The 144179-nt window shown below is 44.1% G+C and overlaps 2 protein-coding genes across 3 annotated transcripts in view; both read right to left on the reverse strand.

Annotated features, from left to right (window-relative positions):
• Positions 1-12031: 12031 nt before the first annotated feature.
• Positions 12032-96228, reverse strand: LOC311243909 (putative helicase mov-10-B.1). Its single transcript, XM_084333292.1, has 23 exons — positions 95941-96228; positions 76115-76217; positions 75311-75603; positions 74144-74240; positions 72653-72794; positions 71055-71313; positions 70468-70578; positions 63321-63507; positions 63049-63191; positions 59612-59785; positions 33314-33426; positions 32154-32353; positions 29843-29940; positions 27977-28074; positions 25590-25688; positions 23003-23111; positions 22080-22197; positions 18448-18645; positions 16722-16790; positions 16299-16424; positions 15838-15926; positions 14159-14271; positions 12032-12417 (listed from the first exon to the last, which is right to left on the reverse strand). Exons 1-23 carry the CDS (start codon positions 96081-96083, stop codon positions 12410-12412), a joined length of 3090 nt encoding a protein of 1029 aa, XP_084189418.1. The 5' UTR covers positions 96084-96228; the 3' UTR covers positions 12032-12409.
• Positions 96229-113709: 17481 nt separating this feature from the next.
• LOC311243412 (putative helicase mov-10-B.1) overlaps positions 113710-144179 on the reverse strand; it is a 94576-nt gene continuing 64106 nt past the window's right edge. The window contains exons 12-19 of one of the 2 annotated variants that reach the window (XM_084332642.1): positions 140636-140735; positions 140103-140220; positions 125340-125522; positions 115352-115420; positions 115086-115211; positions 114199-114287; positions 114021-114088; positions 113710-113855 (exon numbers count right to left, since the gene is read on the reverse strand). In XM_084332642.1, coding sequence (XP_084188768.1) covers positions 113842-113855; positions 114021-114088; positions 114199-114287; positions 115086-115211; positions 115352-115420; positions 125340-125522; positions 140103-140220; positions 140636-140735 — 767 coding nt within the window. In that variant the 3' untranslated portion in view covers positions 113710-113841. Of the gene's footprint in view, positions 114089-114198; positions 114288-115085; positions 115212-115351; positions 115421-125339; positions 125523-140102; positions 140221-140635; positions 140736-144179 lie in introns of both variants that reach the window. The other variant, XM_084332641.1, reaches the window with a different exon arrangement.

Here is a 144179-nt window from a genome sequence, read left to right on the forward strand (position 1 = left end):
CATCTACGTGAGAGTGTTTATGATAATATATTTATGCCGTGTACTGGGTGGCCGAATATTAAGTACAAAGGTAGTGGTAGTAAGTATCATATCTAGTAATACAGTCAGGGAATTGTACCCCTCAGTTACAATTGGTCCTTCGAGCCGGAGGGTAATTAGTGTAATATTAATATAGTGTTATTAATATTGAAATGGCCTATGATGAACACTCCACGAAACGATCCTCCTAACCAACGCCCGCAGCGCGAACGACGGCTCCCTCAGTACTTAGAGGCTTACGCTGTCAGTCAACAACCTAGTCTTCTACTAACAGTAAACGCGGTAAAACTAGAAAGTAAAAGTATGTCTAACCCCAACGCCCAGACTACCCCGACCATAGAGGCCCCTACGGGCTCTAATGTAACTGACCAAGTTCACGGTGGGGACCAGTGGGAACCAGACATGACTTCACACCCCGCCAGTACTGAAGAAGTAGTCCCCGATGAGTCCCGGGAGGAATACAACGCTACCGAGAGAGAACTCGGCACGGAAGAAGACGGGGAGAGCACCGTGGAGATAGAACTCCAAGGCTCCGCAAGGAGTACCCCGAGGGAAGGCTCCCCTATACAACCGCCTTCTCCAGAGGCAGAGAGGACCCTACAGCAGGCCTTCCTCATCAGCCTGAACGCCGCTGCTGAACGCGACCGACTGCAGATCCAGCAGCGAAGCGAACACGAGCAGATACGTCTAGAAATAAGACGCATTCAGATGGAAGAGAATGTGGCCCGAGAACGAGCCGGTGCTCAACGGGACGCAGCGCGCGACAGACAGCAGTCGCAACTAATAGAACAGCTGATCAGACGGACAACACCCTCTCCCTCCGCCAGAGGCTCCAGGAACTCGTCTAGACACACCTCCAGGGCGGCATCCCCTAGCCGAGTAAACAACCCTGAACTTGACCAACAGACGAGGTCTATACCCCCCACAGACCACCTCCCCCCACCGGTCCAAGCGAGACCTAGCAACCGGGAAGGAGCAGCATATCCTGTGGAGAGGCTAAACCAGAGACTACAAGCACTGGATGACCTAACTGAAGACGAAGAGGAAGAGGAGGAGAACCACGCCCGAAGACAGCACAGTACTCTACCGGACCAGGAGGCCCGGTACAGCCCAGGCTATACTCCCGCGGAGCTGCGCTACAGACCCCCGACTCTATACACGGGTGAGCACGACACACGACCCGCACCGAGGAACAGCACCTGGACAAGCGGGCCATGGTACACTGCCGGTACCAGCCCATACCAAGGAGCGGGAGGAGACTCGCCTAGGAGGCCTCTCCCCCAACGCTCGCCGATGTATCCACAGTCAGCGTCATACATTGGCACGCCTATGGTACCCGACTTCACCCAAGAGAACCGGGCCCAGTATACAGAACTCCGCATGTGTCTGGAGACCATGTTGGTGGATGTATTGGATGAACGCCACAAATACGCCATCCTACTGAAGCACTTAAAGGTACCCCGCGCACATAATATAGCGCTCGCCTACGCGACTTCCACCACCCCATACACAGCAGCGCTGGTAGCATTGGACCAGAGGTATGGGCGCATATGGGATTACGTGATCCAGGAGATCCGACACATCGACCGCTTACCCCCAGCAATAGACAATCGAGCACTGGACGACCTGTCCATCAGAGTGCAGTCCCTGGTAGGGATGTTGGGAGCGCAAAGAGAGAAGGGGAGGCATGAACTTTACGCCAACTCAAATGTGGAAAGGATCCTGGAGAAGCTGCCGCACGCTCGTCAGGAGCGCTTTAGGCGGCAGAGGGACCACAGAGACCCGAATGGCCCCGAACCGAACCTCCTCGATCTAGCAGACTTCCTGGCGAGAGAAGTCAGCAGCCTACGGCTAGATACATTCGGACGGAGCACCCCTGGCTCCAGAGAAGGAACCAGACGACTAAATGATGGAAGAAGATCGGTGACTGTGATGCACCAATCGGAGTCAGTACCGAGCAGCAGGAGCCACAGTACCCCCTCCAGAACGGAGAAGTGGAAGATAGTGTGCCCCTACTGTGAGAAAGAACACTGGCTAGCGCAATGTGACTCCTTCCCCAAGCTGAACGCGGAGGAAGCAGGTCAATGGATAAAGTCCAACAAGCGCTGTTTTCGCTGTGCGTGCTCACACATGGCAGCCGAATGCCGCTTAAAGAAAAGGTGCACCAAGTGCGATGGAGCCCATCTGGACATACTTCACGACAGTAACAGACGGCGCCCTTCACCTGCACCATCCAGCCGCAAAGCGAGCGTCATGTACATCGATCCCGCCAGCAGCAGTGGAGCCCGAGTACTCCTAAAAGTAGTGCGTGTGACACTAAGCTACCAGAATAAAGTCCTGGACACTTACGCCGTCCTCGATGACGGGTCAGAGAAGACCCTGCTGCTCGCCTCCGCTGCGGCCCAGCTAGGGCTGCGGGGAAGCGAAACCCAAATGACAATTCGGACAATAAGACGAGATTTGAAGACGATAAAGGGCGAGAATGTCTCATTCTCTATCGCAGCAAGCGGCCAGCCTGAGCGACGGTACCAGATTGCAGACGCTTTCACCAGCCAAGAAATAGGACTGTCGCGGTACACATACCCCGTCGCCAAGCTGATGGAGAAATATGCACATCTGCGCAAGTTACCGATCCCGCTCATAGACAATGCTATGCCGACCCTGTTGATAGGCTCCGACCACGCAGACCTCATTGTCCCGATAGACCGGGTTCGTACCGGACCCCGAGGCTGTCCTGCAGCAGTCGAGACCCGTTTGGGATGGCCCGCTCGCCAAATCTCTCAACCGAAGTACAGCCACTAGATGTCTCCACTCCCGAGTCACAGAGGGAGAAACCGCACTCCTGCAACACGTAGAGCGGCCATGGACCTTGGAACAAATGCCCTTTAAGAACGGAAAGAAAGACATTCGCTCTAAAGATGACATTTACGCCATTCACCTCCTCGAGACAGGGACCAAGAGAGTCCCGGTCAACGGCGTGTTGAGATACGCCACGCCACTCCTGCGGCGAGAAGGAATGCCTACTTTCCATGCCAAGACAGACGCCACAGAACGGTACCTGCTGAACACGGAGCGGCGCTTAGCCAAGAACCCCGCCCAAGAGAGTGTATACCGCGCTGAGATTGAGAAGCTCATCATAGCGGGACACGTCACAAAGATGGACATTAAAGAGGCTGACCAGACCACTGAATCGTGGTACGTGCCCCACCACAAGGTCCATCACAACGGTAAAGACCGCATAGTATTTAACTGCAGCTACCAGATCGGATCCCAAAATCTGAATAAAGAGTTACTGCCCGGTCCCACACTCGGCCCCTCCCTACTCGGCGTTCTACTCCGCTTCCGCCAGGAAAAGGTGGCCATCAGCGGGGACATTAAAGGAATGTTCCTGCAGGTGAGATTAGTAGAGGCGGAAAAGCCCCTGTTACGGTTCCTATGGAGAGAGAAGCCAGGAGATGAGCACCCAGCCATCTACCAATGGGAAGTCCTCCCCTTCGGAACGACGTGCAGCCCCTGCTGTGCGACATTTGCACTACAGAAACATGTAGCAGAGGACCCAGCAGCGGACGAAGAGGTCCGACACAGCGTAAAGAACAGCTTCTACGTAGACAACTGTCTACAAAGCCTTTCAACCCAGGAAGAAGCCGAGGCTCTCCTGATTAAACTCCGCGCCTCATTGATCAAAGGCGGCTTTGATCTCAGGCAGTGGGCCAGCAGCGATCCGCAAGTACTGCGCAGCCTCTCCTCCGAGGACAAGGCAGCCAGCAGCGAGACCTGGATGGCTACAATCCCGGGAGAAGCCCAGGAGATGACCCTGGGATTGGTGTGGCGATTCAAAACAGATTCGCTTCACTACAGACACAAGCCCCTGACTACGGAGCAGGGAAGGCCGGCGGCGGCGCCGACCACCAGACGGAGTGTGTACACAACACTCGCCCGACAATATGACCCGCTAGGATGTATTCTACCGTACACCACCAGGGCAAAAATGATTGTACGAGCATTGTGGGACAAGGACCAGGGCTGGGACGACCCCATTCCCGCACACCTTGCATCCACCTGGAGAGAGTGGGAGATGGAGCTCCACTCACTCCCAGGCGTTAATATGCGCCGAAGCTACTTCCCACCCACGGTGAGGCCAGAGACATGTAAAATGGACTTACACGTCTTCAGTGACGCCTCAGAGGTCGCATACGGATCAGTAGCCTACTTGCGGGCCCAAGACCAGGGGGGAGAGATCTACACAGCATTTGTCCTCGCCCGCTCGAGAATAGCCCCACGCAAGCAACAATCTATCCCACGTCTAGAGCTCTGCGCAGCCCTAGCCGGAGCGCACCTAGCCACGCTCATCCAACGTGAGCTCACCATACCGGTGTCTAGAACAATCCTGTGGTCAGATTCCACGACGGTACTCGCCTGGATCAAATCGGACTCATGCAAGTACAAAGTCTTCGTGGGAGTCAGAGTCACCGAGATTCAAGACTTAACCGAAGAGTTAACCGGAGAAACAGAGTGGCGCTACGTTGATACAAAACAGAACCCAGCTGACGTCATCACCCGGGGGATGCCCCTGGATGACCTCACCCGTCGCAATGTCTACAGTGATGGCCCCGCATTCCTAAGACTCCCGGAAGGACAGTGGCCCATGCCTATCCCGAGGGAAGCAAGTCCAGAGGAGGTGGAAAATAAGAAGTCTGTGTTCTGTGGATTGAGCACCGTAGCCTCCACCGACCCTAACATAGACGATTGCACGTCCATAGAGAGTGCACAACAAAGAACATTCCTGCGGTACCACCCGGAGTGCAAGTCCCCCGCTGATATGTCAGCAGCTAACTACGAGGAAGCAGAATTGCTTCTACTGCAGCGAGCCCAGAGAGACTCGTTCCCCGATGAATTGGCCTGTCTACAGGGAGGAAAGCCCGTCCCATCCGACAGCAGATTAATTCACCTGGCCCCCGAGAGCGACGCTCATACCCTCATCAGAGTGGGTGGTCGCCTACGCAGAACCCCCAATCTACCGAATGACATTAAATACCCGATCGTATTGAACAGCCGACACAAGGTCACAGAGCTGATTATAAAGAAATACGATGAGGATGTACATCACGCAGGAGCAGAAAGAGTCTTCGCGGAAATCAGACGTCGTTACTGGATCCTACAAGGAAGAGAGGCGGTACGACGCTTCCAGCGAACATGTCTAGACTGCCGCAAGTGGCGCGCGCAGCCCAGCATACCAAGGATGGCTGACCTTCCTCCATGTCGCCTCCGAATCGGTGACAAGCCATTCCACTCAACGGGTATGGACTGCTTTGGCCCGCTGCACATAAAGAAAGGAAGAGGAACCGAGAAGCGGTGGGGTATTGTATTCAAATGCATGACCACCAGAGCGATACACATCGAGCTTCTCCCGACCATGAGCACAGACTCATTCCTTATGGCCTTCCGAAGATTCACATCACGGAAAGGAAGACCGTCTACCCTATTGTCCGATCATGGGACAAACTTCAAAGGCGGCGAAAGAGAGCTGCGAGAGAGTTTTCAAGCTATGGGCCCAGAACTTAAGACCCACCTCGCTCCAGCACAGGTTGATTTCCAATTCAACCCCCCAAACGCACCCCACTTCGGTGGCACTTGGGAACGAGAAGTGCGCTCCATAAAGACAGCCCTGTACGCAGTACTTGGGGCCCAGACTGTGGCGGAAGAAGTCCTAATGACAGTCCTCACGGAGATTGAGGGAGTACTTAACTCGAAGCCCCTCGGATATGTCTCCAGTGATGTGGCGGATATCGACCCAGTTACCCCCAACACACTCCTGATGGGGCGGCTAGATCCTGCATTACCCCAGACAATGTACCGGTCTGAAGAAGCGAACGGCCGACGAATGTGGAGGTACAGCCAAGTATTAGCCGACAAGTTTTGGAACAGTTTCCTACTGCACTACCTACCGTCTCTACAGACCCGCCAGAAGTGGGTAAAGGAGAGAGACAATTTGACAGAAGGAACAGTCGTCATGATTATTGATCAATCACTGCCCAGAGCTATGTGGCCGGCCGGCCGCGTAAGCAAAGTGATCACCGGTGCCGACGGCAAGGTCCGAGCAGCTGAAGTGCTCGTCCAGGGTCGCACTTACACCCGTCCCGTGGCAAGGCTCATAGAACTGCCTCGACTCCCAGACACAATCGATGATGACCATGACCCTACAACCCTATGACTTTGTGAAGTTGACTGACCCCTACAGCAAACCCTTATGTGTAAATAGACAACGCGATTAATCTGTCTCTGTTTAACTGATTAGGTCTGGGACCTATTCAGGGGGTGGCTGTTGTGAAGGGCCAGATTAAACCGAATATATATATTTATTTATATATATATATTTAATTGTATTTGTATATTCTCTAATATTCCCTGATATCCCTTGTATATTCCTTGTACAATATGCATTGAATATCCATTCTAGCCTACTGAACATCCCATAATAGTCTCCATTCTACTATTGGTCGAGACCTTGGTGCCAGGCTGCCATACCCCTCAGACCCAGTTCAAACGTACCGCTCCACATGTACGAACAAGTCCTAGTTCCGCGTAGGAATCTGGCTACCGCACCACTAATGGGACTATTTGTTCATAGTGCGTATATATACTGCGCTACTAAAGTAGGACTTTCTTTTCAGTCCAGTTTCTTACCCTCCAATAGAGTCACAGACGTAAAGCCTCCCCGCGACGCCACGTGTGGGAGTAAGGCCAAGTTCGCCTACCATCGGTATTGAGACATCGTGTATATTAATATTTGAATAGTCATATTTGGCACTATATCGTCGAGTTGGACGTAGTCTATTAAGCTAATAATAGTCTGTTAATATATAGTGCTTCGTGCGGTGAGAATACTACCGTAGTCAGTACCCCATCGTTTCGGGCAGAGAACTGGCTGCTTACCCAGAGTGGTTGACCCCATGTGAAGCTGCACCCGAGGAGCCCCAGAGCCGACGAGCGAGTGGACCTGTATACCGGATTATTCTACCGACGACAGCCCGCCTTCCCAGGCACGGATTATGCTTTGTATACTTTGATTATTCCATGGATAAAGACCCCCGACACTGCCGTGTGTTGGAACCCCCCCCCCTGGAGAGGACGCAAGGTGAGGAGACGCTCTGCAAGACGAGGTCGCTTCACGTCTCTCCCCCGTGGACCGGAGAGAGCCGGCCCACAAAGAGTCCACCTGCTTTCATCTGTGGTCCAAGGATCGCCGGCGCATTGAACGGCACTACAGTGGGTTCACCTGGGATACCCTTGGCCGGACGAGGCAGCCGGATTCTACCCCCCCCCCCCCCTCCTACTCCTGTCGGCTTACAAGCGACCGGATTAACCCCCTCTAGTGTATCTAGTATATAATCATTAAAGTATCATTGCTGTTATTCCTTAACTATTCCAGGTCGTATATTTACCACCTGCGCCTTCAGAGATTGGACATTCTCTATTGATATACCGACGAATACTCTTTGCCATAAAAGTGCATACTATTTCAATTCATAAATGTAATTAAGTGATTAAGTGCTTGTTCTACACACCATCGCTGTGTAGAAATAAAGACCTGTTTCGACTTCGTACATTTGTGTTGGATCCGTTTCATCTACGTGAGAGTGTTTATGATAATATATTTATGCCGTGTACTGGGTGGCCGAATATTAAGTACAAAGGTAGTGGTAGTAAGGATCATATCTAGTAATACAGTCAGGGAATTGTACCCCTCAGTTACAACTATGCTTGCACCTCATGGTACCAAAGCACCTTAAAGGCCCTTAAAACAAGGCTACAAACATCACAAAACAAACTGGTCAGACTACTGCTTGGCCTTACCCCTGCACATTTTCACAAACTAGGATGGCTTAAAGTAGACGACAAGAGTACAGAAACTTGCAAGGGGCTTGGTCTTCAAGATACACTACACCACTGGGATACCCATGTACATGTCGAAATACTTCCTAAAGGTAAGTGAATTCCACGCCACAACACCAGAGGGAGTTCCACAAATCATGTTCAACCCATATTCGGCTCAAACAAGGGACTAAACACGTTTAGCAATTATGCAACAAACGGAACGCCCTACCCAAAACCGTGAAGAAATGAATTCCTACCCTCCTACAAAACCGCTCTCAAAGGGTGGCTGGAATTAGAAACTGGCCCCTGTAAATGTCCAAATCCCCCCCCAATGTACAGTTTATTCCCCTTTGGATGTATATATTTTTTATGATCTCTTTTTACTACACAGTTCTGTACAGTATATCTGTCTGTCGTGTATGTCATAAATGTCATGACGAATTGAAAATGGGGGACCCCGATGTAAACAAGACGAAAGTCTTTTTCTGGTCTACATCCTCTTAGCAGTTTGTTTGTATTGAGCCGTACTGTATTTTACCCATTGTGCAATCTGTTAATAAAGTTTTCAATCAATCAATCAATGATCGGAGGAGGCATGTGGTAGTTCTACACCCTCCCCAGGCCGACAGTGGGGCAATGCACGCAACGACCAAAAAAGGAATTGGCATAACGACTAAATTGGGATGGGTGAAAAATACTGAAAGACCAAAAATGTATATAATTTATTTTTAACTCATTGACTGCCATGCTGTTTTCCCATCTTTACTCCCTGGCGTATTGACCATTTTCACGGTTTGCGGACCAATCATATATTCTATATTATAGCTATGGAGACAATAGTATGGCTCATTTGACAGGCACTATTTATAGTCCAACATTGACAAACCAGTTAATTTCTACATACTTTCATTTGTGCGCTATTCCATGCTAAACATCGCCCCATTTCAAAATCATCCTGTGTCGTTTTCTAGATAGTGAGATATGACGTGTTATATGCATATGTGCAAATCGTTCGGGTTGCTCGCCTGAAACCCATATTATTTCCAAATCAAAAGGTATATACCATAGATGTTTCTTCACAAAATCATCAAGGGGCGGGGGGGGGGGGGGGGGTCATTTTACGAAGCTGCGATCGTTACCAAAAGTATGTTTTCGGTAAAATACGACACTGTGATCAATACAAAAGCATGTTTTAGATTCTGTAAAATAGACCTAAAATAGACCTTACCTTAGTCAGAAGGTACTCCAAAATGAATAATCGCGATCGCCATTACTTGTGTGGATTGGGCATGGCTATAATATGGGAAACAATAGGTTTCAGGCGAGCAAATCTCCGACAGATGGCTGTGTGCTGATTCACTTTGAGGGGGAGGGGATTCCTGCAGCCAGAGGCACAGAGAGACACCTTAGAGACCCAGATCAAAAGGTAGGCGAGACTGCCACCTGTCGGGATTCGATCATCATTGCAATTTTAATGTAGGCAGCGGTGCCAGGGAGACACAGGCAGGTCCACGCGAGTGATTAGAATGGGAAAATCGAAAGAAATATCAAAAACCAGAGAAATCTTGGGTTTGGTGCTCAACGTTTGGATTCGAAACCCGAGAAATCTTAAAGATACCAGTTTCCTTCGGTAGAAAGCTATCTGGCTGCATGTTAGCCTAGCTTAGCACAATGAATGGAAGTGGACATGGCCAGTTAGCCTTCGGGAGAGGCGTTAGTTTGACAACTCCGCTTCCACTAACATGCCGCCAGATAGCTTTCTACTGAACGCACACAGAGAAAACTGGTATCTATCTCCTTGTCTCTCTCTGGAGAAGACGATAAGCTAATTTCCCAAAATGTTGGCATGTTCCTTTAAGTCGAATGAGAGTGAAACGCTCGCACTGCCGAGTCATTGGCTTCAGGCAGACTCATGGACAGACAATATAAAATGAAAATGGGGTATACCTTTCTTAACTTTGAGTACCAACGACGAGAAATCTCGTTGTTCGCCGCCATGCGTTGAGTGCCAATGACGAGAAATCTCGTTATTTAATCGTTATTGCTTTTATTAGCGATATCCATTCATTTTTCATCAATCCAGCCGCACGTTATCATTGGGACTGAAAATACGGCCCCCTAATCTTTTTGCAGAACATCTGATGTGAGGTAAGGAATCTATTTTACCAGTCTTGGGGTAATCAGATGTTTTTTTCACATATTATTCCACAACGTGTCCCCTATGTGTGTATGTGTGTATATAACGTTAGCGCTGACCAGGTCATAATCGATTTTTCAGCCCGCTTCTCTAGCGTGCATAAGTACACATATACTATCGATAATCTAGCGTTTATTTGAAAACTATTCATAAATCAGCCGGAAAATGACAACGTGTTGTGTGTATTCCAGTAAATGGCTATTTCCGCTGAATATATTTTTTTCTAGAAATGTCACTGGCACTCAATGTGTTAAGTAACCTCTTCAAGTTTATACTTTGTGAAACATGCTTGGGACAGTCACGCAATTATGAGCTTTTTCATGGTCGGTTGAAAATTGTGAAAAAGTGAATGATCAATGATTATTGCATTTATATGGCAGATTTGATCCAAAGCCCTTTACAATTTGTTCCTCACATTTTACCCATTCACTCACACATTCACACACCGACGGCGGAGGCAACCATGCAAGGTGCCAACCTGCTCATCGGGTTAAGTGTCTTGCCCGGGAGGAGCGGGAATCGAACCTACTGCTCTACCTCCCGAGCCACTATCGTCCCTGTATGTCAGTGTAAAATGAACACATTTGAAACAGTAGTGGTGGGTACTGAAAATCTATACTCCAGTAAAACTAGTTAACTCTCATAAAAACACTCAAGTAAAAGTTAAAATTAAGATAACAATCTCCTCTCTCCATTCCACCCTCTCTTCTTCACCTGCCCATCTCTTTCTCCATTTCTCTATCTGTCCTAGAGTGGACACATTCAATCTCTTGATCTGCTAGTCCCCTCCCCGCTACACTCAATCCCGGTGTTTAGGGCAGGTAATAAACGAGCTCTAACTAAAGGTAAAAAGTATTCATTCATTACAACTCATCCCTGTGACATAGTCTATCTTCTACAAAGATAATAGACGACAAGGTAATTGCTTGTAATAAAGAGGAAACCTAAGCGTATATGTGTTTTCATCGTTTTCATTTATTTGAGAAAATAAATTATGTCATTTCATCTGCATCTCGGTCATCGGTTGGGAAAAAGAGTTGTTTTGTTTTCAGTGAACAACCAGATGACAATAATCAGTGAAAAAGAGACCAGACAGCGTTTCTACCACAGTAGGTCAACATCCGTCTGCTAGAACAGATAACAAGCGAGAGCAACATAAGGCATGGAAGTCTTTCGAAATCTGGTGGGTAGAAAGACGAATTTCATGGTATCAATGTCAGTCAACCTCAGTTGAAAAGTTACATGCAATCGGTCTACGTTCATATCAGCACACAACAAAGGGGTCCTCTGTCTTTTTGCTACAGTAGGTGACCCCATATTTCCAAAAGCTAGTCCATTCATGAAAATAATTGAAGAATCCTCATTTTAGCTCTAAATCAATACATGACTATCATGGTCAGCAGCAGTCAAGTTTGTTTACAACATGTTTTTCTAAAAAAGAGGCAATGTAGGAATAATAGTGTTCCCTGAGGTACATTGGACAATGCTAAATTGAAAAGAACACGCCAACATTATGGAAAATGAGTCAGACAAGAAGATAAGACACCAATTTCCTCTCTGTGCGTTCAGTAGAAATCTATCTGGCTGAAAGCTAGCCTAGCTTAGCACAAATGAATGGAAGTGGATACAGACCACAAGCCTATATTTAAAACTCCGGAAGAGACAGCTTGGCTAGCTGGTCCGTATCTACTTCCATTCATTGTGCTAATCTAGGCTACTGTAGCTTGCAGCCGGATATCTTTCTACTGAACACGCAGAGGAAATTGGTATCTATCTTCTTGTCTGGCTCTGGAGAAGACAGTAAGAGCATTCCCCATAATGTTGGCATGTTCCTTCAAGGTATTTTTAACCAGGGGCGGGACTAGTGGAATATCACTCCTGCTGGCTACGGTATAACAATGATCATGAATGTTCAAAAGCCACTGACAAGTAGTTTTTCATTTCAAAATTTTACAATAAAAAATTTCCCACAGTCATTTTAATTTGATTGTGAATTATTTTTACAAAGGGGATACCATTTACATATCGACTCCAAGCTTGGGAAAGCCTGACACACACGTTTTATTCCATGGACTAATAGCACATTCTGATGTCATTGGTGTCCCTAGCTGTTGGAGGCTTAAGTCACACATTTTGCTTTCGTACACTAGTTCAAGGGTAGTCTGATGTAAACTTGGATACAGTTACTATCCTCGACTGTCTTTGGTTTTGTTCTAATTCTTTATGCGCGGGTGAGGTCGCTGTCCTTCACAGGCCGTTCCTCCACACTGGATCCTGCTGCTGCTGAACGTCACTCTCCTACTCCACTAGGGGGCGGGCGTTGGTTCATAAGGAGAGAGGAGGAGGAGAAAGTCTTACCACACCTCAAAATGGCCCTTATGTGTGTTCATTTAACAAAGCTGTGTGTGTGTGTCAGCGTTTCCGTTAGCCGGTAATTACCGGTATTTGACCGGCAAAATCTGTTGAAGTCCGACATATTTAATCTCTCCGGTCTTAATGTCCGGTGAAAATAATTCCCTGAGTCTAAGCACAATTTGATTATTTGAATTGTATTAAAATAGGCTAAAATTAAATAGCCTATGCGATGAACGAAACAATCATTACATTTGTTTCATCGTTGCTTCTAATAATGACAACGACGTTGTCAGCGAGAGTTTAGTGCTGGGTGTGCGAACTTTTGTGAAGCTGCAGAGCCGGAGCAGCAGCAGCACAGTGCAGTACTCCAGCAGTACTCCAATTCAGCCATTTGCAATTCAATGTTGGGTGGGGGGCGCTGCTGTGCGGTCCCCAGAAAAGAGCCAATAACAGCTGAATCTGCTGCTCTGCATCGACATACTCTCGCAAATAAGTCATTGGGAGGTGGAGAGAGAGAGAGTCGTCACGCAAACCCACGATAATGTTGCCGTCTCTCTCTGCCAAATTTCTCAGTTCTTCGCTTGATAGAATTAATACAAATGTCCAATATAACGGAATTCGTTAGCTCATAAAAATGTGATTATAACAGACTGTTGTTTATTAATGTCGGGCGACTGCCCACAGACACCTATTTGATTTAAAGTCGGCAGCAGCACGAGTCTCTGGACTTATTTTATTTGGAATATAATGACTTTATATGCAAAAGTAGCCTAGTTTTAAGTAAAAATATTATAAATCTACATGCCTTGATGATGTCATTCTTTTGTTTTGTTGTCATTCTTTTGCCTATCAATTGTTTTTAAGCTCAATAAACTCTGACCGGAATTTCTCTCATTTGACCGGTAGATTGAAATCTACCGGACACTGAGGCCGGCAACAATTTTTTCTAACGGAAACCCTGGTGTGTGTGTGACGTGTGTGTGTGTGTGTGTGTGTGTGTGTGTGCGTGCGCGCTTGGGTTAAGACAAAGCTCAGACCTGTTGCAACCTCAGTCGTTAAGGTAGACATTTATACAAATTAGGGATGCTCGATATTGGCTTTTTTACCGATACCGATATACCGATATTGTCCAACTCTTAATTTCCGATACCGATATCAACCTCATCAACCGATACCGATATATGCAGGGTTTCCCCCCCCCCCAAAAATGGAAGAATTTCAGGTAATTAACATTACATATCTCTTGTTGTGGAATTAACACAACATTATGCATACTTTTGACAATAAATAAATCAGAATTTGTTCTTACTTGCTGCTTGCCTGGGTAAATAAAGGTTATAGAAACATACCGATATTTTTCGATATCACATTTTAATGCCGATATCGGCCGATAATATCGGTAGGCCGATAATATCGGACATCCCTAATACAAATGTATTAACAATGACTGAAAAGGAATAGTGCTTAGCGTAAAACATTAGAGGTTGTCTTTGGAACTTTAGGGCAGTTTCAGTAGCCAAACCTAATAGAAGAAGATCCACGGGAACCCGCTCTTGTCCAAAGATAAGAAGCCTTTATTTAAGTGTCTGGCTAATGCATGTTGTAGAGGATAAACCATGCACCAATGCATTAAAGCATGGCTGCCTTCAACAGAGCACATATGGAGTCTGGTAGTTTGCATGTGTTTATTACCTTGAGGCTCCATCCGAATGAACAGGGCAGCCATTCTGGCTACCACTTCATCCTCTTCCTCTGTGTGGGAGAAACCTGTGTAGCCTCCTTCATCAACACAGTACTGGATGAACCTGTCAGAGAGAAGAGCAGAGAAGAGGGGAGATTAGAAGAGAGGAGAGGCTAATAGAAGAGAAGAGAGGAGAACAGAACAGAACAGAAGAAAACAGAACAGAACAGAAGAAAACAAGAGAAGAGAAGAGAAGATACAAGACAATAGCATAATGTTTGCTAGGTTAACTGGCAGTGTTTCAGAAAAAACCTAGGTTACCATTAAATCCATCTTGGTCTTTTATCTTTTCAACAGAAGACTGTTTAAGTGCCAGGGTGGGAACCCTACGTCACAAAGCAACATTAAGTGCCAGGGTGGGAACCCTATGTCACAAAGCAACATTAAGTGCCAGGGTGGGAACCCTACGTCACAAAGCAACATTAAGTGCCAGGGTGGGAACCCTACGTCACAAAGCAACATTAAGTGCCAGGGTGGGAACCCTACGTCACAAAGCAACATTAAGTGCCAGGGTGGGAACCCTACGTCACAAAGCAACATTAAGTGCCAGGGTGGGAACCCTACGTCACAAAGCAACATTAAGTGCCAGGGTGGGAACCCTACGTCACAAAGCAACATTAACACATTGAGTGCCACAGACGCGTTTTGTCGTTAGTTCATGCCGACCTTTGAGTGCCCCCGACGCTATATAGCGTTTGTTTGTCTTTTTTTTTTATTGGCGATTTGAATTCATATTTCATCAATCGAGCCTCGGGTTAGTGCTGCAGAGTCTCTCTGAGCTCAATTGGGAAGATACCGCCCCCTATCGTCTCTCCCTGTGTAACTGCACCCCATTACTTTACACTGCTGAAGGGGGGGTGGCCAGTTTGCTCATTTTACTTTTCCCTCAAGCCAACTGAAGGATCGATTGTGCTCGCCGGCCCCGAAAACGCGTGGATTATGTATTTACAGGACCCAACACTGTAATCAATAAGCGTGATCGATATTTGGAATGGCGATCAGGAATTGGAATAATCTTTTTGGATAACATCTGATCTCAGGTAAGGAATTTATTTTACCAGCTGTTTTCACAGAGATATAAGCGTTTGCCCTATGCGTGTGTGTGGCTGTGATCGCTGATGAGGAAATGAGAGAATCGATTTTTCAGCTCGCCTCTATAGCGTACATAAGTACACATATACTATCGATAATCTAGCGTTTATTTGAAAACGATTCATAAATAGGCCGAAAAATGACAACGTTTTTGTGTATGCTAGAATATTCCAGTAAATGCCTTTTATCACGGAATCTATATATTTTCCTGGAAAATGAGGGCTTTTCAAAATGCTATAAAACGAAAATGAACCGATTAAAAAACAATCCGTTTCGACAATGTTGACTGCAAACAAGTCATTGATAAGCGACAGGCAGATTAGACACATAGCCATAATTTAAGACAGAGATTATGCGTTCACAACGCTATCATTGAAGTGGGTCCTGGCATTTAACCATGTTTCCCATGTTAATGGCCGGGCACTGAAAGTGTTAAGTGCCAGGGTGGGAACCCTACGTCACAAAGCAACATTAAGTGCCAGGGTGGGAACCCTACGTCACAAAGCAACATTAAGTGACGGCACTGCCACACACCCACCTGGCCCAGGTAGGGTCCGTATTCAGCACCCTGGGGTTTCCCACCACAATCAGCAGGGCTTTGGCTCGAGTCACCGCCACGTTAAACCTCTGGGAAAGAGAAGAGGGATGTGTCAAGGTTGGATGTGTGTGTGCTTTTTGTATCCATAGCTGTCCTTAACCCTTTCAGCTGGACGTTTTTTGGAATGCTTTGTCAGATTGAACTTCGTTTGTCAGAGGGAAGCAACAGATCAAGAAAAGAGGGCCGGGCTTGAGATGGGGCCATTACATTTTGGAATTCTAGAACTCCGTAGCTTCATCATCATTATGATGTTCCGTTCTCAAGATTATAATCTCAAATGTGCGATTGTACAGCTGAAAGGGTTAACAGCATATTGAACCTCTGTAATATTTGAATCGTATGTGAGTGTATTTGATCTGCAGATTCAAATAAAGCATTTCAAATGCACTGCTGTTCCAAACCTTCTGGTTCTTGACGAAGCCGAGGGTGAACTTTTGGTCTATCTCAGTGTATTTGGGGCTGCTGCGAACTGTAGACACCAGAATCACCGTCCTCTCCTCGCCTTGGAACTCCTCCACGGAACCAACCTGACACACACACACTTTAAAAGCTGCTTTGAAAATGCCAAGAGCATCACTGATAAGTTTTGCATTATCTCTAAACGATGAATTGTAGAACTCAAGATGAAGAACCATATACCGGTAAGTCAGTTTTAAAGTTTTTATATGAACCTAAAAAGCCGGTAAGGTGTAGTGTTGTGTACATTGATTCATAGTTAAACCTTCAGGTGATGCATCACAGTCACACTACAAGTGATTTAGATGTCAAAAGAATTTCAAAACAACACATATGGTTCTTTATCTTGAGGATGATTGAATCTGTACCTTGAGGTGATTCATGTTCACTTTGAGTTCTTTCTCCAATTTCTCAAGGGCCTTGCGGATTTTCTGCACCTGTGATACAGAAAAATACATCATCCACATTTGATCGAGATATAAATACCGTTTCACACTTGTGAGTCATTGTTTTGCCCCCAATATGAAATAAATAATTGTATGACAATATCAGCAAAGTAGGAGACTGTATTACGTAGCACTACCCCCATGTCATCAAAACATTTCAATCTATCCCATAATGCAAAGGATAGCATAATCTTAGGCTGTTAACAAGCATTAGCGCTAATATTTGCTACCAAACACTGGTAGCTGGTAATGTCAGCTACCAAATGTTACAGCTAATGCTGTATGCTAATGCTAATAAATAAAATCAGAATTTGTTCTTACTTGCTTGCCTGGGTAAATAAAGGTTAAATAAATGTAAAAAAAGAATAAAATAAAAAAATAAAAAAAATACCGATAATTTTCGATATCACATTTTAATGCCAATATCGGCCGATAATATTAGACATCCCTAATAGTGAGTAATAGTGTTAGCGGCAACATTTGGTAACTGACATTATCAAAACATGTGGGTAGCTAATGTTAGTGCTGACACTGGCTAACAGCAAAAGAGGATGCGCATTGTGAGATAAATTAGGAGGACTGAGTAACATCATTAATGGGGAGAAAGAGACTACAGTCTCTCATTAAAAGTCTACTGCGAATTGGTGACCCCCCCCCCCCCCCCCCCCCCCCCCCCCCCGTGCGCTGGCTCAGTGAGAGAGGGCTTGAAAGCTCCATAGGGAATTTGATGTAAAATTGACTACATATACATTGCATGAAACATGAAAGTGATTTAATTTCATAAATAAAAAAACAACTTTTATTGAGTTTGAATATGGGCTGCTAAAGATGGAATTGGTATTTTAAGATATAATATATCATAAAAAACATGAACATTTAATTTCACGAACACATGTTCGTGGGGAAATTAATGGGGCTCTCTAACGGCGCAGGCAGACCAGCCGCGCACGAAGTCACACGCGGGTTCCGTGCGAGATCGTGCGCATGGCCTGGCACACAGAGTCCGAGTTCAGAGCGTGCGGAAGCGCCACGGAGAAAGGCACATTTACATTGGAACAGCTGTAAATGCCTAGTCTATATGCGAAGTCAGTCCCTGTTTGAAGATTTTTTTAAGATTTCCAGTTCCAGTGTTCTATTCCATTTTGCATGTATAACCCGTTATTATATAATTAATTAGAATGTTAGAATACATTTTAGAATGATGATCAGTGTGACTGTACTCCTGAAAAAGTATAGTACTATGGTTTATTTGTATTGGGAAAGATAGACACATTAGCTGGTTGAACAACATCTATATGTGTGGTAATAATGCAGATATTGAGTGTATTTCAGTGAAAATGTGCGTGGCGCATGCCTCCCGCACGCCTCTGAATCCAACTGAAGCGAAAACGATCGCTTCTACCCCACAAGGCGCGCGCCCGCTTGCGGCCGGTGGGCACTGGGCACAGCTACGTCCATTAACATGGGAGCGAAAGTGAAGCGGCGGTCGCCCGCCCGTCCGCCTGCCTTGAATCGCGGCTGGTCTGCCTGCGGCGTAAGGGTGAAACATGATGCTACATCATGCTACATGGTCACCGTCCCCCTCACCATGTGATGTTTTTAACTCAACTGCAGTGTAACTATTATTGGAATACAAGTGCATTCACACCTGTTTCCTGTAGGGGGCGATGATGCCTATGTCTCTGGGTGAGATGGTGGCCAGGCCCTTCTTGCCCTGCGTCTCAAACAGTTTCCTCAGGTAGTCCATCAGCACCGCCACCTCTGCTATGTTGAAGAATGAGGGGCTACTCTCCTCTCGCTCATCAAGACCCACGACCGCATGGAAGGTGACTGGGCAGGCCTTATTCTGAGACAGACAGACAGACAGACAGACAGACAGACAGACAGACAGACAGACAGACAGACAGACAGACAGACAGACAGACAGACAGAGAGAGAGAGAGAGAGGGCGGAGAGATTGATTGATTGAATTTATTGGACGATCTAAAATCACATACAATACTGATACACAACATGTACAGCCATCACAAAGAGAGTGATAAGAGAGAGAGATAAGAGAGAGAATGAGAGAAGGATAAATTAGATAAGCAAATAGACTGATTGGGATGGAAAAGGTGCAGAGAGAGAGAGAGAGCGCGAGAGAGAGAGAGAGAGAGAGAGACACAGACACAGAGAGAGTGAGAGGCGTAATGAATGGCTGCAATTTCTTTTTAAACACAATAAAAAGATATACCACTTCCACTTTCAAGCTTGTACCATAAGTCAAGGATTCTTTAGGTTGCATTCATCACCATTGTGAATGTAAATTCTTAAGGCTGCATAAGAAACTACAACAATCATCAAACAACTAGTTTATCAGGTAAAAATACAAGTCCTCCAACATGGTTCAGGACAGGACGCGTCTATGCTTTTACCAACGTGTTCGTGTTTCCGGGTTCCCGTTTTGCGCTCCGATTGGCCACTGACCTACGCTAGTACGCCCCCCTCGCTATGAGCGTAGCAGGACGCTAGTGGGCTAGTCGCTAAAATATATATCGTTTTATATATAATTGTACCAACAGATATTAGGCAGTACACACATTGTCCTGCAATACATGTACAGTGAATGCACAGCTACATTCGCCATATATTTCTATCGCTGCTGCGGTCTACAGTGAAATGCAATATTATTATTATTATTATTATTATTGTAAAGATTATCATTACAATCGCGACCGCCTGGAGAGGCAATGTTACAAGTGTACAAGGGTTGTGTGCAAAGAGCACAGCCTCTCAATTTGCACAACGTGCACAAAATAATAATAATTGTAATGATAATCTTTACAATAATAATAATAATAATAATATTGCATTTCACTGTAGACGGCAGCAGCGATAGAAATATATGGCGAATGTAGCTGTGCATTCACTGTACATGTATTGCAGGACAATGTGTGTACTGCCTAATATCTGTTGGTACAATTATATATAAAACGATATATATTTGAGCGACTAGCCCACTAGCGTGAACAGGCTCCTTTCCTCAGAGCAGCCCGCTTGTATCACCACGCTCGGCGCTGCTGCGATGGTGCAGGAGGTTGCCTCGCTAGTGGGCTAGTCGCTCAAATATATATATCGTTTTATATATAATTGTACCAACACAGATATTAGGCAGTACACACATTGTCCTGCAATACATGTACAGTGAATGCACAGCTACATTCGCCATATATTTCTATCGCTGCTGCGGTCTACAGTGAAATGCAATATTATTATTATTATTGTAAAGATTATCATTACAATTATTATTATTTTGTGCACGTTGTGCAAATTGAGAGGCTGTGCTCTTTGCACACAACCCTCGTACACTTGTAACATTGCCTCTCCAGGCGGCTGCGATTGTAATGATAATCTTTACAATAATAATAATAATAATAATAATAATAATAATATTGCATTTAACTGTAGGCCGCAGCAGTGATAGAAATATATGGCGAATGTAGCTGTGCATTCACTGTACATGTATTGCAGGACAATGTGTGTACTGCCTAATATTTGTGTTGGTACAATTATATATAAAACGATATATATTTTAGCGACTAGTCCACTAGCGTCCTGCTACGCTCATAGCGAGGGGGGCGTACTAGCGTAGGTCAGTGGCCAATCAGAGCGCAAAACGGGAACCCGAAAACACGAACGCGTTGGTAAAAACATAGACGCGGACAGGACCCCAGATGAGCAGAAATCTGTCTTTCGACCCCCTGAAGTATTTAATCTTCTCTAGATGAATGAATTGCTCAGCCATACTGAAGCTTGTGGTGGGTGTTTTGATTTCCATTGTAGTAAGATTCTCCTGTGTGAAAGTAAAGTTGCAAAGGCAATTACATTTGTATGCCTTTTGATAATCTTAGGGTCCTCTCCAACTGTTATGCCGAATATGGCTGTGAGGGAGTTAGGCTGGAGGTTAATATCAAGGGTCTCTGAGAGAGTTCCAAAGATAGCAGACCAGAAGTTAAATAGAGATGGACAAAATCAAAACACGCAAGATAAATTGGCCGGGGTGTTAGGACATCTATCACAGCTAGCATCTGGAAGGGAATATATCCTCACCAGTCTAGATTTAGAAAAGTGAGCACGATGCAACACTTTAAATTGTATTTAATCGTGCACAGGAGGTACTGTTATTTACCCTTTGTAGCACACAATCCCAAACCTCTTCCTCCATAATCTCCCCTAAATCACTCCCAGTCTGCTTTGATTCTATCAAGAGTAACACACTTGAAAGAAGATATGAATCTGTTCACTCTTGAAATAAGTCTAGCTGAATCAGGGTGGAGCTTCAACATATCCTCTAAATCTGGGGTTGAAGACAGATTTGGGAAGTTGGGGTCATGACTTCTAAGAAAATCTAAACAGGCTTGACCTGGGCTGCATTTCGATAGAGCTTTTTTCTAGTGCTAGTACTACATAAAGTGGGAACAGAACACCAAACACTGTACCACGGAGCTACACAGGAACAGAACCCCTAACCCTGGTAGTGTTAGTGCCATGCTCAAGAGCACCAAACACTGTACCACGGAGCTACACAGGACCACAAGAGGGTAGTACAGGGCAAGGCCTGCTTCATGGTCAAAGAGGAAGATGTGGTAGGAAGGAAAAGACGTTTGCTCTCCGTCAGCTGTTCGGAGTACGAAGTGAAGTTGTGAGAAATCTACGAGCCTCAGAGTGAATCGGGCAGTCACACCTTTGTGGACTCACTGGTGAAACAGGTGTAGTTCACAGACAGGGACGGACGGATGGGCACGCGCACGCACACACGCTATTGAATGCATAATGTCCACATAAAAACCACAACCCGTTTATATCTCACAGGTTGAACAAACCTCAACGTCATTGTCATAAAATACAACGTTCACCTTTGGTCAATGTTAGCATGGTGTTATTCACCATCAAAGATAAAAACAATTTTAAAAGAATAATATTCTCCTTTGGTTCATTACAATTTACTCGAGCATAGTAACAGACACAATATTTCTGACACTGGGAATACATTCCCTGAGGTCCATAGATGAAGAACATGCAGATCTTTCTGAAAATATGACTAGGGCTTAACAGGTAAAAAAAATAAAAAATAATAATATAGTAGTAATATAGTAATATCTCCCTGTGGGAGGTCAATGCTAAGCACCACATGATCACGTGATCACCCAAAAACAGGTACAGTAGGACCCCCTCAACACACAAAATTAATGAATGTAAGAACCATGTAAAGTATATTCTCTGCATGTGTGTAAATGGTACCTTCTTGGGCAGGTGCTCCCATTTGCAGTAGGAGTTACGGATAATTTCGTTAGCAAACACCAGGAGCTCTTTCTTATAGAAGAGTTCGTTGGGGATCTTCAGAATGGCCGGGTGGGACCTTAGGGACGCAAAACAGGACATTAATCCATAATAATTACATCTCGCATGTGTGTGTGTGTGTTAATCTGCATGACAATTAAAGACTTCTTAATGAACAGTATGTTGGAGAAAAGGTTGAAAAAGTATCCAATACAATGATTTCTGTTATGGGGCGACAAACGAAAACGAGAAGTACTGTATCACTAACAGAACTTAAAATGATAGTAATATTAAAACGACTGGCTGAAAATAAATTAGCAGGGGAAATTCTGAATCCTCTACTACTGTGACTGAGCAGTTAGTCACAAGTCTTGACTACTATTACTGGTGTCTACCAGGGGAGGGGAAAACATTATCAGATAAAACAGATGATTTATACATATATTTATTGCAGATGTTCAAGTTTTCCATTGGGGACATCATTAGCAGTTGAAAAAAGGTAATACATCGCAATATCGTGATATTACAATATCGTGACTCTAGTATAATGATAATATCGTATCATGGGGCGGCTGGTGATTCCCACCCTAGTGTCTCCAGGTATCAGTTACATTTAAACCTTTTTAAGGACCACTATGTACTAGGGCTGACCTCGACTAGTCGAATAGTAGTTGACTAATTGATCGAAAGGAGCCGTAGTCGACTGCCAATCTCTTAGTCGACTGCAAATTAGAATATTTTTTGTTAAGTTAAATCAGACATTTGCCTGTGAGGGGTGCTTAATGTCTGATGCTTAATGTCTGATTTAAGTTAAATCAGACATTAAGCACCCCCCACAGCCCAAATGGAGTCGGGGACAGGCCTACTATGTACTAATACCACACCTGTAGTTCCTTAGCAGTTTGGTGACAAAGCGGCTGTCATATGTCCCTTCTTTCTTCTGGTAGAGATGTAAATCCTCAGAAGTCATTAGACGCTCCAACAGGGACACACCTGCAACCAGCAGCACATTCAGCAGAATCACTACCACACACGCTCAGCACCTTTCAAACACAACTAAAGGAATGGCTGGTGACAAACCAAACCTGCACACACAAACAGTTGAGCAGTATGTTTTAAAGATAGCAGTGAAATAATAACTAATATTATGTATTTTTAATTATGTATTCAAGTGTTATCATGATTTGTTGTACACGTGTATTTGTACTACCGTCATTGTTGTTATAATGAAATGCTTTTAATGTTTTATGATTCCAGGTAACATCACTTAACACTTTGAGTGCCAACGACGCTATATGTCGTTAGTTCATGCCGACCGTTGCCAGCAACGCTATATAGCGTTTGTTTGTAGTTTTTTTTTTATTAGCGATTTGAATTCATATTTCATCAATCTAGTCTCACGTTAGTGCAGCAACCTCTCTCTGAGCTCCATTGGGAAAATACCGCCCCCTATCGTCTCTCCCTGTGTAACTGCACCCCATTGGATTAGACTGACTCATTTTACTTATCCGGCCAGCCATCCGAAGAGATCGAAGTGATTGCCGAGCCGGAAAACAGCGTGGAATACATATTTCCAGTACCCAGCGCTGAATCAATAAACGCGATCGATATTTGGAATGGCGATCAAGAATTGGAATAATATTTTTGGAGAACATCTGATCTGAGGTAAGGAATCTATTTTACCAGTCTTAGGATAATCAGATCTGTTTTCACAGAGATATCAGCGTTTGCCCTATGTGTGTGTGTGTGTGTGTGTGTGTGTGTGTGTTAGGGGTGGGAATCACCAGTTTCATCACGATACGATATGATATCGATTCTTTGGACAACGATACGATATTTGCCGATATCACAAAGTCTGCCACGATACGATACGATTCGATTCAGGTGCCTGCGATCGATATGAGGCGATATTATGTGCCCATTTAACACAATCAGTCACATTTAGATCAACTAAAAAAAGGCTACGGAAATATCAATTGATGTTTTTATTTTTGAGCTCTTCCAGACATTTAAATGAAAAACAATCTATTGTTTTTAATACAAATAGACCGCCTGTTCACTTTTTATATATTGAGCTTTAAACTTTAAGTAAAACCCCTTCCTCTCCCAAACTTCCTACAATTGTTTTATGTTGCATGATGATCATGAATACATTTATTATGTATTCATGTTTAAATATCAACATTATCTGTCCATCCTCAGTAACACACACACACACACAGTCCCCCACAGCTCCCACCCCTCCTCCTTCCAAGTCCCCTCTCCCCTCTCCTGTTCTCTCTCACGGTTAGCTCAGTTAGCTTAAGCAGCCAACGCGACGTTCATTTAGATATTTAACGCGACGTGGGCATAAATGAATGGCGACGATGCAACGCATGTTAGATGCATTTGACCTGTTGCGGGGAAAAAACTGCACAGACTTATATCGGCTCGCAAAATAGACGCTCTGTAGTGCTTTACAGCAGACGCAAACACTGCTGTAATGTCTACATGGAGTTTCACAATACTGGGCGCCGGCGGATATGACTCGCGGGATTTTCAAAATAAGAGTATCGCAATATGAATCGATCTTTTTACGTTGCATCGATCCTATTTGATTATTGATAATAGATCGATATATCGATCTGGATCGATGTATAGTCCCACCCCTAGTGTGTGTGTGTGTGCGCTGATCAGGAAATGAGAATATATTTTTCAGCTCGCTTCTCTAGCGTGCATAAGTACACATATTATACTATCGATAATCTAGCGTTTATTTGAAAACGATTCATAAATAGGCCGAAAAATTACAACGTTTTTGTGTATTCCAGAATATTCCAGTAAATGCCGTTTATCACGGAATCTTTATATTTTCCTGAAACTTTCAAGAAAACGAGGGCTTTTCAAAATGGTATAAAACGGAAATGAACCGATTAAAAAACAATCCGTTTCGACAATATTTTTTTTTTTTAACAAATGTTTTTTATTTACCCTTTTTTTTACATAAAACCACACACACAATACATAAACAGTAGAAATCCACAATAAATCACAGGACTATGATTGACATAATAATAACAATAATGACAGTCCAGTACTTAAATCAAAATAAATGTAGATTAAAAGATTTACCCATAATAAAACTGCAGTCAACATTGTCGAAACGGATTGAACAAGTCATTGATAAGCGACGGCAAGATTAGACACATAGCCATAATTTAAGACATAGATTATGCATTCACAACGCTATCATTGAAGTGGGTGGTGGCATTCAACCATGTTCACCAGTGGCATCCAAAGTGTTAAGGGACAACAGATGGAAACTAGCCGTGGCTATAATCTGGTTTTGTTTACAAGGTTTGTTTTTGTAATATATTGTTGTAATGCACTGGAGTAGTGTTCATTAACTGTCCTTTTGCAAATAAACTATCAAATCAAATCAAAACCTGTTGTTTGTTTCTGTGTGTGTGTGTGTTTAGGGACAGTACTCACCCATGCCATATTTCAGTGCCAGGGGAGACCTGACGATGGGTCCCAGCTGCATGGGGTCCCCAGCCAGCACCACTTGACCGGACCTTGCCAGGAGCAGACCTAGGTTCCAAACAAATGTCCAATTACACAGTGACCCTGGTATGACAGCGCACCCCTAGCAGGTCAAAGCTCTCGGGACCGGTAATATTTGGAAGAGGCAGTCCTTCAAGATCAAGTTTTGTTTTATTTGTCACATATAAGGTACACGTACATTATAGTGAAATGTTCTCGGTTCTGCATGACCCTCCTGAAATTGTGCTTCATACAGTAAAAATAAGTAAAAGAATAAAGACCAAAACATTATAATATACAATACTAAAGTAAGAAATGCAAAACAAAATGCTAAAATGAGGTAGAGCAAATATTTTTGTAATAAAAATATAGAATATGGTGTAGTGTTAAAACATGTTTAAAATGTCTAGAGTGAATGTTAAAGGTGAGTGTTTAAAGTGAGTGTGTGCATGTGGATGTTGTGTGCAATGAATGTAGAATGGATGAATTAATGTTACATTGAGTCCACATTGAGCAGCCGGATAGAAGCTCCTTTTGAGTCTCTCTGTACTGGCCATGAGACTCCGGTAGCGCTTGCCTGACCGCAGCAGTGCAAAGAAGCAGTTGTTTGGGTGGTCTCCTTCAGCCGTGTATCCTCTTAGTTAATTTCTCGCAAGTTTCCAATTCAAAATCAATTCTCTCTTTACGCACCTCCCCCACTCAACTGTGATTCGTCAGCAGTCTTTCAACAGAGGCAGGCTCCTCCTTTCAAGCGACCAAAAGCACATGGCGCACTTTATTTTAAAGTATTATGTTTAGTTTATAGTTTTAGTTTATAGTTATGTATAGCTTACTTAGTTTATAGTTATAGTTTATATGTATAGTTATAGCTTATAGTTATAGTTTGTATAGATAGAATATACGTTGTGTATTATGTTTAGTGTGATGTATGTGGCTGTTGGTGTGTTACTACCTCACCATTCCTACTCCTGCCCTCTAGGGGGAGGGCGAGCACTTCTTAAGGTGACAGCTCAGCCCGCTTCCGGGTTCGTTGTTATGGCAATAAAGCTAACTACAGCCATGGTCTGTAGTCCCTGTGAACAGCGTATTCCGTGTGATTAATATGCTACCATTGTCCGGGATCACATATATAATAAATGGCGACGAGGATGGTTCATCCAGTGACGGCACTGGTTGAAAAGAATCCACGCTAACGTTGGTTTGATGACGGAACGGGTGGACGAGGAATCTACACTGACGCCGGTTAGCGAAGGGGCTAACGTCGGCGGATCTGCTCCGGGACAATCACACAGAGGGATGGCTGGTATCATCGGGCATATCGTGGCTTTTGATGAATCGACGGAGCAGTGGCCGACTTATGTGGAACGGTTTGAACATTTTGTGGCTGCAAATGACATTTCCAATGAGAAGAGGCTACCGGTGTTTTTGAGTCTAATAGGGGCAACAGCATACGGGTTACTGCGCAGCTTGATTGCTCCGGATAAACCGGGGGATATAACTTATGCTCAGACTGTGCGAGTATTGCAAGGCCATTTTTCTCCCAAGCCCATTGTGATTGCGGAAAGATTCCGTTTCCATAAAAGACATCAATCGGAGGGGGAGACAATAGCCCAGTATATTGCAGATTTGAAAAAACTGTCGGAGCACTGCGAGTTTGGCACGTACCTGTCAGACGCGTTACGGGACCGGTTTGTGTGTGGTCTCCTCAGCGAGTACATACAGAAGAGACTATTAACCGAGAATGCCCTCACCTATCACAAAGCAGTGGAAATAGCCGTTGCTATGGAAACAGTGGCGAGGGAGGCACAACAACTCAGCAGCTCCGTAAAAGTGAATGCAATTTATAGTTTTAGTTTATAGTTATTTATAGCTGATCTAGTTTAGTTATAGTTAATTTTTAGTTATAGCTTATAGTTATAGTTTGCATAGATAGAATATACGTTGTGTATTATGTTTAGTTTATAGTTTTAGTTTAGTTATTTATAGCTGATATAGTTTACAGTTATAGTTATAGTTTGCATAGATAGAATATACGTTGTGTACCCACATGCAGGTTTTCCAATTCAAATGGGGTAGAGCTCATTGAAAAATAGGGGTAACATTTTTTCTAAACCTGGCTGGAAAACAGGCATGTAGCCTGTAGCAGAGTAACACAGGTGATGAGTTCCCTCTTCAAGTCCATTTCCCTTCCGTTAAGCTGTGGCCTACATGCTTGATTTGAACCCCGGTGCAGAGCAGCATCCATAATCTTAAATTATTATTGAATAAAGATTCCGTAGAGACAAGAGGCCCATAGGCACGCAAAAGAAAATGTCTTGCGGGAGCTTGTTGTTTACCTGCGAGGGGAATGATGCACTCCGACTCCACTGCGTGTCCCGCTTCATCCACAAACACATGAGTGAAGTGACCCGGAGGGACCCCGCTCGTCACCAGCCTGAGGAGACACAGGAGACCAAGTGACATCGTCAGACACCATTGAGTTGATTCCATATAGTTCCTGCCATGTGAACTTTGTACAAACAAAGTACTGCTCTGGGCTTTCTTATTGTTTATTGTGCCTAAAAACTAATACAACTTTAAGTAGACATACTTATTGCTGTTGTTCTGTAAAGTAATTCAGAACTGTAATTGTTCTATAATGTACCTTAGAACGGGGAAAAGGCGGAGTATACAGTATGAGAAAGAAATTCTTTGATGTGTATTTGCCAATTTCATGATTTTATACCTATTTTATGTGCATCAGTGATAATCAAACCGTAAACAAAGAGGCCTATTAACACTTTCAGTGCCACGGACGACATATCTCGTTTTATTAGGCCCCCCACTGAGTGCCCACGACGACAAATATCGTTTTATTTGTTTATTAGCGATCCGATTTCATATTTCATCAACCTAGTCTCCCGTTGGTACAGCAGCTCCTCCAGCAGCTCAGAATGGAAAAAAGCGCCCCCTATCATCTATCCCTGTGTAACCGCAGGTCAGTCGCTTAGACTGACCTGGGATCTGTAGTTATGTAGAGGCGGAGCCAGCTGGTTTATTGTGCTGGCAAGCTGTCTGCTCAACATGGAAGTCATCGCGGGACGGGAATCAGCCTGGAATATATATTCACAGTAGCCAATACTCAATCAATAAGCGTGATCGATATTTGGAATGGCGATCAGGAATTGGAATGATCTTTTTGGAGAACATCTGATCTGAGGTAAGGAATCTATTTGACCAGTTTTGGGATAATCAGAGTTGTTTTCGCTGAGATCTCAGCGTTTGCCCTATGTGTGTGTGTGTGTGTGTGTGTGTGTGTGTGCGATCGCTGATGAGGAAATAAGAGAATAGATTTTTCAGCTTGCATCTCTAGCGTGCATACGTACACATATACTATCGATAATCTAGCGTTTATTTGAAAACGATTCATAAATAGGCCGAAAAATGAGTTTAGAATATTCCAGTAAACGTCTTTTATCATGGAATCTTTCTATTTTTCTTGAAAACGAGGGCTTTTCAAAATGCTATAAAACGAAAATGAACCGATAAAAAAACAATCCGCTTCGACAATGTTGACTGGAAAACGAGTCATTGATAAGCGACGGGCAGATTAGACACATAGCCATAATTTAAAACATAGATTAGGCGTTTTTAACGCTAACATTGAAGTGTATGGTGGGCATTCAACCGGTAAATCAAGGTTAAGCAAGGGCTCTGAAAGTGTTAATATGAAAAACTGTGATTTAATGTTTTATGCCTTACCTTGACTTTGTCTATTTTGCTGCTATCTATTTTATGAGCTGCAAATCTTGTATGAAAGGTGCTATACAAATACAGTTTATTATGATATTATTGCATTCAAGTACAAAATAGTCTTACAAGGTTAACCCATTTGCTGGCATGAAAGTAGACATCAATATAGATATTTTGTGTGTAGTTATCAACTAATTTACGACCTCTGCTCACATCATGTACCGGTACTTGTATTTCATACATTTAAAAATAAATATATATATATATTATTTAGCAATGAATTAATGCAAAATTTGATAGTGTATGAAATGAGTGACGTACACAATAAAGTTGTGTATTTCAGCTGAAGATCAAGAAAAGAAGTATCCATCCACATACTAGAATAAAATGTTTACTTTCAAAAGTACGTTATTAGTCGTTAGCAGCGGGTTGTAAAACAGGGTAATTAGTGGCTTGTAGTATCTATCTACCTTGAAGCAGTTAACAGGGTGGTGACTATGATCTTATGCTGCATAAGCTCCTCTTTAGCAGGAAATACGTAGGCGTCCCCTTCCAGGTTAGAACAAGCCTGTGAGAACACACACACACACACACACACACACACACACACACACACACACACACACACACACACACACACACACACACACACACACACACACACACACACACACACACACACACACACACACACACACACACACACACACACACACACACACACACACACACACACACACACACACACACGATTTGAGATTACAAAAGATAAGGTGAGTTCTGTGAGTTTACTGGCAATAATGAAAAAGAAAAACACACTAACTTACTGTCTTCTACCATCATGCACTCTTCCTATTCCTAATACTAACATGTCTCTACTACTATGCACTCAACACTGCAGCACTCAAGCTTCAACACTTTCATGAACATTGTTACTCAGCTGAAAGAGTTGTACCCTTCCTGCTGACTTGTCGTACAAAACTTGTAAGTCACTTTGGATAAAAGCGTCAGCTAAATGACTAAATTAACTGCATTTATATAGTGCTTTTTATCCAAAGTGCTTTCCAACTTATGTCTCACGTTCACCCATTCACACACACATTCACTCGCCCATTCACTCACACATTCACACACCGACGGCGGAGGCGACCATGCAAGGCGCCGACCTGCTCATCGGGAGCAATTACGGGTTAAAAGTGTCTCACTCAAGAACACTCAAGCCAGAATCCAACCGGGATCCTTCCGATTACCATACGACCACTCTACCCCCTGAGCTATCATCCCCAAATGGTGAGACGAAATCATGGAAAACAAGCGCAGGACGTACGGAGGTCTCCGCTGCCGACCTGGAGTTCTTCTGGAACACAACTGGGGTCTCGGACCGCTAGCGCACATCTGGAAAACGTCCCCGATACGTGCCAGGGGTCAGGGGTGCAGGGAGGTGACCCCATGAAAACCTCTGCAGCCGGACACACTGTGACCTAGTTAAAGGAACACGCCAACATTTTGGGAAATTAGCTTACAGTCTTCCTCTCTGTGCGTTCAGTAGAAAGCTATCTGGCTGCACGTTAGCCTAGGCATTGTCCAACTAACACCTCTCCCGAAGGCTAACCGGCACTGTCCGCTTCCATTCATTGTGCTAAGCTAGGCTAACGTGCAGCCATATAGCTTTCTCAACTGGTATCTATCTTCTTGTCTCTCTGGAGAAGACAGTAAGCTACTTTCCAAAAATGTTGGCGTGTTCCTTTAACACATTGGGTGCCGTTAACGTAGATCTACGTTTCTGTGGCCCAGCGGTTGAGTGCCAGAAACGTCGATCTACGTTTCTGTTTCGTTATTTCTTTTAATCGCTATTGCAATTCATAATCCATCGAGGCACCTTGTGCATGCTGTCCTGAATGTGTCTGAGATCGCAAACGGTCAATACCGCCGCCTAACGCCTTGCGGCCGCTATTGCACTCCATTTGAAACAATGTGGTTTGTTTTCTTGGCCGAGCTGCGGCGTGGGGGCGGGGTCTGAACACTCCGGCAAGACAAACGGTCACCACAGTTCCCTCGACGAGGGTCCCCGCCCGCCAGATCATCTGCAATGCTGGATAACGTTGGACAAACGATCGCGATGAAAATTTGGAATGGCGATCAGATCATTGGATTATTCTTTTTGCAGTACATCAGATACAAGGTAAGGACTATATGTTACCAATCTTGCGTTGATCCGATGATTTTTTTCGCCGCGATTGCAGCGTGTCTGTGTGGTATGTGTGTGTGGTGTGTCCCGTTGGTAGTAGTCACAGCACGGAGGGGCGCCCCGCTCCAAACCCCCTTTCATGCGTGCATGATGAAAGATAATACCGATAATTTTGTGTTGATTTCAGATTGATTGTTGATCCAAGCGAGGAATGGCAACGTGTTTAGTGAATTCCACTAAAACGCTGTTTTCGCGTCTTTTCCTGGGATTACTCAGAATCACTCAAACTATACTCATATTCACCACGGTATAAAACGGAAATGTACGGATGAAAAAATGATCTGTTTTTTGCATGTTGACTGGAAGAAACTCACTGACAATCGACAACGTTATTAGATCCATAGCTATAATATTTAATATAGTTTTAGCACTGCAAATACGGCATTAACCCCCATTGAACGGCCCACAGTGCCCCCTGCTGAACGGCACTTGATGTGTTAAGCTACTGACACAGGTGTGTTTTCCTCCTACACCTGAGATACATAAAAAAAAGAAAAAAAAAGGAAGGAAGTGCAACAGATTTCTGTGCGAACCTGTAGCTCTGCAGGTACATCCCTGGGGTTCCGGCTGCTGGCGTACAAGCGGAACACCCTGCGCTCCTCCACGTGGCCCAGGATCTTCTTACAGAGCAGGTCGGTAGCGCTGTTGGAGGGAGCACAGGCCAGGATGTGGCAGGAGGAGCCCTGGGTCTTCTCTATCTGCTTGATGGCCTCTACCACAGTCACCGTTTTACCTGCAAAACACACACCAACACGAGCTACGACTCACTCCTCGGTTTCAACATGTTCTCGTTTACAAGAATACAAGCGTTGAGCTTGTGACCAAATCCGATGAATTGTTGATGAATTTCCAACAAAAAAATTGCGATACGGTAAAAGCTCTAAAAAAAATTCCCTAATTACTAATTTAGTAATCTACTAATAATTGGACTAATTACTAAAGTCAAATAACATTTTGATAATGAGGCATTGAGGCCCAATATTGCAGCCACTTGAACTGAATATACAAGAGCTCTGGCTGGTTTAGTGTCTGTTCTGTTGGAAAGCAAAATATCCCAGCTGTGGCCAAGTGATCCAGTTACCATAAAAGCAACCGTACATACCTATATAACATAAGGAGCGTTGTGAATGAGTGACCTTTGTAAGCCTAGAAAATAAATTACATGATGAGTGCGCTGTTTTTTTCCTTTTGTGTGTAGGTCGGTATATATACACTGATAAACCGCAATATTTTTATAGAATATTTGAATACTGATACGCCTTCAAATGCCTATCCCTAGAATTAGAATCAGAAAAGTCTTTATTGCCAAGTAAGCTTGCACATACAAGGAATTTGTCTTGGGTCATTTGGTGCATCAACATTAACAGACAATATCAACACAAGCAAGTAGGAGTAAATATATATCTTTTTCTTTCTTTCCTTCTTTTGTAATTAAAGTAGAATAAAATAAAATAGAATATATAAAGTCAATTAGAATATAAATACAATATACTAGAATATAGGACAGGGTTATACAATTGTGCAGAATTATTGTAGAGTATATAAACTAAATTAGAATAAAAATACAGTGGAATAGAATATGTAGCAGAGCTGTGCAATTGTGCAAAAATATGAACAGTAGGAGCTAGGAGAAGACTAGCTCCTGCGAGAGACACACACGCACACCACACGTCACCACACACACACACTGTACCTGTTCCTGGTGGTCCAAACACCAGGTAAGGAGCGGGTTTGGAGGATCCAGCTACAATGTGCTGCACAGCCAAATACTGCTCTGGGTTCTGCTCCAGCTGTCTGTCAAACAGACTACAGGGAGAGAGGTAAAGGGGGAGAGATAATGGTATATAAGTTGGGCTGAGAGTTAAAGCGATAGTTCAGATTTCTGGAACCCTAGCCATATTTCCTACTCACTGATGATGTTGTTTCTCAGCACAGTCCATGCTGTTTTTCATTCTAGCTCCGGCTAGTTAGCCACAAACTAGCTCCTCTGTATAGTCTGTACAAGCAGACAGAGTCATCATCCTTACTGTCATGTACTTTGCTACATGGTGCCGTGAGGAGTGGGATCGAACCGGGAATCTTCCGATTACCAGACGACCACTCTACCTCCTGAGCCACTACTGTCGCCCCTTTAAATCGATGGAGAGACTAAAGAGACCCATCTTGGGAAGATCTAGTCCATTCTCACAGGTCTTCCAGAGGCCTATATAAGCCCCACCTCTCTTGGCCTATATAGGGAGGTGTAGTGGTTACGTCATTGCTGTTTCTCCGCGGTCCACCCTCATTTCCCCATTGCCAATTTCTAAATCGTCTCGTTTAAAACAAATAAAGCATGAACATTTGCATGATGTACCTTTCTGTGCGTATTCGTCCACAATCTATAGCTCAACATGAAAATATTGGCAATTAATAGTAAAGGTAGCAAAATAACATTTATGTTTTCGTTTACTGAGAAACTATTTGGCGCTGCTGACTGACGTCACCACAGAGTAGGCTCCTGGGCCCTCATTTATCAACGTTGCGTAGAAAGTGTTCTATATCCGTTCCTACGCACGGAATTTAGAATGCGTGTACGCACAGAAATATCGGGATTTATCAACCGTGCATACACGGGTCCTACGCACACTCCGTATTGATAAATACCATTTGTTCTTACCGTCAATGCTTGTGCATGATTATCCATATATGGTAATGAAACACCCCCCATGGGATGTGAAATAATGGACTAACCCGAGTGAACTCTGAGAAACTCCACGAGCGAGATTGTTCACGGAGGCGCTGTCGAACCAAGAAGACACAACGCGTGTTATGTGATAAATAAAAGGCTGGCGGACTTGTACACGGTGATGTCAGATATCAACGACTCCCTAAGACCATTGCTGCAATTCTGCCTGGACAGCTCAAAATACTAATAAAGACCGTTAACCACTGTTTGGTGTTAGTGTGTCATTCTAACCATGCTGGAATATGAATGCCTTTATTAGTTTTGTTCGATTGGCTACCGGGTATAATATGATTTGTAGAGGCATACAATCTATTTTGTTGTCGGTATTAGGTAGCCTATATGAATTACATATAATAGCAGCCATAGCCTACATTATGCAACAGTAACTTGCGCATATATAATATATCATATCATATTCCTATATGTCTCCCAGGAATCGTGGGGCTCTGGGGAATAAAGGTTGGGAACCCCTGCTATAGCCCATATCCTTTATAATGTTATAGGCTATTTTATTTACAGTTTACTCTATCAGCCTACCCAGCATGTAATACGTTCTTTGTTAGAACTCAACTCGTTATTATTTTGCGCATAGATTGCAGAAATACGGGAACGTTTTGATTTATATTTAAAAGGCTTTGACATTGTAAAACGAAATAAGTGGAATTTCGAAGTTATGTAAGCAGAATACAAGTCATATCACCCACACGATATATGCTACCTGTATATCCAGAGCATGTATGCTTTCCATTCATTTAAGACAATTTATTGCAAGGGTTTTGTAATACACATAAACTCAACAAATAACCTCTGTTCTCGTTGCAATGCGTTTTTTATTCTTTCTTATACAGTAGGAAGGGGGAAGAACACTATTGTGCGTGTTCATATGACTTGTATTCTGCTTACAGCTTCGAAATTCCACTTATTTCGTTTAACAATGGCAAAGCCTTTTAAATATAATCAAAACGTTCCCGTATTTCTGCAATCTATGCGCAAAATAATTAACGAGTTGAGTTACGCGGAGCGCAGTCAGTGCACCCCGTATATTCCGATAACGCTATATATAAACCATGCTGCATTCATTCAGAAGGAAAGACCTATTATTCCAAATGCTATTTATAGGGTTTTGACCATAATTACACTACTGTTGCTATTTTACAATGAACTATAATGAATTATGGGGGTCATACAGAACACGTCAGTCAAACTAATGAACGAAAGCTTATTTCCGCGTTGAAACTAATGCATGAAACTGATGAAAGCATATGCCGTCCGCCTGCAGTATCCATATTCTACCGCTGGGCGCCAGGTACGCATGCCCTGAGCTGAGCGTAAATATAAGCACAAAGTCAAGCACATGTTCAAATTGATAAGTCACACACTTTGCTTAGAAATTATCGTATGCATGGGTTACGCACATATCTGTGCATACGCAACGTTGATAAATGAGGGCCCTGGCTTTAGTCGCAGATCAGATTTCCCTTACATTGCATAAGCTTAACAATTCGTACAATGGGAAAATAACTGACCGTGAATCTGTGGCTAGTATCTCTCTGGCTATCATCAGTGGTGCAGTGGTGGTCCCACGCGGTACCACGCCGTCCCAGCAGTTTTCTGAGCAGAAGTACGCGCATGCATGCGCGCGCACACAAAAATGCGTTCACAACTTTCACTGGACTTGTCGCGCCGTACCGGCACTTATATCACCTAGACTTTGCGGCGCGGAGCCAGGCGTTCATGGAGTGAGACGTGTTTCATGAGAGCTCCCTTCTATTGTGCAAAATACACTTTTCTCCCCATTAGTCTTTATTTTATTTTTATTTGTTATTGGTCTTCTTGTTGAGTCGTCGAGTTTCAACTACTTTCGTCGACTTTTTTCAACTTTCTGCGATGTTGATGGAGACCAGAGCCATGAGCACTCCAGCCGGCAAACTGCCACCGGGTCTACCCTCGCCGTCGCCTGGAATCAGTGAGATAAGTGAAGCTGTTCTCTCGGTCATGACCAAACTCCATGCAGACTTTGAGGTACGCTTCGCTGAAACACAAAGAAAAGTACAGGCGGAATTTTTTGATACCCTTCATCGAGAGATGACAGAGGAAATTAGGTTGGCGGTCGACCCGTTGAGAGAGAAGATGGAGTCGCTACACGCTGCCTCCTCGGCTAATGCTAACGAACTAGCCACGCTAACGACAGAGGCCTCACAACAGGGCGAGAGGCTGGCGTGTCTGGAGAGCTCCCTGCTGGCTAGGCAAGCTGAAGTTGCCAAACTACAGTCGGTAATTGTGGAAATGCAGTCCCGGGAGAGACGCTACAACATCAGGATTGTTGGTGTACCGGAGGGCAGTGAGGGAGGTCGTCTCTCGGAGACCATGCCGGAATTGTTGCAGAAAATACTGGGGGCGGATGTCCTCCCCAGCCCACCCGTATGCGAGTCGGCCTACAGAGCGGGCAAGACCAGTCCTGGAGTGAACAAGGAGCCGAGGCCCATCATTGTCAAGCTAAACAGGCTACAACAGAGGGAGCTCATCATGCGGTCGGCCCGTGCCAGAAGGGGTAAACTAGGTCTCGGCGATCACAAAGTGGCCATTTTCGAAGACTTTACGCCGGAGGTTCAAGCACAGAGAGTGAATGAATGAATGAATGAAAACTTTATTTAACAGATTGCAGAATGGGTACAATACAGTACGGCTCAATACATACAATTGTTAAGGGGATGCAGACCTGAGAAAGACGTTTGTCTTGTTTCCATCAGGGTCCCCCATTTTCAATTCATATAGACATATATGACATACATGACATACAGATAGTCAGTACTGCTACATCTATACATTTATGACATACCAGATTTGCAAATACAGTACTGTTTGTGATACAGAAGGAGTCAAGAAAAGAGAGTATATACATTTGACGTAGAAACTGTACATTGGAGGAGGTTGGGTGGGGGGGGTTGGGTACATTGGGATATTGACAACCATACTGGGTAATTTACATTGGAGGTGGTTGGGGGGGGGGTAGGGGGGGCACACTGTATAAACAAGTAACACTGTACATTGAGGGGGGGGGGGGGGAGGAGACACTGTACAAACAAACACAATTGTACATTGAACTATTGACAAAACCATACTAGGTAAATGACTGTACATTGGAGGGGGTTGGGTTAGGATATTTACAGGGGCCAGTGTTGAATTGCAGTCTCCCGTAGGTGTCCCTTGAGAGAGGTTTTGAAAGTGGGTAGTGATCCACATTCCTTTACAGCTTTGGGTAGGGCGTTCCACATTGATGTGGCATAATTGCGAAACGTGTTTAGTCCCTTATTTGAGCCGAATCTGGGTTTAACATGATTTGTGGAGCTCCCTCTGGTGTTGTGATCGTGGTATTCACTGACCTTTGGGAAGTATTTTGACATGTACATGGGTACCTTGGTCGTGTAGTGTATCTTGTAGACCAGGCCCATTGCAAGTTGTTGTACTCTGTCGTCTACTCTAAGCCATCCTAGGTTGTCAAAGTGGGCAGGGGTGAGGTGGGTTCTAGGAGTAAGGTCAAGCAGTAGTCTGACCAGTTTGTTTTGAGATGTTTGTAATTTTGTTTTTAGCGCCTTTGAGGTGCTTTGGTACCATGAGGTGCAAGCATAGTCGTAGTACCCCTGAATGAGTGCTCCTGCCAGAGTCTTCAGGGTGTTCTTGTTTACCAGAGAGGAGATCCGGTACAAGAATCGAGTTCGTTGGTTGACTTTTTTTATTACATTGGATGCCATTTTGTCACAGGAGAGATTAGCCTCTAGGATGGAACCCAGGTAGGTAATTTCATCTTTCCTTGTGACAATATTGTCACCCACTGCAACTGAGAAGCCGTCGGTCTTGCTGAGTTTGTTATTTGAACCCAAGAGAATGGACTCTGTTTTGCCCATGTGTAATGATAGTTTGTTATCAGCGAGCCATATGCAGATTCTGCCTAGTTCCGAGCTGAGGGTTTTTTCAACCTGTAACTTGTTCTTGTCAGAGACCAGCAGGGCTGAGTCGTCCGCAAACAGGAACAAGTTGCAGTCACAAGCTGACGACATGTCATTTGCATAAATTAGGAACAGTAGCGGTCCTAGTATGCTTCCTTGTGGAACACCACAGCTCACTGTGAGGGGGGGGGGATAGGGTACCGTTTACCTCCACCATCTGTTCCCTCCCCTCAAGGTAGGATTGCATCCAGCTCACTGATAGACTATCAAAACCAATTGCTTTTAGCTTGTCAATCAGAATGGAGTGATTGACCGTGTCAAAGGCCTTTTGTAGGTCCAGCATGACCATGCCGCAGTATTTGCCTGCGTCCACCTCTTGTTTTATGTGGTCATTCAAATAGAGAAGGCATGTGTCAGTGGAGTGGGATGTTCTGAAGCCAGATTGGAATTCGTAGATTAGATTTTTTTCCGCTAGGTACTTTTCGACCTGTTCGTAGACTATTTTTTCCATGACTTTCGAGATGGAGGTGAGAATAGAAACAGGGCGGTAGTTGCCTGGGTCTAATTTGCTGCCCTTTTTGTGCAGAGGGGTCACCCTCGCAATCTTGAAGTCCTTGGGGACGTGTCCCTGTTTTATGGAGAGGTTTATTATGTGTGTGATGATTGGTGTGATGGCGGCTGCTGAGTCTCTGAGGAATTTGGAGGGGATGTTGTCATGGCCAGTGGCCTTGTTAGGTTGGAGGGCGCTCAGTTTATTGAGTACCTCATCTGTTGTTACCATTTCCAGCTTGAAGTCGTCCTTGCGGACCCCTAGGTTTTTGTAGTAAGCTACTATGTGTTCTACCCCATAAAGCCCTGAGTGGGAGGGTAGTTTGTTTACCAGTGTTGTGGCTATGTTTGTGAAGAAAATGTTTAAGTAATTGGCTACATCCAGCTTGTACAAAGTGGTCATGGCCAGGCTATGGAAACTGGGCCTGAGGCCTACGCTATTCGCCCCTGCGAGATTATCTGTGCTGTGTAAGGGCGATGATCGTCGTTCATTTTGGTCGTTGGCTAAAGCGGAGGAATATCTCGGGGGGATAGCCGAGACTGTAGCTTGATAACTATGTCGGGTGAGTGACTTGGCGATGTGGGCCTAAATACATTGATAGGGCGGACTACTATTGACTATTGTCATGCCCAAACAGGCTAACTGGCCACTGCCCATCCAAGCTAGCGGGGCATCCCAATGACTTCTGTTACTTGCTAATGCTGACCTCATGGTCGTACGTGTGTGTCGCCTCTATGGAAGCTAGCGAGCTAGCTGGACAATGTTCATTTCAGATACGAGCGTGCTGGCTGGTCATCACTAGCTTGCGCGCTAGCCTCGGGCTAACTAACATGCTATGGCTATCGCCCGCACCGAATCATTCGGGACCCGTTAATGTTTACGTATTTTGGCTGTTGTTGCTGTTTAAGTGGCATCTGTTTGCACAATTTAACTGTGATTGGGTACTGCCCTACCTATCTTCTGATATGCTTTATTATTTTTATTTTTATTTTATCCAGTTGTGCTATAGCTTTGCGACGTTGATACGCAGATTCAGAAGTAGTTGGTTACAGGGATGGCGTTGAGTTATTATATAATAATGGCTAATTTTTCCCTTATAGTTGGCTCATATTAGGGCCAAGGCTCACGTTTGTTGTTTTCCTTGTCTAGACGGGGTTGGGCTGTTTTGAGCCTTAGGCTCCAGTCGTAGAAGGTCGGTTAAGTATATATATGCAATATATAATAACAGGCTGTGTCAGGTATAGCTTATTACTATCCCCGGGTTAATGAAGGTGTTTACTTCTATTCTTATATAGGATTATGTCATTCCAGCCTTTGTGCCTGACCAGAGAGACGGTTAAATGCTTGCACCTTGACCATAACCCTTTTTCCTTTTTCTTTTTATTGTTGCTGTTTAAATGACATCTGTTTGCACAATTTACCTGTGATCGGGTCCTGCCTTAGACTATCTTCTGGTATGCTTTAATTTTTTTAATTTTCCTTTATCCATTTGTGCTACAGCATTGCGACATTGATATGCAGATTCGGAAGTAGTTGGTTACAGGGATGATGTTGAGTTATTATATAATAATAGCTATTTTTTCCCTTATAGTTGTCTCATGTTAGGGCCAAGGCTCACGGTGGTTTTCGACCGATAACTTTATTGAATTTAAAAATTTTATTTTTATTTGTGTTTATTGGACTAGTGGGGGGTTTAATCAGGGGTTTATCTAGAGAGGGGGTCGGAGTGGAGAGCGTCTTATTGGATCCATGATTCCAGTGGGAAACGATAGGAAGATGACCATCCTTAGTGGATGGAGCATAGGGAGGGGATTGGAGAATGGGTATAGGAGGGTTAATATTAGGACGGGTGGGTTAGGGTATAGAGTAGAAGTAGGGGGGGTTGTAACTGGGGTGGTATTTTTCTGTGTTTTCTGTACTGTTGTCCTGTATGTGTGTAATTGTTCCTCCTCTGAACGCTTGGGATTGACCGTCTGGGCCCGCCTGGATCAGCGCCTCTGTCCTCAGCCTGGCTGCACTGGTATGTTCTCCACGCATTTAGACAAGTTCGACCATGGCTAAATTGAACATTTTAATTTGGAACGCAGGGGGTCTTAACGCCCCACACAAGCGTGCCAGTGTCCTTTGGTTATTGAAGAGAAGAAATATTGACATTGCTCTCCTTAGTGAGACTCATTTATTGGTGGGTGATGTGTCAAGGCTAGCAAATCGACAATATCACGTTATCTCCTCATCCTCAGCCGACGATAAGACAAAAGGAGTCGTCATAGTTACAAGACATAACCTTGATATCAAAGTCCTGGATGTGTGGTCGGACATGGAGGGAAGGATTACTATAGCAAAAGTTGAGTTCTCTCATAGGAAGATGGCATTAATAGCATTGTATGCCCCTAACACATTTGATTCAGCGTTCTATAATACAATTACGAAGAATATGTTGGAACTTACTGGATACGCTCTCATTGTGGGTGGCGATTTTAATGCGTGCTGGGATGCGGAGATGGATAGGTCCGGGTCCTCTGAAACAAGCGACCAAAAACGGTCCTCTAAGGCCCTCAGGATGTGGGCCCAGGACACGGGGCTCGCAGACCTATGGCGCATATCCAATCCCACCCTCAAGGATTACTCTCACCTGTCAGCCAGACACAAAACCTTCTCTCGAATAGACTATGCATTCGCGTCCCCTAATATGTTTGATAGTTTCGGCTCTCTCGGACCACAAGGGGATTTTCCTTGTGGCAACCTTTGGCAGGCTCTCCACGAGAGCTCCCAGGTGGCGTTTTAACTCAACCTTATTAAAGAACGATGATTTCTGTACTAAGTTCAGGAGTAAACTAGCTGAATTCTTGCAGATCAATGTCGGCACGGTCGAAGACCCTAGGGTCCTGTGGAAGGCATTGAAAGGATTTATCAGTGGTCATGTCACACTTTTCGCCTCCAATTTGCGTAAATCCCGGTCAAAAAAACTAGAAGGACTGGAAACATTATACGCGGACCTATACGCATCTTTGCAAACTAACTATAGTGAACGACTAAACACACAACGTAAGATAGTCAAGAAAGAAATAAACTCCATACTTAAACAACAGTCTGAGTTCTTGATACATAGGACAAGGCAAAATTACTACTTTCACGGTTCCAGGCCTAGCCATCTGTTGGCAATGAAGATACGCTCGAAATGATCATTTCTCGGATATCCCTTCGATCAAGACGCGACAGGGAACAGTCACTACTGATTCAAAAAAGATCAACGACACTAAAGAATTTTACTCACAGTTATATAGCTCAGAGGTTAATTTCGATAACTCTAAATTTGAATCGTTCATTGGCGGGCTTGAGATACCCCACATTTCTGAGGAAGAGGCTGAGGAACTGGGGAAACCAATCACTCTTATGGAACTTAGGGAGACGATTGCTGAAATGCAGAGGGGTAAGGCACCAGGCTGGGATGGGATTCCACCCGAGGTATATTTAGCTTTCTGGGACCAACTGGGTCCATTGATGCTCGATATGATCAATTACGCTATCGAACAAGGGGAGTTCTCAAGGGATGTCAACATGGCATTGATTTCTTTACTTCTCAAGAAGGATAAAGATCCCAATGATTGTGGTAGCTATAGGCCCTTGAGTCTTCTCGGGGCCAATCTAAAAGTGTTTGCCAAGGTGCTGGCCCGCCGCCTGCAGAGATTTATGACGGTATTGGTACACTGCGATCAGACTGGTTTTATCCTGGGGCGCCTGGCTGCAGATAATCTTAGGAGGCTGTTGTATGTAGTCGATAACAGTAAAGACAATACAGCTCCGTCCACAGTTCTTTGGATGCCATGAAGGCGTTTGACAGACTAGAATGGTCATACCTGTGGAAGGTACTTGAGGTTATGGGTCTTGGAAAGAATTTTATTCATATGATTAAAGTCCTGTATGCCTCGCCGTCGGCAATGATACTGACAGGCAAAAACTGTTCCACACTTTTTCCAGTCTCCAGATCTTCTAGACAGGGTTGTCCTCTGAGCCCAGGACTATTCGCGCTTTCCCTCGAACCATTGGCCCAATTTATTAGGCAATCGGAGGACATTGTCCCCATAATGGTCAATAATACACCACACAAAATTGCTCTCTATGCGGATGACCTACTGATTTTTATGGATGACCCCTCCCGGTCGGCCACAAAATTACTGGGAATAATCGACGACTTTGGTAAATTGTCAGGCTTTAAGATTAACTGGAACAAATCAGCCTGCCTACCTCTTAATGAGCTGGCCAAGGCGGTGCGACTACCAGCTGATATCCCCATAGTGGAACATTTTAAATACTTAGGCATAGAGATATTCCCCACGCTGAGTCAAACTACTAAGTACAACTTCACGGGTACTTATGATAAAATACGCCAGGATCTAGACAGATGGTCGTCCCTTCCTAACTCCTTACAAGCCCGGGCTTCCATAATCAAAATGAACATCCTGCCTAGGATACATTTTGTTAGCTCAATGCTCCCCCTGCCCCCTCCAATAGACCACTGGCGCAAGGTACAATCGATGGTATCTAAGTTTATCTGGAATAACAAACGCCCGAGAATCAAAAGAGCTACTACTCAACGTAGGAAACAAGATGGTGGCCTCGCAATCCCTGATTTTAAGCTTTATTTCTGGTCCTTTTCACTGAGACCTCTGATGTGCTGGCTAGACCCTGTAGAGGCTGTATCTTGGCGCTCCTTAGAAGCGGTGGCGGTCTCACCGCTAAGATTGCAGGATGTAGTGTACTCCACTGTCCCTATTTCGAAATGCAGACTGAGATATGGACCGATCATAACTCACGTGATCCAAACATGGCGTAATGTACAGAAGTCATGTGGGGTTAAATGCCCATGGCACCTGGACTCTCCAATTTTTAATAACCAGCAACTACTTGTTGGGCACAAGCCGGTTAGTATTCCTCAATGGCAGAGGAGGGGAGTTCATACTCTGGAGGATATTTATTATAAGAACGGCCTTCGTGCGTTTCAGGACTTAAAAGAATTTTATGATCTTCCCGGCGAGTCCTTCTTTCTTTACCTTCAACTAAGGTCAGCGCTGAGGGCGCATGGCGTGCCGTGGGCTCAAGCTTTGCAACCACACCCCTTCCTCAGGCTCATAGTGGACTGGACAACCTCCAGAGGGTTTGTCTCAGACTTTTATACGCTCTTAATTCAATCCACGTATAAAAATGTATCATTGGATACAATCTGGCGTGTGGATATCCCGGAGTTGGACCCCGAGTTTGACTGGGATGATGTTTGGGCAAATGTGGCATCGTCTTCCCGCAACCCCAATCACCAGCAAATAAATTTTAATTATATTCATAGGACCTATCTTACACCTAGGAAGCTATTTGCTATGGGACTGATAACCGACTCTCGGTGCACTTTGTGCTCTCAAAAGGCCACTGGCACTTATATGCATATGTATTGGGATTGCCCACCAGTGGCCCGCTTCTGGAGGTCAATAACGGACAAACTTTCAGATCTGTGTGGCTTAACTATCCCATTCACAGCTGTTACGCTACTCCTGAACGATATAACAACACTACCCGCGTCCGTACAACTAAAAAGGGTTGTCCTAGCGGGCGTCACAGCAGCGAAGAAGCTAATAGCATTGAGATGGAAGGAGCCTGAGAAGCTCACAGTGATTAACTGGTCCCTAACACTGTTGGATGTGATTTATCTTGAGATATCCACGGCGCGGGTGATTGGGGTGGGGCAGGCTGGGATTGACCTGTGGTTCGCAGCAGCTGAGAAGGTCAGGACCGCCGTGTGCGGCTGAACGGGGTTGGGGTGCTTGTTCGGGGGAGTCCGGCGGTCTCGTGGGAGGGGGAGGAGGAAATGTCTTGTCTTTTGTGTTGTCCTCTTGAATTTAACTGGGGATTTTATTGGGGGGCAGCTATTTAGCTATTTCTTCACTATTTGGTCACTTTTACACGGTTCCTGTGAGTCTATGGAACACCTCTGTAGGTTTTTGTTTTTCATGAAGGTTCATTGCTCTGTTTTCGAGCCGTGTTCTCAAAAGTGGCGTTTTTCTACCTCAGGACCTTAGGCCGTTTTGAGGCGGGGCTCCAACCACTGTGTGACCCGGTGGCATCTGCCACATTGTTATGCAGCTGGGAGATCTCTGACATGACTGATATGCACATTTTGTGATAACTCAGCTCGGTGAGGGTGAATGCTGTGAGGTGAATTGGAAGAGTGGGCCTTGTTGTGAATTAGAGATGTACGTTTTATTAATATAGGATTATAGGGCCACACGGCCGGGAATCGGGGCTGGATACTGGGAAAGGCCTTTATTAGATAGTACCCCTTGAATTTAAAATTTAAAAAGGTTGAACTCTGTTTTCTTTTCTTTTTGTCTTTATAATTTATAAATGGTTATTTCTGTATTATTATTGTTTTTGTTATTTTCCTGTGAAGTTCTGTGTATTGTGATTGTGATTAATGTGTCGTCTTGTTTCATGTAAATAATAATAAAAAAAAATTGATAAAAAAAAAAAAATATCATCTAGACTTTGCATAATAGGATACCAATAACATAACAAAGAACGAGAAGTGCAAAACCAAAATACAAGCCCTGTGGGGGTTTTGCTTGATCTGTGGAGCTCTCACTATGTGACAAATGGTCCCGACTGGAAGGATGAGGCATTAAGTTGTGCTTCAGAAGGAAACTGTCCTTCTGTAAACTAACTTACATTGTTAATTTTGTTTGTATTTACTTTTCTAGTTTAAGTTAATTCAATTAAAGAAATTGTAACTACAATTACATTTAAAACATTGTTTGTTTTTCAACCATATCCGTTGACAATATAATTTCTTAATATATTGAAGGCTACATCCTGCTACCTTTTTCAGCTTCTCTATTTCAAGGCAATATTTACAAAAACTAAACTAAAACTAGTAATTTCCTATACAAACATGTTTCCTACTATTTATGCATAATAATCATCTGTTCTGTGCGCATGCGAGGGAACATGTATGCGCAGGCAGTTCTGATATTACGACTGCACCCCTGGCGATCATAACCATTCATCTGTAAAGCCAACCACCATTTTTAAAAGCAACAACCACCCACGTAGTGTTGTCACGATACTGGAATTTCAAACTTCGATACGATACCTTGAAAAGTATCGATATTCGATACCATTTTCGATACCACGGGGAAAAAGGTTCAATCTTAAAAAGAAGAAAAAAAAGAAGAAAAAAAAGATAAATATATATATATATTTATTTATCAATTTTGCTTTTGTTGCTGGTTGATTCTCCTCAGCTTCTCTCTGGTACTATACGAGAAGATAAATATAACACTTTTAAAACGCTTTGTTTATCTTTAGATCACACATATAAAAATAACTAAATGATATAATCTTAGAAATTTGATTTGATTTATTTTTTTGATTTGAAGTCTTTATTTCAAACATGCAATGAATACAACAAACAATAACAAAAAAAGAAAAACAACTCAATCTGCATGTTCGAAAAGGAGTAGGAAGAAGTATACACTTATTTAATCCTACCCCTTTTCCACTACTCAAATGAGTTTACTATTTTAAATTTTACTTAATTTTCAAATTAAGTAAAGTTAATAGTACTGCGTGTTAAGCATAACAGATTGATTGATTGAAAATTGTATTAACAGATTGCAGAATGGGTACAATACAGTATAGCTCAATACACACAATTGTTAACACTTTCGCGGCCACTGGGGCCCATCTAATATAATGGTTGAGGGCCAGCTTTTGTAAACAAACGTGGGGCTTTTTGTACAGCTAAATCTATACTTTATAGTATTGCTATCTGTCCATTCTCATTGTCAATTGAGTCCATAAACAGTCCCTTCAAAATGGCTTAAAGAAAAAAAAATGCATCAATAGGTTCTGATTTTATAGCGCCGTGAATATAAGCATTATAGTGGATTTGGTCTAGTATATTTTCTGGAAGGCTAGTTATAGAGCTAATAGCTGCTAACGTTAGGGGTGGGACGATACATCGATCCAGATCGATACATCGATGTAATTATCAACAATCGAATCGGATCGATGCAATGTAATAAGATCGATTCATATCGATACTCTTATTTTGAAAATCCTGTGGCGAGTCTCATATCCGCCCAAGAACAACAGCAGTAGCTCCGTGTGTGTAGACAGTAGATGTTACAGCATAGCATTCTCCCTTTCTGTGTGTGTGTGTGTGCGCGCGCGTCTTTGGAAAGACCAGATGAGGTCAGAGGAGTTTGATGTTTAAATGTTATTTAAACATAAACAATATAATACATAATAAATGTAGGCCTATACATGATCATGCAACATCAACAAATTGTTGTAGGAACGGTTTGGGAGAGGGAGGTTGTGAGTTTTGAGTTCCAAAAAATGTAGCTTAAAGTTTAAAGGTCAATATATAAAAACGTGGCACTTTACAGTGAACAGGAGGTCTATTTGTATTAAAAACAATAGATTGATTTTCCTTTAAATGTCTGGAAGAGCTCAAAAATACAAATGTCAAATGATATTTTCATTACCTTTTTTTTGTTGATCTAAATGTTACTGATTGTGTTAAATGGGCATATGATATCATCTCATATCGATCGCAGGCACCTGAATCTAATCGTATCGTATTGTATCGTGAGAGACTTTGTGATATCGGCAAATATCGTATCGTTGTCCAAAGAATCGATATCGTATCGTATCATGATGAAACTGGTGATTCCCACCCCTAGCTAACGTTATATCCAATGGCATTTCCGTTTTACAGATGCTACAGAAATAACTCAAACTGCATATGATCCGGACGATCCCAAAGCATGTATGCATGAAAGGGGGGCGGGGGACGTTGTTTATTATTATTGATTACCAATAACCATGTTCGTCTAAGTAGCCACATACGCTGGTCGGCTGGTTGAGTATGATAGCAAGCTCTGATCGGGCTGTAATTTACGTGAAAAAGATCTTACCGTGAGCCGGTGGGATCCCCCGAGCATTTCCCCATTATCGATCGCCATCGATATGTCCATTGGCTGATGATAAATCCCCTTATTGCATGGTGAAATCTGCGATTCAAAACGTAATCCAAGCTACAGGCTGCAGATCCAGAATCGTGCTACTGAAATCTGCGTTGAAAGAAAACAAAGAGACTGATCCGTTCGCCCACAGGGCACATTGCAGTAGTGCAATAGCGCCCCTAAGAGGATCTGGCCGGTATTGCATTGTCGAATTCATAGAGTAGGGAAAATCTGCAGTGCCGCTCGCGACCTTGAACAGGTTATTAAAATGGAATAAAAGCAATAACAACTTCCCACGGATATATCCGTGCCTCTGTCCACAACGCATGGATTTATCCGTGCCTGGGCGCCAATGTGTTAACACTTTGACTGCCGGAAAACGCTTAAAAGCGTCATTCCCGGCCATGCTCAAGTTGCCGGAGGACGCTTTACAGCGTCCTTATATCAATATTTCAAAAATCTGCGATCGGATTCATATTTCCCCTCCGCTGGCCTGAGATCCACCAGGAGGACCCACTGAGCTCTCTGGCGGTTCAGGAGCGCCATCTGGTGGCCGATCGGCGCAATCGCCAAACAGGAAGTGCTATGGAGGTTGTGCTGGTCGGCCGTATTACTTCCGGGCACTCTGTTTGGCTACCGGGCCTCGATCTCGACACAATACATAGTGTTCTGAAGGATCAGATTAAACCGAATATATATATTTATTTATATATATATATTTAATTGTATTTGTATATCCCCTGATATCCCTTGTATATTCCTTGTACAATATGCATTGAATATCCCTTCTAGTCTACTGAACATCCCATAATAGTCTCCATTCTACCATTGGACGAGACCTTGGTGCCAGGTCGCCATACCCCTCAGACCAGGTTCAATCGTACCGCTCAACATGTATGGACAAGTCCTAGTTCCGCGTAGGAATATGTCTACCGCACCACTAATGGTACTATTTGTTCATAGTGCGTATATATACTGCGCTATTAAAGTAGAGCTTTCTTTTAGTCCAGTTCCTTACCCTCCAACAGAGTGACAGACGCAAAAGCCTCCCCGCGAACCACGTGTGGGCAGTAAGGCCAATTCGGCCCAGTATCGGCATTGAGACATCGTGTATATTAATATTTGAATAGTCATATTTGGCACTATATCGTCGAGTTGGACGTATTCTATTAAGCTAATAATAGTCTATTCATATGTAGTGCCTCGTGCGGTAAGAGTTCTATAGTAATCAGCACCCCCATCGTTTCGGGCATCAGCTGGACGCTTATCCAGGGTGGTTGACCCCACGTGAAGCTGCACCCGAGGAGCTCCAGGCCAAAGAGCGAGTGGACCTGTATATTGGATTATTCTACCGACGACGGCTAGCCTTCCCCGGCTTGGATTATGCTTTGAGTACTTTGATTATTCTATGGATAAAGGCCAACACTGCGGTGTGTTGGAAATACCCCCCCCGGAGAGGACGACAGGTGAGAAGACGCTCTACACGACGAGGTCGCCTCACGTCTCTCCATCGTGGACCGGAGGACGCCGGCCACAGAGAGTCCAACTGCTTTCATCTGTGGATCGAGGATCGCTGGGCACCGGGTCGCACGACTGTGGGCTCTCCCAGGATACCCTCGGCCAGACGGGATACAGCCAGACTCTACCCCCCCCCCCTCCAGCTGTCCTACAAGCAGTCGGAACCTTCCCCTAGTGTATCCAGCTATATAATCATTCAAGTATCATTGCTATTGTTCCCTAAATATTCCAGGTTGTATATTTGCTTCCTGCGCAATCAGAGATTGGACATTCGATATTGATCTACCTACGAATACTCATTTGCCATAAAAGTGCATACTATTTCAAATCATAAATGTAATTAAGTGATCGTTGTACATACCTTTTGCTATGTATTATTATTAAACGCAGACTTTCGACTTGGTACATTTGTGTTGGATCCGTTTCATCAGGTGGGAGTGTTTATCATAATTATTTATACCTAGTACTGGGTGGCCAGAGTCTAAAGTACAAGAGGTAGTGGTAGTAAGTATCATATCTAACAATACAGTCAGGGAATTGTACCCCTCAGTTACAATTGGTCCTTCGAGCCGGAGGGTAATCAGTGTAATATTAATATAGTGTTATTAATATTAAAATGGCCTATGATGAACACTCCACGAAACGATCCTCCTAACCAACAACGCCCGCGGCGCAAACGACAGCTCCCTCAGTACCTAGAGGCTTACGCTGTCAGTCAACAACCTAGTCTTCTACCAACAGTAAACGCGGTAAAACTAGAAAGTAAAATTATGTCTAACCCTAACAACCAGGCTACCCCGACCATAGAGGCCCCTATGGGTTCTAACGTAACTGACCCAGCTCACGGTGGGGACCAGGGGGAACCAGACATGACTTTACACCCCGCCAATACCGAAGAAGTAGTCCCCGACGAGTCCCGGGAGGAAGACAACACTACCGAGAGAGAACTCGGCACGGAAGAAGATGAGGAGAGCACCGTGGAGATAGAGCTCCAAGACTCCGCACGGAGTACCCCAAGGGACGGCTCCCCTATACAACCGTCTTCTCCCAGCGAGGCAGAGAGGACACTACAGCAGGCATTCCTCGTCAGCCTGAAAGCCTCTACTGAACGCGATAGACTCCAGGGTGAACGCGATCGATTGCAGATACAGCAACGGAGCGAAGAAGAGCACATACGCCTGGAAATAAGACGCATTCAGATGGAAGAGAATATGGCAAGAGACCGGGCCGACGCCCAGCGCGCCGCCACCGGTGCCCAGAGAGAATCGGATCTCACCAAGCGCGAAGCCGAGCGCGACAGAGCACAAGCGCAACTAATAGAACAGCTGATCAGAAGGACAACACCCCCTCCCTCCACCAGAGGCTCCAGGAACTCGTCTAGACATCACTCCAGGGCGGCATCCCCTAGCCGAGTAAGCAACCCTGAACTTGACCAACAGACGAGGTTTATACCCCCCGCAGACCCCCTTCCCCAACCGGTCCAAGCGAGACCCAGCCACCGGGAAGGAGCAGCATACACTGCGGAGAGGCTAAATCAGAGACTACAAGCCCTGGATGACCTAACGGAAGACGAAGAGGAAGAGGAGGAGAACCACGCCCGACGACAGCACAGTACTCTACCGGACCAGGAGGTCCAGTACAGCCCAGGCTATACCCCCGCGGAGCTGCGCTACAGACCCCCGACGCTATTCACGGGTGAGCACGACGCACGACCCGCACCGAGGAACAGCACCTGGACCAGCGGGCCATGGTACACAGCCGGTACCAGCCCACGCCAAGGAGCAGGAGGAGACTCGCCTAGGAGGCCTCTCCCCCAACGCTCGCCGATGTATCAACAATCCGCGTCATACATTGGCACACCTATGGTACCAGACTTCACCCAGGAGAACCGGGCCCAGTATACGGAGCTCCGCATGTGTCTGGAGACAATGTTGGTGGATGTCATTGATGAACGCCATAAATACGCGATACTACTGAAGCATTTAAAGGTACCCCGCGCGCACAACATAGCGCTCGCCTACGCCACTTCCACGACCCCATACACCGCAGCGCTGGTAGCGTTGGACCAGAGATATGGACGTATATGGGATTACGTGATCCAGGAGATCAGGCACATCGACCGCCTACCCCCAGCAACAGACAATCGAGCACTGGACGACCTGTCCATCAGAGTGCAGTCCCTGGTAGGGATGCTGGGAGCGCAGAGGGAAAAGGGTAGGCATGAACTATACGCCAACTCAAATGTAGAGAGGATCTTGGAGAAGCTACCGCCCGCCCGACAGGAGCGCTTTAGGCGGCAGAGAGACCACCGAGACCCTAATGGCCCCGAACCGAACCTCCTCGATCTAGCCGACTTCCTGGCGAGAGAAGTCAGCAGCTTACGGCTAGATACATTCGGACGGAGCACCCCTGGCTCCAGAGAAGGAACCAGGAGACTAAATGATGGAAGAAGATCGGTGACTGTCATGCACCAATCGGAGTCAGTGCCAAGCAGTAGGAGCCACAGTACCCCCTCAAGAAAGGAGAAGTGGAAGATAGTGTGCCCCTACTGTGAGAAAGAACACTGGCTGTCACAATGTGACTCATTCCCCAAGATGAATGCGGAGGAAGCGAGTCAATGGATAAAGTCCAACGGACGCTGTTTTCGCTGTGCGCGATCACACATGGCAGCCGAGTGCCGCTTAAAGAAAAAGTGCAGTCGGTGCGATGGAGCCCATCTGGACATACTCCACGACAGTAACAGACGGCGGCCTCCACCCGCACCATCAAGCAGCAAAGCAAGCGTCATGTACATCGACCCCGCCAGCAGCAGCGGAGCCAGAGTGCTCTTAAAGGTAGTCTGTGTGACATTGAGCTACCAGAATAAGGTCATGGACACTTACGCCGTCCTTGATGACGGGTCAGAGAAGACCCTTCTGCTCGCGTCCGCTGCGGCCCAGCTAGGGCTGCGGGGGAGCGAAAACCAAATGACAATTCGGACAATAAGAAGAGATTTGAAGACGATAAAGGGCGAGAATGTCTCATTCTCTATCGCAGCAAGCGGCCAGCCCGAGCGACGGTACAGGATTACAGACGCTTTCACCAGCCAAGAAATAGGACTCTCGCGGTACACATACCCCGTAGCCAAGCTGATGGAGAAATATGTACATCTACGCAAGCTACCGATCCCACTCATAGACGGTGCTACCCCGACACTGTTGATAGGCTCCGACCATGCAGACCTCATTGTCCCGATAGACCGGGTTCATACCGGACCCAGAGGCTGTCCTGCAGCGGTCGAGACCCGCCTAGGATGGACTCTCCAAGGCCCACTCGCCAAATCTCTCAACCGAACCACAGCCACTAGCTGTCTCCACTCCCGAGTCACAGAGGGAGACACCGCACTCCTGCAGCATGTAGAGAGGCTATGGACCTTAGAACAAATGCCCTTTAAGAACGAAAAGAAAGACATTCGCTCTAAAGACGACATCTACGCCATTAACCTCCTCGAGACGGGAACAAAGAGAGTCCCAGTCAGCGGCGTGTTGAGATACGCCACGCCACTCCTGCGGCGGGAAGGGATGCCTACCTTTCACGCAAAGAAAGACGCCACAGAGCGGTACCTACTAAACACAGAGCGGCGCTTAGCCAAGGACCCCGCCCAAGAAAGTGTATACCGCGCGGAGATTGAGAAGCTCATCACAGCGGGACACGTCACAAAGATTGACATTAAAGAGGCCGACCAGACGACTGAATCGTGGTACGTGCCCCACCACAAGGTTCATCACAACGGCAAAGACCGCATCGTGTTTAACTGCAGCTACCAGATCGGATCCCAAAATCTGAATAAAGAGCTATTGCCCGGTCCTACACTCGGCCCCTCCCTACTAGGCGTACTACTCCGCTTCCGCCAGGACAAGGTGGCTATCAGCGGGGATATCAAAGGGATGTTCCTGCAGGTGAGATTAGTAGAGGAGGACAAGCCCCTGTTGCGGTTCCTATGGAGAGAGAGGCCAGGAGATGAGCACCCAGCCATCTACCAATGGGAAGTCCTCCCTTTCGGAACTACATGCAGCCCATGCTGTGCTACATTTGCACTACAGAGACATGTCGCAGAGGACCCAGCAGCGGACGAAGAGGTCCGACACAGTGTGAAGAACAGCTTCTACGTAGATAACTGTCTACAAAGCGTTTCGACCCAGGAAGAAGCCGAGGCTCTCCTACATAAACTCCGCGCCTCTCTGATCAAAGGCGGCTTTGATCTCAGGCAGTGGGCCAGCAGCGATCCGCACGTACTGCGCAGCCTCTCCTCCGAGGACAAGGCAGCGAGCAGCGAGACCTGGATGGCCACAATCCCAGGAGAAGCCCAAGAGATGACACTAGGACTAGTGTGGCGCTTCAAAACAGATTCGCTCCACTATAGACACAAACCCCTGACCACGGAGCAGGGAAGGTCGACGGCAATACCGACCACCAGACGGAGTGTGTACAGAACACTCGCCCGACAATATGACCCGTTAGGATGTATACTACCGTACACCACCAGGGCAAAGATGATTGTACGAGCATTGTGGGACAAGGACCAGGGCTGGGACGACCCCATTCCCGCACACCTTGCATCCACCTGGAGAGAGTGGGAGATGGAACTCCACTCACTCCCAGGCGTTAATATACGCCGAAGCTACTTCCCACCCACGGTGAGGCCAGAGACATGTAAAATGGATTTACACGTCTTCAGTGACGCCTCCGAGGTCGCCTACGGATCAGTAGCCTACTTGCGGGCCCAAGAAGAGGGGGGAGAGATCTACACAGCATTCATCCTCGCCCGCTCGAGAATAGCCCCACGCAAGCAACAGTCTATCCCACGTCTAGAGCTCTGCGCAGCCCTCGCAGGAGCGCATCTAGCCACGCTCATCCAACATGAGCTCACCATTCCGGTGCATAGAACAATCCTGTGGTCAGATTCCACGACAGTACTCGCCTGGATCAAATCGGATTCATGCAAATACAAAGTCTTCGTGGGAGTCAGAGTCACTGAGATTCAAGAGTTAACCGGAGAGTTAACCGGAGAAGCAAACTGGCGCTATGTTGATACAAAACACAACCCAGCTGACGTCATCACCCGGGGAATGTCCCTAGATGACTTAACCCGTCGTAACATCTACAGTGACGGACCAGCATTCCTCAAGCTCCCGGAAGGAGATTGGCCCACGCCCACCCCGAGGGAAGCAAGTGACGAGGAGGCTGAGAATAAGAAACCCATGTTCTGTGGATTGAGCACTGTTGTCTCCGCAGACCCCAACATAGACGATTGCATTACCATAGAGTGCGCAGCAACGGACATTCCTGCGGCACCACCCAGAGATTAAGTCCCCCGCTGATATGTCAGCAGCTGACTACGAGGAAGCAGAACTGCTTCTACTGCAACGAGCCCAGAGAGACTCGTTCCCCGATGAACTAGACTGTCTACAGGGAGGAAAGCCCGTCCCATCAGACAGCAGATTGATTCATCTGGCCCCCGAGAGTGACACACATACCCTCATCAGAGTGGGTGGTCGCCTGCGGAGAGCCCCCAATTTACCGGATGACATTAAGTACCCGATCGTATTGAACAGCCGACACAAGGTCACAGAGCTGATTATAAAGAAATACGACGAGGATGTACACCACACAGGAGCAGAGAGAGTCTTCGCGGAAATCAGACGTCGTTACTGGATACTTCAAGGAAGAGAGGCGGTGCGACGCTTCCAGCGAACCTGTCTAGACTGCCGAAAGTGGCGCGCGCAGCCCAGCATACCACGGATGGCTGACCTACCTCCATGTCGCCTCCGACTCGGCGACAAGCCATTCCACTCAACAGGCACGGACTGTTTTGGCCCGCTGCACATAAAGAAAGGAAGAGGCACCGAGAAGCGGTGGGGTATTGTATTCAAATGCATGACCACCAGAGCGATACATATCGAGCTCCTTCCGACCATGAGCGCAGACTCATTCCTTATGGCCTTCCGAAGATTCACATCACGGAAAGGAAAACCGTCTACATTATTGTCCGATCACGGGACAAACTTCAAAGGCGGAGAAAGAGAGCTGAGGGAGAGCTTCCAAGCTATGGGCCCAGAACTTAAGACCCACCTCGCTCCAGCCCAGATTGACTTCCAATTCAACCCCCCAAACGCACCCCACTTCGGTGGAACTTGGGAACGAGAAGTACGTTCTATAAAGACAGCCCTGTACGCAGTACTTGGGGCCCAGACTGTGGCGGAAGAAGTCCTAATGACAGTCCTCACGGAGATTGAGGGAGTATTGAACTCAAAGCCCCTCGGTTACGTCTCCAGTGATGTAGCAGATGTCGACCCAGTCACCCCCAACACCCTCCTGATGGGGCGGCTAGATCCCGCGTTACCCCAGACAATGTACCGGCCTGAAGAAGCGAACGGCCGACGAATGTGGAGGTACAGCCAAGTATTAGCCGACAAGTTTTGGAGCAGTTTCCTACTGCACTACCTACCGTCTCTACAGACCCGCCAGAAGTGGGTAAAAGAGAGAGACAATTTGACGGAAGGAACAGTCGTCATGATTATTGACCAGTCACTACCCAGAGCTATGTGGCCGGCTGGCCGCGTAAGCAAAGTGATCACCGGTGCCGATGGCAAGGTCCGAGCAGCTGAAGTACTCGTCCAGGGGCGCATTTACACCCGTCCTGTGGCGAGGCTCATAGAACTGCCCCGACTCCCAGACACAATCGATGATGACCATGACCCTATGACTTTGTGAGTTGACTGACCCTTACAGCGAACCCTTGAGTGGTAGACAGTGCGGTTAATCTGTCTCTGCTTAACTAATTGGGTTGGGACCAATTAGGGGGCGGCTGTTCTGAAGGATCAGATTAAACCGAATATATATATTTATTTATATATATATATTTAATTGTATTTGTATATCCCCTGATATCCCTTGTATATTCCTTGTACAATATGCATTGAATATCCCTTCTAGTCTACTGAACATCCCATAATAGTCTCCATTCTACCATTGGACGAGACCTTGGTGCCAGGTCGCCATACCCCTCAGACCAGGTTCAATCGTACCGCTCAACATGTATGGACAAGTCCTAGTTCCGCGTAGGAATATGTCTACCGCACCACTAATGGTACTATTTGTTCATAGTGCGTATATATACTGCGCTATTAAAGTAGAGCTTTCTTTTAGTCCAGTTCCTTACCCTCCAACAGAGTGACAGACGCAAAAGCCTCCCCGCGAACCACGTGTGGGCAGTAAGGCCAATTCGGCCCAGTATCGGCATTGAGACATCGTGTATATTAATATTTGAATAGTCATATTTGGCACTATATCGTCGAGTTGGACGTATTCTATTAAGCTAATAATAGTCTATTCATATGTAGTGCCTCGTGCGGTAAGAGTTCTATAGTAATCAGCACCCCCATCGTTTCGGGCATCAGCTGGACGCTTATCCAGGGTGGTTGACCCCACGTGAAGCTGCACCCGAGGAGCTCCAGGCCAAAGAGCGAGTGGACCTGTATATTGGATTATTCTACCGACGACGGCTAGCCTTCCCCGGCTTGGATTATGCTTTGAGTACTTTGATTATTCTATGGATAAAGGCCAACACTGCGGTGTGTTGGAAATACCCCCCCCGGAGAGGACGACAGGTGAGAAGACGCTCTACACGACGAGGTCGCCTCACGTCTCTCCATCGTGGACCGGAGGACGCCGGCCACAGAGAGTCCAACTGCTTTCATCTGTGGATCGAGGATCGCTGGGCACCGGGTCGCACGACTGTGGGCTCTCCCAGGATACCCTCGGCCAGACGGGATACAGCCAGACTCTACCCCCCCCCTCCAGCTGTCCTACAAGCAGTCGGAACCTTCCCCTAGTGTATCCAGCTATATAATCATTCAAGTATCATTGCTATTGTTCCCTAAATATTCCAGGTTGTATATTTGCTTCCTGCGCAATCAGAGATTGGACATTCGATATTGATCTACCTACGAATACTCATTTGCCATAAAAGTGCATACTATTTCAAATCATAAATGTAATTAAGTGATCGTTGTACATACCTTTTGCTATGTATTATTATTAAACGCAGACTTTCGACTTGGTACATTTGTGTTGGATCCGTTTCATCAGGTGGGAGTGTTTATCATAATTATTTATACCTAGTACTGGGTGGCCAGAGTCTAAAGTACAAGAGGTAGTGGTAGTAAGTATCATATCTAACAATACAGTCAGGGAATTGTACCCCTCAGTTACACATAGCGATCGATTGCCAATAACTCGATAAACAACATGATTTGGACATATATACTATTATACAAGCTGGAAATGGACCCGATATTTCTACATACCATAATAGGTAAATGACTGTTCCACGCTCATCGCCCAACGGCGCGAGGAGGATACGGTAAGATTCAGCGTTATTTTTTATCGTATTCCATATAAACTGTTATGATGAACATATCACCCACACTAGATGAATGATATAACGCTGCCCACGGAATTATAAACGATCCCCCGCCCATCCGGTCATCATCAGATCATACGTAGATCATTCTAGAAGTACGTCCAATTGAAATTTTTTATATTGCCCCGATTGCCATCAAACTGTATTTCATCATCAATATAATGCATTTGGGGCTATATATCACGTTCTGGAGAAAGCTGCAGAAAGAGATGAAAACATACTTATACATTAGACCATACTTTACTATGAATATGTGAATGAAAAAGTTTAACGTTGCTACACAATGAACAATACATATAGGACTTTGAATGGGCCCTAATAATGGCAATGTAGCAATAGAATTTAAAAAGGTATAGCCCTGCAAAGAAGGGGAATTTCTCCATAGACAAATAGCGCTGGCAATCCACAGTCATTTTCCGGATTTCTGGCCGGCACCCATAGTGTTAAGGGGATGCAGACCAAAGACTTTTGTCTTGTTTACATCAGGGTCCCCCATTTTCAATTCATCATAACATATATGAAATCTTAAATTTTTTTTGTATTTGATCAAATTTAATTTATTACCTTTTTTTCAACTGCAAAGTAAAACTTTGTCAACATGTTTTATCTAATAAAATAAAGTTCAGTCTGTTCATCTCACTTCAATCATTTTTATTGCAGAACATGGTATTTTCTCAAGCACAGATGTAAACACTGTAATCTGTGTTGCATGTACCTGACAAACTGAACTGTTTGTATTACAGTCATAATATTCCAATTTAACTGAATGCACATGTGTGTGTGTGTGTGTGTGTGTGTGTGTGTGTGTGTGTGTGTGTGTGTGTGTGTGTGTGTGTGTGTGTGTGTGTGTGTGTGTGTGTGTGTGTGTGTGTGTGGACTACTGTACTATTACAGGTATTGAAATGAACAATGCAACTTCCTTATACAAAAAAAAAAAAAAAAAACATTATGAATAATTTAATATCGATATTGCGGGAAATGAGTATTGAAACCGTTTTAAATATTCAGAATCGATATGTATAGAAAAATCGATATTTTTTACAACACTACACCCACGTTACCCAATTGTATTTATATTTTAAATCGTATAACGTTATTTCGCTGCATATTAAATCACTGTAAATACTAATGTAAATCATTGTTTCGTTGTACATAGTGTATAGTTTATAACGTTATTGTTTTTTACGTAACGTTAATAGCTAGCTAGCTTGCTAGCCGGCATTCCCGAAACTCCTCTACATGCCCAGATTTAAAATGGTTCTCTCCTCTTTGTATACTTTTGTCCTCGTCAGCAAAGAATTCTGCCCGGGAATTTATGGACACGACAGTAGACATTGCTAACGACTAGTACGTTTAGCTAGGTAACGTTAGCGTTAGTTAGCTAGCATGGTATCAGCTGGCCGTGACGTGTATTAGGCGACTTATACTGCCTGTACTCAGTGTACTGGTAAGTGTAGTTATTTTTTAACAACAAATTAAAAACCTTAACTACATTTATTTCAACCAAAATGCTTAAATAATAATGTTAGTGGTAGAAGGGAACTCATTTTGTGCAAAAAAGGAAAGCTTGCCAATGTTCATGAGGCAGAATAGTTACAATAGCCGATAATCCATTTTCCCAATGATACATCGCTAAACGGTCCAAAGTGACGTCAGACTACACCTCCCTATAAGCCCCACCTCTCTTGGCCTATATAAGCCCAACCTCTCTTGGCCTATATAAGTCCCACCTCTCTTGGCTATTGTGCCCCATTGGGAGTTACGACTGACCTGAGCGAGGGAAGTTCCGTGGGATTCGAGGAGGTGGTGCCGGTAGGAAACAGCACCTCTCCCAGTCCGTGTCGAGACATCAGCTGTACCGCTCTGTGCTGGATACGCATGGTCAAACGGTGGACTGTGAACTCGATACCAAACCTCATGCCATCTATGAAACGTCCCAGTAATCTGCCATGAAATCAACACAATTAGATCAAATCGGATACACACACAGACTTATGCAGTTGTGATGATAGCCGATTTTAATTTGTCATCGGAGGCTATGTTTTACACTTGATGTTTCAATGCAATTTTTTTAATCATCTGATCACACCATAACACATTAACAGTTAACCTCTTCCACCCGGAGCCTATTTTCTGAAAATCCGCCTAAGAATACATACCTAAGTAAATGGAATATTGCTCCACTTTTACAAGGTCATTTGCATATTCTTGGTATCTAGGGACATCTATAGACCTCAGTGAATGTATTTCCAGTGTCTATTACTAGGCTTGCTTAAATTGTGATGAAACAAAGGAGAATATGAATTATGATTTTTCTTTGCATCTTTGACAGTGAATAACACCATGTTAATAATGACCAAACATTAAAAACGGCCACTGATCTCGTGCAGTACCTTCTTGAGATCATGTGTACAAAAAAATCTAAGGAAATTAATAAAGAGAAGATGATTAAACAGAAGGTTCTGTAGATACAGTACTGAATTCTCCCATCAGGACCAGTGTTGGGCAAGTTACTTTTAAAAAGTAACTATTTAGTTACTAGTTACTTCTTCCAAAAAATAACTAAATTACTTACTCAGTTACAAATTATAAAAGTAACTAGTTACTTCAGAAAGTAACTATTGCGTTACTTTTAAGGACATTTTTTACATAAACAACATACACAAATCTAAACTATTTTAATGTTGCTGTGGGACAAAGTGAGACTAGCCAGTAGCCTCCAATCAAATGCCATGTATATGTAGATATTATAATTACTATGTTTATATAGTGGATCATACAAATACAAACACAATAGATTAGGGGTGTAACGGTACACAGAAGCCACGGTTCGGTACGTACCTCGGTATTGGGGTCACGGTTCGGTACGAGTTCGGTACAACAGAAACAAAATATTTATAATTATTATTAATATAATAAAAAAAATTTATTACTTTTTTTTAATATATTATATTTATGATCATTATTATAATTATTATTATTAAATAGAATAATTTTCTATAGGCTTGCCGTGGGATACTGGTGTCATTCTGTGTTCAGGCATCCAGAGTAAATGAATTGCCTACTGCCCCTTTAACAACTTATAGGCTTGGTAAGTTTCACTTTCCCTTCTAGAGAGGATTTAACTGCACGAGACTAAATACTAGAGAACAGATGACATCATGACATATTACAATGGCAGAGGATTATTTGGATTTAACTGGAGAGGAGCTCAGATGATCAGTCAGAATTTTTTTTTCTTTTTTTTATTTGATCAGCGTGAGTCCAGCTGGGAGAATGTTGTTGTTGTTTGTTGGCAACGTGCGTGTGTGTGTGTGTGTGTGTGTGTGTGTGTGTGTGTGTTTCTGCGATGCGCGGCGTGTGTGTGTGTGTGTTGGCGATGCGCGGCGTGTGTGTGTGTGTGTTGGCGATGGGCGGTGTGTGTGTGTGTGTTGGTGCAGAGATCCGTCTGATGAAAAAAACTGCTTCAATCATAGTAACGCGCGCCATTTTTTGGCAGTAACGGTAACAGCGCTATTAAGATTGGAAGAGTAATCCGTTAGATTACTCGTTACTGAAAAAACTAACGCCGTTATTTATAACGCCGTTATTCCCATCACTGATCAGGACCAATGCAATTTGAAATATTATTATAGAATATAGAATAGCAGGCGTATAAATTACCTTATTATAGCCAATTCGCACATTTATATTTATATATATATAAATATTATATATATATATATATATATATATATATATAAGGGATGCTCGATATTGGCTTTTTTACCGATACCGATATACCGATATTGTCCAACTCTTAATTTCCGATACCGATATCAACCAATATCAACCGATACCGATATATGCAGGGCCCCCCCCCCCCCCCAAAATGGAATAATTTAAGGTAATTAACATTACATATCTCTTGTTGTGGAATTAACACATTATGCATACTTTTGACAATAAATAAAATCAGAATTTGTTCTTATTTGCTTGCCTGGGTAAATAAAAGTTATAGAAATGTAAAAAAAAAATAAAAAGATTATTATTATTATTTTTTTAAACCGATACCGATATTTTCCGATATCACATTTTAATGCCAATTTGTATCAGGGTGGCACCATTTTGAAACTATTTTCAAATTGAATTGTTGCTGAATGATAACAATAGGGAAGAGAAACTAAAACTGCGTTTTAAAATTTGTCAAAAACGTGGTAGAATTATCCCGAATAATAAGTTATTGAAATAATTCATACAGAACTCTGAACCCCATAGAACTTTAAGGGAAGTGTAGTTTACCAAAATTCCAACGCAGAACCAGACCTATGGATCTCCGTTACAAAATGGCAGCAAAAAAACTACAATTCCCATTCCCCCGGTTTTACAAAATGGTCGCCTCTCGTGGATTATATAGATAATTAGAAGAGGAAAATCTATCTAATACACAATTTAACCTATTCCTAAACTAACGTATTGATGATAATATACATTCTAAATGCTGTTGTGACATGTTTATGATGTTTATACTTGAATACATTTGAAATAAAAATCGCTACTTTTGTAGAACACTGATATTGATTTATGACCAGATGTCATTTCGGGACCGATACCGGTATCTCGGGTTTGGCCTCCATTGTGTTAATGCAAAATAAACTATCCAATTAATGGCATCTCACTACACTCACACTTGCTTTGAGTTCAACAAAGAAATATTTTTCTTCAAAGCTAAATATATATTTTTTCTTTTCGATGGGTGTTCAATGGTATGTTTAATTAAAATGGGGGGGGGGGGGGGGTTAATAACGTGAAAATACTGTATTCCGGGGTATTTTTTTTAAATATTGTACGATACTGTGAAACTTCATACCGTTACATCCCTAGTGTAGAGGAATGCAATCTAACAGCAGCAGATATGCTCAGGGTCCATATTCACAAAGCCTCTCAAAGTGGGCGTACTGATCTAGAGTCAGCTTCATTCTGTTGGTCTGAATAAGGTAATGAGGAAAAGTGTCTGGTCACTGACCCCAGATCAGCACTCCATACTCTAGGAAGCTTTGTGACTACTGTATGCGCCCAGATCAAAAAGATCTGATTGAAATAACACATGTAATAACTAATAAGGACAGGGTATCGCCACCGATTTCCTGAATCGATTAGATTCAGATTGATTTTCTGAACCCAGCCCTAGTAATAACAGCGTCCTATATATTGTGACTTGAGCTTACTCTGAGCTGAAGCCCAGCTTGACCTTTTCCAGCTCCACACTGTGGACGTAGCCGCGGTACTTAACACTCGCGTTCCCCTCTGGGTATGCTAGCAGCGCATCCCCTCGCAGCACAGACGGGCGGTTCTCAGACACACCTGGCACCTGACAGGAGAGAGAATGAGTGACTGAGTGAGCACTGGGTTGGCGAGTGACTGAGTGAGTCAGTCAGTGAGTGCATGTGTGGGTGGGTGCTTGAGTGTCTGAGTGAACGAGTGTGTAACACAAACCCACCTCCAGGACCAAGAGCTTCTTGTTGCTCTTGTCTCGGACCATGGGAGCATACTGTCCGTCACTATTGGGGATGTTGTACTTCTTGATGTCCACCTCCATCTGTAGTTCCTCCAGATACAGCAGCAACTGGAACCTCTGAGAGTAGTTCTTACTACTCAGGGGACTCTCCAGCAAGGTCTTTCTAGGACTAATAAACAGGGGACAGTGTGCTATGAACACTAGTATACACAATGGCTGTGGGTTGGTAGGTTTCCGACTGTAGAAGAATTTGGAATGTGGTTGTTCCGTCCTTCCTTACAATGTAAAATACTGTAGTTTCTTAGACTTTTAAAGTCAGGGACCAAAATCAGGACCTGGGCTCATTGAAACATATTACTAATGTTGTCATGGATCCCAGGCTCATTGAAACATATCACAAACATATTACTACTCTTGTCATGGGACCCAGATTAATTGAAACATATCAAACATATCACAACTGGTGTCATGTGACCCGGATTCATTGAAACATATCAAATATATTACTACTCTCGTCATGGGACCCAGATTAATTGAAACATATCAAACATATCACAACTGGTGTCATGTGACCCAGATTCATTGAAACATATCAAACATATTACTACTCTTGTCATGGGACCCAGATTCATTGAAACATATCACAACTGTTGTCATGGGACCCAGACTCATTGAAACATATCGCAAAGATATTACTACTGTTGTCATGTGACCCAACTTTTTGGGGTCCCAACCATAGTTTAAGAAACCAGGATGTAAATAATTCTTTAACACTTTGAGCTCATGACAAACAAAAGGACATGGTCACCATGACTTATGGGAGGGGGCCAGAGCGTAGGGACACAGGGATCTGTATGTCAACAGAGCCCATTGACGCCCCCCTAATCCCCCCCGCCGGACTACACTTGAGAAACACTGTTGCCGCTGCTAAAACCGTATTGCACATTGCATTTTACACACTGCTAAAATTTGCACATTGCTCATTGCACATCACAAAAAGATTTTTGGAACTGTACATAGCCATTTTGTTATTTACATTTTATATAGTATAATATCTACATCCTGTTATCTGCACTGCACTTTTTAGAACTGTATATAGTAGGGGTGTAACGGTACACAGAAGCCACGGTTCGGTACGTACCTCGCAGGGACGCGGGAAGTCAGTCAGAGTTGGGGGTGCGGAGATAAGTGATATAATAACATCATAGGTGGCGGGTGCGCTGAAGGGGAGGCAATAATGCGTGCAGCGTGCACATTTTTTCCTTTTTTGTCAATATACACACACCCACTAGGCCAGGGGTCGGCAACCTGCGGCTCTTTAGCCAATCAGCTGCGGCTCCCTGGCCAATTTTTTTTTGTTCTCTTATTTTGGAGATCGATGTCATACTGTGACATTGAAATAAAATTTTATTTTTCATCAACTAAAATATTTAGTCAACAAAAATATTTCATCAACTAAAATATACAGTACGTCACACCCCGCGCCTCTCCCTGCCGTCTGCAAGTGGCTAATCTTGAGTTTCCGACCCCCCAGTAAGCTAACAATGGATAAATCCAAAAAAAGGAAAGTCTGAGGAAAATAGAGGGTTTAATACAGCGTGGACAGATTAGATTAATTTGCTTTCATGACTAACGATGCAGGCTTACCTGTAGGCCTATGCCTGATATGTGGTGCGAAATTTGTGAACAACGAAAAATTTACTTTTTATTTTAAGGATTTTCCACAAATAAGGGAAGGACTCTGCATAGTTCAGGGTTTTATTTCAAAGTGGGTCTACAGATGCCAGTGTTTTTTCTCCTTTTCTGTGTTTTATTTCAAAGTAGGTCTACACATGGTAGTCTTTTTTCAAAGTGGACTACTTTTTATTTTATAAATGTTCCACAAATAAGGGAAGGACTCAAATATACCTGAATAGTTCAGGGTTTTATTTCAAAGTCGGTCTACAGACACCGGTGTTTTGTCTCCTCTTCTGTGTTTTATTTAAAAATAGGTCTACACAGACAGTATTTTTTCTCCTCTTCATAAGAGTTTGAGGTTTACCTTAGTTATAACAGGTAAAAACAGCAATAAAAAGTTTTTTTTTCTTCTTTTTGTTGCTTTATAAACCCATTCATGCAACATTAATGTGTGCTATAAGTATAAAGTATAATACATTGCAAATTACTTTGGGTATGCAATTGTCAGGCATTTTATGCTAAATGTGGGGTATGCTTGGGGATATATAAAACGTTATACACTGTTATCTTCATTTTAAGGGTAAATAGGTTGTGCGGCTCCCTGAGCATTTTATTTTGTAGGAGGGGGGAAAAGTGGCTCTTTTGATAGTAAAGGTTGCTGACCCCTGCACTAGGCTATGCGAGGCCCACTATTTTAATATACCGGTAGTGCAAATTAAGTGTTCAAATGAAGGCATCCAATAATAGATGAACCATTGTCTTACCTTAATGCAGCAAAATGCGACGTTTCGTCTTGGCATCAATGATCTTTTCTGCCCGGTGCAGCCCGGTACAGCTTCTAAATTACTTTGTTTATATGCCTTGGAAAAATACCGTATATCCATTTTGCTTTGGGGTCATTAAAGAAATCATAATATTCTTTTAAGTAAGTTAACCATTGCTGTTGTGTTCAACCTCAACTGTGATCCTTTGCACCCAATCCACGTCATGCGATGTGTGTGTGCTGCCTGCGTTTGTGCATCAGGTCAGAATCAGAATATCTGATACACAGAAAATACCATTAAAAAAAACAGAGGTTGGATTTTCAACCATTTAAAAAAACACCCATGTTTTAGACTGCTTACACTAAAATGCTAACTAAAAAAATAAAAGTTTTGTGAGCCGTAGTCGACTGGCCAACCTCTTAAAAAAATTTCAATAAAAAAATGCTTTTTTTTACCATCATTCTTTCCAAAAGAAAAGGAGGCCTAGAAGCGTGGCTAACGCTAATGGCACGCATACCAGAGGCTAACTGCCTACGAAAACAGGCACAGAGGCACTGAAAGAGGATTTCACCCATCTAATGAACACACTAGACTAGACAAATATCAAGATGTATCCATCAGTGGACCAATTGCATGCTTTTGCAGAGGACAAGAAGCCTTCAGTCGACTCCTTCAGACATTAAGCACCCCCCACAGCCCAAATGGAATGATACAAAATAAATACATTTAAAAATATATATATATTACAAATATTAGACATTTATTTTTATTGTATTTTCTTTTTGTCGACCAATAGTCGACTAACGGCAAATTTTGGCTAATCATAGTCGACCATCCAAATCCTTAGTCGGGACAGCCCTAAAACACAGTAGCAGTTCAACTGGAGAGGAGTCTGGAAAAGTATGTAGGCTATTGCTTTTTTTTTCTCGATCAGCTGTGAGAGAATGTCCGCGGTCCGCGGGATAGTTGGCGTGTGTGTAGGTGACACACCAACTTTACTTGGTGTGTGTCTGTGTGTGTGTCTTTCCATTGGGCGAACAAGAAAACGAAAGAAAACTAAAATTGTAATGACCCTGCTGTGTTACAAACATGATATAATTCATTCAAAGTTTTGTTTTAGGGACACCCGACACCTGTAGTAAGGAGGCGGGGAGGAGGGGAGAAACATCCTGCAATGCAGAGGGTCAGTGCACGTTATTAGGGGTGGAACGGTTCACAAAATCTACGGTTCGGTTCGCATCACGTTTTTCGGTTTGGTTCGATACATTGTTTTTTTATTTAAAAAAAATTTAACAGTCCAAAAATACCATATACATCAGCATAAGATATATAGCCTAAAGATAATCCAACTTTTCAGTTATTCTCAAGGACGTACAGTACTCATGCAAAAACTGAAAGAATGAGGCAGTTTGACATCAGGCACATTATTTTGACAGTGACGGTTAGAGCTAGGAGAGAGAGAGGGGAGGCATTGCTGATTTAAACATGCTTCTCATTTATTTGGTAAAAAAAAAGTTTACCTTTAATAATGTTTGGCACACAAAGACCGAACTGACTGAAAAATATAGGCAACATTTGTCAAAGTATTAACTTAGTGCAAACAAACAAAATAATTAAACCTTTTCTATTTTTGTGGCCACATTATAGACAAAGGCAATATAAAGTATGCATATGCTCAACCAGCACTAGACTTTCTTATCAAAAAGGAAAAGTCACTGTTATTTAAAATAAATAAATCATGTGTACTAAATATATATTTACTTTTTAATTGCATGAAACATTATGAAGTATTCTCTTATGCCGCTTCATCACTGCATGGTACCTAATCGACTCGACTCGCTTTTGCTATTTGAGTGTCCTGGTAGCCGTATCTGAAGTGACGTCACACGAGGAATTAAATAGTCAACAGTAACACACAGCGTTGGAAGGAGAAGCCCTGATGATATACTATAAACCAACAGCCAATAAATGTGAAGTTATCTTTGAACCTCTTGTCAAGCCTCGTCAATATACCCCCCCTTCCCCACTAATGGAACTAATGGAACACAGAGAAGTGACTCCATGCTTAGCTCGCGGCTAACGCCAGTTAGCTCGCGGGGCTAATGCCTTAGCTTGCGGCTACGTTATAACCGATTATTACATGGCGTTTTAACATTCGCCGAAATGCTTGATTGTGATTGGTCAATAGCGCTTGGTTGCCCCTAGCAGCGGTCCGTTATTACTCGATAACGGACCGCTGCCGAGCAATAATGGCCGCTGTTCGCAGCTGGAGCAATCAAGCCCACTGACACACACTGCATCAGTGCAATCAGACACACCTGCCGGCTGCCGGCAAAGCTGCCGGCGATGACAGCGCGGAGCGACAGAACAGAACTGCGTCTGCATTTGATCTCGTCTTGTCGATGGTGTAAAATGAATTAGGTATATTGTTAGTAAGTTAGCCATGTAATAAGCGGGATAATGTATAGCTATACTCGGTCATTGTCGCAAAATAATTGACCTTCACTACGTTTAGAACACCTCGGCGAGGCGCCTCGGTATTCTAAACTCCGTGTCGGTCAATTATTTTGCGACAATGACCTCGTAGCTATACATTATCCCTTACACAATACCCACACTCCCCAAACCGTGGAGGTCGTATTGAACGGTGTACGGTTCGAATGCGTACCGTTCCACCCCTAGTTGTTATGTATTGGTCTATTTATGACGTGAAATAAATCTCAGCCCGGTACCGATCGGGCTTAACACTTTCAGTGCCGGCCGTGTTTTCCTTTTTACCCCATTGAATGCCATCATCCACTTCAATGTTAGCGTTAAAAACGCATAATCTATGTTTTAAATTATGGCTATGTGTCTAATCTGCCCGTCGCTTATCAATGACTTGTTTGCAGTCAACATTGTCGAAATGGATTTTTTTTTTTTTTTTTTTTTAATAAATCGGTTCATATCCTTTTTATAGCATTTCGAAAAGCTATCGTTTTCTCGAAAATTTCCGGAAAATAGAAAGATTCCCTCATAAACGGCATTTATTGGAATATTCTCGAATACACTAGACACGTTTTCATTTGTCGGCCTATTTATGAATCGTTTTCAAATAAACGCTAGATTCTTATGCACGCTATAGAAGCGAGCTGAGAAATCGATTATCCATTTCCTCAACATCACACACACACACACATATACACATACGGGACACGCTGTTATCTCAGTGAATACAGCTCTGATTATCCTAAAACTGGTAACAGACTCCTTACCTTAGATCAGATGTTCTCCAAAAAGATTATTCCAATTCCTGATCTCCATTCCAAATATCGATCGCGTTTATTGATTGATTATTGGCTGCTGTAAATATATATTCCAGGCTGCTTTCCAACTCGCGATCACTTCCATGTTCATCAGATCCCTCGCCAGCATAATGGAGCCAGTTGGCTCCCCCCACACAGATCCACCAGTATAATCGAATGGCCTGCAGCTACACAGGGATAGACGATAAGGGGCGGTATTTTCCCATCTGAGCTCCTAGAGCAGACCTGGGCATTGTACGGCCTGCGGGCCGGATATGGCCCGCGGGATGATTCTGACCGGCCCGCGAAAGATTACATGATAATAAAAAAAATATATATATATATATTTTTTTTTTCACTTTTTTTTTTTTCATGTCAACGTTCACACGCATAATATACGCTTAGGAGACATGCTCAGAAGATGTTGGTTCTCTTTGGATCCACCTACATATGTGAACAGACATTCTCAGTCATGACGTTTACCAAGTCCAGGTACAGATCCTCTCTCACTGATGGCCATCTGGCAGCTGTGCTTCGCATCTCCACCTCAGACATACAACCTGACTTTGATGGACTTGTTAAAGCTCAACAGAGACTGGATTTCTCACACTGAATGAAAAAAAAGAACTGAAGAACACTAAAATGTGGAAATATAACAAGTGAAATGGGACACTTGATCTTTTTTTTTCTTTTTTTTCACAGTTCTGAAAACATTAAATGTTTAATATAGGCATGTAAAGTAAAAAAGGCTACAAAACTGCGACACTTTTCTTTACACAGTTCAGTGACATGTCTTGTTTATTTTTGCTATAAGATGATGTGATGTCTTTAGAAAGCTAAGAAAATCCTTGTTTCAATAGTATATGAAACTCAAAATGCCCTTTGTTATTAATGTTTCACATTTTGTTTATCATTTTGGAAATAAATTCTATTTGAATAAATTATATTTTTGAAAGCTAACCTCACCTTTTAATTGCCAAATAATAACATACACTCTTACCAGGGGTCAAAACAATGCCATTTACTGCTTTTTATATAGAAATAAAATGTATATTATGCATAATTGAGTTTGGAATTTTGGCCCGGCCCCCCAAAAAATTTTCAGTTGCTCATTCGGCCCCCTGGGAAAAATAATTGCCCACCCCTGTCCTAGAGGGTCTGCTGTACCAACGGGAGACTCGGTTGATGAAATATGAATTCAGATCGCTAATAAAAAAATCAAACGACAATTCGCGTCGTCGGCAGTCAACAGGGGGCATGAAAAGACGACATTACACGTCGCTTAAATTAATCAATGTGCCAATGTTCAACCATTGCGTTGCTTATTATTTATACAATGGGCTAAAAAGGCATTTGAAAAACAAACAAATACAAATGGTACAAAGATGGTACAAATACACTTACCTAGTATTCCTGGGGGAGGGGTATTTCAGCGTCTGTACCAGATAGCTCATATCATCCGGCACGTTGTAACTTTCCAGAAAAACCACGTTCTTATGACGCACCACTGACAGGCTGGACGAGGGAGAGATACCACGTTTTAACGGATTGAATGCATTGCTCAAGAACAACTTCCCATCGTTACAAAACCCAACTCTTAAAAGGAACACGCCAGCATTTTAGGAAATTAGCTTACCATTTTCTCCAGAGAGAGACAAGAAGATAGATACCAGCTTCCTCTGGGCGTTCAGTAGAAAGCTATCTGGCTGCACGTTAGCCTAGCTTAGCACAATGAATGGAAGCGGACAGTGCCGGTTAGCCTAGGCATTGTCCAACTAACACCTCTCCCGAAGGCTAACCGGCCATGTCCGCTTCCATTCATTGTGCTAAGCTAGGCTAACGTGCAGCCAGATAGCTTTCTACTGAACGCACAGAGGAAACTGGTATCTATCTTCTTGTCTCTCCGTGGAGAAGATGATGAGCTAATTTCCCAAAATGTTGGCGTGTTCCTTTAAGAATCAACAATATGGACAGCGAGTGTGCCGCGGTACCCTTCAGGCCGCTGTCCGTCCACGATGGTGTTACAGGGAACCTGGACGGCCTGGTCGATGAGCATGCGGGGCTTGTACGGGGCTTTCGGTGCCAGCTCCTTCCACAGCGAGGCGATGACACGCTGGGCCTCTATGTGGCGCACGATGTGGAAGGCTGCGGAGGTGGGCAGGAGGTCCAGCTTGAACTCGAAGGCCAGCGTGGCTGGATAGAAGCCCACCAGGCTGGAGTGGAACAGAACCTGGATCTCGTAAATGGCACCTGGTAAGGAAAAAGTTAATAATAGTGTTCAGTACGTAGCGATAATAGTGGCGAGGGCTGAAGCCAAGGTAGCCATCGTTAGATTACCGTAGATTAAAATGTATTAGTCATTATACAGCACAAGTACAGTACAACGAAAAGACGTTTGGCATCCAACCAGAGTGCAAATGTAGCAGTAAAGTGCAACAGCAATATACAATGTACAGGTGATTAAACTGGGTGCAAAATATACAAAATAGATCAAATCCAGTGTTTTCAGGGGAAGCAAAAAAAACAATACTTGCTTCAGAACCAGACTTGTGAGTGAGTGAGTGAGTGAGTGAGTGAGTGAGTGAGTGAGTGAGTGAGTGAGTGAGTGAGTGAGTGTGTATGTGGTTGGTGAGTGAGTGAGTGAGTACTGTGTGTATGTGGTGTGTGAGTGAGTGAGTGAGTGAGTGAGTGAGTGAGTGAGTGAGTGAGTGAGTGAGTGAGTGAGTGAGTGAGTGTGTGTACTGTGTGTATGTGGTGTGTGAGTGAGTAAGTGACTGAGTGTACTGTGTGTATGTGGTGTGTATGTGGTGTGTGAGTGAGTGAGTGAGTGAGTGAGTGAGTGAGTGAGTGAGTGAGTGAGTGAGTGAGTGAGTGAGTGAGTGAGTGAGTGAGTGAGTGAGTGAGTGTACTGTGTGTATGTGGTATGTATGTGGTGTGTGAGTGTGTGAGTGAGTGAGTGAGTGAGTGAGTGAGTGAGTGAGTGACTGAGTGAGTGAGTGAGTGAGTGAGTTTGTGTGTATGTGGTTGGTGAGTGAGTGAGTGAGTGAGTGAGTGAGTGAGTGAGTGAGTGAGTGAGTGAGTGAGTGTACTGTATGTATGTGGTGAGTGAGTGAGTGAGTGAGTGAGTGAGTGAGTGAGTGTGTACTGTGTGTATGTGGTGTGTGAGTGAGTGAGTGAGTGAGTGAGTGAGTGAGTGAGTGAGTGAGTGAGTGAGTGAGTGAGTGAGTGAGTGAGTATGTGGTGTGTGTGTGTGAGTGAGTGAGTGAGTGAGTGAGTGAGTGAGTGAGTGAGTACTGTGTGTATGTGGTGTGTGTGTACTGTGTGTATGTGAGTTTGTGTGTACTGTGTGTATGTGGTGTGTGAGTGAGTGTGTGTATGTGGTGTGTGAGTGAGTGTGTGTGTATGTGGTGTGTGTGTGTGTGTGAGTGAGTGAGTGAGTGAGTGAGTGAGTGAGTGAGTGAGTGAGTGAGTGAGTGAGTGAGTGAGTGAGTGAGTGAGTGAGTGAGTGAGTGAGTGAGTGAGTGAGTGAGTGAGTGAGTGAGTGAGTGAGTGAGTGAGCGAGCGAGTGAGAGATGCGTGTGTGTGTTACCTGGTGCCAGTGTAAGCGGGTTGGCTCGTGTCACTTTGTGTTGATCCTTCAGAGTGAAGTACTTGAGCCAGTGGAGAGGGGAGTAGTAGGTGAAATACACAGACTCTGTGCCAGTGTTCTTCACATAGAGATGCATCACACACTGTTGAGAAGAGGGGGATTAGTAGCTCCTGGCATTTTGCCATTATAATTGTCATCACGCAGTAGATTAAAGAGACAATATGCAAGGTGAATAGGCAAAACAAATATTTGAATAGATATCACTATGAAACTTCCCCAGTTTGTTAAGTACATAACAACTTAGAAAAAATGTATTACAAGTTTTCTGAGATCTTATGTTTATATATGGGAAATAGGCATTACCTCATTAAATATGCACTAATTTGCATATGACGTTTGGGTATAAATACATTGGATGATGCCAGATAAAAAAAAATCATTATGTTGACACATAACACAGTGAACTTTGTACAAGGGGGATTGTGGATATGTCTTTTTATCATCCCATAAATCAGGAAATGCTGTCTAGTCATAAAAAAAATCAATTTCGCCATGTTTTTTGGTCTAAATGTACTATAAATCAGGCTATGAATGATATATCAACAAACCCCTCTGTAGAAAGATACAAGGTATATATAGGAAGAAATGTGGAAAGTATGGTGTGTGTAGGTGCTATGGAATGGTAGATTTATACCCAAGTGTGAAAGAAAAACGCATAAAAACTCATTTTTGGGAAAACGCCTTCAAAGTTCTCTATTGTAAAATGCCATAATTTTTTTTAAACAGCTATTTACAAACACAATACTTAATCAAACCATTAGTAATAGACAACCTAAACACATGCCTGATTTAATAATAATGATGTTATTGAACTGAACAGAACTACACACAGGCTACAAACAGTGTAGTAACAGTGTAGTACAGTGTAGTACCCCCTAATAGGCAAACAAATATTTGAATAGATATCACTATGAGACTTTCCCAGTTTGTTATGTACATATAAACTAAGAAAAATATATTGCAAGTTTTCTGAATTGTATGTTTATATATGCAAATGAGGCACTTCCCCATTACATATGTGTAAATGTATCGATGCAATAAGGCAAAATTAAGTAAAATAAACAACAAAATGTGTGTTATTGAGGTTTTTGTCACTAGTTTCATAGAAGACATGTTTAGGAAGCAAAATATAACAAAATCTCAAAATCAACCAAAAAAAGTATATTTGCCTATTCACCTGGGGTGTCTCGCCTTAATTCATCAATTTGAAGGAACGGCATAGCAACAATTTCTTCCCGCACAGAATGCGGGGTATTTTTTTTTAACAATGGAAGCATGAACCAATCAGTGTGTAATAAAAGAAAAATAAAGCACACAGAGGAGCAAAGAGGCTCATGGGAAATGTATTGAAAACACAAGACAGTACCGCTTGCGGCCAGTAGGCGCCAGAAACGCACATTGCCGCTTTGATTTATTTATCGTGGTAAATACCTCATCCACATCCTCCGCGCGCATGCAAACCTTCCCGTCCTTCAGCTCATGGTCGGAGGTGATGCCAACACCGTGTTTATCAGAGATGAACTTAGCCCTGTGGGATTGGGTAAGAGCACGAGTCAGACCATAAGTGTAGGCCTGATAATCAAATTGAGTAATATTGAGGGGTGACAAGCCCTCAATTATTACCTGTCGTAATTATATTATACATATTATGATATTGGTAGTAGGTACCCATATAGTCTGACACGTCAGACCAAATTAAGTAAAATTTTATGTGATGTGGTCGTGTCTTGTCTCTCATGCTGCAATTAATTCCTGGCACTGTGTTTACCTTAAAGTACAGGAAAAAGACGATTTTTGTACTAAGAACAGCAGCAAGGTACTGTAATGCTTGCGCATTACGGGTATTCTAAACTTGAATATAAACACCCCTGAGGGCACGCTGACACCTTACCTTACCTTGCCTTGCCTTGGTAACAATTTTATTTTTCTTATACTAGTAATAGCAGCACCAGGAATTCATTGTGGCTTTAAGACACTGAACTGTGGTTTTTGTGTACCGTTACACCCCTAGTAGGACCAGTAGCTTATGAGACAACACATATCCGTTGCTCATCTTGCCTACTCATCTAGCCTATCACCTTCAATAAGGAAACAGAAATTGTGCGCAGTTGGTCAAAATGAAGAAATCACATTGATGATGGATTTCTTTGTTGTGAACATGTATTTATAGCAGTCAATGTATTTCCATGCTTCACTGATGCGCAGAAGTGGGAAGAACGTAAATCAATATGATGCCTAGTTATTATGTTAAGATCGAAGTTATCGAAGTTGCTCAAGAAAATAACCATAGAAAAGCTCAATTTATTTCTTATTTGGTTACTCGATTAATCGATGGAATAACAGGTAGAATACTCCATTACTAAAATAATCGATGCAGCCCTAGTGTATTAGTGTAGTGTTTTGCAAAAGTGTGATTTCAATTGTGCTTACAATTAAGCAGACTTTAGGCATTTGGTACAAAGTAGGTGCTGGTATTCTCACAAGTAAAAGTACTGTAAAAATGTAATGATTGTGAAATATCTGTTTAATGAGACTATGAGCTGTATGTGTATGTGTGTCACAGATTAATAAAAGTTATCCTTAAGTGGGTTCTCTTACACGTCTGATTTGAGTTTGTTCATGAGGAGGCTCGCCAGTCTCCTTCGGGCCCGGACTCCTGTCTCTGCTTCTCCAGGGGACGCAGAGGCCTGCCCCGGGGATGTGGAGGCCTTCCCAGGGGATGTGGAGGCCTGCCCCGGGGACATGGAGGCATTCCCAGGGGACGTGGAGGCCTGCCCCGGGGACATGGAGGCATTCCCAGGGGACAGGCCCGGACCACGCTCCATGTTCTGGACAGACACAGGCTTCTGGTCCCTGGGTACGTGCCATTGGTCCTGATAAAGTGCTTTCACCTGTGGGAGGAGCAATTAACATAACGACAGCAGGTTAACCCTTTCACTACCACACTACTAAACATAATACACAACATATATTCTATCTATACAAAATATAACTATAACCATACACTAAATAAACTATAAACTAAACACAACGTATATTCTATCTATACAAAATATAACTAACCATAACTATAAACTAAATAAACTATAAACTAAACACAACGTATATTCTATCTACACAAACTATACAATACAAAGTATATGTTGATATTAAAACGAAAAAAGACAAATTATTCTACAGTGTAAGTAGCAGCAGTGTGCATGTGTAATAAGTGCTTGTGTAAGTAACTTAAGGTGCTTTTGTGTGTATGCTCTGAATGATAATTCAGAGTCTATGTCTGTAGTCCGTTTGCCTGGTGAAAGTAGGCCACTGTGCAGGAAAAGATTTATATAGACTATATATAATTGAGAAAACATTTTCTTTCTAATAATAAACAAAACTAGAAGTCGTGATGTAGCTCACCTTGGGGTTAAATTTGACTCGTCCCGAGTAGATCTGGGCTTTGTTTGAAGATCTGAGCGCATAGAGGATTGCAGAGAAGTTTGGATCTTTGAGATCTTTGTTCCTGAAACGGAAAAAGAAAATACACAAAATACAAACTAGAAGAATGCTCTCAGTACATTTAGTCATTCAGCTGAAGGCTTTTATCCAGAGCGACTTACAAGTTCTGTATAACAGGTCAGCAGGAAGGGTACAACTCTGGCAGCTAAGTAACAATGTTCGTCAAACAGTGTTGAACTTTGGTGCTACAGTCTTGAGTGCATAATAGTAAAGACATATTAGTAGGTAGAAATATAGGCAAGGAACATTTAGTCTAAGTGCATGATAGTAAAAGACAGCACAAAGGTTGTTGTTTTTTTTCATTTCAGATGATTGAAGTGTGTTTTTAGTCGACTGCGGAAAATTGGTCTGAGGCTGCCAGAATATGTAGAGCGGAGGTCTTGAGGGGGTGTAGTTAGAGATCATTGACTGTAGGTAGGAGGGAGCCATTCCCCTCCTGTATGTATTTTTTCTCTGAAATGTAATTGAGTAAAAGTATACAAACCTAATAATACTCAAGTAAAGTACAAATCCCCAACAGTACTTAAGTATTGTAACGAAGTACAATAACTCAAGTACTTTACACCCATGACAAATGGTGATTGGATCTGGGTTTCACCAATCAGTAGGATATCAGAAAGGGACAACACATTTCAGATGTCATTGGCACACCCTGCTGCCTCACGGCGTCACGGTCCTGCGACAGGAGGCCTTTTTAAGATAAACCTTCATCAAAGCGACAACGGAAATGGCAGTGAAGAGTAAGGAGAGGAGACGAGTGTTATGAGGAACAGCTTGGGTTGTGCTGAGATGGGATTCTACCGATCAACATCATCATAGGTAAGTAAAAAAATATGAATACAAAAATCGGAACTATCCCTTGGTCACGTAAAACTCTGACTGTGTGACTATAGTCTGTTTCACTGGAATTCTGTTGCTAGGGAACAGAGGAATAGTTATGGAGTCATCAAAATATAAATAGGTGGTTTCCCTCTAGGAGTCATTAAAGGGGAACTAAGTGTTATTACTGTGGTCTAAGACAGTCCAACATCTAGCTATAAAAGGGAGGTCTGTCTGTCTGTCTGTCTGCGTGCGCATCTCGAGAACCATTCGTCCGATCGGCTTCACGCTCTGGGTGTATCGCAGGTAGCTACTATAGTATCACACACTGTACCTGTCATCTAGCGTGGTCACAGGTAGCTACTATAGTATCACACACTGTACCTGTCATCTAGCGTGGTCACAGGTAGCTACTATAGTATCACACACTGTACCTGTCATCTAGCGTGGTCACAGGTAGCTACTATAGTATCACACACTGTACCCGACCCTGTCATCTAGTGTGGTCGCAGGTAGCTGCTATAGTATCACACAAATATTGTGTATTTGTGAACGGTATCATGGATGAGTGCTAGGCTTGGGCGGTATGACGGTATTACGGTATACCAGGGTATTTAGAAATCCCGACGGTATTGAAAATCAATACCGTCAAAATCACAGATGCGTTTCAGTTTCTATTACACTGAAACAGAGTTTTGACAGTGGTTGGTTGTAGTGCACACACAGCACGCGCCAGCAGAGGGCGAGACCAGTCCTCACTAGTGGAGTGAGCACACGCAGAGCTGGTTGTCTACACACAGGAGGACGCAAACGATAGGGGAAAACCCGTTTCAGTGGTGGAAATTAAATGAGACGCGCTTACCGTTGCTGGTGCTGCGGGCTAACTGGCTATTCTGAGAGCTAACTGTTGTGTATGTGGATCACAACGGTGTTCACGCTTTACGGTAATGTTGTGACAGTGCTGTGAAAATACCGTAAAGCGTTGTGGTAACGAGAGTTGATGTGTGTGTTGTTGTGCACTGGTGGAGCAAGCAAATAAACGGTAAAACGTTACGTCGCAGTCCGGTGCGTGTTTGAATACACAATACCGGTAAAGCCCTATTTTTGATAACATAAATGTCTAGATTTAACAGTACTGTCTATCTGTATGTCATATATGTTATGATGAATTGAAAATGGGGGACCCTGATGTAAATAAGACAAAAGACATTCTCTGGTCTGCATCCCCTTAACCTGCCGTCATGTGGCAGTGAAAGGGTTAACCTTCTGTGTATTGTAGCAGTGAAAGGATTAACCGTTTGGTAGTGCAGCAGTGAAAGGGTTAACAATTGTGTGTATTGAGCTGTACTGTACCCATTCTGCAATCTGTTAATAAAATGTTCAATCAATCAATCCCCTTTCACAGCAGTGAAAGGGTTAACCTGCTGTTGTGTGGCAGTGAAAGGGTTAACCTTATGTGTATTGTCGCAGTGAAAGGGTTAACAGTTTGGTAGTGTGGTAGTGAAAGGGTTAACAATTGTGTGTATTGTGCTATGCGCTGTACTGTAAAATGTTCAATCAATCAATCCGTAGCGAGAGAGAGAGAGCAAGAGAGAGCAAGAGAGAGCAAGAGAGAGCAAGAGAGCCCCCCCCCCCCCCCCCCCCTCATCCGCATGCGCAGTAGTGCATCGCACAGTACAGGCCCCCACCGCACACAGTACAGGCCCCCAACGCACAGTATACTACAGGCCCCTCCTACGTATGGGGTTGCGGCACTGCAGATATACCCTACTCACACACAGACACAAACACAGCCCGCCCCTCCCCTCCCTCACTGTTGGAAAACAAAATGTATCTCGCCCAGAGTATTTCTCTGCGAAAATGAAACTTAGCTTGCCCAGAGTATTTCTCAGCTGAGAGCATTTCCAGGGTTAGTTTAACTGTTTTGGGACCAGCTTAGTTAACATTAATGTGTAGGAAATATACAATTACATGGGTTGACCGGTGGTTGCTCTCTGAGTGTCCTTTCAGTAACTCCATGAACTGTGATAATGTCAGACATGGGTGTCCTAGTCATTTACAGAACTAATGAGTGGCCTTTCCATAATCGCCAGAGGATCCCTGGGGGATCCTACAACGAAACAGAAAGGTTCTTGTTTAGATCTTTTTTTCAGACACCGACTGGTGTCTGGTGTGATGAAGAGACCACATGCATGTGATTGAATAAAATACCCAGAAACGCACTCTCTGGCTGTTTGAGTTCTTTAAAATCTCTAAGCAGATTTTCCAGCATCTTATGCGGCTGTGGTCAATTAAATATTTACTCAAAATGATTTAAAATTATTATGTTATTGTTCTATAAACAACCAAAATTATGTAGACTTGGCATCATATATAACCTGGCTGAGCCGATGTGTTATGCAGTAACGTACTGTATATCTGTATGTCGTGTATGTCATAAATGTCATGATGAATTGAACATGGGGGACCCTGATGTAGGGCTGGGCGATATGGCCTCTAAATGATATTGCGATATTTTTTGGCCATATCACGATACACGATATATATCGCGATATTTTGACATTTCCTCTAAAGCACTTAAATGTCAAGTTAGACCGCGCTCTCAAGATACGACACTGGGTGCTGAAATCCCATTAAGTATTATATAAAAGAAGCAGTGAAGCCAGACCAGCTTCAGGTTCAAAATTTAATGGCAGCCTGAAACAAACATGTTTCGGAAATATGTATTCCTTCTTCAGTGTTATAGCTTGCAAGCTATAACTCTAAAGCACTTAAAAATGCTTGATTTAACCCTCTGTCATGCATACAGTCACGCCAATATGATGATTATAATAAGTCCCTGCAACATATGTTTGCATTATTAAACCATGAAGATACTTAAAAAAATGATTTAATGAAAATGTACTAAGAGTAGTCTACTGACAAACTAATAAAAAAAAATTTTACATCTAAGACCATTTATATAAAAACTCTTGGGTGCCTAAGACTTTTGCACAGTACTGTGTTTTCTATCCATTTTAGCCAAACACACACATATATATATACACTACTGTGAGAAAATAATAATCAAACACAAAGGGATAATGGCTTATAGCAGACTTAATGATTTTAGAATATTTCAGATAATGAAATTAAATGTTTATATCATCAACTATCCAGTTAGTATTTATACTGTAACGTTTGGCTACTTTAAATCATTGAATGTAGAGAGAGAGCGAGAGAGAGAGAGAGGGGGAGAGAACAAACGAGAGAGCCAGCCCCCCCCCCCCCCTCGGGTTTTGTTCTAGGTTCGCGTTTTGATCGTCTAAGCTGCCGTAGGTGATGATGTCACACTCGAATGTAAACAGGAAGAGTTTAACACACGGAGATGGAAACTGGATGATATAAAGAAACGAATAACCAATAAATATGAAGTTATGTTTAAACTTCTGTTGTCAAGCATTGTCAATATAACCCACCCCCTTTCCTCACGAATGGAACTAGTGTTGTGGAGTCCGCTTTGAGCATTTTCCAGGGTTAGCAGCTAACGCTAGTTAGCTTAGCATAGTCCTCATGGATAACTTGGTTAGCAGCTAACGTTAGCCCATTGCTCGAGTTTGTAATTCCAATAGTGTATTCTGCCTGTTACTTGACTATTTAGATTATTGAAGTGGTATTTTTATAACGAACATTTACGGAGACAGGTGTGGAGTCTTGTAGTCTCAAAATCGGCAAGCCAGGCCGAGACACGTTAATAACATCCATGCTCATTGGCTCACCTTTCATGTGGCTCGAAAGATGGTAAAGATCTGCAAGTCCTTTCTGCATATGTTGCACACGGCTACTCTGGGATTTTCTCCTCTTTTTAACCATGACTTATATTTTATATCTCCAAGCCAGAGTTCATTAAAACGACAGTCTCCCAGCATGTTGGACACACACACGCGCGCGCTGTTCTCAGATGGCACAGGTATAAAAAAAAAACACTACGGGTCGAGCCCAGCCACATTTCATTTTGCAGGAAAGGCGAACGCAAAATAGGCTCGCTCGAGTCGCTCCGACTTATTTTATTTCTTTGTCTAAAAAAAAAACTATTCAGTCAGATAGCGATTTATTATGAAAGTTTATTACATGGCGTTTTCACATTCGCCGAAATGCTTGCTTGTGATTGGTCAATAGCGCTCGTCAGAGGTCCGATATTACTCGATAACGGACCTCTGTGGAACAATAATGACCGCTGTGCGCAGCTGTTCGCAATCAAGCCCCACTGACACTGTTTCAGTGCAATTAGACACACCTGCCGGTAATAATAATAATAATAATCACTTTATTTGGGCTGACAGAGCCACAGAACAACTGCGTCTGCATTTGATCTCGTCTTGTCGATTTTGTAAAATGAATTAGGTATATTGTTAGTAAGTTAGCCATGTAATAAGCGGGATAATGTATAGCTATACTCGGTCATCATCGCAAAATAATTGACCTTCACTGACGTTTAAAACACCTCGCCGAGGCGGCTCGGTATTTTAAACTCCGTGTCGGTCAATTATTTTGCGACAAAGACCTCGTAGCTATACATTATCCCTTACATAAAGTGCTATTACAATTTCAATAACTTTCCAGCACTTTATACACAATTCAAGCACATTTAAAACCTTGAAAACAATACATTGAAATACAAGCATTTTCAAGGATTTCCAGCACCCGTACAGACCCTGATAATACCAGACATGCTTCACATAGTCGCTTTACCCTACCTCTGCCTAGAACCAACGCTCTAAAGAAAACTGCAATAGAGCCATAACATATTGGAATAGGATCCCATTACATATCATACAGACGGAAAACAAGGACAGTTTCAAAAAGAAACTTAAAGGAGCCATAATCCGGAAGGAAATCAATATATGCCATGACTCATGTGTAGCTGCAGCTATGTTATCCAAACGTCTTCTGTTTACTTTGTGCTTTTTTTTTTAAAGATATGGTGAAATGGATTCACCCATGACCTTTTGTTTTATTTTCTATTGATTATGTATGTGATATATGACTGATTTACACTGAATGTTTCATATTTGTATGTGTATATCTGTGAGGATCCCAGGAAGAATAGTCAACACGTTGATGATGACTAATGGGGATCCTAATAAACATAAACATAAACCTCAAGAGTGCTGAGCAGAGTCGTGAGGACAGACCAAAAGATCTGTGGATGTGAGCTTCCCTCCATCCAGGATATCTATGAGAGCCGGTCCGTCCCGGAAAATCATCAAGGACTTTAATCACCCCAACCATGGACTGTTCCAGCTGATGCGGTCTGGAAAGCGCTACCACAGTCACACAGCCAGAACCAACCGGCTAAGAACAGTCCCCCCCCCCCAAGCTATCAGACTCATCAACAGAGCCCATTGACAGCCCCCCTCCTCCTCCTCTCTGCCCCCCGCCCTGTATATAGCTATTTCATTATTTATATAGTGTAATATCTGCATACTGCGCATCTTGTTATCTGCACACTGCACACTTTGTTAGAATTGTGTCTATCTTGCTGTTATTTTATCTTATTCTATTTTTGTTTATTTTTAGATTATATTGGATGCTGCTACGGTCGAGGAACCACAACAACAAAGCGAATTTCACTCTTTTTGCTTTAAAAGGTACTGAATGATGTGACAATAAAAGGAATCTGAAATCTGAAATCAGGTAACCATGACTTGGGCATACTGGGATGGCGAGGATGCAAAACATGTTAGATGCATTGGGCCCATTGCTCGGTTTCAGTTTTCACTGCACATAGAAACAGCGCAACTTGCGAGAGGAGTTGTCATAGGGCTGTCGAACACAGTTCCACAAATCATGTTCAACCCAGATTCGACTCAAACATGGGACTAAACACATTTCGCAATTATGCCACATCAATGTGGAACGCCCTACCCACAGCCGTAAACAAATGTGAATCCCTACCCACCTTCAAAACCACTCTCAAAGAGCACCTACGGTGATGTTCGAAAGTGGCCCCCGTAAATGTCCAAACCCCCCCTCCCACCCACCCACCCCTCCTAATGTACAGTTTCCTCCCCCTCGTATGTATATATTTTCTGTTAGGATCTCTGTTTAACAGTACTGTATATTTGCATATCTATAAATGTCATGATATATATCTGTATGTTGTGTATGTCATAAATGTCATTATGAATTGAAAATGGGGGACCCTGATGTAAACAAGACGGTCTGCATCCCCTTAACACATTCTCTGCCACCACTTTGATCATCCTAAACCATTCTCTGCCAGTACTGTAAGTCTATGGAGATGTTCACCTTCTTTGCAGGGCTATAACTTTTTAAATTGTATTGCTAAATTCACATTACTATGGCCCATTCAACATCGATTAGCTATCGTTCAGAATGTAGGAACGTTTTACTTTTTCATTCACACATTCATACGAAAATACCGTCTAGTATAAATATGTTTTTATCGTTTTCTGCAGTATTTCCTAGAACGTGAGATATAGACATAAATGCATATATTAGATTATCAAATGCTGTTTGATACCGATCAACGTTATATAAAAAATTTCAACTGTACATGGTCCTAAGCGTTATGACTGATCATCCGCGGGTGAACGGAGGGGGGGGGGGGGGGGGTGGTGTCGTTGGTAATTCCGTGACCGACATTAAATGATTTATGTAGTATGGGTGATATATAGATCAGAGCAGTTTGTATCGAAAATGATAAAGAAAAACACTGAAACTCACGGCAGCTTCCTCGTAGCGTTGAGCGATGAGAGTGGAGCAAACAGATCCCGGTTATGTGATGTCGATCGATGCGATCCAGTTCCGGTTTGTATAATACTAATATACGCCCGAATCATGTGGATTATTGAGTTATGGCAAAGATTCATATCCACAGTGTGTGTCTTGAGTCCAGGGACAATAAACGAGTGGCCGGACGGAATAGGGAGAAGCACCGGTATCACAAGAGATCCACTTCCGGTTGCAACTCGCCGATCAGCCACCAGGTGGCAGTATTGAAGCATTGCAGAGTTGTGATGGCTCCCGCAGCATATGACAAGGCTCCGTGAGTGAAATATGAATACCATGACGAAAATATGAAATATGAACTTGAAACACGTCGTACGCCGTTATTTGCAGAATTCGCATGAACTTGAAACCCGTCATACGACGTGAATGGCAGGGAAAGTGTTAACAATAGACCTGTCGCTAAACCACGCCCCAAAATAGAATTTGTCCAATCATATCACAGCAAAAATCCTCGCTACAGAAACCTCGGTCAACTAGGTTTGTGGGCTGTATCAAACCAGACGGCTGTGATCGAAACCACTGTGAAGAGTTCAGTTTATGTTATTATTATCTACCTAATATCTGATGGTGAAACGCTGTGCGTGGGGTACCTGTAATTCGGACACCAGGTACCCTGAAAGACTGGATGGAGGAGTATATTTCATACCTTTTCCGAAGCCCAAAAGACAACTCGACAAATGCAAGCGATGGATTCTGCTGTGTCGTCGACCACATACACAACTGAATGTGAAGACCATTACCAAAGACACTTATGTTTGCTCAAAGGTAAGGTCAATTCATAAAGACATAATATTTGACGGCATGTATTAGAAACGTAGACCAAACTATTAGTTTGCTAACATTTTACTTTGACTGCCAACTAGCTAGCGTATATCCGGGCTCTCGTATCTGCTCCGAAAAGACACAGACCCTACCTCTCGAATGACAACCTTGTTAGCTTTCTGCATCATAACGTTAGCCTTATGTATCATAACATAAGCTTTCTGCATCATAACGTTAGCCTTATGTTAGTATCATAACATAAGCTTTCTGCATCATAACGATAGCTTTCTGCATCATAACGTTAGCTTTCTGCATCATAACGTTAGCTTTCTGCATCATAACGTTAGCCTTATGTATCATAACATAAGCTTTCTGCATCATAACGATAGCTTTCTGCATCATAACGTTTGCTTTCTGCATCATAACGTTAGCTTTCTGCATCATAACGTTAGGCTTATGTATCATAACATAAGCTTTCTGCATCATAACGATAGCTTTCTGCATCATAACGTTAGCTTTCTGCATCATAACGTTAGCTTTCTGCATCATAACATTAGCCTTATGTATCATAACATAAGCTTTCTGCATCATAACGATAGCTTTCTGCATCATAACGTTAGCTTTCTGCATCATAACGTTAGACTTATGTATCATAACATAAGCTTTCTGCATCATAATGATAGGTTTCTGTATCATAACATTAGCTTTCTGTATCATAACATAAGCTTTCTGCATCATAACGTTATCTTTCTGCATCATAACGTTAGCTTTCTGTATCATAACTAGGGCTGCAACTAATGACTAATTTGGTAGTCGACTAATCTGCCGATTCTTTTTTCGATTAGTCGACTAATCGAAAACCAATGTAAACAACAACAAACAAAAAAACAAAAAAAAAAGGATTTTTTTTTTTTTTTTTTAATTACCTATCTTTGTGAAAGTGGCTTCTCAGCTCTGGTCCAGCTGAAGACAGAGCAGAGGAACAGATTGGACATTGAGCATGACCTCAGAGTTGCTTGTCTACCATCACCCCAGACTTTGAGACTCTTGTCAGGACCAAACAACAACATCATAACATGATGATCCCATAGCAAATTAAAATAATGACTCATGAAACATTTGAATTTGGATCTTTAAGCCACTTTAAATGAAAATGTATTTGAAGAACAATACAGCAATCACTCATAACAAGATAAATAAATTAAATAATACAAATTAAAGTGGAAGTGTACTTTAAATAACTTTTGTTTGCTGTGTGTGAGAGGAGTCCGTGTGTGTGTGTGTATGTGTGTGTGTCTTACTCTGATCGCTGTGTGAGTGAGAGGAGTGTGTGTACTGTGTAATTTGTGTGTGTGTCTTACTCTGATCGCTGTGTGAGTGAGAGGTGTGTACTGTGTAATTTGTGTATGTGTGTGTGTCTTACTCTGATCGCTGTGTGTGAGTGAGAGGAGTGTGAATGTGTGTGTGTCTTACTCTGATCGCTGTGTGTGAGAGAGAGGAGTGTGAATGTGTGTGTGTCTTACTCTGATCGCTGTGTGTGAGTGAGAGGAGTGTGTATGTGTGTGTGTCTTACTCTGATCGCTGTGTGTGAGTGAGAGGAGTGTGTATGTGTGTGTCTTACTCTGATCGCTGTGTGTGGTGAGTGAGAGGAGTGCGTGTGTAATGTATTGTGTGTCTAGTCTGATCATCATCTCCTGCAGGGGAACAATGTTTTCAATGTCCAAAATGTGCTATGGGATCATCATGTTATGATGTTGTCTGGAACCCTGAGAAGCCACTCTCACAAAGATAGGTAGTGCAAAAAAAAAAAAAAAAAAAAAAAATTTTTTAATGACTAATCGACGCAACAATTTCTCGTCAACGATTTTTTTATAATCGACGTCGTCGATTATGTCGACTAATCGTTGCAGCCCTAATCATAACGTTAGCTTTCTGTATCATAACGTTAGCTTATACTCTGGACTAGGGATGGGTATCGTTAGGATTTTATCGATACTACTACTCTTATCGATACTGCTTAACGGTTCGGTACTTTATCGATACTCTTATCGGTTCTTTTTGGTTCTTTTTTTGCAAGAAAAAAAGACAATTAATTAAGAACAGAATCAACATTGCTTTATTATTTATAAATACAACTTTATAAATAAGTATTATAAATAAATATAATTTCTTCAGCAACAGCAGCAGCAATGTTCTTTTATATAACTTTATAAATAAATATAATAAATGAATATAATTTCTTCAGCAACAGCAGCAACAATGTTTTAAATGTGTCTGACTCTGAATTATAGACTTTTTATAATAAACAACAAATGCAAAAGGCTAACAGAACTGTGACACTCGTTCACCCTATCCTCTGTCATCCTTCCTCTAGCTGCTAGGGTGAAAGGACTTTGGGTGGTGGAGGGAGGTAGAGGGAAGGATGTGTGGTGGCCCTGGGCTCACTGGCCTGGGACACATTGGTGGCTGACGCCTCAGCTTGACGATCTATAAAAAGTTTAGATTGTAGTATTTGTAGCTAAACAATTATTTTGTTTATTAGCCTATTTGTAATAATTCGTTATTAGCCTAGGAAACTCCGTATCTTGGCTTACCGGCGGCAGTGGACGTGGATGCAGATGGAACACTGCGCGCAAGGCAGTCGAATACGCGCATTTCTGCACACTAATATCATGTTTTGCCAACAGATGTTTTGATAAATTGCTCGTATTGCCACCCTTACTGGCAAATGTTTTGTTGCACTTGTGGCAACGTGCGTTGTATATCCATACTTTCTTTAGAACGCTTCGCTCTATCCGCCATCACGAGTCACGGTGCATGCAGACTCAGAGCTGTCTGTGTCTGTGTGCAGCTCAGCACGGAGAACTTTCATTAAGGAGTACCCGTATGTAGCACTACTAGCGAGCGACTCGCGAGGAGTGTGTGTAATAATGACTCGCTGTGGCTCGCTTCTCGTGCAGAGACAGAGAGAGGATAGATCGTTTGCAACTTTTAAATAATAATAATAATAATAATAATAATAATTTCTCTAGAGTATCGATAGCAGTACCGAGGACGTCGGAGCTTATAAATACTCCGGTATTTTCTAATATAGTACCGGTTCCCGTTTAAAACCGGGGTCCGGGGGGCATCCCTACTCTGGACTGGATTGATAGCAGGGCTAGTAAATAAGTCCTGGACTTTTCGTTTTATCCCCGACAAGGCAAATACAAATGTTGATCTGTCAAAGTTGTTATGTTTGTTGTCAATAAAATCCACTTTGAGCTGCATTTTATGTATGAAAGATGCTCCATAAATTAACTATTATTATTATCAGTCTATGCTTAGCTAATACTCAGCTTTTTGTGTTTTTTTTCACAGAATGAGGTGTGCTGGAGATGTTATTGCCCTCACAGAGATGACACAGGTCAACCCAAGACAGGACATGAGTGACAATGAAAGAGGTCTGATTTATGTTTTTGGACTAAAGTGAGCATCATGGAATGTGTGCAGCTTTACAATAATGTCATTGATGAACTGAATAATATCCCTCTCTCCTCATTCACCTCTCCCCCTCATCCCTCTCTCCTCATTCACCTCCCCCCCTCATCCCTCTCCCCTTATCCATCATCCCTCTCTCCTTATCCATCACCCCTCTCTCCTCCCCTCTTACTCCAGATGAGGAGTGCCGGCCTGTGGCTCCCCCAATGGAAGGTGGACATTACTAGAACGCTAAACAGAATGCTTAAATAGACCACTACACTTCCGCGTTACATTGAAATCGGGGAGGAGATTGCGGGGGGGTCAAATGAATGAATGTGGATGAGAGCCTTGACATTAAGTGATTGCAGATACGGCTGTGGGGGTGCTAGAGACATGATCGAATAGACTTGTATGCGCCTGAGTCTCCTGAACACGGCGCGAGACATTCCTAATCGATCAGAACTAAATTGGCAGCGAAAAAGACCGTTTTTAAGCATCGATTTCCCCATGCACATGCGCAGATTGGCCACGGAGTGTGACGCAACGCACATCCACCTGGAATGTTCCATTAGAGGGGCATTAGAGGGGGTGTTGTGTTGTGAGAATGATAAGATAGAATTAAATATACAGTAAAAGGAATACAGTACAAATATACAGAAGTCTACAGTAAGTGTAATATTGCACAGTGTTGTGCATTTATAATCAGTAGCTTAGGCTACATAGTAGGCTAATAACAGCCTTACCTAGTCTAGCAGGTGCTGGTATAGACTAGTGTTGTCACGATACTGGAATTTCGACTTCGATACGATACCTTGAAAAGTATCGATACTTCGATATTATTTCGATATAAAAAAAAAAATATATATATATATATATTTTTTATTTTTATTTTTTTTAAACAAATGTAGCTTCTCTCTGGTACTATAAGAGAAGATAAATATAACAATTTTAAAACCCTTTGTTTATCTTTAGATCACACATTTAAAAATAACTGTTCATCTCACTTCAATCATTTTTATTGCAAATGCAGAACATGGTATTTTCTCAAACAGACAAATGTAAACACTGTAATCTGTGTTGCATGTACCTGACAAACTGAACTGTTTATATTACAGTTAGTAACAGTTTCGTTTTTATTTAAAGATAACGAGAGAGAGAGAGAGAGAGAGAGAGAGAGAGAGAGAGAGAGAGAGAGAGAGAGGTAGAGAGAGAGAGAGAGAGGGCGGTAGAGAGAGAGAGAGAGAGAGAGAGAGAGAGAGAGAGAGAGAGAGAGAGAGAGAGAGAGAGAGAGAGAGAGAGAGAGAGAGAGAGAGAGAGGCTATGCTCGGAGCATTTTAGTAACGTTACATTTTCAACAAGATTGCTGCTATTTAAACACTTGATGGAAACGGGGTAACGTTAACCTTATGTCGACTGTAGTATTGTATGACCTCGACATAACGTTTAAACGTTAACGTTACTCCGTTACCATGCAGTAATTATACAAGTAGCCAGCTAAGCTAACGGAGCTAGCAGTAGCTAACGTTAGCTGGTAGCTGTAACGTTACAACGAATCAGCTGTTGATATTATGCGCCATCAGCAGGGGAGGAAATTAGGCCACTTTACTCGCCAATTGCGAGTATTTTTTACGTTTGGCGAGTAATTCATGAAGAGCACTCGCCAGTCTGGCGAGTACTAGTAATTACAAAACAAAACAAAAAAATCATTCTGCAATCTGCTGATTCGCTCACTGACACAAACCGAACTCTGACTCCCCCCTTGATTCCTCCCATTTGCGCCACATAATAATCAGACCATAACCAATGAACATCATCGTTGTACAGATGCGCTCTAAGCTCCTCCAATGAACACTCGTTTTCTAGAAGATGCCGCCCATCTAGGGGAAGTGGACACATAGATATCTATATATATCTATGAGTGGACAGACCACTGACTGCGCGCAGACCTACAAACTCCTGCCACCGGCAGCCGGCTTGACAACGTAGACAAACTTACAAAAACACATGAGTGGATGAAAATAATTGCATGTAGAGTCGTCGCTTTCGGATATCGGTGCGGTCTGACATGGGGGCGAACAACAGCACGCGACGCGTCTCCTTCGAGTCGGATGAGAATGACAAGTCAACAACATTAGCCGGCTAGCTACCTAGCATGTAACAAGCTACCATAACGCGCATTCAACATAGTGGACTATACTGAGCGGCTTTGCTTAAATGCAGTCGAGTGACATTTTATTATTACCGGGTTTCCCAGCATATCACCACTCGCCCATATGCCCTTCACAACGGTGATGTTGTCATATTTGGCATTCAGAATACACCCGCTGAACCCCTAGCGTTGTCGATTCGGTTCCAATGTATTGTCATCTTACAGCACAAGTACAGTACAACCAGAATACATTTGGCATACAACCAGAGTGCAAATGTAACAAGTCAAGTTCAAGTTGTTTTATTTAGCTATTACATTACAGTGAAATGCTTGGTTCTTTCACTGCCCAACCCAGTATTGATTGAAAACTTTATTAACAGATTGCAGAATGGGTACAATACAGTACAGCTCAATACACACAATTGTTAAGGGGATGCAGACCAGAGAAGGACTTTAGTCTTGTTTACATCAGGGTCCCCCATTTCAGTCCTGTTTGCTTAATGCCTTGTCCACTTCCTCCACACTCCAATATGTTATGATGAATTGAAAATGGGGGACCCTGATGTAAACAAGACGAAAGTCTTTCTCTGGTCTGCATCCCCTTAACAATTGTATGTATTGAGCTGTACTGTACTGTACCCATTCTGCAATCTGTTAATACACTTTTCAATCAATCAATCCCTTCAACCCTGCTCCTGTCAAACCTGCTCTTTCCATTCCCTCCATCATGTCCCCCCTTTCTGATGAATATTTCCTGCACTTAAGAGTCAGACACACATTCCTAGTAGTTGAGCTGTGATGAATGAAAACTGTATTTAACAGATTGCAGAATGGGTACAGTACAGTACGGCTCAATACATGCAATTGTTAAGGGGATGCAGACCAGAGAAAGACTTTCGTCTTGTTTACATCAGGGTCCCCCATTTTCAATTCATCATTCAGTATAACCTAGACCAGCCCAACCCAGCATCTTTCACTGCCCAGTTCAGCCCAACCCAGTCCAGAATAGTTCCCTCTTTCATGTTAATATGTGATTTAATGATGTAATATTTTGAAGAGTAGAGACAGTGTGATTAATTTACTATGATTGAAAATCAATTTAGACGAAGACGTACAAAGAAGTAATTATCACAATTAGCGATTTTTTTTGTCTGGTAAAAAATCTATTTGGCTGGTAAAAAAAATCAGATACCCGCCAGTTGGCTGGTAAGCCAAAAAGTTAGTTTCCTCCCCTGGCCATCAGTAGACAACGTATCATGTATTAAACTAGAGTTAATGGTTTAATGCTTCAGTCACAGTGACGGTGAAAGAGCAGCTGTCACGAACCTCTTTCATTTCTTTATGGAGATCGGCGCTGGCACTGCTCTAACACCGCTTGCAAATATCATTGGGGCATTTGTAGCTTGTCCTTTGTTGTTTACTTGAAACCCGAAGTACCTCCAAACAGCACTTCTGCTGTTTTCTTTATCCACAAGCACAAGTTGCGGAGGCTCTGCATTTACCATCTTCAGCTAAAATGTTTGTTTACTAACTGAAGAAGACGGCTCTCTGTGACTCTGTGAGGGGGAGGGCTGGACTCGGAGGAGCCGGGGAGCAAGCGCGCTGAGCGCTCTGAACAGCGTGTCAACAACTTGCGGTAGAACACTCGCCAGCTGGTACCGGTCCGATACTGCAGAAAGTATCGGTACTTCGGGAAATGAGTATCGAAGCCGTTTTAAATATTCAGTATCGATATGTATCGATACTTCGATATTTTTGACAACACTAGTATAGACTAGTAATGTTGATTTTCAGTCATCTATGACATTTTTGGCTAGATATACTGTATACTAGTCAAAAAATGTCATTATATGTCATATATGTCATATATTATACGTCTATACCAGCACCTGCTAGACTAGAATAGGCTGTTATTAGCCTACTATGTAGCCTAAGGCTAAGCTACTAATTATAAATGCACAACACTGTGCAATATTACACTTACTGTAGACTTCTGTATATTTGTACTGTATTCCTTTTACTGTATATTTAATTCTATCTTATCATTCTCACAACACAACACCCCCTCTAATGCCCCTCTAATGGAACATTCCAGGTGGATGTGCGTTGCGTCACACTCCGTGGCCAATCTGCGCATGTGCATGGGGAAATCGATGCTTAAAAACTGTCTTTTTCGCTGCCAATTTAGTTCTGATCGATTAGGAATGTCTCGCGCCGTGTTCAGGAGACTCAGGCGCATACAAGTCTATTCGATCATGTCTCTAGCACCCCCACAGCCGTATCTGCAATCACTTAATGTCAAGGCTCTCATCCACATTCATTCATTTGACCCCCCCGCAATCTCCTCCCCGATTTCAGAATCCCGGAAGTGTTGCGGTGGTCTATAGGAACGTTAGAGGTTCTAGAAGGTACTACTATGACATCATCACCAACGTTCCAGAATGATCTGGCAGCACTAAGGTTCTAGAATGTACTGCAATGACATCCACACACATTCCAGAATGTTCGGGCGGCACTAATTTTCTAGAATGTTCCTAACAATAGGTCTGTGGGTGAATTATGTACCATTACAATCACTACAGTACTGTATTAAGTTTAAAAAGTAAAAGTACAGTACATATATTCTATAGGGTGTTCTTGTATTTCAGTGCATTCAACCCTCGATATATTGACCTGAAGGTTGTTAAAGTGGTCCAGTTATGCTGCTCTGTGTCCCTCAGATTGCTGGTTTAAAATGTTAAAGTACTTAATCTTCATCAACAGTTGCTGATATTGCAAATGTCAACAGACCAGGCTATTAATCCATAATGGAGGTACTAGAAGAGGGGTTACAGGGTAACCTAAATCAACATGTTTCTCCTTCCAAGGGTCATCGATAATCACAGCAAATGTTGTGACTATGACTAACGGGTCAGGAGATTGACTGTGCATCCAGCGATAAAATTTTAATTCGATTTGTGAACTATGGGTCTGGGGTTGGGACAAAATCAATTTTAAGCCTAGTCACAGCATTAATTTGGCTACAAGAATATAATGTTAAATTACCATAGATGTATCACAACAACACATGATATTGTTCGCTATTCCAGTTTATTAGTAATATCTTGTTACGTGGGTCCAGACAAACACTCGAGTGCAAACGGGAAATGGATCTAGCAGATCGACATCAAATAATTGGAATATTTTGCCTCCAGTCTCATCGGCGAACGGTAAGAGGAATATAACGTTATTTTCAGCCCGATTGTTTATTCATTTCACGGCAAACCATCTGAACAATGTATCAACCCATACTAAATAAAGCCGTTACTGACGATCAAGGAATTATAAATGACCCCCCCCCTTTCCTTCACACATGATGAAGCATAATGTATACCAATCATATACATTTTAATTTTTTAATATAGCGTGTATAGGAAAGAAACGCCAATCGATAATCTATCATATGCTTCAGGGCCTATAACTCGCATTTTGGAATTACAGCAGAAAACCTTAAAAACATACTTATATTCTCAACGGTATTAAGACAACAATGTATGAATGAAAAAATATAATGTTCCCACATCCGGAACGATAGATACCCGATGTTGAATGGACCATAGTAATATCGATATAGCTATAATATTTAAAAAGTTATAGCCCTGCAAAGAAGGTAAACATCTCCATAGGCTTACAGTGGTGGCAGACTGGACCCAATGATGGGTACAATGCACGGCGCCCAATGTGTTAAGCGTACAATCATGATGAACTGGAAGATCCAAAAGCCAAATTGTTTTTGTATCGACACCTGGATGAGGGATTTCATGGACCTATTGTCAATGGAACAAGCAGCTTCAATGCTCGCTGAACATGACCATGGAGAGGACGGTCCCTGGATCTTTATAAGGACATATTTGGAGAATTGTTATGATGACTGAATGTAGAAGTTTGATCTGCACCCCACCCCCCCATTTTGTTAGTGTTTTGTCTGTATTGTACTGTATTGTACTGTTTGTGGGTTTTGCCTGTATTGTACTGTTTGTGAGTTTTGTTTTGTCTATATTGTACTGTATTTATGTTGAGCTGTTTTGTGTTTCAAACTATTAATAATAAAAAATGTAATAGTTAATTTAAAGTTTAAAGTTAATAACGTTTTCAATCAAGAATTGTTGTGTGATGATGAGCAGAACTCATCGATGATTGCTGTGTGTGTAGCCTACGTTGAACGGATGTCGTCTGGTAACGTTAGATAGCTTTGTATTGTCTAACGTGGTGATTGGTGACACACAAATGGCCCATGTCATGCAGTGACACACCCACACCAGTGCACCACCCTGCCACAGGGTGCCACATTCCCTGATTAGAAGTGAATGCACCCTGACTCAAACGTGTGGTGTGCTCAAAGTCTGTAGCTGCTCCATAGACAATGAATGGGAGAGTTTTGTGGACCCACAGAATATTATTTGCTTCAGTTTTTATACCCAAATTAGCTTTATTCTATACGGGGTCACTGGAATCCTGTTGCTAGGGAACAGTTTGGACCCAAATGTATTTCGTGTCAACTATTTAACATTGCAACAGGAAATAAACGTGGGTCCTTTTAGTATTGTTGTCACTTTGAAACCATCCATCATAGTAATAGTAGTGTTCTTTGTTCTCAAACAGAACATGTATCCGTATACTCAAAACATTAATCTGGGTGCACAGCACTCAAGGTCATCTTTACCATCTCTCTCTCTCTCAACTCATTGTCTAATAGAGCAGCCCCAGACTTTAAGCTACTTATAGCCCCTTTCGTGACTTTCGGTTTGCAAGCCTGGGGCTTTTGTGACCGCAGTCACTTATTTTTACGGCGCGATTACCCAGTAAAGAAACAACCAAGCGTGATTGCGGGGCTCGGAGTGTGTCAAAAATACATCAGATCTGAATTTCAAAGATACCCAGCGTACAATATGGGTTTAACACAGCTTCACGATGGGGTCTGGAAGCTCGGAGTTGCTAATAAACATTTTAAATCATTTTCATAAAACGAGTGTACTCACGGAGCGAACCTTGGCAAAATGGCTGGTGCGTCCAGCGATCACTGCGCTCCCTATCGGTCCCTGTTACAACAATACACAGGAGACGCGCTCAGCAGATTCTACCCTGTAATGGCCTATAGGTAATGACCAACAGGGAGCGCAGTGATCGCTGGACGCACCAGCCATTTTGCCAAGGTTCGCTCCGCGAGTACACTCGTTTTATGAAAATGATTTAAAATGTTTATTAGCAACTCCGAGCTTCCAGACCCCATCGTGAAGCTGTGTTAAACCCATATTGTACGCTGGGTATCTTTGAAATTCAGATCTGATGTATTTTTGACACACTCCGAGCCCCGCGATCACGCTTGGTTGTTTCTTTACTGGGTAATCGCGCTGTAAAAATAAGTGACTGCGGTCACAAAAGCCCCAGGCTTGCAAACCGAAAGTCACGAAAGGGGCTAGGCTACTTAATGACATCACTGAGCTTTAGCGCTCTAGTTATGGGGATTATGGAGAGTTGTTTGTTTTCACAACACTTTAGGACAGTCTTAGACGAATACGAATAACATGTATGATTTTATTTTTAAATGGGCACAGTTCCCCTTTAATGCCTTATCTTATCCCCAGTCCGCACACTTTTCCGAGACATTTCGTTCAGACAGACAGACAACGGGGGCAAAAACTACCTAAAGCTTTGTCAAACCTCAATAATCAAAAACCCATTTAAAAGAAGAGGGACTCACCTGGTCCTGAACTCCGTGTTATAAATGTCTTTGAGTTTTTTTTTGTCATTAATGGATGCTCGATGCGTCTCTTTCAGAAACTCGAAAAACTCCAGCCCAATTTGACAGCTCGCCTGTAAAGTTAAACCTTTACCTTTCTTCATAGCTACTAATCCGGACGTCGCGGTAATTGTTTTCTATTCGCGTTACTTGATGTTGTTCATCTACTGAGATCACAGACGAGTCAACTCAACGTGTTACGGTTTTATTAACTGTCGATTGTTTTGTGTTCCTGAGGGTGGGCGGTGTTTCGACGAGTAGTGTAACCACCGGATAAACGAAACCTAACCGTCTGGACTGAATCAGCGGCGCGCACAACGTGTGACAGGAAGAGGGCACGGCTATCCGATTAATCCGGTCAAAATGATGAATACGCGGATAAAGTCAAGACAAATTCAACGTGATATATAGCCTAAACCTTGAGTGTCTGAAGAATACTCGGATAAAGTCGTGACATTGAGTTTTTTTGACAATCTGTTCTTCTTGACATTTAGATTTGTGTATACGAAATTTACCGCAGGATCATGAGATTTATTTATCATAGACAGAGTCAATGAATTAACATTGCTTTCGAAATAAACAGCAACGTATTTAAGATTAAATAGAGTGACCAGTATTTCTGAAAATATATATTCCCATATCTGTCCATAATTTAATAGTATGAATGAATGAAAACTGTATTTAACAGATTGCAGAATGGGTACAATACAGTACGGCTCAAATACGTTTGTCTTGTTTACATCAGGGTCCCCCATTTTCAATTCATAATGACATTTATGACATACACAACATACATCATGACAATTATGACATAGGGACATACACATTATAGTACTGTTACATTTGTGACATATACCCGATATGCAAATATACAGTACTGTTGCAGAGATCCTAACAGAAAATGTATACATATGATGGTGAGGAGACTGTACATTAGGAGGGGGTGGGTGGGTGGGTGGGAGAAAATATATACGGTGGGGAGGAGACTGTCCATTAGGAGGGGGTGGGTGGGTATCAAATAAATGCATCACCGTTTTAGGTTCACTATTGCAAAATGTAAATGTTTCATCCAAGTCAGTGAATTTTTACACTATATGACACTAATATTAAAATTAACCTTCTTTAGACATACATAAAGTAAAGGGACAAAGCCATTCTATCTGCCATTCAATGTCAGATATTTGTGAGTTCTAGTAAAAACCTGGATGTCATCTATCTAACCTCCTCAAACTGAACAACAATAAAACTGAGCTCATGGTTGTGGCACCCAAGGCCCTGCTACGGAAGGTTGGAGACCTCACTCGGACATCACTCCATCTGCCCTTCCCCAAAGGTCCGCAACCTGGAGCGTCATCCTGGACTCCGCCCTTTCCTACCAAGCCCACGTCAGTTCTTGTCACCAAATCCGCCTTCTATCACCTCAGAAACATCTCCAGACTCTGACCATCACTCTCCGACTCCACAGCAGAGACCCTCATCCATGCCTTCGTCACCTCCCGCCTTTACTACTGTAACGGGGTGCTGTCCGGGGTTCCAAGCAAAACCCTGGACAGGCTCCAGTACGATCAAAACTCAGCTGCCAGTGTGGGAAATATTGTCAGGCTTGAGAATATTAAGTTGACTTTGTGCTTATTTTATATTTACCTTATTTAATTGGGGACATTGATCTAAGTCAAAAGTTATTATAAAATGTTATTAGGTACAATCATTATCGATATTGAATATTGAGTATGAATTATGACATATTGTACGTTTGTTCAGGCCTCTCCTTAGTCCAGTGGTGTGTCTGTGTCAAGGCACCTGTGCATTCCCTTGTTATCACTGGGCCAACATGTAGCTAGGTGGGGTAGGGGAGAAACACGTCAGCAAAAAACACATAGGCTATGCATTTGAACCTAGGTTTGGTGGGAAAATGCACAGATGCTGTGTTTGGGATTGGCCACCGACCATACGCCTATGGACAGAGCAGAGTATAATAATGAGGGCTAGGGCATTATCTCTCTCTCTTTCTGGCTATACTCTCTTTACCTATACTTTCTGTCTTTCTTTGCTTCTATCATTAATCTATCGTATTCTCCATCTATTCTCTTATTTCCTACTATACTTCTCTCTATCTCCTTCCTGGTTTTTCGTTCGTCATATTCCACTGTCATGTTATTAATGTATGTTGTGAAGTGTTCCATATGTAGAAGGGTGGATTATCCCTGCTTATGGGAGTAGTAGTACACAGCCACCTGGTAGCAGGATACTATAGAATTGGATCTATACCCCCGTCTTTGGCCCGGAACGTCGTTCTGGAGGGCGTGCAGCAGGAGTGGATGGGGCCCAGGATTTACTAACCTGGGGGATACTCTGGTCTCCCTCGCCTTCCAAGGCGGTCAGCAGTAGCTCCCCACACACTCTCACTTCCCCCAGTACCTCCGACAGCCCTCCCACACCCGGTGACTGTCAGTTCAATAGTGTTATTGGGCTTCCATTTAAGCAGTACCCTTCCTTGACCACCTGTATAGACCCTTTAATTAATGTGCTGCGAATGGGGTGGAAGGGTTAAATAGTAGGGATGTCAGATATTATCGGCCGACCGATATTATCGGCCGATATCGGCAGTAAAATGTGATATAGGAAAATATCGGTATAAAAAAAAAAAAATAACAATATATATATATATTTTTTTACATTTATTTAACCTTTATTTACCCAGGCAAGCAAATAAGAACCAATTCTTATTTTATTTATTGTCAAAAGTATGCATGTTGGTTTAATTCAACAACAAGAGATATGTAATGTTAATTTTAACTTTTTTAATGATCATATTTTGCACAGATAATGCTTACATTTAGAAAGCCTTTTGAATGCATCCAGTGAAATTATTAGTTACCTGAAATTATTCAGTTTTTTGGGGGGGAAACCCTGCATATATCGGTATCGGTTGATATCGGTATCGGTATCGGTATCGGAAATTAAGAGTTGGACAATATCGGAATATCGGTATCGGTAAAAAAGCCAATATCGAGCATCCCTATTAAATAGTTATACCAGTCACAAGTATTTACCCAGGGGTTAGGTTAGCATATATGGAAGAAACAGACACACACACAGTGCTCCCAATTCTGTCTACTTTATATGAAGCCTGGTCAGTTTATCAGTTACAAGTTGTACTTCAGATTATTCAGATAGCACGTATTCATAAACGGCACCGGGTGCTCTCACTGGTAATGTAGGGGAACACTATTCCCATCATAGGCACCGCGTGCTCAATACATTAATAATAACCCCGCTTAGATTAGGGGAGACCCAGGCACAAAGTAGATGATTCATTGGGAATTCAAATAACAATAATAATAATAATAATAATAATAATAATAATAATAATAATAATAATAATAATAATAATAATAATAATACAAAAATACAAAAGAAACCAAGTAAATGTGGGCCCACGTTACCAAATAAAACCTACACTAAAGCCGGCTTATATTGTTTGGGGTACCCCTTAGACACTGGTCGTTAGCGTTCGCTTGAATGGACATTGCTGTGGGCACACAAGGTACCGTTCGTACTTAGCCAAGATGGCGGACCCACTCCAATCACCTCTCGTCCAGGTGACAAGATGGCGTCGGGCGATCCCGCGAGCACAGCCAGCGGGCTGGGGTGAACAGCATGGGCAGTGGTGAACTGGAGGAGCGTGCTGTGGTGGCGACCTCTACTGGTGGGAAGAGGCGTCCTCCGCGGCGTCGGGGAGACGTCCACTGCGGCTGTTGTTTGATGCTGGCGCGCGAGCTAATACTGTTTGGCTACCCTAAACACAGCTAAACTGCGGGTCTGAGTGCACCCTCCTGCTATCGGTTGTACTACTAACGCAACGTGGCTGACTGTACCACCGGTCTTCAGCACCGCGCGCCCGGTAGTCTACTGGAGTCAGATGGAGCCGTTAGCAGCATGCTAATACACCGCACACATACTACTATAACCCGTTAACTATGGACGTTAGTCCTTCGTTCTGTATCGCTTACTCACACACTATCGCTGGTACTTCTAGGATAACACGTCAACTAGCAAGTACTTCTTATCCAGGGCTCTACGCTAACCTTTTTCACTAGGGGCACAGGTGCTCCTAAATGAAAAAATTTAGGAGCACACAAAGAAATTTAGGAGCACCCAAAAATATTTAGGAGCACAGTGAAAATATTTCAAGTAACAGAGTTTTTTTTTTTTCAAAAATAAATGTATATTTGTACTGTGCGTGCATGTGTGTAAATTAGCTCTTGCTACAACCCTGCATGTTTACATTTTGTATTTTGTACTTGATGTTCATTAACATGTGCTGTCCCTATCAAATAAACTATCAAATCAAACTACTGCTACAAAAGGTTCAGTCACTTAACTTTAGCCCCTTTTATGCATACAATGCTTATGTTTTGGCTGTGTTGCTCTTCTAGAAAAATAATCCTTTCAGGGTTGCCTATTGAAATACTGTACACTTTCCTACTGTACACTTTCCTGATTAATTGAAATGGGGGACCCTGATGTAAACAAGACGAAAGTCTTTCTCTGGTCTGCATCCCCTTAACAATTGTGTGTATTGAGCTGTACTGTATTGTACCCATTCTGCAATCTGTTAATAAAGTTTTCAATCAATCAATCAATCACACCTCCAGTACAGAAACATTGTTTGAGTTTGCGTGTCAGGTAGACCATTGATTGACAGTCGAGTCTGCCAATTACATCACATCGCTTGCACTCCGGTGCTGCAGCTGGACCCATTGCCCACCTCTGCTGTTGATAACGCTAGCCAAGTTATTATACACACAGATACACAGTGGGCCAGTGACTTTGGTGTAGGGGTGTAACAATGCATCGATCCTAAGGGGGAAATTCAACTGCATCGATTTGAAAATGTTAGAATAGATTATCGCAATTTTAATGTGTACACGTTATGTTATTGTCATGTCCGTTACAGCCAACACACCGACATACGCTACTGCATCAACGTTATGATTAACAAAGCAAGGCATTCGTTTTGTTGCATTAACGTTATATTACTATTGCTATCGATAAATCTAGGTGTTCTAAAATCTATTGCTATTGGTAAGAGAGAGACTATAATAAGTTGGTGTCTCGGAAAACGAGAGCCCTGATCGCGGAGTTTCAGGAAGTAAACAAGAAAAATGAGAGCTTCCGATTGGTCATTTGCTTTATTTCCCATGAAACCAGTCACTTCACTCTACTGTGATTGGACCGTTGGCTTGAGTGCAATGTGGGACTTGTAGTTTTTTAACGATCTCGCAGCGGAGGAAAAAAAAGACGAGAGAGGCTATAATCTGTATTCGCACAGCGTGCGCGTAATTGATTTTTACCGTTCGCATACAAATATTTTTAGGGGCATATGCGAGCAATTTGGTCGCACTGTAGAGCCCTGTTATCACCCGTCACTCTCCAACGGGGCTCTTCAACATCACTCCTTCAACAGGGCTCGTTTGAGCACACGCCCGTTGCGACTGTTCATGGTCGAGTTCACTGCCGAAGAGAGCTTCCTGGTGCTCTGGCTCCCAGGTAATCCTCTCTTCCTCATTGCTTCCCTCGCTCCTCCGCTCCACCTGCCACCACTGCCCCCTGCTGGCAACCGCAACTGATCCCACTATCATACTATAGGACCACTTCAGCACGGGAGAAAGATGCCTCAATGTTATGTTAGTGATCCATAATGAAGCCGGAGAAGAGTAGCACCTCACCTCGTTATTAGACCGGGCGAGATATAAAAAGGAACACTGTTTATCACACTTTATACACACACAGGGAAAGTAACAGTTAGTCAGCACTTCTGAATACTTAGCAGAATATTCAGGATGCTACACATATCGCTGCTGTCGGGACAAAACCTCATAACTCCAAAAACCCAACTTTTCAGCAGATGAAAAAAACGAACACAGATTTGAGGGTGAATAGAGTTAGGAGGTTTAGACAGATGATCGGTTTAATGATTTCCCATTGTTTAAACTTTGTAAAACCCACACACACATATGGAGGATGATCTACGGAGTTGATTTATATAAAAAAATAAAATAAAAAAATGGAGTTATGAGGTTTTGTCCCGACAGCAGCGATTATACAAATATGATTAATTAATTATGATTTTCATATATTGTTTGAACTCCTATTCTGTGTCTAATGATTTATATTATTCTGTTTTAACCCTGAGTAAATGGACCAGCTGAGGTGTGTCCAAAAATCACCCACACCAGGGTTCTCACCCACACCAAACCCTGGCATCACATCACCCTCACCCTCATCCACCTTCACTGGCTCCCCATCAAATCCTGCATCACCTACAAAACCCTCTTCATCACTTCATCAACTATGCCCCAAAGGCCAAAACTATGGAACACGCTACCAACACACATCAGGAACGCCAGCTCCATACACATTTTTAAAGGAAAATTACCATGCCTTAGGGAAAGCGAGTATCTTAATGAAATGTTTTTATTATTATGTCTTTTTAATTTTATGTATTAATCTTTTACTGAAATGTGTTATTTTACTGTGTTTTGCCTATTTGCGGTACTTGTATTACTGTTGTCTTATTAATGTGATGCTTTACATATGTGTATGTTTGTGTACAGCACTTTGAGCTGCATGACATGTATGAAAGGTGCTTTATAAATAAATCTTTACTTACTTACTTACTTACTTACTTACTTACTTACTTACTTACTTACTTACTTACTTACTTACTTACTTACTTACTTACTTACTTACTTACTTACTTACTTACTTACAAGTCCCTCCATGCTCTGGCACCTCAGTACTTCACTGACCTCCTCCACCCCCACACTCAGTCACGGTCCCTGCGATCCTCGCACACTGGTCAGCTCTTCATTCCCCGAACCAGACTGCGGACCTTTAGGGACAGAGCTTTCAGCGTTGCAGCTCCCACCCTCTGGAACTCCCTCTCTGCAGAACTCTGCAACGCCCCAACTCTGGTCTTCTTCAAGAAACTCCTCAAAACTAACCTCTTTAACATGGCCTTTGACCCCTAGCTTCTTATATTTAATGTTGTGTGTCTGTCCACCATGTTTGTCTCTTGTCTGTTATTGCCCTATAAAGCGACAACCTTTGGTTTCATCATTAGGTGCTATATAAAACAAAGTTATTATTATTATTATTAGTATGATTTCCCTCTTTGTGAGATATTTTTAGAAAATAAATCTCTTATGTTTATTTTCGATTCTTAATTTCAATCCCATGTATGAGTAACACAGGTTCTATTCTAAGTGCATTTTTATAACATAATGGCTTTTTGTTAACCTCTTAAGCCCGGAGCCCTATTTTCTGAAAATCCGCCTAAAATACATACCTAAGTAAATGGAATATTGCTCCACTTCTACAAGGTCCATTTGCATGTTTAGGGACCTCAGTGAATGTATTCCCAGTGTCAGAAATATTGTGTCTATTACTAGGCTTGCTTAAATTGTGATGAAACAAAGGAGAATATGAATTATGATTTTTCTTTGCATCTTTTCAAAGATTTATTTTTTAGCGTTTATCACTTTTTCATGGTCAGACATGACCGACAGATGAGGAGAGGATGAACGGGAGAAGAGGCGGGGAAGACATGCGACAAATGGAAGTCGCCGGGAGTGGGAAGTGAACCCGGGACGGCCGCCTCGCGACGCAGCGCGATATGGTGTGCTACTAGAGCGCCCCTTTTCTTTGCATCTTTGACAGTGAATAACACCAGACATGAAAAACTGCCACTGAGCTCGTTCAGTACCTTCTAGAGATCACGTGTACAAGAAATCTAAGGAAATTAATAAACGGAAGATGATTAAACAGAAGGTTTTGTAGATACAGTACTGAATTCTCCCATCCGGACCAATGCAATTTGAAATATTATTATATAATATAGAATAGCAGGCCTATAAATTACTTTATTATAGCCAATTTGCACATTTATGGATTGGGCCAAATCTTCAATTTGGAGTTCAATTTGGATTTAGTATCACCAGTCGTGCATGAAGAACAGATAATAAAATCTACTGTATGTACAGTAGGTTTCTTATTCTTGCCAGAGTGCCGCCATTTTGAAACTGATTTCAAATCTGATTGTTGCTAAATTCTCTGAAGTCTATTTTTTTTATTATTATTATTCTAAACAGTCCGCTGGACCTTCTTGTGTGAGCTCTGTGTGAATTGGAATTTAAATGACAACCGGATTCCGATAGGTGGCAGTATCGCCTACCTTTTGAACTGGGCTAGTTTACTGTGGGGAAGGGGGTTGCTCACTCACTGCTGGCCAGAGTGTAGCCACTAGCCTGCAGACTGTCTATGCAATGGCGACATTGGCGAGCGAACTATTCGAGATTATTATGAAGAGGACAAAACGATCACACTTATGGATGATGGTGCGTTTTCACCATGACTACATTGGACTCAGCACTTCTGGTAAATCATAAAAATACTATAGTCAAACCGGCCGAGCATGTACTGTAACATATGTTCATGGCCACCCGCATTTCACTGTATGCCTGTATGCCTTGTATGCCGTGACAAATAAAACTCTTGACTCTTGACTCTTCACCGCTCCGCGGTAGTCGCCGACACTAGAGTTGAGAGCACTCCAGACTAGGGCCAACTAACGTTCGGCAATGGCGATCGCCTAGACGAGCGAACTATTGGAGATTATTATGAAGAGGACAAACGGTGCCGATCCATCCATAGCATAAGGTGCGTTTTCACCAGACTATGTTGGATTCTAGTATTTTCAAACAGGGTGTTTGGCTGTAACGATAACGTTATCTGTTGGGCGCTGCCAGGGCCAACTAACGTTATTTATTGTTCTGACCCAAGACTTCACCTGCCGGCCAAATCTTCCCCCCTGACCGATCTTTGTTTAGACTGCTGTGCTGTGTTGTTTTTACTACCTGTACCCCCCCCCCCTTCCCCCATGCTCAGTATATTTTTACTGTATTTATTTACTGTATATTTATTTCATTTTTATTCTATTACTCTACTCTTACCCTAGGCAACTTGATTTGATTTGTGTTATTATTCTAATTCGTGACCTGTCCTGTCTAAATGTTTAAATGTTGAGCGATTTGCAGTGTCAAATTTCCCACGGGATAATAAAAGTATTTCTATTCTATTCTATTCTATTCTTTCCATCACAGTCGAGAATTCAACTGTGACCGCGTCCCTGACGCCAAGAACCTTGGTGTTGTCCTTGACGACCAGTTGAACTTCTCCGCTCACATCGCAGCGACAACCAAAACCTGCAGATTCCTCCTGAGCAACGTCAGAAGGATCCACCCCTTCCTGACAAAAAAAGCCACCCAACTCCTCGTCCAATCAACAGTCATCTCCCGCCTCGACTACTGCAACGTACTGCTTGCGGCCCTTCCGACCACTGCCACCAAGCCTCTTCAACTCATTCAGAACGCAGCGGCCCGCCGCCTCAGACCTAGAGATGACCTTTGATGACCTCAGTCATCAAAGAGAAGTCGCCTATTCTCGGTCCTTGCCCCACAATGGTGGAACGAACTTCCCACCACAGTTAGGACAGCCGAAACCCGTCCAATCTTCCGCTGTCGACGCTTCAATTATTATCTAAAAAAAATTAAAAATTAAAATAAAATATAACCCTAAAATCCTTTATTTAAAAAAAATATAACCCTAACTAACCTTACTGTCATGCACTTGTCCTAATAGGGAGGTGTAGTGGTTACGTCATTGCTGTTTCCGGCCGGTCCACCATCTTGAAAACGCAATGTATTTTCCCATTGCCCATTTCTAACTTGTTTAAAACAAATAAAGCATGAAAATTTGCATGGTGTACCTTTCTGTGCATATTCATCCACAATCTATAGCTCAACATGAAAATATTCGCAATTAATCGTAAAAAAAAATCGCCGAATTTTATTTCAACCAAAAATGCTTAAACAATAATGTTAGTGATAGAAGGGAACTATTTGTTTGCAAAAATGGAAAGCTTTTCAATGTTCATGAGGCAGAATTGTTACAATAGCCGATAATCCATTTTCCCAACGATAAATCCCTATACGGGTGGACCTCGCTCGCGGGCGGTCCAAAGTGACGTCAGACCAGTGGCGAATCCTTGTGGAAGCCAACGGAAGCCATGCCTCCCTATAAATTCATATCAAATTATGAAATATGAAAAAAAAAAAAAATTAATATAGTTTACATTCTTTTTCATCTGTGTTATTTTTTATTTTATTTTTTTTAAATGTCTCCCTCTTCTCCTTCTCACTCCCTCTAACACACTGTCAGACTGTGCTCACTACTGCAGCTAGTATAGGAGAGAGGCAGTGGGTAGGTCTCTTTCTCCAGGCTTCCAGCATTATAGAGTGAGTCCAAACTCCAAATCCGATCCTAGCCAATCAGATTCGAGCTGACTGCCACTGTGCCACACCCTAAAAGTTTAAAACGGAGCTGGGAGGAAAACACTCAGCATATTTTCCCCCTGGAGGCGGGGCAGGTCAGAAGTTCACGTTTCCACCTGACTACCTAACGTGACATCCCATTAGTAGTACTGAGGACCAGCAGAGCACACCACTGTGGATATTATGATTTAACAAATCTATCTGGCAAGAGGAGGACCACATTATTGACCAGGTAAGCACTGAGCAGCCTGACTGACTAACTAACGTTATCAGGCAAGCTTGTATACCCTTTCATGACTGCAATGCAAGCCAGGGGCTGGAATACGCAGTCACTTATTCCTCCGTAGTAGCCAGGTTAATGTGCACCATCAAGCACTGCTTAAAAGCTAGCGGTGGGTCCAAAATATATCGGATATAAATGTCAAAGGTACCCAGCGTTCCATTAGGGTTTCACACACAGATGCGGCGGGGTTTGAAAGCTCGGCGTTGCTAATAAACATTTTAAATCATTTTTATAAACGAGTAAAACTGAGGCTGAAATGACTGCTTCCGCATTTTACAGTAGGAGCGCTCTGATGGCTGGGCGCGCCGCGCAACAGACACTTGAATGAATGAATGAATGAATGAATGAATGATGAATGAATGAATGAAAACTTTATTTAACAGATTGCAGAATGGGTACAATACAGTACGGCTCAATACACACAATTGTTAAGGGGATGCAGACCAGAGAAATACGATTGTCTTGTCACGTTTGTCTAATAGACAGTCATATTCTCTCCCGGTGTTCTGCGGAATCCTACTCCCTCCTCGAAAACAACACCGGCCGTATGTTACGTATATTTCTCTCCCACCCACCCACCCCCTCCTAATGTACAGTCCCCTCCCCATCATATGTATATACTCTGTCAGGATCTATGGGTAACAGTACTGTATATTTGATGTCATGATGTCTTGTATGTCATAAATGTCACTATGAATTGAAAATGGGGGACCCTGATGTAAACAAGACAAACGTCTTTCTCTGGTCTGCATCCCCTTATACAATTGTGTGTATTGAGCCGTACTGTATTGTACCCATTCTGCAATCTGTTAAGAAAGTTTGACTGGCCGCCGAGCCATACTGTAGTGTACATGGTGACTGCTTGACTAAAAAAAAAAAAAAAAAAAAAAAAATATTAATACAAATATTTAATAATTCTTTTTTAATAATTTTTTTTGGCTTCCCCTGTTATTTTACCCACGCGACGCCACCTACACTTCCCTATATACTAACTTACACTGTAGACCTCAACACTTTGATGAACATTGTTACTCAGCTGATAGAGTTAAATGACAAAATGTAAATGTAAGACACTTCGGAGCAAGAGTGGACAGGGTTTTGGTAGACCTGCTGACAAAGCTAACGTCTATTTTACCGAACCCCCTCCCGTTTGAGAATCATCATTCTACTATGGTCATGTTACCTTTGACCTGGAAATAATATAGGTGGCAGGCGAGCAACCCGCATGATATGCGCATATGCGCACAAAACATGTCATATCTCGTGTTCCATGCAGGAAACGGAACTGGATTATTTTGAAACAGGATGATTTTTAGTAGAGTTGTTCCGATACTGATACCAGTATTGGAAATGCCTGGGCGGCTGAGTGGTGCAGTGGGCAAGGCGCTCGCCACTAACGCAGGATATGCTGGTATCGAGCCCAGCTCTCGGCGTTGCTACCGGCTTGGCCGGCCGTCATAGTCATACTAACACACAATTGGCAGTGTTAGAGGGTGGGTAAGCCGGTGGGTTGGGATTGGACGTTGTGGACAGCGACTCCTACAGGTCGGTTGGGTGACGCCGGTGCGGCGGAAACAGGAAGTATCGGGGGCAGCGTGAGCCTCCCATGCGTTACTCCTCGCCACTGAGAGTTCGAGCTGCTGCGGTGAAAAGATGCGACAGGCTGCCTCCTCGTGTACCGGAGGGGTCACGTGATGCAAGGCTTCTATCCTCACTACAGCCGACCAGTGGGAGGCATAGTCTAGCAACGTTCAAGACAGGGGAGGGAAGAATTGGAAATACGAAATTGGGATGGGAGAAAAATAGAAAATGGGGAGAAAAAAGTGGATACAAAAAAAGCAAATGCCTCCGATACAGCCTAAAATGCTGGTATCGGTATCGGCGAGTACGCTTCAATTCTATGCTCCGATCCCATATGATGTAATTTATCAACAACACGTGCGGTATCCTCCTGCTGAGAGTGAGCATTATAAAACAAACGTGTTTTTAATCGACCGTGAATTACAGTGTCAATGCTGTTTGTCATTTTAACAACAGATGCCATCGTCCCGACAGAGCGGTGTGACGGGGAGCTCTGATGTGTTCGCTTGCTGGTGTTATTAGTGTAACGGAGGTACCGCAGTCTATCCACAGTCACAAGGTACAGTGAAGTGGCTGTGGACGTTAAGCGGTACTGCAAGTAAACTCACTCCCCAGAGGCATCCAGACCCAGTAGCAAGAAGTGAATTCACCTCTTGGTACAGTGGTCTGTGATGCCGCCCACGACGCGGGAGATCGGGGTTCAACTCCCACTCAGGGCGATCCCTTAACAGGGGTCGAATCGACAAAACACAACGCAAGTAAGATCACACCAGGTACATTAGCATTAGCTGAAGAGCTAGCTGAAAAGCTAGTTTTAGCTTAACGTTACCTTGGCTAAAATTGGGACTATTGCCGAGAGGCAATATGTTCTTCCTTGGTTAGTGGGCAGTGCGCGATTGGCTGAGGTTGAGTCAAATGTCATGGTAAGCCAATCAGAGGTAGAGGTGGGCGGGTGTTCGAAAGAATCCAGAGTCTGACACACAGCGAAAACACAAGCGACTCAGTCAACGACAGACCGGGTTCCGCGGGTCGTGTACGTTTTGATAGTTTGTTTGGCGAGCCCAAATAATCCAAAACGAATCCAACGAACAACACAAGCGAGCAGTCAACGACAGACCGCGGGTCCATGAGAGTTTTTTGTTCACTCTTGTGTTAGTTGTGTTGCACTGCCAGCGCAGGGCACTACAGTAGTGGTAGTGCTGCACTTCCTGGTTTAATAGCACAGCCTTCAGATGCTCAGAGATATATATATCTGTATCATGTATGTCATGCATGTCTTAAATGTCATGATTAGATTAGTTTAGATGATTAGATTAGATTATTATATCTGTATGTTGTGTATGTCATAAATGTCATTATGAATTGAAAATGGGGGACCCTGATGTAAACAAGACAAAAGTTTTTCTCTGGTCTACATCCCCTTAACAATGTGTGTATTGAGCCGTACTGTACTGTACCCATTCTGCAATCTGTTAATTAAAATGTTCAATCAATATATATTTGTTATTTATTTTTGGTATAGTGCAAGCATAATTTAATGTTGCCCAGTTGTGGTCTGTTGAGGGGCAATACATATCAAAAGTTCCAAAACATCTATTGTGTTTGTATTTTTATGATCCATTATATAAACATAGTAATTATAATATCTACATACATGGCATTTGATTGTAGGCTAGTCTCACTTTGTCCCACATCAACATTAAAATAGTTTAGATTTGTGTATGTTTATGTAAAAAATTTACTTGAAAGTAACGCAATAGTTACTTTCTGAAGTAACTATTTACTTTTATCATTTGTAACTGAGTAAGTAATTTAGTTATTTTTTGGAAGAAGTAACTAGTAACTGTAACTAGTTACTTTTTTAAAAGTAACTTGCCCAACACTGGTCGTCACTGATTGACCTCTCGCACACATGCACGCAATTAATGACATGTTGCGGACAGCCATATCGGTGACAATGTTTAGCTTTTAGTGCCAAAGGATAAGAGTCTGAGGCGGAGTCTCAAAAGAGAATGTTGAATATTTATTGTGCATTAAAAATCACAACATACATGTTACTACTAGCCAGAGCCTCTGCTACTAGCTAACTGAACCGGAGCAGACTGGATAGCAAGTGCAACAACGTATAACGTCCGTGCAGAACCAATGTCCCAACAACCGTTCCGTGGGTGAACTCATTGAGCATAGTTGTCAATTAATGATACTAATACTAATCTATACAATCACCTGTTGAATAAATACCATTACTTTCTAGTTATTACTAAAAAACAGTATATATAAAACAGTATCTGTAGCTGAAAAGAAATAAATTTCTTTATAATTTAGCTATATAATATAATATTTTTTTCTTTTTTAAATGTATGCACTGGTATCAGATCAGTATCGGTATCGGCCGATACCCAAAGCTTAGGTATCGGAATCGGATCGGGAAGGAACATTTTTTACCGGAACATCTAAAAATTTTAGCATGGGATAGTGCAGGAATGAAGGTACTGTATGTAGAACTAAAAGTTTTTTTCCCTGTTGGAGTATACATATTTCCTTTCAAATGAGCCATTGTCTCCATAGCTATAATATAGAATAGGGGAGAACGGGGGACGTTGTCACCAGGGGCGTCATTTTGGTATGGCAAGGTATGGCACTCGCCCGACAGTGGGGCAATGCGCACAATGACCAGGAAGCCTGTAGCTGTTCCGCAACTGTAGCTATTTCCGGGGTAGGCCTGATTGGCCCCGACAGGCACGTGACCCGCCGCGGCCACGCCCCGCGGCAACGAGGCTGCTTTGGTTCACAGGCGCTTTCCGCCTTCAACGCCGCCCGCAGCATTAGGCAGGAGTTCGCGGCGCCTTTCACATCGCAGTCATCAGTCATAATAATCGCGCCGCTCTCTACAGTGATAATATTAATCACTGTTCAACGTTGAAGTAAGTGCTGTATTTTATTTCACATCAAGCAAGATTCACTTTGTCACAAGTGCTATCGCAGTCACCAGTCATAATAATCGCGCCGCTCTCTGCTGTATTTTATTTCACATCAAGCAAGATTCACTTTGTCACAAGTGCTATCGCAGTCATCAGTCATAATAATCGCGCCGCTCTCTACAGTGATAATATTAATCACTGTTCAACGTTGAAGTAAGTGCTGTATTTTATTTCACATCAAGCAAGATTCACTTTGTCACAAGTGCTTAAAATCCACGCTGCAGCCATCAGTCATGCACTGCAACGCATACACCTTACTGTAAATTGTACCTCATCCCATTTCTGCTTTGCACTATAGCGTATTGTATATTGTATGTGTAGCTGGTCTAACTCAGTTACTTCTATTCTGCATCGAACGCTGTACATATGTCTCTATACTATTTTATTTCATACAACAATGTATGCCTTTCAAATGTTAAATGATAAATGATTGCATGACTGCCGACTGCGGCGCGATTATTATGACTGATGACTGCGATCGCGACGCTGTACATATGTCTCTATACTATTTTATTTCATACAACAATGTATGCCTTTCAAATGTTAAATGATAAATGATTGCATGACTGCCGACTGCGGCGCGATTATTATGACTGATGACTGCGGCGCGACGCTGTACATATGTCTCTATACTATTTTATTTCATACAACAATGTATGCCTTTCAAATGTTAAATGATAAATGATTGCATGACTGCCGACTGCGGCGCGATTATTATGACTGATGACTGCGATGTGAAAGGCGCCGCGAACTCCTGCCTAATGCTGCGGGCGGCGTTGAAGGCGGAAAGCGCCTGTGAACCTCAGCAGCCTCGTTGCCGCGTCGCGAGGCTGCCGCGGGGCGTGGCCGCGGCGGGTCACGTGCCTGTCGGGGCCAATCAGGCCTACCCCGGAAATAGCTACAGTTGCGGAACAGCTACAGGCGACCAGGAAGGGAATTGGCATAACGACTAAATTGGGATGGGTGAAAAATACTCCCTCTTTGGCATCTTCAGACACTATTTCCAGTAAAGTGTGTGAATAAATATTATAAGGTTATCTTGTTAACACTGGCAAAACCATGGCTGATTATAGTCTACCCATACCCATATTTATATTTACAGTTATATTTTTATATTTACAGCATATATATATATCCATATTTGTCTCAATATACCTGCATATAACCCCTCTATATACTTACTTATACACCTGTATATAACCCTTAACTCTGTATGATAGCATGTACAAATGCTGTATATACCATATATATATAATATATTTATTCTCACCACATACAGTATATCTATCCCCATCTGTCTGTATTTACCTGCACACAGACCTTTTACATAACTCTAGATACTATATCTATATCTGTACATATCCTACTCTTACTAGTTATATTGCTGGACAGTAGGCCTATGACTACTACCACACTGTCTTTATAGCTGTATCACTGTACATATTAATACTACAACTCTGTACATACATCTGATTAGCACTACACTCAGTAGTACTAATTTGTATATTTTGTACCCAGTTTAATCGCCTGTACATTGTATATTGCTGTTGCACTTTACTGTTACATTAGCACTCTGGTTGGATGCCAAACTTATTTCCGTTGTACTGTACTTGTGCTGTATAATGAGATACATTTGAATCTAATCTAATCTAACGTAAGGTGTGACACTGTGACCAGATGCTCAGAATTTTTTTTCAAATAGCAGCGTCTTCAAAGATTTGGTACAATAATTTAAATCCACTATACTAGAATAATTTAGGGCTCTAAATTAATTAAGAACACTTGGTGCCCGAAAAACTGTTTAGAGTTTATACAACTGCTGCTCTTCTCTCCTGTAACGCTTCCCCCGGTCCTGCTGGACCAGACGGCAACCCTCCCAGCTCACTCACCTGTGTAACATTATTTGCCTCCATTTATGTTTTGTATATTTGTTGTCTTTGTTGTCTGTATTATTTCCACTGTGTTAGACTTGTGTCCCTAGTGTCTGTGTGTTGTAAATGTGTTTTTAGTCTTGTGTGTCTCAGTTTGTACATTTGCTATAGTTATTCCCCTGTGTGTTCAGTCTTCTGTTAGTTCTGTCTACCACACCTGTGTCCTGTTAACAATCACCCTCTGTCTCTAATTAGTGTTTGTATTTAGGTGTTGTGGGCCCAGCATACACTGGCTGGCTCATTCTGTTACGAATGCGCTTAGGTGACATGGTGATTGGAACCCAGTTGCAGATGAAACACGAGAGCTTGAATTGAGCAGGCAGGAGACGGCGTTGTGATAATAAACAAGGCTTACTCAAAAGACAGAAAACACAAGAAACACGACTGACACACGTACACACGGGTAACATGAAACAATGACCCAGCAAGTGTATGTAGTTATTTTGTCCAGTGCCCGGGGGAAAATAATGTAGTCAATTTGCATGACTATGAACATATTATTTAATTACAGAAATGCAATTCAAAATAAGATTGTCAAGGGAAAGTACTAAGTTTGACAAAGTTTTATTAACCAAAGTACAGAGTTGCTAATACAAAAAAGAGATAAAAATACATCAGTAATCAGCAGATGTGTAAGGTCTCTCTCTCAGGTCATTCCCCTCCACACTGGGGCCAGCTGCTGGTGAGCGTCACTCTCCTAAGTCTCCAATAGCGTCGATCAGAGAGACGGAGAGAGGAGAGGAGGGAGGAAGAATAAGAGAATACAAAGTAGACCAGTTTGTTTTTGTAGTGCAGCTTCCTGACGATATCGAAGTATGAAGTATGAAGTGTGTGGGCGTTTATGTACATGCCCTCGAGCACTTGTCACCTCGAGCGTGCCCTCGAGCGTTTGTCACTCCGATGTACCCTCCTCTATCATGGCAGTATCGGATGAATCTGCAGGGGGGGGGGGAGAGTGGACTTCACGCAGATGATAACAAATCATACGTCCAACGCACCCTTTTCTGGAGAGAGAGTAGTTAAATCTGAGCGGGTTCTAAACTCACGTGTGCCATGTACGGTCGATTCCCAGCACTGTGGAGTTTCCCACCACGATCAGCAGGGCTTTGGCTCTTGTCATCGCCACGTTGAACTTCTGAAGAAATAGAATGGGCTGTATGCATCATCACCCAGTTGAATCGCCTGTACATTGTATATTGCTGTTGCACTTTACTGCTACATTTGCACTCTGGTTGGATGCCAAACTTTTCGTTGTACTGTACTTGTGCCGTATAATGACAATACATTTAAATCTAATCTAATCTTCTGTGTGTGTAAATTGGTTTCCCCAGAAATATTCTATTGATTGTGAGACAGCATTTACACAACTAATGAAAACGAAACCTCTTATTCAGTCGTAGGGGAAACACACATGTGTTCCCAAGGTAATTTGGTCTAGTAGGGTTCTACCACCGGCACAGACTTATCGGTGTTTATCTATGCTTGCGTGGTGTGATGGCGCCTGTGTATGGCATTGCCACGCCTCTGGCCTTTCTCTGTTGCTCATTATCTTGCTGTTTGCATTCCCCGTTTGTCCAAATTATTCCCGCTACATTGGCCTGTGATCGCCATGCGTTCCCGCAAATTCACACTGCACCATCAAAGGCTTCACAGACGGTGAGGGTGATTTGAATGCCCGTTGTTTATGAAGCCTAAAAAAGGTTTTGCCTCTAACTCTCTTAACATTTTGATAATTTCCAGTCACTTTCATCAAAAACACAACTGAAACTGCACTCCTGACAGGGTCACAAACCAAACAGCATTTGAACACAAAGCAGACCAGCATCGGCACAGTCATCCTGTGTTTTTCTTAAACAATTTCACCTTTTTTTGCTCCAAGAGCCAGAGGTGTGGCCAGCGAGAGATGATGTGCATATTATGCCGTGTTTCTCACCTTATCATTGTTGAAAAAGCCACGACTGAACTGCAAGTCTCTCTGGGCATTGTAGTCATTGCTTCGTACGGCAGACACCAGAATCACCTTCCTCTCGTCACTATGGAACTTCTCCACTGTGCTCACCTACAATCCACACACAAGTACACACACACACACAGGAACCAATAACTCACTCCATATGGTACGTGTGATGAAGGCCTAATCCCTGTGTGTCAAAACAAACATGTTCCACATCCACAACACTACAACGTGTAACTCCATACCTTCAGGTCATCCAGGTTCACTTGAAGATATCTCCCGACCGCCTTGAGTTCATTGCAGATTTTCTCCACCTTTGTGGCACACAGAAATGTGAATTTTTGATGATCTCAAAGTGAGACATTGTCCCGTTGGTAAATGTACACATTCACTGGTTAACGTACGGTACCAGTACACATTCAGTTGGTGAGTTGGTGAATATACCTTTCTCTGTAAATGTGTAAAGAAAAACAAATCAATTCATCAGCCTGGATTAGCTTGTAATGGCAATTAATGCATTTACAAGAGCTCACCAGTAGAGGGAGCCAGAGCATTTACAACAATTCACCAGAGGAGGGCTGGAAGTGCCGTGAAATTACTGTAGCCTTTGAGGACCTCTGAATTGCCTAGTGTCGTATGAAGAAGCTGTATGTTTCAAGTGAGATAACATGCCCCAGCAGCCTCCTGGCTTAGTAGCATCTTACCAATACCAACTAATTTGTGGACATGACGAGTGACACAATTGTGGCCCGACACTGGACTCAACTACTGATTGGTCAACATGAAATTCATGAATGTTACATAACTTCACATGCCTGATGATTAGATTAGAAGGTGACTTTGTGACCTGTTTTCCTTCTAAGTGATCACACCTGTATAGAGTATAGATCATATCCCTCCCGAAGTTGCATGGCGTATGGAACACAGTCTCACCTGCGTAGATGAATACATTTCCACGATAAGCTTTTGAATGGTTTTGTTCTTTTACAGATGATAAGAGAGCTTTGGTGATTGTAACTGAGGGGTACAATTCCCTGACTGTATTGATAAGTATGGTATCATTAAACCACTACCGCTTTATGTACTTTAATTACTGGCCATACAGTACATGATATATAAATATAATGAACACTTCCCACAATGAATCGGTTCTACACAAAGTTGTCTTTAAGTATTTATTGCAGCAAAAGGTACATAATATACTTATCTATTATACTTTGAATGCACTTGTAAGGCAAAGGAATATGCGTAGGCAAATCAATAATGAATGTCCATTCTCTGGTTACGCAGGAGGTAATTATACAACCTGAATCTTAGGGAATTATATCTATGGTACACTAGTAATATATAGCGGGAGATACTGGAAGGGTCCCCCCGGTTGTAAGCCAGCAGGGGTAGAGGATCTGTCGGTAGTAGAGAGTCTGGTCAACGATGACTAAGGAGACTCCAAGTACAGGAGACGGTGCAATAGCCTCTTGATCCACAGACGAATACAGCTGTTCTCCGTAGACTGTAGCTCCACAGTGAAGAAAGCTAGCCGGCCTCAGGCTCTCTGAGGCGCCGACTCGACCTGGCTCCTCACAGGGTAAATCCCACACGTGTAGGCGTCGGCGATTCTCCGCTCCATAAATCACAGGACCAAAGCAAATATAATCCAGCCACAAAGGGCTATGTAGTCGTCGGGTAGATTAATCCAGTGTACATGTCCACACGGTTCTCGTCTAGGTCTCCTCGGGTGAAAGCGCCATGAAAGCAGCCCAGCCTGGATAAGCACACTAGCTGATACGAGGAAGCGTTGGTGATGCTGGTCACTGTAGAACTTTAGCCGCACGATACACTATACACAAATAGACTATTACTGACTTAATAGAAATATGTCGCACTCGACGGTATAGCGCCAAACTCTGACAATTCAGTTATTAATTCGCATGCGGTCTCAATGCTCTATTTTGGGGCCAAACAGGCCATACTTCACCGCACGTTGTATCGTGGGTGAGGCTTCAACTTATTGGGTAACTCTGGACTTCTGACTAAGTAAGACTAAGTGCTTCTGTATTCACCTGCGCCATATTTATATGCACGGCGAACAAACTAGTGCCAACCTCATTTCTGTCTCGTAGTCCTGGGCAAGGCCGGGCTTGTACAGACATGTCTTGACGGTGACTTTGAACCTGACTCCGGAGGCATGGCTCTGGCGCCTGTGGACCGCTGTCCAATAGGAGAATGAAATATTATGGTCTGGGCTAAAGGGATATTCCGTGTATATGTACAAGGAATATACAAGGGATATCAAACGATATACAAATACTATGCAATATATATCAATCAATAAATATATATATTCGGTTTAATCTGATCCTTTGTAACAGCCGCCCCCTAATTAGTCCCACCTAATTAGCTAAACAGAGACAGATTAACCGCACTGTCCACTACTCAATGTCTGTTGTGAGGGATCGGGCAGTTCACAAAGTCATGGGGTCATGGTCGTCATCGATAGTATCGGGGAGCCTTGGCAGTTCTATTAGCCTCGCCACGGGTCGGGTGTAGATCCGTCCTTGGACGAGCACTTCGGCTGCTCGGACCTTTCCGTCGGCACCGGTGATCACTTTGCTTACGCGGCCAGCCGGCCACATAGCTCGGGGTAGTGACTGGTCGATAATCATGACGACTGTTCCTTCTGTCAAATTGTCTCTCTCTTTCACCCATTTCTGGCGGGTCTGTAGAGACGGTAGATAGTGGAGTAGGAAGCTGTTCCAAAACTTGTCAGCCAATACTTGACTGTACCTCCACATTCTTCGGCCGTTCGCTTCTTCAGGCCTGTACATTGTCTGTGGTAGCGCGGGGTCCAGCCGCACCATCAAGAGTGTGTTGGGGGTGACTGGGTCGACATCTGCTACATCACTTGAGACGTAACCGAGGGGCTTTGAGTTCAATACTCCCTCGATCTCCGTGAGGACTGTCATTAGGACTTCTTCCGCCACGGTCTGGGCCCCAAGCACGGCGTACAGGGCTGTCTTTATTGAACGTACTTCTCGTTCCCAAGTTCCACCGAAGTGAGGTGCGTTCGGGGGATTAAACTGGAAGTCAATCTGGGATGGAGCGAGGTGGGTCTTAAGTTCTGGGCCCATAGCTTGGAAGCTCTCTCTCAGCTCTCTTTCTCCGCCTTTGAAGTTTGTCCCGTGATCAGACAATAATATAGACGGTTTGCCTTTCCGCGATGTGAATCTTCGGAAGGCCATAAGGAATGAGTCTGTGCTCATGGTTGGAAGGTATACAGCGGGCCGAAACAGTCCATACCGGTGGAGTGAAAAGGCTTGTCGCCGAGTCGGAGGCGACAGGGAGGTAGGTCAGCCATCCGGGGTATACTGGGCTGCGCTCGCCACTTACGACAGTCTAGACAGGTTCGCTGGAAGCGCCGCACTGCTTCTCTCCCTTGCAGTATCCAATAACGACGTCTGATCTCCGCGAAGACTCTCTCTGCCCCGGCGTGATGCACATCCTCGTCGTATTTCTTTATGATCAGCTCTGTGACCTTGTGTCGGCTGTTTAAGACTATCGGGTACTTGACGTCATCCGGTAAGTCTGGAGCTCTCCGCAGACGACCACCCACTCTGATGAGACCATGGGCGTCGCTCTCGGGGGCTAGGTGGAGCAGTCTGCTGTCTGATGGGACGGGCTTTGCTCCCTGTAGACAGTCTAGCTCATCGGGGAACGAGTCTCTCTGGGCTCGTTGTAGTAGAAGAAGTTCTGCTTCTTCGTAGTCAGCTGCTGTAATGTCAGTAGTGAGCTGAACCTCTGGGTGGTGCCACAGGAATATCTTTAGCTGCGCACTCTCTAGGGTGAGGCAATCGTCTATGTCGGGGTCTGTGGAGACGAGTGTGTTCAATCCACAGAACATAGATTTCTTGTTTTCGGCCTCCTCTTTACTCGCTTCCCGTGGGGTGGGTGTAGGCCACTCTTCTTCCGGGAGCTTGAGGAACTCTGGCCCGTCACTGTATAGGTTGTGACGGGTGAGGTCATCCAGGGACATTCCCCGGGTGATGACGTCAGCTGGGTTGTGTTTTGTGTCCACATACCTCCAGCTTGCTACTTCTGTTAAATCTTGAATCTCTGTGACTCTGACTCCCACGAAGACCTTGTATCTGCACGAATCAGACCGGATCCATGTGAGTACTGTCGTGGAGTCTGACCACAAGATTGTTCTTTGCACCGGAATGGTGAGTTCACGTTGGATTAACGTGGCGAGTTGCGCTCCTGCTAGGGCTGCGCAGAGCTCTAGACGCGGGATAGATTGTTGCTTTCGTGGGGCTATTCTTGAGCGAGCCAGGATGGAAGCAGTATGTATTTCTCCTCCCTCCTCTCGGGCACGCAAGTAGGCCACCGAACCGTAGGCTACTTCGGAGGCGTCGCTGAAGACGTGCAGGTCCATCTGGCACGTCTCCGGCCTCACTGTGGGTGGGAAGTAGCTGCGGCGTATGTTGACACCTGGGAGTGAGCTGAGTTCCGTCTCCCACTCTCTCCATGTGGATGCAAGGTGTTCGGGTATGGGGTCGTCCCAGCCCTGGTCCTTGTCCCATAACGCTCTTACAATCATCTTTGCCCTGGTGGTGTAAGGTAGAATACATCCCAACGGGTCATATTGTCTGGCGAGTGTTCTGTATACACTCCGTCTGGTGGTCGGTAGTGCAGTCGACCTTCCCTGCTCCTTGGTCAGGGGTGTGTGTTTATAATGGAGCGAGTCTGTTTTGAAGCGCCAGACTAGTCCTAATGTCATTTCTTGGGCTTCTCCTGGGATGGTCGCCATCCAGGTCTCGCTGCTTGCTGCCTTGTCCTCGGGGGAGAGGCTGCACAATACTTGCGGGTCGCTGCTGGCCCACTGCCTGAGATCAAAGCCGCCTTTGATCAGGGAGGCGCGGAGCTTGAGTAGAAGGGCCTCGGCTTCTTCTGGCGTCGAGACGCTTTGCAGACAGTTGTCCACGTAGAAACTATTTCCTACACTTTGTCGGACCTCTTCATCAGCTGCTCGGTCCTCTGCGACGTGTTTATGCAGTGCAAACGTAGCACAGCATGGGCTGCATGTGGTTCCGAAAGGGAGGACTTCCCATTGATAGATGGCTGGTTGCTCATCCCCGATCCTCTCTCTCCATAGGAACCGCAGCAGGGGCTTGTCCTCCTCCACTAGTCTCACCTGCAGGAACATCCCTTTGATGTCGCCGCTGATGGCCACCTTGTCTTGGCGGAAACGTAGTAACATGCCTAGTAGAGAGGGGCCGAGTGTTGGGCCGGGCAAGAGCTCTTTATTCAGATTTTGTGATCCGATCTGGTAGCTGCAGTTGAACACAATACGATCCTTGCCGTTGTGGTGGACTTTGTGGTGCGGCACGTACCATGATTCGGTCGTCTGATCGGCCTCTTTAATGTCAATTTTCTTTATGTGTCCCGCTGTGATTAGCTTGTTAAGCGGGGTCTCTGGCTAGGCGCCGCTCTGTGTTCAATAGATACCGCTCCGTCGCTTCTTTTGGGGCGTGGAAGGTAGGCATACCCTCTCGCCTCAGGAGTGGAGTTGCGTATCTCATCACTCCGTTGACTTTGACTCTCTTTGTCCCCTGCTCGAGGAGTGCTATAGCGTAAATGTCTTCCTTGGAACGAATGTCTTTCTTTTCGTTCTTAAAGGGCATTGTCTCTAGTGTCCATAGCCTCTCGACATGCTGTAGGAGGGTGGTGTCTTCTTCTGTCACTCTGGAGTGGAGGCAGTTAGTGGCTGCTGTTCGGTTAAGAGACTTAGCGAGGGGGCCTTGTAATGTCCATCCTAGGCGGGTCTCGACTGCTGCAGGACTGCCTCTGGGCCCTGTGTGGACCCGGTCTATCGGGACGATGAGGTCTGCATGGTCGGAGCCTATCAGCAGGGTCGGGGTGGCACCGTCTATGAGCGGTATAGGTAGTTGACGCAGGTGCACATATTTATCCATCAGCTTGGCGATGGGGTAGGTGTACTGCGACAGGCCTATTTCTTGGCTGGTGAAAGCGTTAGTAATCCTATACCGTCTCTCTGGCTGCCCGCTTGCTGCGATAGTGAAGGAGACATTCTCGCCCTTTATCGTCTTTAGATCTCTTCTTATTGTCCGAATCGTCATCTGGTTTTCGCTCCCCCGCAGCCCCAGCTGGGCCGCAGCGGACGCGAGGAGAAGGGTCTTCTCTGACCCGTCGTCAAGGACGGCGTAAGTGTCCATGACCTTATCTTGGTAACTCAGTGTTACGCGGACCACCTTTAAGAGCACCCGGGCGCCCCCGCTGCTGGCGGGGTCAATGTACATAACACTTGCCTTTGTGCTGCTTGAGGGTGCAGGCTTTCTTCTGTTACTGTCGTGTAGGACATCTAGGTGGGCTCCGTCACACCGACTACACCTCTTCTTTAAGCGGCAATCGGCTGCCATGTGACTGCGCGCACATCGGTAACAGCGTCGGTTGGACTTTATCCATTGACTCACCTCGTCGGCGGTCATCTTCTTGAACGTGTCACATTGTGACAACCAGTGTTCCTTTTCGCAGTACGGGCACACCATCTTCCACTTCTCTTTCATCGAGGGGGTACTGTGGTTCTTGCTGCTCGGTACTGATTCTGATTGGTGCATGACGGTCACCAATCTTCGGCCATCGTTTGCTCTCCTAGGTCCCTCTCTGGAGCTTGGGGTGCTCCGCATGAACGTATCCAACCGTAGGCTGTTGACTTCTCTCGCCAGGAAGTCGGCTAGGTCTAGGAGGGATGGCTCGGGACCGTTAGGATCACGGTGGTCTCTTTGCCGCCTGAAGCGCTCTTGTCGGGCGGGCGGAAGCTTCTCTAAAATCCTCTCGACATTAGAGTTCGCGTACAGTTCGTGCATACCCTTTTCTCTTTGCGCCCCCAGCATCCCTACCAGGGATTGTACCTTGATAGACAGGTCATCTAGTGAGCGATTGTCTGTGGCTGGGGGTAGGCGGTCAATATGCCTTATCTCTTGTATTACGTAGTCCCATATGCGTCCATATCTTTGGTCGAGTGCTTCTAGAGCCGCTGTGTATGGGGTAGTAGAGGTGGCATAGGCCAGCGCTATATTGTGCGCTCGGGGCACCTTGAGGTGCTTCAGTAGGATAGCATACTTGTACGGTTCATCAGCTACATCGGACATCATTGTCTCTAAGCACATTCGTAGCTCTGTGTACTGTGCTCTGTTCTCGTGGGTGAAGTCCGGAAACGTCGGTGTGCCAATGTATGATGCCATGGATGGCTGGCACATCGGTGAGCGTTGGAAGAGAGGCCTCCTAGGCGAGTCTCCTCTTACGCCTCTTGGTGGGCTGGTACCTGCTGGGTACCATGGCCCGCGTATCCAGGTGCTATTCCTCAGGGCTGGTCGTGCGTCAAGCTCACCCGTGAATTGAGTCGGGGGTCTGTAGCGCAGAGCCGCAGGGGTAGAGCCTGGGCTGTACTGGACCTCCTGGTCCTGTGGAGTACTGTGCTGCTGTCGGGCTTGATTCTCCTCCTCTCCCTCTTCTTCTTCCTCTGGCAGGTCCTCTAGATCCTGTAGTCGTCTATTTAGCCTCTCCGCGGTGTAGACCGTTTCTTCCTTGTAGCTGGGTCTCGTGTGGACCGGTCGGGGAAGGAGTTCGGAGGGGGGTATAGGCTCTCTCTGGTGGTCGGGCTCAGGGTCGCTTGATCGGGTAGGGGAGGGTGCCCTTGACCCTTGTCTTGACGAGGCCCTGGAACCCCGTGCGGAGGGAGGGGGTGTTGCCCTGGTGATCAGCTGCTCCATTATCTGCGCTTGTAATCGGTCGCGCTCGGCTTTGCGCTTGGTGAGAGCGAGGTCGCGCTCTGCTTCTCTTTGGGCACCGGCAGCGGCGCGCTGGGCTTCGGCGCGCGCACGCTGGGCTTCGGCCCGGTCCCTTACCATATTCTCTTCCGTCTGAAGGCGTCTAATCTCTAGACGTATACGATCTTCGTCGCTCCGTTGCTGCGCCCGAAGGCGTTCTCTTTCCATGGAAGAATGTTCGCGCTCACTAAGTGTCTGTGCTTGGAGTCGATCGCGCTCTGTTGAGGCTGCTAGGCTAGCGAGGAATGCCTGTGCCAGCATCTTGTCCGCCTCGCTGGGGGAAGACGCTGGTTGAGGTGATCCGCTCCTGGCAGTACTCGTTGGAGATCTGTTCTCCTGTGGCGAGTCCTGGAGATCCATCTCCGGGGTGCTCTCCTCTTCTTGTAGCGGGTAGAGTTCCATCCCTGGAGAGCTGTCTTTATCCTGGAGCTCTCCGGGGACTACTCCTTCGGTCTTGGCGGGGGGTAAAGTCATGTCAGGTCCCTCCTGGTCCCTACCGTGAGCTTGGTCAGTTACGTTAGAACCCACTAGGGCCTCTATTGGCGGGGTAGCCTGGTCGATAGGGTCGGACATAATTTTACTATCTACCTTTTCCGCGTTTACCGTCTGTAGAAAGCTAGGTAGTATATTGGCAACGTAATCCTCTAAGTACTGAGGTGTCTGCCGTCTACGCTGCGGGCGATCTACTTTAGGAGAACCGTTTTGTGGAGTGTTCATCATAGGCCATGTCAATATTAATACCACTATATTAATATTACACTAGTTACCATCCGGCTCGAAGGACCAATTGTAACTGAGGGGTACAATTCCCTGACTGTATTGATAAGTATGGTATCATTAAACCACTACCGCTTTATGTACTTTAATTACTGGCCATACAGTACATGATATATAAATATAATGAACACTTCCAACAATGAATCGGTTCTACACAAAGTTGTCTTTAAGTATTTATTGCAGCAAAAGGTACATAATATACTTATCTATTATACTTTGAATGCACTTGTAAGGCAAAGGAATATGCGTAGGCAAATCAATAATGAATGTCCATTCTCTGGTTACGCAGGAGGTAATTATACAACCTGAATCTTAGGGAATTATATCTATGGTACACTAGTAATATATAGCGGGAGATACTGGAAGGGTCCCCCCGGTTGTAAGCCAGCAGGGGTAGAGGATCTGTCGGTAGTAGAGAGTCTGGTCAACGATGACTAAGGAGACTCCAAGTACAGGAGACGGTGCAATAGCCTCTTGATCCACAGACGAATACAGCTGTTCTCCGTAGACTGTAGCTCCACAGTGAAGAAAGCTAGCCGGCCTCAGGCTCTCTGAGGCGCCGACTCGACCTGGCTCCTCACAGGGTAAATCCCACACGTGTAGGCGTCGGCGATTCTCCGCTCCATAAATCACAGGACCAAAGCAAATATAATCCAGCCACAAAGGGCTATGTAGTCGTCGGGTAGATTAATCCAGTGTACATGTCCACACGGTTCTCGTCTAGGTCTCCTCGGGTGAAAGCGCCATGAAAGCAGCCCAGCCTGGATAAGCACACTAGCTGATACGAGGAAGCGTTGGTGATGCTGGTCACTGTAGAACTTTAGCCGCACGATACACTATACACAAATAGACTATTACTGACTTAATAGAAATATGTCGCACTCGACGGTATAGCGCCAAACTCTGACAATTCAGTTATTAATTCGCACGCAGTCTCAATGCTCTATTTTGGGGCCAAACAGGCCATACTTCACCGCACGTTGTATCGTGGGTGAGGCTTCAACTTATTGGGTAACTCTGGACTTCTGACTAAGTAAGACTAAGTGCTTCTGTATTCACCTGCGCCATATTTATATGCACGGCGAACAAACTAGTGCCAACCTCATTTCTGTCTCGTAGTCCTGGGCAAGGCCGGGCTTGTACAGACATGTCTTGACGGTGACTTTGAACCTGACTCCGGAGGCATGGCTCTGGCGCCTGTGGACCGCTGTCCAATAGGAGAATGAAATATTATGGTCTGGGCTAAAGGGATATTCCGTGTATATGTACAAGGAATATACAAGGGATATCAAACGATATACAAATACTATGCAATATATATCAATCAATAAATATATATATTCGGTTTAATCTGATCCTTTGTAATAGTGATGATAAAACTAAATGATGATACGATAGATTGCTTCAACAAAGATCTCTGTGTGTGTATATTTAGCACCAAACTACACATCTATCTGTCTATAACACCAAACTACACATCTACCTGTGTATCTATGTATATCTTTAGCACCGGACTACACATCTACCTGTGTATCTATGTGTATCTTTAGCACCAGACTACACATCTACCTGTGTATCTATGTGTATCTTTAGCACCGGACTACACATCTACCTGTTTGTGGTATGGGGTGATGATGCCAATGTCTTTTGGCTTGATTTGATATCTGCCCGATGTCTGGAGGAGTTTTGTCACGTAGTCCATCAGCACATCCACCTCCTCTTGGTTGAAGAAGGAGAAGCCCCTGCCCTCATACCTATCCTCACCCACCACCGCTCTGAAGATTACTGGGAAGTCCTGAGAGAGAGAGAGAGAGAGAGAGAGAGAGAGAGAGAGAGAGAGAGAGAGAGAGAGAGAGAGAGAGAGAGAGAGAGAGAGAGAGAGAGAGAGAGAGAGAGAGAGAGAGAGAGAGAGAGAGAGAGAGAGAGAGAGAGAGAGAGAGAGAGAATCATGAACTACACAAACACTCATGCGTGATGCCTGAGTAATGGTTCAATGTTACACTGTTACCTAATCACCTCCCTAGGGACCCAAGTGGCTGCCCATAGAGAAGACTGACGCTTAGAAAAGCAAATAGTTATTATTTTGGAGTACTCATATAATATAAGTATGTACTGTGTCCAAATCATGTGTAACTGTGACAGCAACTCTTTTGGGTAAGATCAAATACAGACTGACTGGATTGATTGATTGAATGATTGATTTAACACTTTATTAACAGATTGCAGAATGGGTACAATACAGTACAGCTCAATACAAACAATTGTTAAGGGGATGCAATCCAGAAAAAGACTTTCGTCTTGTTTACATCAGGGTCCCCCATTTTCAATTCATCAAGCCATTTATGACATACATGACATACAGATATACAGTACTGTTTCATCCAGACATTTATGACATGCAAGGCATACAAATATACACAGTACTGTTTAAGAGAAAGAGATCATAAAAATAATATATACATTCAAGGGGGAAGAAACTGTACATTGGAGGGGGTATGCAGGGGTATTGGAACCTGCACAAATCAAGTACTGTATAGAAACAGCTGTTAGAGAGGAGAGAGGCCAGCATAGAATGAATGTCTGTATCTACAGTATCATAATTAGTACAAATGTCAAGTAGATAAAAAATTACTCCTTGTTTCAGTGAGTCAATAACAGGGTGAACTCTGCATCAGCTTTAAACTGGCACACTGTGTGTAAAACTGTGCCTGGCTATGTCCTTATCATGTTTAGACTATGTGGACAGTTCAGAATCAAGGGGGGGAGGTTTGGTGACTCATGACATCATGAATATGTAGCAGGGTGGATTATCCCTGCTTCGTGGGAACGGGTGTGCACCGTCACTGGGTAGCAGGACACAGTAGAGCTCCGTCTGACTGCACCCTCGTCTTTGGGCCTGGAGCGTCAAACTGGAGGCCGGCAGTGAGAGTGGATGGGGCCCGGGATTTACCAACCTGGTCTGGTACTCTGGTCTTCCTCGCCTCTCCGGGGCGGTCAGCAGTACTCCCCAACTTGCTCTCACTTCCCCCAATACCTCCGTAACCCTCCCACACCTAGTGACTGATAGATGAATAAATAGATTTGTTCCCCCCGCAAGCAGTACCCTCCCTTGATGACCACTAGAAACCTTAATGACTGTAAGGGGACAGTTGGATAGGAAGGGGTTAATTGTATTAACGTTACCCACACCAAAACAGTTGTTTATAGGCTCAGGAAGGGACACGCACACAGAACTCCCACTAATTCTTTATATTAATTGTACTGTTCAGTTACAAAGATTTAATGGCAATGGTTTAAATAGGATGGAATCTTACCATTACCCAAGTTGTAACTCAATACCTTCTAGACACTTATATTATACACCAATGTGCTTGACTCATCACCCACGTCTGGGTTAGTACCAGGGATAATACCTCTTTCAAATACATACTAGGTAAATTACTGTACATTGGAGGGGGTTGGGTTAGGACATTTACAGGGGCCAGTTTCAAATTGCAGTCTCCCGTAGGTGTTCTTTGAGAGTGGTTTTGAAAGTGGGTAGTGATTCACATTCCTTTACAGCTTTGGGTAGGGCGTTCCACATTGATGTGGCATAATTGCGAAACGTGTTTAGTCCCTTGTTTGAGCCGAATCTGGGTTTGACATGATTTGTGGAGCTCCCTCTGGTGTTGTGATCGTGGTATTCACTGACCTTTGGGAAGTATTTTGACATGTACATGGGTACCTTGGTCGTGTAGTGTATCTTGTAGACCAGGCCCATTGCAAGTTGCTGTACTCTGTCGTCTACTCTAAGCCATCCTAGGTTGTCAAAGTGGGCAGGGGTGAGGTGGGTTCTAGGAGTAAGGTCAAGCAGTAGTCTGACCAGTTTGTTTTGAGATGTTTGTAATTTTGTTTTTAGCGCCTTTGAGGTGCTTTGGTACCATGAGGTGCAAGCATAGTTGTAACTGAGGGGTACAATTCCCTGACTGTATTGTTAGATATGATACTTACTACCACTACCTCTTGTACTTTAGACTCTGGCCACCCAGTACTAGGTATAAATAATTATGATAAACACTCCCACCTGATGAAACGGATCCAACACAAATGTACCAAGTCGAAAGTCTGCGTTTAATAATAATACATAGCAAAAGGTATGTACAACGATCACTTAATTACATTTATGATTTGAAATAGTATGCACTTTTATGGCAAATGAGTATTCGTAGGTAGATCAATATCGAATGTCCAATCTCCACACTTTAGATCACACAAACACACTTACACTTTATATTTATTGATAAAGGATTTGCACTACAACTCGTACACCTACTGTGAATTGTACCTAAACTGCACCTCGTCCATTTATGCCTTGCACTATATAGTATTGTATATTAGTACACTGCACAGTATTGTATATTGTATGGTAACTACGTCTACGAACATTGTACATATGTCTAAACTGAACACTGTGACCTCTTTTTTTACTTCTAATTTTTACTATTTTTACTATGTTTTTATTTCATACTTATCTTGTCATGCACAGTCTCTGGAGCGCAACAGTAAGAAGCATTTTGTACAAAAGTATTCTGTACTTCTGTATGACAACTATTAAAGAAACTTGAAACTTGAAACTTGATCTCTGATTGCGCAGGAAGCAAATATACAACCTGGAATATTTAGGGAACAATAGCAATGATACTTGAATGATTATATAGCTGGATACACTAGGGGAAGGTTCCGACTGCTTGTAGGACAGCTGGAGGGGGGGGGTAGAGTCTGGCTGTATCCCGTCTGGCCGAGGGTATCCTGGGAGAGCCCACAGTCGTGCGACCCGGTGCCCAGCGATCCTTGATCCACAGATGAAAGCAGTTGGACTCTCTGTGGCCGGCGTCCTCCGGTCCACGATGGAGAGACGTGAGGCGACCTCGTCGTGTAGAGCGTCTTCTCACCTGTCGTCCTCTCCGGGGGGGGTATTTCCAACACACCGCAGTGTTGGCCTTTATCCATAGAATAATCAAAGTACTCAAAGCATAATCCAAGCCGGGGAAGGCTAGCCGTCGTCGGTAGAATAATCCAATATATAGGTCCACTCGCTCTTTGGCCTGGAGCTCCTCGGGTGCAGCTTCACGTGGGGTCAACCACCCTGGATAAGCGTCCAGCTGATGCCCGAAACGATGGGGGTGCTGATTACTATAGAACTCTTACCGCACGAGGCACTATATATGAATAGACTATTATTAGCTTAATAGAATACGTCCAACTCGACGATATAGTGCCAAATATGACTATTCAAATATTAATATACACGATGTCTCAATGCCGATACTGGGCCGAATTGGCCTTACTGCCCACACGTGGTTCGCGGGGAGGCTTTTGCGTCTGTCACTCTGTTGGAGGGTAAGGAACTGGACTAAAAGGAAAGCTCTACTTTAATAGCGCAGTATATATACGCACTATGAACAAATAGTACCATTAGTGGTGCGGTAGACATATTCCTACGCGGAACTAGGACTTGTCCATACATGTTGAGCGGTACGATTGAACCTGGTCTGAGGGGTATGGCGACCTGGCACCAAGGTCTCGTCCAATGGTAGAATGGAGACTATTATGGGATGTTCAGTAGACTAGAAGGGATATTCAATGCATATTGTACAAGGAATATACAAGGGATATCAGGGGATATACAAATACAATTAAATATATATATATAAATAAATATATATATTCGGTTTAATCTGATCCTTCAGAACAGCCGCCCCCTAATTGGTCCCAACCCAATTAGTTAAACAGAGACAGATTAACCGCACTGTCTACCACTCAAGGGTTCGCTGTAAGGGTCAGTCAACTCACAAAGTCATAGGGTCATGGTCATCATCGATCGTGTCTGGGAGTCGGGGCAGTTCTATGAGCCTCGCCACCGGACGGGTGTAAATGCGCCCCTGGACGAGTACTTCAGCTGCTCGGACCTTGCCATCGGCACCGGTGATCACTTTGCTTACGCGGCCAGCCGGCCACATAGCTCTGGGTAGTGACTGGTCAATAATCATGACGACTGTTCCTTCCGTCAAATTGTCTCTCTCTTTTACCCACTTCTGGCGGGTCTGTAGAGACGGTAGGTAGTGCAGTAGGAAACTGCTCCAAAACTTGTCGGCTAATACTTGGCTGTACCTCCACATTTGTCGGCCGTTCGCTTCTTCAGGCCGGTACATTGTCTGGGGTAACGCGGGATCTAGCCGCCCCATCAGGAGGGTGTTGGGGGTGACTGGGTCGACATCTGCTACATCACTGGAGACGTAACCGAGGGGCTTTGAGTTCAATACTCCCTCAATCTCCGTGAGGACTGTCATTAGGACTTCTTCCGCCACAGTCTGGGCCCCAAGTACTGCGTACAGGGCTGTCTTTATAGAACGTACTTCTCGTTCCCAAGTTCCACCGAAGTGGGGTGCGTTTGGGGGGTTGAATTGGAAGTCAATCTGGGCTGGAGCGAGGTGGGTCTTAAGTTCTGGGCCCATAGCTTGGAAGCTCTCCCTCAGCTCTCTTTCTCCGCCTTTGAAGTTTGTCCCGTGATCGGACAATAATGTAGACGGTTTTCCTTTCCGTGATGTGAATCTTCTGAAGGCCATAAGGAATGAGTCTGCGCTCATGGTCGGAAGGAGCTCGATATGTATCGCTCTGGTGGTCATGCATTTGAATACAATACCCCACCGCTTCTCGGTGCCTCTTCCTTTCTTTATGTGCAGCGGGCCAAAACAGTCCATGCCTGTTGAGTGGAATGGCTTGTCGCCGAGTCGGAGGCGACATGGAGGTAGGTCAGCCATCCGTGGTATGCTGGGCTGCGCGCGCCACTTTCGGCAGTCTAGACAGGTTCGCTGGAAGCGTCGCACCGCCTCTCTTCCTTGAAGTATCCAGTAACGACGTCTGATTTCCGCGAAGACTCTCTCTGCTCCTGCGTGGTGTACATCCTCGTCGTATTTCTTTATAATCAGCTCTGTGACCTTGTGTCGGCTGTTCAATACGATCGGGTACTTAATGTCATCCGGTAAATTGGGGGCTCTCCGCAGGCGACCACCCACTCTGATGAGGGTATGTGTGTCACTCTCGGGGGCCAGATGAATCAATCTGCTGTCTGATGGGACGGGCTTTCCTCCCTGTAGACAGTCTAGTTCATCGGGGAACGAGTCTCTCTGGGCTCGTTGCAGTAGAAGCAGTTCTGCTTCCTCGTAGTCAGCTGCTGACATATCAGCGGGGGACTTAATCTCTGGGTGGTGCCGCAGGAATGTCCGTTGCTGCGCACTCTCTATGGTAATGCAATCGTCTATGTTGGGGTCTGCGGAGACAACAGTGCTCAATCCACAGAACATGGGTTTCTTATTCTCAGCCTCCTCGTCACTTGCTTCCCTCGGGGTGGGCGTGGGCCAATCTCCTTCCGGGAGCTTGAGGAATGCTGGTCCGTCACTGTAGATGTTATGACGGGTTAAGTCATCTAGGGACATTCCCCGGGTGATGACGTCAGCTGGGTTGTGTTTTGTATCCACATAGCGCCAGTTTGCTTCTCCGGTTAACTCTCCGGTTAACTCTTGAATCTCAGTGACTCTGACTCCCACGAAGACTTTGTATTTGCATGAATCCGATTTGATCCAGGCGAGTACTGTCGTGGAATCTGACCACAGGATTGTTCTATGCACCGGAATGGTGAGCTCACGTTGGATGAGCGTGGCTAGATGCGCTCCTGCGAGGGCTGCGCAGAGCTCTAGACGTGGGATGGACTGTTGCTTGCGTGGGGCTATTCTCGAGCGGGCGAGGGTGAATGCTGTGTAGATCTCTCCCCCCTCTTCTTGGGCCCGCAAGTAGGCTACTGATCCGTAGGCGACCTCGGAGGCGTCACTGAAGACGTGTAAATCCATTTTACATGTCTCTGGCCTCACCGTGGGTGGGAAGTAGCTTCGGCGTATATTAACGCCTGGGAGTGAGTGGAGTTCCATCTCCCACTCTCTCCAGGTGGATGCAAGGTGTGCGGGAATGGGGTCGTCCCAGCCCTGGTCCTTGTCCCACAATGCTCGTACAATCATCTTTGCCCTGGTGGTGTACGGTAGTATACATCCTAACGGGTCATATTGTCGGGCGAGTGTTCTGTACACACTCCGTCTGGTGGTCGGTATTGCCGTCGACCTTCCCTGCTCCGTGGTCAGGGGTTTGTGTCTATAGTGGAGCGAATCTGTTTTGAAGCGCCACACTAGTCCTAGTGTCATCTCTTGGGCTTCTCCTGGGATTGTGGCCATCCAGGTCTCGCTGCTCGCTGCCTTGTCCGCGGAGGAGAGGCTGCGCAGTACGTGCGGATCGCTGCTGGCCCACTGCCTGAGATCAAAGCCGCCTTTGATCAGAGAGGCGCGGAGTTTAAGTAGGAGAGCCTCGGCTTCTTCCTGGGTCGAAACGCTTTGTAGACAGTTATCTACGTAGAAGCTGTTCTTCACACTGTGTCGGACCTCTTCGTCCGCTGCTGGGTCCTCTGCGACATGTCTCTGTAGTGCAAATGTAGCACAGCATGGGCTGCATGTAGTTCCGAAAGGGAGGACTTCCCATTGGTAGATGGCTGGGTGCTCATCTCCTGGCCTCTCTCTCCATAGGAACCGCAACAGGGGCTTGTCCTCCTCTACTAATCTCACCTGCAGGAACATCCCTTTGATATCCCCGCTGATAGCCACCTTGTCCTGGCGGAAGCGGAGTAGTACGCCTAGTAGGGAGGGGCCGAGTGTAGGACCGGGCAATAGCTCTTTATTCAGATTTTGGGATCCGATCTGGTAGCTGCAGTTAAACACGATGCGGTCTTTGCCGTTGTGATGAACCTTGTGGTGGGGCACGTACCACGATTCAGTCGTCTGGTCGGCCTCTTTAATGTCAATCTTTGTGACGTGTCCCGCTGTGATGAGCTTCTCAATCTCAGCGCGGTATACACTTTCTTGGGCGGGGTCCTTGGCTAAGCGCCGCTCTGTGTTTAGTAGGTACCTCTCTGTGGCGTCTTTCTTTGCGTGAAAGGTAGGCATCCCTTCCCGCCGCAGGAGTGGCGTGGCGTATCTCAACACGCCGCTGACTGGGACTCTCTTTGTTCCCGTCTCGAGGAGGTTAATGGCGTAGATGTCGTCTTTAGAGCGAATGTCTTTCTTTTCGTTCTTAAAGGGCATTTGTTCTAAGGTCCATAGCCTCTCTACATGCTGCAGGAGTGCGGTGTCTCCCTCTGTGACTCGGGAGTGGAGACAGCTAGTGGCTGTGGTTCGGTTGAGAGATTTGGCGAGTGGGCCTTGGAGAGTCCATCCTAGGCGGGTCTCGACTGCTGCAGGACAGCCTCTGGGTCCGGTATGAACCCGGTCTATCGGGACAATGAGGTCTGCATGGTCGGAGCCTATCAACAGTGTCGGGGTAGCACCGTCTATGAGTGGGATCGGTAGCTTGCGTAGATGTACATATTTCTCCATCAGCTTGGCTACGGGGTATGTGTACCGCGAGAGTCCTATTTCTTGGCTGGTGAAAGCGTCTGTAATCCTGTACCGTCGCTCGGGCTGGCCGCTTGCTGCGATAGAGAATGAGACATTCTCGCCCTTTATCGTTTTCAAATCTCTTCTTATTGTCCGAATTGTCATTTGGTTTTCGCTCCCCCGCAGCCCTAGCTGGGCCGCAGCGGACGCGAGCAGAAGGGTCTTCTCTGACCCGTCATCAAGGACGGCGTAAGTGTCCATGACTTTATTCTGGTAGCTCAATGTCACACGGACTACCTTTAAGAGCACTCTGGCTCCGCTGCTGCTGGCGGGGTCGATGTACATGACGCTTGCTTTGCTGCTTGATGGTGCGGGTGGAGGCCGCCGTCTGTTACTGTCGTGGAGTATGTCCAGATGGGCTCCATCGCACCGACTGCACTTTTTCTTTAAGCGGCATTCGGCTGCCATGTGTGATCGCGCACAGCGAAAACAGCGTCTGTTGGACTTTATCCATTGACTCGCTTCCTCCGCATTCATCTTGGGGAATGAGTCACATTGTGACAGCCAGTGTTCTTTCTCACAGTAGGGGCACACTATCTTCCACTTCTCCTTTCTTGAGGGGGTACTGTGGCTCCTACTGCTTGGCACTGACTCCGATTGGTGCATGACAGTCACCGATCTTCTTCCATCATTTAGTCTCCTGGTTCCTTCTCTGGAGCCAGGGGTGCTCCGTCCGAATGTATCTAGCCGTAAGCTGCTGACTTCTCTCGCCAGGAAGTCGGCTAGATCGAGGAGGTTCGGTTCGGGGCCATTAGGGTCTCGGTAGTCTCTCTGCCGCCTAAAGCGCTCCTGTCGGGCGGGCGGTAGCTTCTCCAAGATCCTCTCTACATTTGAGTTGGCGTATAGTTCATGCCTACCCTTTTCCCTCTGCGCTCCCAGCATCCCTACTAGGGACTGCACTCTGATGGACAGGTCGTCCAGTGCTCGATTGTCTGTTGCTGGGGGTAGGCGGTCGATGTGCCTGATCTCCTGGATCACGTAATCCCATATACGTCCATATCTCTGGTCCAACGCTACCAGCGCTGCGGTGTATGGGGTCGTGGAAGTGGCGTAGGCGAGCGCTATGTTGTGCGCGCGGGGTACCTTTAAATGCTTCAGTAGTATCGCGTATTTATGGCGTTCATCAATGACATCCACCAACATTGTCTCCAGACACATGCGGAGCTCCGTATACTGGGCCCGGTTCTCCTGGGCGAAGTCTGGTACCATAGGTGTGCCAATGTATGACGCGGATTGTTGATACATCGGCGAGCGTTGGGGGAGAGGCCTCCTAGGCGAGTCTCCTCCTGCTCCTTGGCGTGGGCTGGTACCGGCTGTGTACCATGGCCCGCTGGTCCAGGTGCTGTTCCTCGGTGCGGGTCGTGCGTCGTGCTCACCCGTGAATAGCGTCGGGGGTCTGTAGCGCAGCTCCGCGGGGGTATAGCCTGGGCTGTACTGGACCTCCTGGTCCGGTAGAGTACTGTGCTGTCGTCGGGCGTGGTTCTCCTCCTCTTCCTCTTCGTCTTCCGTTAGGTCATCCAGGGCTTGTAGTCTCTGATTTAGCCTCTCCGCAGTGTATGCTGCTCCTTCCCGGTGGCTGGGTCTCGCTTGGACCGGTTGGGGAAGGGGGTCTGCGGGGGGTATAAACCTCGTCTGTTGGTCAAGTTCAGGGTCGCTTACTCGGCTAGGGGATGCCGCCCTGGAGTGATGTCTAGACGAGTTCCTGGAGCCTCTGGTGGAGGGAGGGGGTGTTGTCCTTCTGATCAGCTGTTCTATTAGTTGCGCTTGTGCTCTGTCGCGCTCGGCTTCGCGCTTGGTGAGATCCGATTCTCTCTGGGCACCGGTGGCGGCGCGCTGGGCGTCGGCCCGGTCTCTTGCCATATTCTCTTCCATCTGAATGCGTCTTATTTCCAGGCGTATGTGCTCTTCTTCGCTCCGTTGCTGTATCTGCAATCGATCGCGTTCACCCTGGAGTCTATCGCGTTCAGTAGAGGCTTTCAGGCTGACGAGGAATGCCTGCTGTAGTGTCCTCTCTGCCTCGCTGGGAGAAGACGGTTGTATAGGGGAGCCGTCCCTTGGGGTACTCCGTGCGGCTGTGGTTCGGTTGAGAGATTTGGCGAGTGGGCCTTGGACATAATTTTACTTTCTAGTTTTACCGCGTTTACTGTTGGTAGAAGACTAGGTTGTTGACTGACAGCGTAAGCCTCTAGGTACTGAGGGAGCTGTCGTTTGCGCCGTGGGCGTTGTTGGTTAGGAGGATCGTTTCGTGGAGTGTTCATCATAGGCCATTTTAATATTAATAACACTATATTAATATTACACTGATTACCATCCGGCTCGAAGGACCAATTGTAACTGAGGGGTACAATTCCCTGACTGTATTGTTAGATATGATACTTACTACCACTACCTCTTGTACTTTAGACTCTGGCCACCCAGTACTAGGTATAAATAATTATGATAAACACTCCCACCTGATGAAACGGATCCAACACAAATGTACCAAGTCGAAAGTCTGCGTTTAATAATAATACATAGCAAAAGGTATGTACAACGATCACTTAATTACATTTATGATTTGAAATAGTATGCACTTTTATGGCAAATGAGTATTCGTAGGTAGATCAATATCGAATGTCCAATCTCTGATTGCGCAGGAAGCAAATATACAACCTGGAATATTTAGGGAACAATAGCAATGATACTTGAATGATTATATAGCTGGATACACTAGGGGAAGGTTCCGACTGCTTGTAGGACAGCTGGAGGGGGGGGGTAGAGTCTGGCTGTATCCCGTCTGGCCGAGGGTATCCTGGGAGAGCCCACAGTCGTGCGACCCGGTGCCCAGCGATCCTTGATCCACAGATGAAAGCAGTTGGACTCTCTGTGGCCGGCGTCCTCCGGTCCACGATGGAGAGACGTGAGGCGACCTCGTCGTGTAGAGCGTCTTCTCACCTGTCGTCCTCTCCGGGGGGGGTATTTCCAACACACCGCAGTGTTGGCCTTTATCCATAGAATAATCAAAGTACTCAAAGCATAATCCAAGCCGGGGAAGGCTAGCCGTCGTCGGTAGAATAATCCAATATACAGGTCCACTTGCTCTTTGGCCTGGAGCTCCTCGGGTGCAGCTTCACGTGGGGTCAACCACCCTGGATAAGCGTCCAGCTGATGCCCGAAACGATGGGGGTGCTGATTACTATAGAACTCTTACCGCACGAGGCACTATATATGAATAGACTATTATTAGCTTAATAGAATACGTCCAACTCGACGATATAGTGCCAAATATGACTATTCAAATATTAATATACACGATGTCTCAATGCCGATACTGGGCCGAATTGGCCTTACTGCCCACACGTGGTTCGCGGGGAGGCTTTTGCGTCTGTCACTCTGTTGGAGGGTAAGGAACTGGACTAAAAGGAAAGCTCTACTTTAATAGCGCAGTATATATACGCACTATGAACAAATAGTACCATTAGTGGTGCGGTAGACATATTCCTACGCGGAACTAGGACTTGTCCATACATGTTGAGCGGTACGATTGAACCTGGTCTGAGGGGTATGGCGACCTGGCACCAAGGTCTCGTCCAATGGTAGAATGGAGACTATTATGGGATGTTCAGTAGACTAGAAGGGATATTCAATGCATATTGTACAAGGAATATACAAGGGATATCAGGGGATATACAAATACAATTAAATATATATATATAAATAAAGATATATATTCGGTTTAATCTGATCCTTCAGAACAATAGTCGTAGTACCCTTGAATGAGTGCTCCTGCCAGAGTCTTCAGGGTATTCTTGTTTACCAGAGAGGAGATCCGGTACAAGAATCGAGTTCGTTGGTTGACTTTTTTTTATTACATTGGATGCCATTTTGTCACAGGAGAGATTAGCCTCTAGGATGCAACCCAGGTAGGTAATTGTGACAATATTGTCACCCACTGTAACTGAGAAGCCGTCGGTCTTGCTGAGTTTGTTATTTGAACCGAAGAGAATGGACTCTGTTTTGCCCATGTGTAATGATAGTTTGTTATCAGCGAGCCATATGCAGATTTTGCCTAGTTCCGAGAAACAGGGTTTTTTCAACCTGTAACTTGTTCTTGTCAGAGACCAGCAGGGCTGAGTCGTCCGCAAACAGGAACAAGTTGCAGTCACAAGCTGACAACATGTAATTTGCATAAATTAGGAACAGTAGCGGTCCTAGTATGCTTCCTTGTGGAACACCACAGCTCACTGTGAGGGGGGGGATAGGGTACCGTTTACCTCCACCATCTGTTCCCTCCCCTCAAGGTAGGATTGCATCCAGCTCACTGATAGACTATCAAAACCAATTGCTTTTAGCTTGTCAATCAGAATGGAGTGATTGACAGTGTTGAAGGCCTTTTGTAGGTCCAGCATGACCATGCCGCAGTATTTGCCCGCGTCCACCTCTTGTTTGATGTGGTCGTTCAAATAGAGAAGGCATGTGTCAGTGGAGTGGGATGTTCTGTGTGTGTGTGTGTGTATGTGCACGCGTGTGTGTGTGTGTGTGTGTGTGTGTGTGTGTGTGTGTGTGTGTGCGTGCGTGCGTGCGTGCGCACGCAGTCACGTAAGGGGCTACTCTCTATATTGACGTGATTCCATCAACACATAGGTAATATTTAGATCACAGGCTGGTCATGCATAATCTCGCCCACCAGGCTGTAAAAATCATCAACTTATTGCCATCGTGGACCAATAACAGAACAGAATGACAGGTGGTGACAAAGCACAAGACTGGGCATTTATTCAGCTAGGTATTATCACGCTAATATGGCGTGTTCTGCGATACCCGCTTATTATTATTAACCTGCGTGTGTGCGAGCGTTGCTAATATGGCGTGTTCTGCGATACCCATTTATTATTACTAACCTGCGTGGGGGCTTGCCTGAGGGGCATTATCGCGGCTCATGCGCATGCGCGCTCGCGCGGGCGTAGGGGGGAAACGAGCGTAGATCGGTGGCCAATCAGAGCAACGCGGAAGGGAGGGTTGCTTGCCGAAAGGATACAAGCGGACGGGTGGCCTATTGCTTATTAACAGCGGAGCAGTGCTGCCGTTGCTTCCGCGTTTTCCCTGATTGGCTGCGACACGCCCCGCGGCAGGCGCGGCAACCGCAGAGCGGAGCGGCAGAGCTTGCGGCATTATGTAGCCCTAATCCACCATGATTTTAATTTGAAGCTCAGCTCACCTGGCAGCGCAGCGGTCCTGCGGTCCTGCGGTCCGTTGTTGACAAGTTCGAATCCCATAAAAATTTTTTTAACGTGTATTCTTTCGCCGGTTAAGGTTAGGCATGGTTAAGGTTAAGGTTAAGGTTAGGCATTGTTTCGGAGTTGGTTAAGGTTAGAAAGGTTATGTTTAGGCGCTGTTAAGGAGCTGGTTAAGGTTAGAGTTTGTCTTAGAGAATGGCAATATTCTTTCTATGGTTAAGGTTAAGGTTAGGCATGGTTAAGGTTAAGGTTAAGGTTAGGCATTGTTTCGGAGTTGGTTAAGGTTAGAACGGTTAAGTTTAGGCGCTGTTAAGGAGCTGGTTAAGGTTAGCGTTTGTCTTAGAGAATGGCAATAGACAGCAGTGGCGTCCTTTCACTGAACGGCAAGGTATGGCGAGGAGGTGGGTGTGGGGGGGGGGGGGGGGGGTCAAATCAGCTGTGCAATAGTCACTTTTGGTGAGTTGTTTCTATACAATTCAGTTATATGACATTTAGGTATGACACAGGACTACACAAGCATTTTTAGTATAGAAATGTGTCAACAGACTAAAGCAGGGAACCACAATATTTTGCATACGAATTATGCAGAATGTAATATCATAACTGTCTATTACTTTTCTTGCACCCACCTATATCGCCTGGCCTTCCCTGACTCACTTTGACTCTTGCTGTACTTGTTGACGTGTTGTTCTGTTTTTCCTTTGTCTATCCGTTGATTTTATTTAATTTTTCTGTTTATTTTATACTTTTCTTTGTACTTAGCTTAGCTATGTGAAGCACTTTGGTTGACAAGCGTCATGGTTAAACATGCTATACAAATACATTTGATTTATTGATTGATTGATTGCAATTGAGCCAATTTTCCTTAGGTACGGTTTTGAGGTGTGTGTTCAACAGAATGTAGTATCAAAAACACATTCACAAAAAGTATGGGTTACTGAATTCTGAACTGAACTATTATAATCACTAAGCCAGACCTTACCTGTGTCCCTGTATCACTTGTCTCTGCTGCCCTTTGATAAAAAAACGTCCCTATGTCCATTTTCCTTTTTTTTGGGCATATTTCAGTTAGTCACAGTAAAAGTCACATAGTAAAAGTGAGATAATTGACAATATCAAAACATGCTAGGGCTGTACCGAATAGTTCGAAGCTTCGTTCATAATGTTGACATTCGAATTCTAAATCAACATAAAAAATTGTAAAAAAAAAAGATTTTTTTTTTTTTTTTTTTTTTTTTTACATTTTTATTTGCCAAGGTATGGCGAGTGCCATACCTTGCCATACCAAATGGACGCCCCTGATAGACAGCCTATTTCCGCACTGCCGCTCTCTCGCGCTGCCGCGGTCACATGGTCAAATTGTCACATTCTTGCACTCCTCCGCTGTTAGAAAGCAACACGCGGACGGGTGTGCGGCTCAAGGATCGGACTCAACGCCCACGAGAAGTGGCACCAGCGGCAGCGGCGCTAACCCCCCCCCCCTCACCCCATCCCTGGAGCAAGCGTCATCATCGAACACGATGGACAGCTAAGAGAGTGTGTGTGTGTGTGTGTGTGTGTGTGTGTGTGTGTGTGTGTGTGTGTGTGTGTGTGTGTGTGTGTGTGTGTGTGTGTGTGTGTGTGTATGTGTGTGTGTGGGAGAGAGACCTTAGTGGGCAGGTGTTTCCACCCGATGTAGTAGTTGCGTTTCTCCTCGTCGGCGCGAGGCAAGACCTCACCGTCATAGAAACGATCACTGGGGAACTTCAGGATGGCAGGGTGGGATCTGAGAGAAAGAGAGAGAGAGAGAGAGAGAGAGAGAGATATGAATATGAATATGAATAAATATGAAGAGGAAAAGAGATTGGGTTTAAAAGTAAAGTGCTTTGGTAAATGGTAAATGGTGCATTTACTGTATATAGCACTTTTATCCAAAGCGCTTTACAATTTGTTCCTCACATTTGACCGACTCACTCACACATTCACACACCAACGGTGGAGGCAACCGTGCAAGGTGCCAACCTGCTCATCGGGAGCAGTTGGGGGTTAAGTGTCTTGCTCAAGGACACTTCGACACACTGCCGGGGAGGAGCGGGAATCAAACCAGATGACTGCTCTACCTCCCAAGCCACTGTCGCCCCTTTAGAGGTGAGGGGTATTATGGGTAGAAAGAGTGACATAATGTAGCATCATTGCCACACCTGTAGTTCGACTGTAGTTTGGTAACAAAGCGCTTGTCGAATCTCCCTCCCTTCTTCTGGTAGCAGGCGAAGTCCATTAGCCGCTCGAACAGGGACACACCTGCACAGAAAAAGGAATAAGAAACCAGTGGTCCAACAATACCAATTCTCCAGAACTGATATGAGTACTGTAAATAATTAAGCTTTTACAGTTATACTTTAAGAGTAGATTCGTTTAATTAAGGTATTTTTCAGAACAGGCTAACGGATTTGCAATGTACAGGAAACTCTGGCATGTCCACATGATGATGTGAAACTAGATCACACCACAGACAGACCTTAGAAAAGCCCAGAGAGGCGCCTTTCCACACAACACACACTCACGATCTCTCCATTAGAGAAACGTGTTAAACTTTTGACCTGAACCACAAAGAGGCCCCATGCTTGTCACCCAGATAAACAAAGGTGCAGATTAGAATACGTACACTTTGTACAAGCTTTTCTATAAACGTATTTCTTAAGAACTAGACTGGACATTGTCAGGGGCGTGCCAGCCCATCCATGATCCATCCTATAACTGTACCTCGCTGACTGCATTCGGTGCTCATTCGAACCTGTGTCGTATGAGTCCAGTACGTACTGTCTTGTACTTTTCTTGTGACGGTTCAGTTATGTATTGACCTGTTTTAGCTTAATTAAACCACTTTTGAGTACTATCTATGCTTTTCCTCTCCGGTTCTTCTCTAATCTGACAACAAAAGAATTGGGTCTTTTCAGTACCACGACTTCCTCAACTGGATTGTCTGAAATGAATCCCAAAACCACTGAAATTATAGTCTTTCATACTACTGACTAGTACTGGTCTATTAGAAAACAATAGAGTTGTCAAATTAATTCAAACAACATTTTTATTAAATTTTTTTATTCTATTTATTTTTGTGCTTTGTGTATTTTTCACCCATCCCAATTTATTCATTATGCCAATTCCCTTCCTGGTCATTGCGCACATTGCCCCACTGTCGGCCTGGGGAGGGTGTAGAACTACCACATGCCTCCTCCGATACATCTTTTCACCTGACAGTGAGGCGACTCTTTCGAAGTTGGTTAAGGTTAAGACAAACTCGAACCTTAACCAACTTCGAAAGAGTGCCTAAGCTTAACCGGTGGCAGAACTTGCTGTCACACGATTGGCGCGACCAGAAACATCAGTGGCCAATCAGAGCGCAGAACGCGAACGCGGAACTGGAAATCCGTTGGTAAAAGTATTCAGGCGACCAGGTCACATACCCCACGGCTTCCCACCCGCTAACACTGCCAATTGTGTTAGAATAGAATAGAATAGAATAGAATAGAATAGAAATTCTTTAATAATCCTGAGGGAAATTCGGCACTACAGATCGCTCACATTGAACAATAAACATTTAGGTTGTCAATAGGACTAGAATAAGAATAAGAATATAATAATATTAAAAATAAGAATAAAATAGAATAAAGAATAAAATATGATCTGGGATATACATTTTGGTATGCATATACATAATTCTTTTTTAATCTATTTTTTCTCCCGCTTTTTTCCGTATTTTTCTCCCATCCCAATTTAGTCATTATGCCAATTCCCTTCCTGGTCGTTGCGCGCATTTCCCCCCCACTTGCCGGCCTAGGGAGGGTTGAAGACTATCACATGTCTCCTCTGATACATGTGGAGTCAGCCAGCCCCTTCTTTTCACCTGACAGCGAGGACTCTCACTGGGGGAGTGTAACGCGTGGGAGGATCACACTACCTCCCCCAGATCTTTTCACTGCTGAACAGGCGCCCCGACCGACCAGTAGGAGTTGCTGTGTACAACGACCAGGATACATACCCCACCGGCTTTCCACCCGCTAACACTGCCAATTCTGTTAGTGGGGACGACTGACCAAGCCGGAGGTACCGCTGACAGCTGGATTCGATCCCAGAGTCTCTGCGGTGGTAGGCGAGCGCTTAGTCCGCTGCGCTACCCAGCCGCCCTGTATGCATATACATTCTAAAATCTTAAATATAAACTATACAGCCAAAAATACACAGTAAAATGTACAGTAATAAGTGTAAAAATGTAAAGTGTAAAGTGTCCAGGAAGATTGTGAGAAGTGTAACAATTTTACAGTGTCCAGGAAGATTTTGCTAGGCTGTACTGTCACCCTGTGCTCAGTGATGCAGTGAGGCACAGTGATGCATTATAGAGTATAATGGCTGTCGGAATGAAGGACTTCCTGTGCCGTTCAGTGTTACATCTAGGGAGTCTAACACTGAACGTGCTCCTTTTTTCAGCCAAGTCAGTGTTTAGTGGATGGGAGGGATTGTCCATGATGGCGTGGAGCTTAGCGAAGCTCCTCCCCTCCGCCACCACCGCTAGAGAGTATAATAGATTGACAGCCTTAATAATTAGATATGATGCATTTCAAACAGGCCTTTCTTTTATTGTCATGGTATTATTTTGGTATTGAGAATTGTGATACTAAACTTGGTATTGTATTGAAGACAAACCTCTTTTTATTGTGACAACACTATAAAAACATTCCAGGAACATGTGAGTCTCATAACAGAGGTTTTCCACAGCTGAGAACCAGTAGGGTTTGTGGTGGATTTATCGTTAATCTACCTTGACCTCGTTAGGTTTAATCAAGTACTGTGAGATCAAGTGACTTCAGAAGATGTTGTTTAGTAATCCATTAGTACAAAACACATACATTGATTCCTACTTCCATTACCCTTACCATCTAATCTAACCTATACTTAGCTGACTTGCTCCTCTAACTACTTAAAGTCTAACTGACTAACTAAGCAACTAACTAACCGAGGGCCGGCCCTTAACTCTAATTAATTAAATTAATTAATTAAATTAGTTATCTCTCTTAAAGGTATTATTGACCTTGGATTCCTCAGCGTGTCTGGAATCGACCTTACCCAGTGGAGATTTAATGAGAACACTCTGAGAACACTCTTATCTGTTGTGATGGGAGTACAGGCCTTGAGAGCACAATAGAGCGCTCAGTTATCTCTCTGTATCTGTTCTCTCTGTGGTCCTCTCTGAAAATGGGGCCGTGAAATATAGCACTCCATCCGGGGCCCCCGGCCTTTAGGAAGGACGACGACGTACATTCCTGGAATTCCAAACAGTACTAGTTCAACATTTGAGGAACAGTCTTCTTCCCTTGAGACGCCAACATTTGAGGAACACAGTCCTCTAAACCAGTGTTTCTCAACTGGTGGGTCGCGACCCAAAAGTGGGTTGAGGGGCCATTTTGAGTGGGATGTGTGTGTAAAAAAAGAAAGTAAAAAAAAGAATTAAGACTGTCTACTACTGTATCACATCACAGAACACAGGTATGCCTATGGTCGCGCGGTGGTCAGCTGGAAGATTGTGAACATTTGAGACTAACGTGGCCACATGGACTTGGAATAATATAAAATCCTCTTCTGTTTGGGTATTGTTCATGGGTTAAAAAAAAAATAAAAATTATAATTATTAATATCCTTTCCTATTTTTTTTCTCCTCCCCCCTTTATTACTAATGACGTTATCATT

This window comes from Notolepis coatsorum (genome assembly GCF_963971535.1).
Source record: "Notolepis coatsorum genome assembly, chromosome: 17".
NCBI lineage: Eukaryota > Metazoa > Chordata > Actinopteri > Aulopiformes > Paralepididae > Notolepis > Notolepis coatsorum.

Coding starts and splice junctions, on each gene's coding strand:
- LOC311243909 (XM_084333292.1), bottom strand. CDS start 96,083: ATGAAGAAAGGTAAAGGTTTAACTTTACAGGCGAGCTGTCAAATTGGG. Junction 70,579..71,054: donor GACGGACAGCGGCCTGAAGG/GTACCGCGGCAC, acceptor TCCCTCGTCCAG/CCTGTCAGTGGTGCGTCATA. Junction 25,689..27,976: donor GTGCATCATTCCCCTCGCAG/GTAAACAACAAG, acceptor TTTGGAACCTAG/GTCTGCTCCTGGCAAGGTCC.